The 135,926-nt window shown below is 37.0% G+C and overlaps 1 protein-coding gene across 1 annotated transcript; it reads right to left on the reverse strand.

Annotated features, from left to right (window-relative positions):
• Positions 1-10,088: 10,088 nt before the first annotated feature.
• Positions 10,089-90,763, reverse strand: C6 (complement C6). The gene is made up of 18 exons (XM_025387984.1): positions 90,546-90,763; positions 82,541-82,703; positions 81,007-81,163; positions 79,236-79,380; positions 75,156-75,297; positions 59,230-59,368; positions 54,506-54,706; positions 49,732-49,972; positions 40,053-40,175; positions 29,554-29,720; positions 28,003-28,228; positions 26,940-27,111; positions 26,532-26,643; positions 22,874-23,006; positions 21,713-21,901; positions 17,782-17,872; positions 17,058-17,299; positions 10,089-10,857 (listed from the first exon to the last, which is right to left on the reverse strand). The coding sequence occupies exons 2-18, from the start codon at positions 82,681-82,683 to the stop codon at positions 10,676-10,678; spliced, it is 2,805 nt and encodes a 934-aa protein (XP_025243769.1). The 5' UTR covers positions 82,684-82,703; positions 90,546-90,763; the 3' UTR covers positions 10,089-10,675.
• Positions 90,764-135,926: the final 45,163 nt, after the last annotated feature.

Genomic DNA, 135,926 nt, shown 5'->3' on the forward strand with positions numbered 1-135,926 from the left:
TGCGGGCTCTTTTTTGGTTCCATATGAACTTTAAAGCAGTTTTTTCCAATTCTGTGAAGAAACTCATTGGTAGCTTGATGGGGATGGCATTGAATCTATAAATAACCTTGGGCAGTATAATGGCATATTGATCACCTAAAGAAGACAGCCACTCCATAACAGAAAATTCAGCCTCATAGCTCTGCTGTTAACCTGTCTGCTCAGGCTCCCTACGACAGGCTTGTGACCAATTGTGCTGTGATTACCAGTGCTCAGTGTAGCATGATCAGCTGCTGTCAGCTCTCATGTGCAGCCAGGCAAAGAACACAAAACAATTCTTGTTCATAGTTTAATGAAACGCAGTTCTGAAGGGACTTTTTATTGTATTTATTTTTCCAATTTGCTCTCAACTAGGTTTTTGAATTTGCAAGATTATAAAACTGTCCACCTGATTACTTTTCTGAAGAGCCATCAACTCTACCCAGCTTCTTGGGTGCCTCTTGTCTTTTAAATAATTATACAAACAGGTGTTTTGGAGAGGAAACCATAGTTTTCTTACAGCTGAAAAGCCAACTTTCAGTTTGCAAAAGAGTACATGTTAAAATATGTCCTGTATTCCAGGTAAAATCATAATGCTGTTGTGATTCTTTTCCTTCATTTTGAAATGGAGAGGAACTCTATTTTACTTCTCAATATATCCTTCCCAGATGAATATTGATGTGTAGAAATGAAGTGATGTGGTCTGTACCATGTAGCTTAGCAGAAAACTAGATACTGCATTGGGTTGTTGGCAATGGTTTTACACAGGTATGACATCTCATTCATGTTACAGTGAAAAGCCCATGGGTTCTCTTTTTAAATTTATTTTAAAATAATGTTGGACCTACAGAAAAGTCTCAAGAATAATACAAATAACTCCATATATATTCACTCAGATTAATCAATTATTAACATTTTGCCAAATTTCTTCTCCTCCTCTTCCTCTTTCTCCTTCTTCTTCTCCTTCGTCCTTTTCTTCTTCTTCTTCCTCTTCTTCATCTTTTTTCTCTTTATTTCTTTTTCTTTCTTCTTCCTTCTTCTTTCTCTCTCTCTCTCTATAATATATATTACATATATATTACCTTACATGGCCAGAGTATTGGCTATGTATATATTTATATGTATAAAATTACATTATATATGTGTATTATACTATCTTCTCTGGGTCACTTGAGAGTGAAATGTGAACATTATATCTTTTTATTCTGATACACTTCAGTGTATATTTTCTACGAGTAGAGACATTCTCTTACATAACTATTTTGGTCATTTATTGCTGTACAATAAACTGATCCAAAGTTAATTGTGTGAAATAACAGTTGCTTTTTTTGCTTATGGAGTCCATGGATCAGGAATTTGGAGTGAAGACAGTTGAGATGGCTTGTCTCTGCTTCTTGCTGTCTTGAGCCTCAACTTGGAAGACTCAAACCTCAGAAGGTGTTTTAAACATATGGAATCTGGAAATATCTGAAGCCTTCTTCATTCACATGCCTGGTGTCTAGATTTGGATGTGTCAAAATCTGGGCTAAGCTATACCTCTTGCCAGAACCTCTACATGTGGCTTCTTCATGTGTCTTTTGTTGTCTCATGGTATGGTGACATCAAGGTCATTGAATTTCTATCATGGCAGTTCAAGGCACCAAGAGCAAGTGTTTCTGTAAATCAGGTGAAAGCTTCAAGGCCTTTTTTTTTTTGACAGCTTCAGAAGTGTCACTTCAAAAGTGTCACTTTTGCTGTACTCTATTAGTCAAAGCAGCAACAAGCCTGTCAAGATTCAAGGGGGAGGAGAATTACAAACCACATCTCAATGGGAAGAGTAATAATTCACAGCCATCTTTGTAACCACTGAAATCAACAGCATAATTATAAAATCAATTAATTTAACTTTCATACAATACAGTCAGCTCCCAAGTTCTTCAGTCAGGCTGCTCAGGTCTGAATTCTGTCTCTGCCTCTTATGAGATGTATGACATTTGGCAGGTAACTGTGGTTACCAAATCCTCAGGTTCTTCATCTCTAAATGAGGCCAATAACACCTACATCTCTTAGAGTTGCTGCAAGGGCTAAATAAAATAATTACATGATGAGTCTGACGTAAATAGTGGCTTAGTAAGCATTAGGTCTTCCTCCTCAGAGAAATAAACATGTTACTGAGTACACAAAAGACCTATAATTGATTACGGTTATTTGAGAAGCTTTAGAGGTGCCTGGCTTTCTGAGAAATAATGGAGAGATTCATTACAAAATTACAATGTTTTTTATTAAGTTCTATTTCTGAAGATTTTTTTGTTTTGTTTGTTGCTAGATAAGTATCTTCAACCAGCAGAGAGAATCCTTCAATTTTTTAAATACAAATTATAGTCATTTTAAGAGAAAAACTTATGCTATTCATCTATCAACATCATGAAAGTACAAACCTCAAAAACATGATTAACTTCTTTTAAAAATTCTTATTATTACCCCATTTATGTATTTACGTATTTATTTATTTATTTATATTTTTTATTTACATTGGTTTTGGAGGAACAGGTGGTTTTGGTTACATGAATAAGTTCTTTAGTGGTGATTTCTGAGATTTTGGTGCATCCATCACCTGATTAATATACACTGTACCCAATTTGTAGTCTTTTTACCGTCACCCCCCTCTCACACTTTCCCCCCGAGTCTCCAAAGTTCATTACATCAGTGTTATGCCTTTGTGTCTTAATAGCTTAGTTTCCACTTTTAAGTGAGAACATACAATGTTTGGTTTTCCATTCCTGAGTTACTTCACTTAGAATAATGGTCTCCAATTCCATCCAGGTTGCTGTGAATGCCATTATTTCATTTCTTTTTATGGCTGAGTAGTATTCTATTTTTTATGTGTGTGTGTATATATATATATGTATATGTGTGTGTGTGTATATATGTGTGTGTGTGTGTGTGTGTATATATATATATATATATGTATATGGGAAGGGAAATGGGACCACACTGACTGCCTTAAACCAATTGGAATTCACTTTTTGGGGCTGAGGTTGAGACTGGGACTAACATCTCCTGAAATATTGCCCACTGGGAGGACCTGAATGAGTGTTGGGAGAGATGGGGCAATAAATAGAACCTGCTACAACATATGAACTGGATTTTATGTTTTATTCAAGGATTAGAAATCGGAATAAAGAATCAATTTTTAAATATTGACATCATTTGTAAATGCCCAAAGTTCTTTATAATGTATTTTTGACAAGCAATTGGTTTGAAATATAATGAAGATGATTTTGGTAATCAAGAAATATGAAGCAGGTTCAACAACTTTGAAATGCTTTTAAAAATAATAAACATTTCCAAGATACTACAGAATTATTCAAATTATAAAATGTTTCTTAGGAAAGTGTTCACCATTTTTTTGCATTTATGTTTCTTTTTAGTCCTCACAAGTAAACTCTATATAGAAGGATTTATTTTTTCTTTGCAACTTTAAATTTTCCTATTCAATTTCTCTATAAAATAATGGATACAATTCAGAATGTATTTTAAAACTAAACATTATCATTTTCCTCTTCTAATTTTAATTTGTTTATGAATTTTTCCACCCAAGTATACTCATGATTATAGGCCATGTTCAAGGGAATGACAATTCTTACTTTTTAATTCAGTAATGCCTGGAGAAATGTGAAATTGTTCTGGAATGCAATTTGAGGAAGTGAAAGAGATCAGCTTTTAATGGCATCATGTCATTTGTTACATTATAGTTAATGTCAGACAGGTAGGCTAGGTAATGATATAACGAATAACCATCCAAAAATATCAGTGGCATAAAACAAGAAAGGTTTATTTTTTGCTCAAACCACATACCCACAGATATTCAATGGAGTATAATGGGCTCTGTTCCTATTAGTGACTCAGGAACTCAGGCTGATGAAGAAGTCACTATCTCAAATGCGCCACAGAGAAAGGGAAACTGGAGGAATCTTCAGGCCAGCAATTAAATACTTGACCAAGAAGTTCCACACGTATATCTGCTCACATTTCATCCATCTGTAAGAATTGCATAGCACTCCTACCACAAGAGCCAAGAAGTGTGATCCAACCTGATTCCTGGGAGATGGAGAGCCACAAATATTGGTGAGCAGTATTTTTGACTATTGCAGAGATGTACTAGTGTACATCACCATATTTCAACAGAAGGGTAGACATGGCCGAACAATTAGTTTTCAGTTGTGATAAACAAAATGAAAATTCTTCAGTTAGGGTATTTCTCTAGAAGCTGGCATTATTAGAAATAAAGTGCATGAAGGACAACAGCTTCTAGTCTCATGGCTTTGAACTGTGATGTCACTTTACCCTCATGTTAAGGGCCACATTTTAGTAAAATGGAGACTCTTCTAAATAGACAATGTCCTTCCCTGTGGGACAGGGAGAGGGTGACACTAAACAAGTAATCCTTGGACTATATTTCCAATTACTTCATCTAATTTTTTTCTCATTTTCTATTAATGAGTCTTCTGTCTACATTGCTTTGACATCATTGATTTTTATTTTTTTCCCCATTTTGTTTTCATTTGCAAAACATTTGTCCATGTCCATTTATCTGGCATACATGATGAATACTCTAAAAAGAACTCAAAACTTTTACTTCTGTTGTTGATACATGAGCACAGTGAACAAGCACATTTTCTCTGCTTCATTTGATATGGATTCTGAATATTCCAGCTCTTTCTCTCCCCTGAGCACTCCACCATGGGGTCCTTAATAAATCAGGTTTCAATAGCAAGATTGGCAGTAGAGGAAATACGTCATGTAATAGAAAATAAAGTGTGAACTGCAGCCACTAGTCTCCATTGTTGTTGTTAATAATAATAATAATAATAGTAACAATAAACAACACCCAACTAGTAAATGCACTTCTCATTCTAGGCTCTCTAGTGGTAATTGTGATATATACAGATATTTTTTATATATAATTTTTTTACTCCACTCAATCCTCAGAACAAACAGAGTGAGTTAGCTGGTGTTATCCCCATCTTTCGTGAGAGGAAATTGAGTCTTGGAAAGACTTGTCCAAATTTAAACAGCTACTAAGTGTCTCTAACTGCCATCAAACTTTGAAGATTTAGGCTTGATTTTATTAACTGTCTAGTTTTTAAAATTTATTCCTTTAAGACATTGTCTGTACCTACAATTATTTTAACAGTGACTCATTCCTTTCTACTTTATGTAATACTGTTTTAAGTATACCTTTATGATCTTTTCATCATACTCTAAGTGCCTCCAAAACCTCTGCATGATTATAGCCCTAACTCCTGGAACTTAGCAGGTAGTCAGTAAGTGTTTGTGAATGAATGAATGATGTATATGAGGTTCACAAGTTTCGCTGAAAGCTGCCACACCTCCCCATGTGGTCAAATTCAGACGAGGGAGATCTCTACCATATAAGCCATCAGTGTGTCCATACAAGCAGAATTAACTGTCTGCCCTTCTCACCTACGTAGAAGAGAACAAATTTTAAATGACTTTTCATACACAACTATAAAAAAAAATGCATGCCAATTGAAGAAAATCTTGAAATATAGAAGCTATATAAATAAAAGTCACTCTAAATTCCAACAGTAGATACTGTTTTTCCAATCATTGTTTTTAAAGCCATTTATATACACACACAATTTTCATAGCTGCAATCATGTATAGTTTTGTAGTCTGGTCTTTCACTTTTTATTATATCCCTTAAAATCATTTAAAAAAGATGTTTGTCAGTGACCTCATATTTTCCTTTATATTGAGGGGCCATAATTTATTATTGGACAGTTAGGGTCTGTCATTTTTTGCTATTATAAATAATGTTGTGATGAGCATCTTTCTATATAAATCTTTGTGAGCATGACTTTCAGTGTGCCATCTGTTCCTTGGAGTCCCTTGATTGGTGACACACACCTCTGTTAACTGATATTTGACACTTGGAACTGAAACCATGCAGCTAGAACTTGTCAAGAAGACAAATAGGGTAGCAGTGGCCTGTCTTATGTTCATAAAATGGACTGGATACAACTATAATTTTGCAGGCTATTTGTTTGGTTAGAAGCTCAATGCCTCATTGATTCCACATATGATGTCCAAAAGAATGAAGGTGACCTTGGAGAGAGCCAGCCATTTAGAATCCAATTAATTAAGCTTCGGAGTAGTTTTGTACCCAACACTGACCAGAAACATCATGATCTATCAGATTCTTGTTACTCAGAATTAGATTTTAGGAAGGAATGTGGTTCAGGGATAGCTTATAGGTGCTCTTTTGGAAATAACAGAGGAGCTCAATCTTTAAAACTATGAAATGTGGATTGTAGGAGTTGAAGGCTTTGGTAGAAAGAGAAAAAACAGTAACATATTCTAAAATTTAGTGGGCTTTATTGAAGACTGCTCAAAAGAGGAAACCTTTCAGTAAGCTTGATTGTCAGATAAACAGAGGACTGGAATTTTAAAATCATAATCTTATAATTATTTTTGTGTCTTCGCTTCCAGGACATCAGAAATATATAACACGTCTAGTCATAAAGTTCTTTAAGCTGGTGTCTCAGTTTGTTAGTATATTGCAGAACCATCAACAATTCAAATCCATATTTAAAAAAGAGCTGAATTGATTTCCAGTTACTTAAGCTACAAACATGAAGACTTAGTATTCATCTCTAATAGCCAAAGAGATAAAGCTTTTACCTTTGATCTGGAATTTATTTAATCTTCTAGGACAGAATTGGAGATTGGAGGGCCAAATTCCAGGTATTTAATATGTTTCAGTTTTGTTCTGTTTCATGTTAATAATTTTATCACTAGCTCTTAACACTTACTGTACTAAATTGCTATCTTAATATTAATATCAAAGTGTAAAAATTCAGCTGGTAAATGGTATGCAAATCAGCCTAATGCAAACTTTAATGGATTAGTGTACTCAAAAAATTCTTTGAAACAAAGGTAGCTGAAGTGGTAAAAGACCAACTAATCAAGAGCCTCACTACAGAATTTTCTGGGGTTTAAATACCCTCTAGAGGTTTCCATTGGTTACTTGGTGTATGCCCTATGGAAATAAAGAGGATGAAGTAAAGTTACAAAGTCATATACTCCATGTACACCCTAGGTAAAAGGAGAGGCTATTTCCTGTCATAGCTGAAGTGTTTCTATTTGATTTAGTTCTAGGAAGTCAGTGTAAATCATCAATCGGCCTTGTGTTCCTTACCTCCAGATCCTACTCTCCTGCCTCATTTAGTGTAGGCCTAGTTTAACAAGATTAGCATCCTTATAAGACAATGGAAATTCGGGCAGATATTGACAGAAGGAAGACAACAAAGATGGCCACGTGTTGATGAAGGCAGAAACTGCAGTGATGAATCCAAAAGCCAAGGAATGCCAAAAATTGCTGGCAAACACCAGAAGCTGGCAGAGGCAAGGAAGGATTATCGTCTACAGGTTTCAGAGGAACCATGCCTCTGCCAACATCTTCGTTTCAGATTTCTAGCCACCAGAATTGTGAGACAAAAAGTTTCTATTTGTATGACTTTGTTGTGGCAGCTCCAGCTTTGTATGACTTTGTTATGGCAGCTCCAGCTTTCACTAGCTTTCACTAGTCTGCCAAATTCCATTCTCCTTAGCTCTGGCACAGATCAGACAGATTTCTGGTCAGTTTCTATTTTTTGAAAGTTGCTCCAGTTTAAGTCTCCAATCTCATATCTGATTTTCATTTCATCTTCTTCCCTCCAGTGACAGAGCTGGCCTTTCCTCTTCTCTGTGCTCCACAGAAGCCACCAAGTTTTCATGATTTCCCTGTGCCATGGGATGCAGATGGAGAAAAGGGCTGTATCCATCTTCTCCCTAGTCAGGCTGCAACTATGAGAGAGGGGCAAGTTGCTAATCCTCAGAAACCTTGCCAGTAGCAGCTATAAGATTCCACAGCCTCCAACAAGCCAGGGCGGTACCATATATCCATATTGTAGGTAACCCCACTGTAACTGTCCAATGAGTTCATTTTGCCCAGTGCTCAGAGAGAGCTGATTTATCACGACAGGGGGATTGCAATAGAGAAGGAGCTTAATTCACACAGACCAGCTGAATGAAAGACTTGAGTTTTATTATTACTCACATCAGTCTCTCTAAAAATTCAAAGGCTAGGATTTTTTCAAGATAGTTTGGGAGAAAAGGGAGGAAGGCTAGGCAATGGGTACTTGTTGCTGATTGGTTGGGAGTGTAACTATAGGAATGTGGGAAATGGTCCCCTTATTCACTGAGTCACTTCTGGATGGGGCCACAGAAGCAGTTGGTGGATCCAGGTGGAGCCACTGGTCATCAGATGCAAAAAACCTGAAAAGACATCTAAAAAGGCCAATCTTAAGTTCTACAATAGTGATGTTACTTGCAGGAGTAATTTGGGGAAGTTGTACATCTTGTGCATCTGGAATAATGTGTGGGTAATCATGTATGTCTACACCCTAGTGGAATTCAGGTTCCTCTCATCCTCCTAGTGTGGTGGTCTCTCATTAGCTTTATAAAGGTGGTTGAGTTTTGGGGAGAGGCTATTACCATTTAAACTATAAATTAAATATCTCCCAAAGTTAGCTTGGCCCAAGCCCAGGAATGATTAAGAGTAGTTTGAAGGCTAAACGCAAGATGGGGGTTTGTTAAATCAGATCTCTCTCACAGACATAATGTTCTCACTGTTATAATTTTAGCAAAGGTGGTTTCATCACACCCTCGACCTAGTTGTCTTGGGGCTTTGGTTGCCTGGCTTCAGTGGACATTTTCAGCATTCTCCTCCTCCTCACCAAAGGGAGAGAATGGACTTAGGAGAAGAACAGGACACCCACTGTGAACTCCGCATTCCTGTGGCTGCAGATTCACATGACTCCCTTCGCTACTCATCTAGTCCCATTTTATAGCCTGGAAAGGTGTAGGGCTGGCATGAGAGCTGGGTTGAACAGAGCCAGTTCAATCCTGGGGAAAGTTTATTGATTTAATTGTTAGTGGCTCTCCTTAGGACGTGGGAGTATTTAATACCTCTTTGCTCTCAGCTGATGTCTCGCATGTGCTGAAGGCTTATGATGCTTACAGGAGTGGCCTGCACTCCTCAGAGTGAGAAGGGAGTGGGGTGGTATGACTGGTAAATAGTTGGGTTACTGACTCCTGCGAAAGGAAAAGGTCATGTTCAACCTCTGTTACACCAGGAAAATGATTTTTGTTTATAGGTGTTTTCATTCCCCATTCTTCTCCTTTAATATTATGATATATGTTAGATTTTTGCGGATATCCTATGATCAATGAGATGAAGGAGGAGCTGCATGTATAAGGTCTGGGGATGGGGTTGGCAGGTAGCTGTGGCTCACAGCCTCCTTCCAAGAGGTGAGGATCCCAATGAGTTTTGCTGGAAGGGAATCTGCTTTCACTCACCTCCCTGGAGATTGGCTATGGTTTTGAGATCAATTGCTTAATCAGAGTTAGCTGTGTGATGACTCCATCTCTAAATTCGGTATGCTCAAAATGTGGTGTCCTGATGATCATAAGCAGTACCACCTGGAATGCTGTTAGAAACACACATTCTCAGGTCCCACCCCAGAACTACTGAGTTAGAAACTGGGGTGGTTCCAGGCATCTATCTGAATACGCACACCCTCTAGGTGATTCTAATGCACTCTAATATTTGAGAACTGCTGCTCCAAAGATGCCTCTCTTCTCCAATTCAAATTGACACCCTAGCCACGCTAATAAACTGGTTTCTGCTTTGTATGGCCTAATGAAAAGATATGACTTACCTTAAATATTATTCCTTTAAAATTCTCTGACAATTTTCCATCCATCACACACTTCAGCCTAAAACTTTATGATGCACTTTAGGTGAGGCAAAGGGAATCTCTTTTCTACTTTCTGAGAGAATAGAACTCCAGAAGTTTATCCTTAACAACTTTATACAAGATAATTTCCACTGGAGTTCAAGCATCCTTACAGTGATGTTTATTGTTATGGAATATTTCCTTGCATAAGATGATAATTAAGGATGGGACTCACCCTTCCATGTTGTATTTTCTCCAAAACAATTATCACCATGAAACATGCCACATATTTCACCTGTTTATTTCATTTTTTGTGTGTCTACCCCTGAATGAATGTATGCTTCATGAAGGCAAAGGCTTTTGTCTGCTTTATTATCTGCCGAGTTCTCAGGACTTTGGTCAGTACTTGACATCCTGTATGTACACTCAGAAATTATTTGTTGAATGAAGACATGAAAGTTGGGCTTCAAGAATGTGTTTTAGAGGTTCTGGAGATTTCTGTTTATTAACTCATTGAAGAAAATTATGGGTTTTATTCTTATTTCTAATTGTGAGAATGCTTAATGTCACGGGCTACATAAGGGTCTCAGAAGTCACCTTATTTTTGTGCAATGTGAACAGGAGAATTTACCAGACTGCTGTAGAAGTTGGCACCTAGGGGTATGCTACAGGGCATCATGAGCTGGAACTGAGTAAGACATGCCCAAACAGGAGAGTCAGGGGAGAATAATGATCTCAAACTAACACAAAATAATTTTTGTCAGTAACTTTGAGCATGCCAGTCTGCTGTTTGTACAAGAATTCTTATTTGTAGGAGCTGGTTCTTCTGGATGGTAAATCTGTTAATTGTGCTGGGCCTAGCAGTAATTGTGCTAGGCCAAACACTTTCCAGGATGCAGTATTTCCACCTTCCTGTTTGCACATCTTATAGCTCCCACTTCACAGATGTTCAATGTTTTCTCACTTGTTGATGATCCCATCTTGACACAGTAGAGTTGGTTTCCACCCTTGAAGCACTGTGGGGGCAATAGGCAGACACATTTGGAAGTGGAGGCTGTAATGAGAGAGAGAGAGACAGTGTGACTCACCACAGTACATTAGGGTTTGGTTTCATTTAAATCATCCCCAGGGTGGCGAGCTCCTTGATGGTGTTAAATTAAGTTTGGTCCAAAGCTTTCTCTAATGAATGAGAAAGCCAAAAAATAAAAATTGAAAACAAAACAAAACAAAAACAACAAAACAACCCACCAAAGGAAATGACCCCAAAGACCCAACTGTGATTGAATAGAGAGATCTGTATATAAGAGACTAGACGGCACTAATAAGCCAATAAGCTTAAAGAGTTGGCCTATTTCGGGCAGTTCCCCCTGTCTCACTGTCCACATCCATTGAAGATTTGCGCTATCTCTGGCACCTCCCTCTCACTCACTGCCTACATTCAATCAGGCACTAGTCCTATCAATCCATTTCTCCAATGTCTTCAGCCTGTCCTTTTATTTTATTTTCATTTTTAATGTTGGCATTGCCTAAGTACCTTTATAATTATCATTTGTAGATCATGTACTGTGAAGCCACACAATATGCCAAGCATTTTATATGCTTAATTTTTTCGAACCCTTACAGCAAATGTATGAACTAGGCTATCATAATAATTCTACAGAAGAGGAAACTGAGCTCAAGGAATTTAAGCTCTTTGCCTATGGCCACACAATTTAGTAAATGGTAGAAGCAGGATTTAAATAATACATGACTCCCAGGCCTGAGCTTTTTAACATAACTCTGTATCACATTTGTTTCTTTCTTTCTAGAATATTATTGGGTTATACCTGGGTATCTGTATTTTTAATAGGCAGTTAAATTGGGTGATTCTCCTATGAGGCCTGCTTTTGGAATCACCAAAGCACTTCATAATTCATTTAAGTCTTATGTTCATGAAATAGGTTTAAAACAATCATTTAGGGATAAAGTTACCAAAGCTGAGTATATTAAATTAATTTTGAACAAAGGTTTATAGGCTTATATATTCTACATGTATGTTTTAGTCAAAGGTCAAGGTTCTCCACAGTTTGGCTTCAACTTCCATTTTCAACATTGTCTTTTTTACTTTCTGCATTTCAAGTAGATTAACTGTCTGTTTCCCCAACAGGATCCCAAAGGTATTCCAGTTTTTGTCCTTTCTCCCATGTCATCTGCCTCTTTTGCCAGACTGATGTGCTCTTTCCTACTTCTCCCCACATGTCTAGTTTCTACAAGTCTTGCCTCCTCAATGAAGCATTTCATAGCAACATAACCATATTCTGATCTTTTGATCTTTTCTTTTCTTTGTTTTGAGACAGAGTCTTACTCTGTCTCCCAGGCTGGGGTGCAATGGCACAATCAAGGCTCACTGCACCCTCGAACTCCTAGGCTCAAGAGATCCTCCCACCTTAGCCGCCCGAGTAGCTGGGACTACAGATGCACCCAACCATGCTCAGCTAATCTATTACTCTTTGTAGAGACAAAGTCTCATTATGTTCCCCAGGCTAGTCTCAAACTCCTGAGCTCAACTGATCCTCTTGCCTTGGTGTACCAAAGTACTGGGATTATAGGCATGGACCACAGTGTCTGACCAGATTTTCTCTTTTTTCTTTTTCTTAACACTTATTTTAGTTTCAGGGATACATGTGCTAAGTTTGTTATATAGGTAAATTGCATGCCATAAGGGTTTGGTGTACAGATTATTTCATCACCCAGAATAAGCATAGTGACTGATGGGTAGTTTTTAAATCCTCTCCCTCCTTCCACTATCTGCCCTCAAGTCGGCCCTGGTATCTGTTGTTTCTTTGTGTCCATATGTTCTCGTTGTTTAGGTCCTGCTTATAAGTAAGAACATGTGGTATTTGGTTTTCTGTTCTTGTATTAGTTTGCTTAGGATAATGGCTTCCAGCTCCACCCGTGTTGCTGCAAAGGACATGATCTCATTGTTTTTATGGTGGCATAGTATTCCATGATATATTTGTACCACATTTTCTTTATCCAGTTTACTGTTGATGGGTATTTAGGTTGAGTCTATGCCTTTGCTAATGTAAATGGTGCTACAGTACAATACATGTGTATGTGTCTCTATGATAGAATGATTTATATCCCTTTGGGTATATACCCAGTAATGGGATTGCTGGGTCAAATGGTAATTATGTTTTAAGTCCTTCAAGGAATTCTGTTTTAAGTTCTCTGAGGAATCGCCATACTGCTTTCCATGATGGTTGAGCTAAAGCATATCTTTTATTTGGCTAAATTTTAGTGGTGTAAACTTGTTAGTACCATATGTGACATTTTTGTGTACATTCTTAGTAGTTAGCTTTCATATGTCTTTTCCCCAAGACAATGAGAAGTGCTGTTTTGGAGAGCAGTGTGGCTCATCCGTCTGATCAGCTCTTAACAAGGCACTCAGTTCATTCTTCTGGATCAACTGATTTGAAATTCTGAATTGTGGGTGCAGGTATAAGTGTACAAAAAAGAAATTTACTTAATAGATCTGGAATAATTCATGTTGCCAAAATACCTGAGTCAGCGTGAGTATTAGCAATGAGGTCATGAATGAATAGCTTATTTTAGGCGACATCAATTCTTTCCCAGGTGTCTCAACTGGTGGGAAAAAATAGGGAAAGGAAGTAGGGAGATACTCATATACACCACATGCCTGGGCATCTTGCCCTTGGTAGGAAACATTTTGTGAAAAAGCATGCATTTCCTTACTATGCTCTCTGTCAACCAGCTAGAGAAGATACTTGTTCATTGTTGGAAAGAATGTTCCTGTCCACTGTTGGAAGGGACAGAGTTTGGTGAAAGATAGGGGACTGTTCCACCTCTGGTTAGGACATCCATTCCTTAGGTTTTTGGAAGGGCCATGGTCACTACTCTTTTAGTATGGATATAGCTTAAATGTTCTTTGCCTAATTATTTTCAGACTACCAGCACCAAAAGACCCCACCACCTCCACTAACTGATCCTTCAACACTCAGTTCTCACGCTTCTGTGCTTAAGAAACCCTTCCAGCCCAGAAGATATTTTTCTCTTAAAGCTCTTATCGCGTCCTGACTTGCACTAAAGTGATTCATGTAATTATTGTCTAACGTTACTCCTCCAAAAATTTGAGGGATAAAAAGGGTGCCTCATCTTAAAACCATCATCATGCCTTGAACAGTGACTTATACATTGGCTGCTAAATGGATGTTGACTGAATAAATTTCCCCTTCCTGTTGGTTGGTGGTTGATATTTCTGAAATTCAGATAATATACTTAATATCTATAAAATAGGCTTCTGGGGGATTTCATTCATGTTGCAACTTTTGAAAGGTGACCTTCATATTACTTTGAAGTTCCGTTTTAAAGTTTTTAAAATTTCATTTTAGATAGAGAAGGAAAAGAGTAGCTAAGAGCGCAATGTAATCAAGAACACAGTTTAATCAAAGTGACATGCAATTGAACTGAAAATTACTAATATTTCAACTTCCCATGAGTGGCCTGGGTATAAAGTACATTTTTAGCTTTCTCTGTCTTCATAAATGCTATCATTTGTATGTTGATAATTTTCTACAGTGCTAATCCAAACAGAACCCTCTGAGACATTTACTTTTGCTCACCAGTTAAAGAAAGCTTGCAGAGACCGATCATATCTATAGGGGAAAAAATGCTTTGAGTTTCCTGATTGTGTGCAGAACCAAAAAATGTTTTAAATTGCCTAAATAAATCTTCTATTAAGAAATGTTCATGTGTTAGTTTGACTACCCAAAGCATTCTGTTAATTTCAGTTTTTAGTACTTTTTTTTTTTTTTTTTAGCAAACTTAGACTCTTCAAGTATGTGATGATTTAGATATGTGTATAGCAAAGGGGTAATAGTAAAGACAAGTATTTTGATAAAATTGTCAACTGTTATTTTTCACTCAGGCAGATTTGAAAAAAATAATTTGTGTGAAGATAGCAAAAAAAAAAAAATTATTTCCAATAGAAGAGTTCTCTGAAGACTGCTTCTCTACAATGAATAAGGAAGAATGGAAGGTAACACTAAATATAGCCCCAAATGTCTGACCTATCTATTACAGTATAGTCAGGGATTAGTTCTTACCTGCCCTGCTGACCAAATTTTATTTTCTCTATGTATTTTTGACAATAATGTTCTTACACTACATTTCTGAGATAAAAAGTTTATATTTAAAATAAAAATGATATTGTATATACTTTCAGCTCTTTTCTATCACAAATTATTGTCTGCAAGAGATGTCAGTTGAGTAATGGTGTTGATCAAGCATCAAAAAAATGAATAGTAGAGTTTTTGTTTAAAAATTATTTCATAGTGATTAGAATTAATATCAGGCCCTGGTTTTCTGTATGTTATATGGAATTGCCTTGTTTAGTCATGGCATGAAGGTTGAAAACCCCAGATACTGGCTTCCTGAGTTGTCACCATTAGATGCCAGCTATGTCCACCCTCTGTCATGTTTCAATCCTGTGGCCTGTCAAGGGAACTGAAGCTTGATAATCAGCTTGAAGTGGATCAGGAAAGACATGGTTTTAAGTAATAAGACCTCTCCCCTTTCCAGGACTGAGCTGAAGAACACTGGGCCACAAAGTCAAAAAAGAGTCAAGGGGAACAATATAGTTTTTGTCTTTCTTTTTGCAAAAGTAAGGTGGTTTCAGCAAACATTCCTTTGCATACTTTATGCCCCAATTTAAGATAATTTTTTTTGGGAAAATGTTCCACAAAGGAAGTATCTCTAACTGCTTGGGTTCTGTTGTAATCTCCAATCCATCTTTTGAAAAAGATATAAAGCTTAGTTGGACTATTTCAGGGTCAAACTTCATCTTGGAGCAAATGTACTGCTGTGAAGTCCCTGCCTCGAAACAACTCACAAATGTAATGTCTATGGTCGTAAACTTAGGAAAAATGGAAATAGAATGCTACTCCTTAAGTATTAAATTGGCAGAGATACAAAGGAGTGATAACTCCAAGATTTGGTGAGAGTGTGGGAGAGCAGTCTTTATTATATGTTCTAGAGTGAAATATAATATGGCAAAAACATTTCTGGATAGGGAGCCAATATATTATATTTAACAATAATATTTACCTAGAAATATCCCTTCATAAGCTATATCTGAAGGACGTAATCTTGGATCACTGATTGATTTGTGATAGATTTAGGTATGATGGCACTATTTATGATAGCAAAATACAGGAGAAAATTTAAATGGCTAACCAGAGATTGGCTAAATAAATCATAGAATACCTATATAGACTTTTGCAGACATTGAGAATTATGTGGCCGAATAATATATGTTGATATGAAAACAGTTCCATGACACAGTAAGTGAAAAACAGCAATATATAGAATAACATGTAGAGTATGATCCCATTTTATATTTTAAAAATTTGTATTATATGCAGGGCCACTCCTGAGATGTTTGAGACCCAGGGACAAATTTTTTATGGGGTGCTTATCTATAAACAATTAGAGTCACCCCAAATTAGAGTGTTAGCATCATAATGGCTTTCTAATTTCAAGCAATCTTGAGCAAGAATGCCCTGCTGGCTAGCAGGAGCAATTTGTTCACCAAGCTGTTTTCTGAGAATGAGGGTATAGCTCTGGGCCAGAGATGACTCCACAGGCATGAGCCCCAGAGCTCTTTGGGGCATCTGGCTGACCCTATGCATGGTGGGGAGAAGAAGCAGTAGAGAGTTGGAAAGCATAACAGTGCTTGCGTTTGTGTGGGATGTTGTCTGGGCTCAGGGTGTCCTGCTTGAATAGTATTGTCAGCCTTGGCTTGACCCAGGCACTGAAAGAAGACTTAAAGAAATTTCAGGAAGATGCTTTGGCAATGCAAAATCCAGCCCTGCTTGGACAGCACTATTGGCCTCAGACAGTCCCAACACCAGAAGGAAACTTAGACAATTCTGGTGAAGGCCCTCCGAAGCTGGGACTGGGAGGGATGCTCGAAACATGAGATCAGGACAGGTGCTCTTCCCACTAGGGCCTAAGGGTGGTACTGATTACACATATGCATAGAGAAAAGATTGGCAAGATAAACACCCACATTACGACCGTAGTTATTTCTACTTGTAGGTGATTATAATTTTCCTTTCTGTTTAAATCATGATTTTTTTTACAATGAAAAGGAAATATTTTTGATTAAGGATAGGTTATTTTTAAGGAAGATGATGTACAAGCTGAGATGAAGGTTAAGTGAGAGCATTTAGTGTGGTCACCAGTGGAACTGACCTGTACATTTTTCCCAGTCGTAGCAGGTGTCATAGCCACAGGATTCTTTCTTTGTGCTGTTGGATGAAAGTCTTGCCCTTTCAAGACCCCATTCTAACTGGCGGCCATCTTGGCAGGAACCAATATGTAGAAAATGGAGTTGCTGATTATGTAAACATTTCTCAGCCAGAAACTGACAAGCAGGTGAAGTAAAGTAATCGTTGGAGTCTGTGTCAAACACACAGAGATCTTCTGAATAATGGCTGGCCAAGAGAAGAAAGCAAGCATTTCCATATGAAGATCGGAAAAAACAGGGGTACGTAGCCAATGTAGTGTGTTCACTCACCAACCAGTTTTCCTGTGCCTGTTTACCCCGCCCCACTCCAAGCCCTGGGCTTGAGTGAAAGGAAAAGGAAGGTGTTGATATAACTGAGTTTAAAGTTTTTACATGTGCAGAAGTTAAGTCTTTATAACCAAAATGAGACTGTTTTAATAAACAATCTCATAAAAACGAGATTGTTTAAATAAACAATCTCATTTTAAACAGGGAACTGGGCTGAGAGATAATTAAGAAACTTGCTACCCAATGGCGAAGGAGGAATTCAGCAGAGCACAGGAATATCAATTATGTGGAAATTTCATTTATTTCATGTCTGTGCTTCAAGAAGCTCAGCTCTTCCATCAAGTTTCTTACACTAGACTGGTTTTCCCAATTTCCAGACACAGTCTGTAGGGTATCTCTTACCTACAGTCTTCTTCTGGAGACATACAAATGCATTCAGATCCTGATTGTTTCTGTCCCAGCTGACAATGGCCTTTTAATTTTGTTAGACTATCTGAAACAAAAGAAAAAAGGAGAAAAGAACAGTGCACAGCATGGATTCTAAGTGATAAGCTTGAATTCAGAGAAGAGGCAGTGGTAAAGGATTCATATTTATCTCTTGGAGTTGGAACATTCATTTTGGCTTCTCTAAATACATTGTCATTAAATATTCCATCTGAAAGGTCCTTTCCAGTGCACATGAGGTGTCATTTTCCAACCTAAAATTGCTATTATGTTCAGATAACTAAAGAAAATGGAACTGTTGAAATTTTTGTTCATTTATTTTTCAAATATTTATTGCATATGCATGATATTCCCAACACTCTGTAAGGTTCTGGAGAGAGTAGATTGAGCATAAACTGACCCAGATCCTGGGCTCACCAAGCTAATAGTCTTGTGGGTGCAGACAGGCATTAATCAAATGAGCACACTAATATACATACAGAATTGTTGCCTTTCTTAGTGCTATTAAAGAGAAGCATATAATAAAAAAATTGATGTAGCTAGAAAGATTAGAAAAGGTAAAATGAAGAAAGAAAAGTGAGGCTGTTCAATGCAGAGGAAACATAAGGTATGGAAATGTTCAAATGGGAGGCAGCGGCCGGGCATGGTGGCTCACGCCTGTAATCCCAGCACTTTGGGAGGCCGAGGTGGGCAGATCACAAGGTCAGGAGTTAGGGTCCAGCCTGGTCAATATGGTGAAACCCCATTTGTACTAAAAATATGAAAATTAGTGGGGCGTGGTGGCATGCACCTGTAGTCCCAGCTACTCAGGAGGCTGAGGCAAAAGAATCACTTGAACTTGGGAGGCAGATGTTGCAGTGAGCCGAGATGGTGCCACTGCACCCCAGCCTGGGCAACAGAGTGAGACTCTGTCTCAAAAAAAAAAAAAAAAAAAGAAAAAGAAAAAGGGAGGCAGCTTGTGAGTTTCCTGGAACTGAAAGAATCCAGTGTGGTTGAAGTGCTGAAAAACAAGAGCATGGAACAAGATGTGGCCAGAGAGGTAGGTGTGTGGTAGGTTGTGTGGGGGGCTAATAGGGTCTTTGAAGGGTTTTTGTCTTCATTTTATAAATAGTAGACAGTCTCTGATGGGTTTTAAGCAGGGAGTGTTGTGACAAAATCAGTCCTGGATTTTGAAAAAAAGAAATTAATTCTGGCTTCTGTGCAGAGAATGGATTTGAAGAGGCATGGTGGTCAATAGGGCTCCAGGGAGCTAATCTATGAGGTTATTGTGGTAGTTCAGGTGAAAGAGGATGATAATTTGGACCAAGGTTCCAGAGGTAGAAATGGAGAAAAGTAGATAAACTTGAGACACAGCTAGCAGGTAAAATACGTGATATTATCTATTGTGGGTAAGTTATGAGAGCTGCCAATTATATGATTCTTAGGTTTCTGATTTGCATAAGAGAATATACATTGGTGCCTTATCTGAAATAGAAAATATTAGAAAATGCTTAGTTTTAGGAAGGAAGGGTGATGAATTAAGAGTTCCCCTCTGTAGATGTTGAATTCATGGTATCTTTAAGACATCCAAACAATGTAGATATGTAGGAATTTAGATATTCATGTCTAAATCTCAGTGGCGAAGTATGTGCTAAAGATTTAAATCTGTTATTAGTCTATGGGGGAATTACTGAAGCTATGCATGTGGGTGAGATTCTTCAGTAGGAGAGTACAGATCCAAAACTTGGGAAACAAACAGTGATTAATGTCCAAGCACTGGCAGGAGCCTGCTAAAAATAGAGGGCAACAGCCAGAAATTCAGAGCTAAACAAGAATATGAAGCCAAGGAAAGAACATACGTGCAGAAGGTCAACATTGCTGAAGGTTGCTGAGAGGTCAAAGAAGATAAGGAAAAAAAAAGTCCATTAGATTTAGCAATGTGGATGTGAATGGCTTGAAAGTCAGATTTTCTTACAAGAATCAACAGGGAAATGCAGCTCCTAAATGTAGGTATTAATCCCTGCATGACATTCTAGGCACTAGGACATTATGGTGGGGGAAAAAAAAAAAAGAAAGGAAGGATGGAAGAAAGGTGGAAGAGAGGAGAGGAGAGGAAAGGAGAGGAAAAAAGAAAGAGAATACAGATATTAATCAAATAATTATAATAATGGATTTATAATTAAGGGCTGAGACAAGTATTCTGAAGAAAGGGAACATGGTTTCAGGAGACCACGTATCATAAAGACTCCAACTGGGAAGGGTAAGGAAGGATTCGTAAGGACATTACGCTTGAACTAAGATGAGGAACTGAATAGCATGTCGGTGAGGGAGGGGGATGAAAATAGAGGGAGTGACACTGGGGGTGTATTTATGAGAGAGGGAACCTTGGTTTCTTTGCTCATGTTGAGGCCCACCTACAGAATCTGGACCTAGAGCCAAACTCCTGAGTCTATTGAATGAAACAAAATTTTTTGATCCGGATCTGACTATTTAGGCATCCCCAGAACCAAAAGGACGTCGTGAGCAAGTTAATCGTCAAGGCAGCACTGGAGGCTTAGCTCACTCTTCCTCCTCTTAGCTTATCAAGTAGAAGGCTTGATAAGGAAAGGTGGCTCATGTTAGAAGCAAAAATAAAGATATAAAAAATTCCTAGGTTTTCTTATTCACAGTTGTTTTCATTTCCTTCTATTACCCCCATGCTATCTGGTGAAACTTGGCCCAGAACTCTGGTGAACTTGGAGACCTATCCTTCCGGTAAGGCTTTAGCTACTATGGTTTACATTGTGGTGATATTGTTTACTTATGCCTCTTTGCCCTTTGTAATTCTACATTTAGGCCAGGGAGGAGCAGCAAGGTATACATTGTTTCCAAAAAGAATCAATCAGTTTTCAAGTGGCACAGAGCCTTGCTCTTTCCCTACAGGTTTGAAATTGTCAATGATCTTATGCAAGGAATCTGCTCTTCCAATCAGCCTCAGGTTGAAGCAGTGCTGGGACTCAGCTGCCCACACCTCCCAACACAGGAGCAACAATACTGCACAGTCTGTAGAGTGCTCAGGGCAAGAGGATCCTCTGAAGGGCTACTGGAGGAGTCCAGGTCTGGGAGGAAGGAAAAAGTAACTGTGTAGCATCTCACATTTTTATGAAGCAGAACTTTTTCACATTGAAAGAATTAATAATGTTTCCCTGCCTGAAAGTGTCTTTACCTCACAGTGTCGGTTTTATTTATGATTGTCTTTCTCTTTCTGTGACTCCCTGCATTGGTCTTTCTGTCAATATTATTGGAGAGAAAGTATATGAAATAGGCTATGTGTTTCCTTTATCTAGCAGTGGAACATTTCCTATTTCTCAGTTTGAATAATAATTTTAATGGAACATTTCCTATTTCTCCGTTTGGATTATAATTTTAATTTCTAATCTAAGGGGATGTGTATGCACATGCATGCATATGCTCTGATGAGGATACTGCCTACGGTGTCCAAAAGATCTTAACTTTCTGAAGTCTATGGCTTCCACGTACATTCATTCCACTGACATTTATGTTCCTTGTAATTTATTATTATGATCAGGAGTCTAGTGAAACCAAGACACAATACTTACACAAAATTAGTTCTCACTAATTTCCATGAGATCTTTTTAGTGATAATTTTATTTAAGGTTTTTCAAAAGGTTAACTTTCTCCCTTTATTTCACACATCATAAAAGCCCAGAAGAGAATAAAGGAGGCAGGATGGCAAAGAGCTTAGGGAATTAGCAGAGCCATTGCATAGTTGCTGTTTGACCCACACTGTCTAAACTTGTGTCTTATTTAGCCTCTCAGTGCTTAAGACATAGAATGGCTGTAGAGGCTATACTACCAATCTCAGGGTGCACCACCTTATCAGACCCCAGAACACTGAGCTGCTACGCACCTTTTTCACAGGTGAGTGAGTTTGAAATGGGTGGTGTCCAGGAATTCCCCTGGCATGTGTACCTCGATGGCCCAGCAACAACAAAGCCTTTGGGGCAAGTTAGCTCAATGGATTCACCAATTCTATACAATCTCTGAAATGGTGTAATTGTCAGAATTTCCTGCACAACTGGCTTGATGCACTCTGTCCCTGCAAGAGAGCAACATTTCATATGTGTTTAGTGGAGCAGAATAAACAACAAATGTAAGCAAATTTTATGCAACCAAAGAGGTGATTTTGATGAGATTTACTGCATTTGTTCAACTGTGGTGCCTCCTTTTGATCAGAAAACCTGGGGGATAAGAATCCCGGGCTTTCCCTCAGACCCTTCATTGAAAAATTCCCTTTAGTTTCATTATCTGAGGTTCCCTTGCTAAAGAACTGGCTCCAGACATATCCAACTTTTATGAAATCATTGGGCCCTTTTCCTTTCAAGAAACACTTTCTTTTCTCTTATCCCTAGTGGATTTCTCCAAATGCAAGTTACCACGCTGTGAGTGATGCAGAGTGATGGGCATTCTAATTGACATTGGTCTCAACCCTGCTTCATGGTGCCCCAAAATAAGTCTTTGGAGTCCCATTCAAGCCTTATTTGAATCTTGGTTTTTACTTTACTCTAGCACAGATATGTGCAGAGCCTAAAGCTTATTCACTCTTTCTCAGCAAAGAATGTGAACATGAGCCAAGGAGTAGTGTCTTGGTGAAAACTGTATCTTACACAAAATCGCGTCTTACACAAATTCCCATTTCTGATACATAAAGAGTGTAAATATCATCTTCTTGAGACTCAGCAATTTGCGTCAATTTGAACTTTGGGCAAGGCAGATATCTGTGGTTAGATACAACTTGCCGACTTCCCGGATTTCTTTCGAAGTGCATACTTCGCAGTCCTGTGTGTGTGACAGGAATATGTAGGAGCAGGAACACTGAAGTATGGAGATATCTGGAAATCCAGTTTTAGCAAATGAGCCCTCCTATTTATTTTCTGCTTCACAAACTCTTTCACCAGAGTTACTAAAAATCAGTAAAATGTATTGATCTAAGGATGTGATTTTACTGTTTTTATATTGGGCACATTCATTCTGTAAAGTTGTCAAGCAAAATTGTTTGCCCAGTTCTCACGTTGGCATTCCACATCCCCTTGTCTCCAGGTCCCGTCTGGTAAGCATCTGAAGTACTGGTATCCAACAGTTTCAAAGCCAGTAAGGCATGAAATTTCAACATCTTCTCCAACCGAGTATAGTTTCTTTTCATTCTTAATTAAAGCAGAAACCAGAAATTATTAATGCTACAAATAACACTCTCTAACTCTTTAGGCTCACACTGAGCCTTTCTATCCTTCACTTCTGGATCTACTCAGTCACCGAGTCCTCTCAATTTCTACTTCTGAAAACCTGTTAAAGTTCTCTCCTTCCCGTTGCCATCATTGTTTTTCTTCATGGTATTTATTATTTCTTACTAGGGCAACTTTTTAACTGGTCATTCTTCCAGTCTGTCTCCCTGAATTGATTAGGGTTTTGTTTGTTTGTTTTTTAACTTGAAAACTTGCTCCCCTGCCAAGAATGGTGGCTCATGACTATAATCCCAACACTTTGAGAGGCTGAGGCAGGTGGATCACTGGAGTCCAGGAGTTTGAGACCAGCTGGGGCAACATGGCAAAACCCTGTCTCCACAAAAATACAAAAAAAGTGGCCAGAAGTGGTGGCATGTGCCTGTGGTCCTAGCTACTTGGGAGGCTGAACTGGGAGGATTGCTTGAGCCCAGAAGGTTGAGGCTGTGGTGAGCCATGATTGTTCCACTGTACTTCAGCATGGGTGACACAGTGAAACCCTGTCTCAAAACCAAAACCAAAAAACAAACAAACAAAAATCCCCAAAACAAAACAAAACAAAAAAAAAGAAACTAAAAATCTTTATATATGGGATGTCCTTCTATTGCTAGAATAGAAAACCATATGCTCACTATGTAGTGACTATAAACTGAATAAATAATATATCTTACATATAAAGCAAACATAAGCAGTTGCTATTGTGACTGAGTGCAGATCATTTAAAATTGTTACTCAATTCCTAGTAACCCACTGGTCATTATATATTTTCCCAATTAATGGATTGTACAACTACTATCATGTTGCCGGGGGTGATGGGGGCGGGGGTAGTTCACTACAATTTTCAAGGTAAAGTGAGTCTTATACTTCTTAGATCAGAATATTTATTTTAACTTACTTTACCCCCCTCACCGCCTGCCATTTCCTCCCATAAAACCTATGCTCTAGCAAAGCAAAACCCTGCCATTTGAACATAAACTTCTTTTTCATGCCTCCATGTCTTCACGTGGCTGTTCCTTGTATCCTCGACACCTTCTCTCTTCCCCTCAAGACCCAGCTCAACTAGACCATCCTTTGCAAAAATCTTCGATTTCCCTGGTTTCATGAGGTACAACGTCCTTTCAGTTCTGAGAGAAACTCATGCAAGGCTCTATTTTTATAGTGTTTATCACGTTTATCAGCCCCAACCCTGACCCTTTAGTGTCAACTCCACAACCAGATCTCTGTCTCATAAATCTTTATACGGGCCTGAATTCTTTGCTGAAAGAATACAAAACGTTATCCTTCTTAAGGAGCTAGTAATGCAATACAATTTTCCTTTACTGAGAGGGGTAAGAGTACCAACAATTGACTAAGCAGTTGTTCTCTGATAATTGAAGCTGGGAACTTGAGGGCGGTGAAAACCTAATTGTCAGCTTATGTTTACTTGGTCATATGGTTAAACTTGTCTCCTAGAAGATTCTTAATTTTTTGGATACAAAACTACCATTCTACTGCTGGTTATTACTGATATGGCTTTGTTTCCAAGGGAAATGGACTAATGATTTGGATGTTTTATTCAAAGGCTGCAGTTTTTTCTTGCATTTCTTCTGAAATAAATTATTGCCTTAAACTTTTGTTTGTATTTCTTGTTTTTTTATGAATCTGTAACATATAAGTGTATGTTGCAATAATCAAAGTTAGGGAAGTACATTTGGTAGACTGACTAAACAAAAAACCTTGCCAAAAGTCCCTGTCACTTGCCTACAGAGGTTGGACTTGTCTGTTACTCATTAAATAAATATACTTGTGTGCAATAACATCATTGCTGTAGCTTGGAATTAGGCATATCTACCTCTATTTGAATCTATACAAGGGGCATTTTGCCACTAGAAATTCCAGAAGATGTTTATTAGGAAAAAATAAAATTTTATTACATTTGAGTAAAAACTATTGCCAGATAGAGACCAGGCCTTTAGTAAAGAGCAAAATAAAATAAGAAATGAATTTATCCATGAAAATGGGAATATATAATCTAACCTTATAAAATGAGTTAGAAGAATAATGCATCACTGTTGAAAGCCTTTGTGCGTTTTTAAAATGAGAATGTCAATAATTTTAATGGTCTTTGTATGCAACCGGAATAAATAGATTAAGTTATTTTCGTATCTGGATCTGCCAATATGTGATTTTAAGGATAATGTTCTAGGGCAGGGGCCAGCAAGCTTTTCCTATAAGTGGCCTGGATAGTCATATGTAGGCCATGTGGCGTCTGTTGAAATTACTCACCTCTGCCGTTATTGCATGAAAGTATCCATAGACGATATGTAAACATATGAATATGGCTGTGTTTCAATAAAAATGAAACTTTATTTTTTTAAGTGGCAGGTCAAATTTGGCCTTTGGGCCATAGACTGATGGCTCTTGTTCAAAAGAATTGGTTCCCAAAGTGTGGCTCCTAAACAATCAGCGTCTGTATTACCTAGGAATGTATTAGCTATGGACATTTCTGTGCCCTTCCCAAAACCTTCTGGATCAGAAACTCGAGGAGTGAGACCCAGTGATCTGTGTTTTAACAGGTCCTTTGGCGCATTGTTGAGTTTGAGAACCTTTTTTCTAGAGTAAAGACTGATTAAAATTACCTCCCTCTGAAATATTTCCTCCCCATAAACTTTAATGTATGGTCCTTATGCATGGGCAGAAAAATAAGTGAATATGGAAGATACATTAGCCCAGACTATACTCTGTGAATAAAACTATTTGCTGACCTTAGAGAATTGAGTGTTATTGATCTTTTATCATAAGTGTGATACAGTTGGGAAAAGATTGATGTAATGATATTACTAAGTTTAAGAAAGGTAAAATGAAATAGGGAGAATGCCTTCTGTGATCAATTTTAGATATCATGTATCACCCGAACAATTTATGTCTAAGGGCATAGATCTGTTTGACAAAAAGTATTCAGCTTTTAAAATAGTCATAGAAACATACTGTGACTTAGTAAAAAAAGTTGAAACTTAAAGGTATGTGAAAATGATTTTGACTGCGTAAGAACTCTACAGGTTTCTAACCTAATAAAACAATACAGAACAAACACCTCCTATGATTATAGCCAGTCTAGTGTGTTTCTCTAAACATTCCTTAGGTAAAGGTATCAGTTTGCTCAGACTCTGAAATAGCCAGATCTTACTTGCAAATTCTCACAAGTCATACAGTCTTATATTATATTGAAGTTCTATTATCTTTCCAAGAAACCCAAGCAATCTGCTATCCTTTAGTCTAACAACTGGCTATGAAGACATCTCTAGGAAATTCAAGATGGAAGAGTGGCAAAGTGTTTCTAAATATTATTTTGTACTTTTAAAGTCAACAGGAGATTATTCGAATAGGAAAACAGTAACTCTAATTAAAAGACAATCTATACTTTTGAAGTTTTTAAAACTATAAATCAAAAATGAGGGTTAGGATGCTGACCCGGATAAATCCATTTTCTGGAGGAACTGGCTGAGGACACCCAGAATCTGCTTCTATCTCAGGAAGATTGACCTCTTTCATTTCTTCATCATCATTGATACATGGTTGTCCACTAAAAGAGAAACATAAATATGCGTGTATATGTATGTATGTACACACATTTACATGTGTGTATATGCTTATGTGTATACATATGTACACATTACATACATATGTGTATTAAATAGAAAACATTACACACAGAAAAAGGCACAGCAGCAGACCCAATGGCTCATTAATATTCTGTGTTGGTATAGGTAAAGTTCTAATTATTTCTTTACTTAGCAGTAGACTAATAACCATTTGAACTCTCAATGTTATTGAGAGTTAGGGCAAAATGACCCATTCTTTTCCCTTACCCAGTCTTACTTGTTTTCCATGATTGAAAATGTGCAGTCTTCCTCTTGTCGCTTCTCCCCCTCACAGCGTTTCCCTCCTCTTTCGGGGGCAGGATTATTGCATTCTCGGGTTCTCGATCTCTTATAAGTAGCATCACAGGTACTCCAGGAAGACCAGCAACCCCAGTGTCCATCTACTGCATCTGGAACAAAGGAAGACTCACCCCCATGGATCATGGTGCAGCTGAATTTGGGTTTTGAAGCGAGGCCAACCTGGTTTCCTCGCTTTTTAGCTGAGTAACTTCCTTTGTGGAATATGATAGGGTTCTTCTGAGGATTAAAAGAAATTACTATGGAAGGGGCCTGATACATTGCCTGATTTCCTTTTAGACTTTGTTCCCATAAACTTAAATAAAATGTCAACAAATTGCAGCCATTATGAATTATTTTCAACTGTTAACAAACCTTTTTATTCTTTGCTTTGGAGACCTTTTAAAAATGTGCACTCATATATGTATAAACATGAACACCTTCTTAATAGGATGCATATTAAATTACATTTTTAAAGGTAGTAGAATACATTCTTACTCCCATGCCTTACCCTGTTTCTAAGGAGGATTTGAGGTAACTATGAACATTACTTAGTCCTGTATGAAAACTTTTGTTGTGGCTTAATTTATCTTTTATTACAAAGTCATCCTCCTTCTATATTACAATACATAAGAGGCTTATAAGATCAGTATCATATATTTTATTTAATGTTATGTTTGATTTTTTATGTTATGAGCATTGTGCATGTACTCTTGATATACAAATACTTATATAATATATTCATATTCCTTAGATAGATACTGGTGTTATCCTCATTTTATGGATGAACAGATTGAGGCATAGGAAAACTAGGTAACTTTCCCAAGGTCACATAGTTGGTAGGTTACACTTGAGATTCACACTTTTTGCAGGTTTATCTTCTCTCTGAGCCTGTACAAGGTGGAGGCTGCTGATAGAAGTTTTGTTTCTTTTTAATTGACCAATTTAGAATACTCTTTGGAAGGGAAAACGTATCTACCTCACAATAGATTCCTGATACTTACTGGATTTATAATCTGGAGATCGTCTCTCACAGTTCTCACCATAGGTGCCGCTCTGACACACACACAGACATTCAGTGCCGGAGAGGGTGGGTCGGCCATTATTAGGGCATGGAGCACACTGGCAAGGATCGAACTTGGCTGCATACTCTTGGAAAGCTTTCCTGAGATTGTTCCGTTTTGTCACTGCACAGGGGATGTTTCTTACCAAGTCCACGATGGGGGCAAGCTAGGAGCAAATGGGAGAGAGGAGGTCCAGTCACATCCACTTTGGTAATAGGTTGCCATTACTGCCCAGTTCTCATGAGATGAGAGGGAAAGCCTGAAAATTCTACACTTCAAAGGGATTATTGCAGAATATAGTATTGCCACCTGTTGAACCAGTAGGCAAAAGCTTTCTACCTGTGGACAGGTGTGATGTATATGGCACTTACCTGCAATTTTACTGTGAAGGAAGTCACATGGGAGGTGTTGCTTACTTGGTTGTATGTTATGTTATTTATTAAGTATTCTATGCATGCATCAAAGCACTGAGATAGGTGACCAAGAGTTTGGCAACTCTTTACTGCTCTGCTGAAACCTCATTAAATTTGATTTAAGCAACAAAAAATCTAGAGAGGATAAGAGAAGCTTTCCATGTTCTTTTTTTTTTTCCAGGGAGAGTTTTGGCTTTTGTTAGAGTTAGATGAGAAAATATGGAGTGGGAGAAAATGAAGAAATAAACTTCCCAGCAGGATGAATGGAAGAATTACAGTAACAAATAATGGGCTAATGATAAATCAGGGCTCATTTTATTAACATCGTAAAACCTCAAAGAAATGACCGTCTAGTGCAATATGACTTGCAAGTACCCGGAAGGGCAGCTGGGTCTCATTTTTCTCCCATAACTTGTAGAGTTCAATACATCTTCATGCTGCATGTAAATGATTCTATTTTCATAATGATTGAACTCTTTCATCTTCATTTAAACGAAATGAACATAATAGCTTCTTTGGAGGCCTTTTAAAAATGTGGAATGTTTGGGGGAAAACAAGTTCTAAATGGCATATGGCTGATACGTGGGTAAAGCATTCCATAAATAATAAATATCACCTTTTAATGCAATTACAACAAATACAAAACTGGTAAATTCAATCAATAGTAATAGAAACAGGAAGTAAAATGGATCTAAAATCTCATTTATCTCACGGAGCTACAAATGAAGACTTAGGAGTGTTCATCAAACAAGGAGTTGCAAGAAGAACGCAGAAACCAGATTTATTGTATACATGGAAAAATAAGTACTACTCAAGGCAAGTTTGAGCATTTTTATTCACTAAGTTCCATTTCCTGGTGTTTCATGCATGCTAGGAATTCTAAATACTGTACTGTTAACAGCAAAAGCAATAGACATGCAATTTAACATTTAAAAAAAGGTACGTTGTGCATGAATACTAAAGAAAGGCATTTCTTTTATTGTCTGAGCAGAAAATGGAAAATAAATTGTGTGATGTGCAATTTGGGCCGCTAGAGAACGACTTTAGATCTCTTACCTGGAATAATTTTTACTCTTACCTCAAAGTCAATCACAGCAGGATTTTCCTTCACTGATTCTAACCAGTCAGAAAATGTCTTCTCCTCCAGACCAGAGCTCCCTTTCTCCCATGCCAAAGCTGCTGCATATTCACTCCTTCCACCTCGAATCAGGGATATGGATTTCTCTGCTCCCTGCAAAAATGAACCTGCAAGGTGTTCCAATAAAAATGCCCATTTAATTTTAGTTAAAAAAAAAAAAAAACCAGCCTATTTGTACAGAAGGGAGAAGTAGATGGTACAGTATGTAGCTCCATTAAGTAAGCTAAGTGAAAAAGTAAAAGAACGCTCCTCCTTCCTATAGGGAGTTTAATAACAGAAATAATAATAACAGTACTAACAGCTACCACTTAGTAAGCATCTGGTAGATGCCAGGCACTTTACACACATCTTATATAATTCTCATGACAACCCTGAGAAGTAGTTATTATTATAAACATTGAAGTCAAAAGTAATTTGTCCTGGAACACATGTTACTAAGAGACAGGACTAGGATGCAATTACAGCCAGTCCTTGACTACTCTGCCCCTTACTCTTTAATGTCAACCCCCCTGCTACTGACTTACGTTACATATGTTTTGGGTGCCCAGAATAAAATAAGTCACATGACTTCTGATAGCCAATCAATTGACTGTCACGGTGAAACTTCCAATTACAGGAAAAAAATGATAGAATGATTTTATATTTAAAGACAGAGGTGAAAGCACAACTAACACAGAAAAAAAATTAACCATCAGTTTAAGAGTTGGCACAATGTTTCTTTAGACACAATGACATTTACTGTTAAAGTATATAGCACAACTCTTTTATACAAATTTCCATAACAATTTCCCCTAACCAAATGGTAACTTTAATTAACAGGGATAGAGACTGAGTAATAAGGAATTGCAGTAAGAAATACTAGCAAATAAAAAGAAGACTAGTGATATGAGTGATAGTTAGTGGCATTAATTTGGTGTCTATCAGTAAGAATTAGCTATGCCCCCACTATTCAGAAATTCTATAGTAAAATAGTCTAGAATGATTAGAAAATAATGAAATCGTCTTCCTATGAAGAAAGTAGTATGGCTGCTTTTAAAGTGAAGTGCATAACAAAACACAGGTATAAGGATTAACAAAACAAAGGTATACAATGAAAATTTTAGAGGTTTTCGTACTTATTTTTCATATAAAAGTCGAAGTGAAATTAGAGTTTGCCAATATATCATGTACAGACTAACAGTGGCTTTGTCATGTTATTTTGTATTTAGATTGATACCATGTATTTCATAAACGGATTGACACTGGTAATGGTTATCTGTGACGGCAATGGGATCCTGAAGAAAGAGTAAATCTGTTTACTGTTCCATTGGTTTACTCTTACAAGGGAACAAGTGCCTTAAAAAGATTCCAGAAGGAAAATGCAGATTGAAGATAATGCCAATAATGCAAACAAAAGAAAAAAAAGCTAGTAAAATACAGAATGAATATTTCTACTTACACAGTCTTCTCAGAAGCCGCATCATAAGATGAATACCAAAGCTGACCAAAAGCATGTCAAAAATTTCAAGAAACTTTTGTAATATATGGATTTATCAATGAACTTTTTAAATTTTTTCCTTCTTTTTTTTTTGAGACAAAGTCTTGCTCTATATCCCAGGCTGTAGTGCGGTGGAGCGATCTTAACTCACTGCAGGCTCCACCTCCTGGGTTTAAGTGATTCTCCTGCCTCAGTCTCCTGAGTAGTTGGGATTACAGGCACCCACAACCAGGCCTAGATAATTTTTGTATTTTTAGTAGAGACCATGTTGGCCAGGATGGTCTCGATCTCCTAACCTTGTGATTTGCCCACCTCAGCCTCCCAAATTGCTCAGATTATAGGCGTGACCCACTGCGCCTGGCCTGAACTTTGTTTTTAAGTGTGTGCAGCCACCTCTATGAGGAAGATAAAAATTCTGTTTGTTCCATATACGCTATTGAAAAAAAATTCCATTTTTTATATTTGCATATTTTAATGCACATTTTTGAATAATACATTTATACAATTCTTTAGTAAATATATACATATTAGTGATATATCTTCAAAAATTTTTAATGATCTAATTACAGACTTGAGAAGTTTGAAGTCCAATGATTTACTTGAACTAGTTTAGGGTTAGAAATAGGCAAATCTATGTTCTCGTGTGTGTTTTGCTCTTCAGTGTGTCTGTGTCTTTGACTTTAGGCAAATTGTCATCAGTAAATATTTGTTGAGAATCTTCTATATGTCAGGCCCAGATAAATATCAAATATCATGTTAAGAACTCAGACTCTCAGTGAGTATATGGAATAGGTATATAAATATATTAGCAAGACTATGGAGAAGTAAACAAGGATGGAAAAGAAGAAAGGAAGGAAGGTAGAAAGTGGCAGGGAGGGAGAGAAGGAGGGAAAATGGAAGAAAAGAAAGGAAATTAAAAAGACCAATAAAATAATTTTTGCTAAGTATTACTCAATGGTAAGAACAATGAATAATTAATGAGTTAGGAAAGTGAAATAATTCTGTCATCTTTGGCAATTAGGGAGGATGGCGCTCTGAAGGAAGACTGACGTGTTCCTGGAAGGAAAGCTGATTCCTATTAGGGAGATCATGGCCCTAATATTAGGGAGACAATGGCCTTCTAAGCCATGGGCACACCATGAGCAAGGACCTGGAGTCAGGGCAGATGTGCCTTGCTCTGGAGACAGCACATACAGTCATCAGTTTGAGTTGAAGTGGAAGGTCTGGGGACAGGGAAGAACAGCAGAACTGCGAGAATCTGGATGTAAAGTCAAGGAAATTAGACTTCATTCTTCAGGTTTAGAAACAATTACGTTTCCTAGAAGCAATGAAAGGTTTTGAAGTGGGGATTTAAAATGATTCAGGAATATCAGCAGTATTGTGTCATCTGGGTAGCAATGGGTAATTGAAAAGCCAGTTTGGAGCCTATTGCAACAGTCTTTAACTTTGCAATGTCCTCTTGTTCCTACAGTCTGAAAACTGGGGTCCATATTTGATATTTTCTCACTTAAATTCCTCTACATTAACTCAGTTTCCTAAGTAGCCCTGATTCCAGTCTAGTATTTTCTTATATTTTAAGTAAACTTTTATACTGACGTATAATATTGACATAGAAATGTAAACAAATCATTAAGCATACAGCTCAATTAATTCGTAAAAAGTGAGCACACCCATATAATCACTGCCCACGCCTAGAAATAGAACTCTAGCAACACCCAAAAGTCTCCTTCATGCTTTTACCCAGTCATTATTCCATCCCCAAATGCAAACTCCAATTTTGTTATTATTGCTATAGATTAGCTTTGCATATTTTTAACTTTATACGTAAGATTACAAAACATGTACACTTTTATGCCTGGTTTCTTTTGCTCAGTTTTATGTTTGTGACATTCATCTATCTTGTTTGCAGCAGTAGTGAATTCATATCGTAATTGGTTCATTTTACTCTTGATAGACATATGAGTTTTATCCAATAAATGAATAATGAGGCTTTTCTTATTTTTTGCTCCACGTTTGTGCATATTTTTGCTGGCACACACCTATTCGTAGAGTTTCTAAGTCATAAATATGTGTGTGTGCATTTATGTTTCACTTTAGTAGATATTGCCAAATAGTTTCCAAGATGATATTAACAATTTATACTCCTACCAGCAGTGTACGGCAGGTTGTAAAGTTCTACTGCCAATACTTGTTAATTTAAGTTTTTTCACCATTTCACGTATTTTATGGTTTTAATTTTATCTTTTTGATTCCCAGTTATCTTTATCATCTTTTCATGTTTATTGTTTTTTAAAATATGTTCTTTTGTTAAGTGCTTATTCAATATTTTTGCTTATTTTACAATTTCAACTACAATTTTCCTATATTATATGTCTTTACTACATGTCACTTGTGCAATCACAAAATAGTTATAGCAGACATGAATTGAATAGTTAGTATAGGCTACGCTTTGTCCTCATCCATTTATATGGACTGTTTATTTAATTCTCACAATAAGCATAAGTAAATACTATTGTTATTTTTAATGTACTTACAAGAAGAAAGATTAAACTCTTGATGTTGATTACATAGCCAATCAACAGTGGAGCCAACACTTGAATGTAATCTAGCCTGAAAATTTAGTTGATATGCAATGAACTTAATACATCATAGCAAAAAATAATTTCTATAAATAACATTTTACTTTCCTACTTAATAATTTTTACTGCTTTCCTACTGAATCAATCCAGTAAAGTGTTCTGCTCAACAGTAAGTCTCTCAATTTCTTGGTAAGGTATTTGAGGGAAAAACTGCACAGTATATCAGGTTCTTAAAAAATTACAATGTTCTTTATAATTTTAAAAGCTCTGAGAAATTCTCTTAAACACTGTTACACTCAAAGTTTTTCAATTTAAAGATGGAACTCCCTTTTCACATGCAGCACCTATTAACATTCTGTAGATCATATGTGGGATAGTGACAATATTTAATAGGATTAAGTCTAATTTTTTTAGCAAGGCATACAAGCCCTGTTTGATATGGACCAAACCTACTTTCTCAGCTTTATTTCACAAATTTATGCTCAAGCCAAATAGAAGTACTCATTTATTCACTTACACTTTCATTCTTTTCCTCTCTATGTCTCTGTTTCCTCATCTACAAAATGGTGGTAATAATTATACCAGTCTCATGGGGTTGTTGTGAGAATTAGAAGTTAACACACACAAACACTTAGGACAGTGCCTGGAGCATAGTAAGAGTTCAATAAATGTTAATTTTCCATTCATTTATTCTTTCAAGCATTCATGTGTTCATTGAGCACATCTATTAAACATTTATAATGTGCCAGACATGGTACGAAGTCTGGTACCATGGTACGAAGTCATGGTACGAGGACATAAAGACCACACCACTGTCCTGAATTTGCATACCATGGAGGAAATAGAAAGTAAACATAATACAGTGTGATGAGTGCTATGATGTTGTGAATGCAAGTTGCAGTGAGTACATATAGGAGGGCACCTAACCTTAATTATGAACAACAATAGAGATGGTAATCAGGTAAGGCTTCTTGGACTGTCTGCTAAAAATTACAATTTCAAGATTTTGTCACTTCAAACTAGCTATTACATCTTTAGCATATTAAACACTTAAGCAACGCAGAAAAACACAATAATTATTCCCCTTGTTGTTTAGTCTTAGTTTTATATAGTAAATGAATCTATTTCTCATTGGTTCATCTTTGCTCACTGTTTCTTTACTCCTGGGCTCTATATTTATCTATTGGATTAATGTTTTAATATTAATTTTTATGTGCTTTTATATTTTCTTTATTTCGATTATTTCTTTGATAATTGAAGCTGAATCATGGGTTTTCTACATGTACAGCCTCAGGCTGGAGAGAATCAAGAGAGAAAACGAGTAAAGTTTTGTCTTTTTAGATCTCAAGTACACTTTTATAAATCTAGCAAAAATCATAGATTTGAAGGCTAGGGATTTTAATGTTAAGGGCCAAGCTCTTGAGAGAGAAAAAGAATTCTTGAGATCTTAATGCTTGAACTAAAATATCAAGAGCCAAACATTTTAGGATCAGAATCATAGAATTTATAACATCAACCACAGAATGATAAAAAATGTATAAGATAGCCATTTTCCTTCTCAAAAGTAGAAAAGATTTTGAGCAGCTGGGAGAATGGGGGAATACTGGACATGTGGTAACTAAAATATAGACTTGGTGGATTCCTTTGTGCAGGCCTAAGATTCTACCATTTTGGAGAAAATCTTGGAAAGAATAGTTTGACAAGCAGAAGTTTGATAGAAGCTCATCACAGGCTCTTCAATAAGTTAACGGAAAATGTGTATTATGAAAAGAAAATGCATGGCTTTCAAATTTTTTGCACAAAAATAAACTCAATCTAACTTATTATAACATAGCTAAATAGGATCAAGTTTGAGGCACAAAGAGGGATAAGACATCAGTTTGAAAAGAGTCCCTATCAGAGCAACTTGAAATCTGCTAAAATAGAAGTAAGATCAAACATCGAATTTATGGTAAAACTTGGGTGGAAGAATGGTGAAATCACTGATGTCTTAGGAAAAGTTTATGTGGACAATACTTTAAGGCAATCAGCAGTTAACAGATTCATAACTCATTGTAGGAAGGGAAGAAATCATGTTGAAAACTCCTAGCAGTAGATCATCTACATGAATTTGTGAAGAAAAAATTTACCTTATTCCTGCCCTAATTGAAGAGGACTGATGATTAACAGTGGGAACAAGAGCCAACACTGTAGATATCTCAATTAGTTCAGTTTACACAATCATAACTGAAAAATCAAAGATGAGTAAACTTTCCACCCAATAGCTGCCAAAATCATTGTGTGCAGATCAGCTGCAGACAAAAACAGAGCTTTCAATAAAAATTTTAAACATATAGGATCAGATCCTGAAGCACTTTTTAAAAAGAAATGTACACAGGAGATGAAAAATGGATTTACTAGTATGGTCCTGAAGACAAAGCACAATCAAAGAAATGGCTACCAAGAGGTGGAAGTGGGCCAGCCAAAGCAAAAATGACCTAGTCAAGAGCAAAGGTCATGGAAATGGTTTTGTGGGATGCTCCAGGCATTTGCTTGTTGATTTCTGGAGAGTCAAAGAATAATATCATCTTCTTATGAGAGTGCTTTGAGACAGAAAAACTTTTAGCAGAAAAGTGCCCAGGAAAGCTTTACCAGAGACTCCTTCTCTACTGTGATGATGCTCCTACTCATTCCTCTAATCAAACAAGGGCAACTTTGTATGAGTTTAGATGAAAAATTATTAGATAGTCACCTTACAGTCTTTCTTTGACTCCTTCTGACTTCTTTTTGTTTTCTAATCTTAAAATATCTTTAAAATATCATTAAAGGGCACCCATTTTTTTCAGTTATTAATGTGAAGAAGATTGCATTTTTGCAATCTCCAGAAGTTAAATTCCTAGGACTTTCAGTTCTTTACAGATGGACTAGATGGCTGGCATCATCACTAACAAATGTGTCTTGAATTTGATGAAACTTATGTTGATAAATAAAGTTCATATTTTCTATTTTTATCTTTTACTTCCAGTTCCCTGTGAACTCTCAAACTTTTCAAAGTCCTCTCATGTACATTTAATCTTCTCAAGTAGTAGGATGGGAATGGCAAGTTTTGTAGAGAATCTTTTGTATCCAACATGGCATGCAAGCAAGTAGTTCCTTGGTAGTCTCAAGGCCCTCACATTTCACTGTGATGTGCAGAAAACAGGCAGGGGTTCCCTAAAGCCTGAAGAAGGTGAGGAAGTCTCAAGAAAGAGTGGTAGACAAAAAAGGGCCTGGCCTTTTGGTGAGGAAGATTTAAGGATATGAATCTAGTAACCGAAAGCTAAGGCAGGACCATCAACATTGGCAATAGGTGCCAGTGCGTGATTGTGAAAACCAGAGGAGGCAAATGACCTATCAGATGAGGCTAGCCAAGGCAAACAGAAACATGCTAACAAAGGTCTCATTCTTCCTGTGACTCTAGGATACTATCTGACCACCCTTCCCCAACACATATGCATATGCATGTGCATGCATACACACACACACGCGCACACACACACACACGCGAGCTCTTAAATTATCCCTGACAAGCAGCAAAGGAGAAGAGTAAGGGAATCCTGAGTTTGACTAAAAATTGAAAACTGAAACCCAGAATGACTGGGTTACATTACACTGGCAATTTTATACTTTTTATCACTTAAAAGAAATAGGAATTTGAGAGTATATTAGTTCATTGTTGCATTGCAATAAAGAACTACCTGAGTCTGGGTAATTTATAAAGAAAAGAGGTTTAATTGGGTCACCGTTTCACAGGTTGTACAGGAAGACTGGCAGGGGAGGCCTCAGGAAACTTGCAATCATGGCAGAAGGTGAAGAGGAAGGAGTCACGTCCTGCATGACTGGAGTAGTAGGAGGAGGGTGAAGGGGAAAGGGCTACATACTTTTAAACAACCAGATCTCATAAGAACTCACTGTCACGAGAACAGCAGGGAGGAAGTCTGCCCCAATGATCCAGTCACCTCCCACCAGAGACCTGCTCCAACATTGGGGATTACAATTCAAAATGAGATATGGGAGGGGATACAAATCCAAACCATATCATAAAGCTATGTTAAGTTCCATTAAAATATCCTAACTTTGAACATCTGAATTATTCAAATTGCTTTTTTATTCACCTCTTTGTTGCATGGATTTTATAGTTAAATAGTTTTTTCCAGTAGTACTTAATAATGTATTTCTAGAATTTGTCTTGAAGTTGCATATTTGAACAATAGTTCCAATATATATAATCAAGAAAAATTTCTTCCTTTATTTCAGAGACATGTTCTTATATAGCATTTTTTAAAAATACAGTTTTTCTATTTCATTTATTGGGATCTCTTTTTCATGGATACTAATTTTCACATATTAAATTACATTTGTCATTCCATTTCCATTACATTTTCTTTAATAATATCTAAATGTTTTTCTGTGTTGAGATTGCTTGATATCTTTCTTGTATGTGATTAATTTGATTAATTTTATTTTTAAAGAATTATATTTTGTCCTTGCATTGTGATAATTTATTTATAATTATAATGATTATATTTCTCAATGTTTGTTTTTGTACCTCAGTTTTGAAATCTGTTTTAATTAATTCTTGTATTTAATCTATCTATCTCTGAGTTCTTGATTTATTGAACTCATATTCTTATTAAATTATTCTACTACATGATAAACTTATACAGAATGTATATCTATATTTTGGTTAATATTACCAGATTATTTGTTTTGCATTCTATATACCTTTGTGCCCTCTTTTTCTTCTTTGCTATAATAGGAATGTGCAGTTGTCAAGCCAGTTCTTTTCATTTTGCTTATGCATAACACAGTCATGTATATGTAGACTATCTGTTCTGATACTGTATTTAAAATTATCTATTTATTATTACCGTAAATCTTATATTTTATTTGTTTCTTGTCTGTCTTCACCATGAGAAGGTAAGCTTCAAATTTGGGAATTTCTGTGATTCTGCTTCCCTTTATTCTAAGTAATCAAGCAAACTAAGGAAATAGAATTTTACAGAGAGGAAGGAGTTATTTATAATGGCAAGGCCTAGGAGAGAGCATGACCTGTTTAGGAGACTGCAGAAAGATTAGCTATGCAGAGAAGGACAGGAACTTATGCTTAAGGCCGTGTGGAACCTGACATGTTCCAAGTATGAAGATTTCATGAATAAGATTTTCCATAGAGAAGATTCCTCTCATAAAAATGTGTAGAATAGACTGGAATAAAGCAGACTACAAGCAGGGAGACCACTTAGGGTGCTTCTGAGATAATCCAAGTTGGAAATAATGAATTCATGGTGTGCCTTCCATGGAAGGTTTTATATCCATAGAAAAAAAAATATGAAGACAACTTGCAGAGACATTCAGAAGGTAGAATGAATTATGCATGGTTACTTATTAGATATAGAAAGAGGGTAGAATCAAAGACAATAGCCAGGTTTCTGGTTCAACTGACTTAGTTGATGGTGATACCATCATCAAGCTTGGGACTGCTGAAGAAGAGGAAAGGTGAAAGGAGCCAACCACTGCTGGTCACCCTGCAAGGCTCCTTATAAACATCATGTCACAACAGTCCTATTAGGCTGTAAAGTAAAGGCTATGCTATTAGATGTGAGTGAGAACCATCAGCAGCAGGGAGAGAATACATAAAGCATTGTTGCCTAGAGACTTTCCGGTAGAGATGTTTAGTGGACAGTAGGTGTCTGGAGTTCAGAAGGGATGTCTGGGTTGGGAATTGGGATAGAAGAATGAAAGCCGATTGGGGATTGGGATAGGGAGTGAAAGCAGTGGCTAAAATTGGGAAAGAGTAAGATCATTCTGCGAAACATAACTTGTATCTTCTTTTTCCAGTATTTTTTGCCTGGATTTTCTTTCTCACTCTTTCCATTTGCCAAAGTCTTCAGCCATTTTTAATGCATGGCCCCAGAATAATTCTCTTTACAAAATCTGATGTATTTCAATTCCAGGATTTTCTTCTGCTCATAGTCCTTTATAGCCTTTTAGAAACTATACCTCTCTTAAACCCTTGTCAATCTGTATTTTTAATGGATGTTTATATGTTTCTTTACTTTGTAAGTTCCTGGTTCACAGCCATATGCACTTCACAATGCCTAATATTGAGTTCTTCCCATGAGCAAAATCAATAAATTATTCATTAAACAACCTAAGTATGAGATAAAGAAAACCTTAACAATTTCCTTTCTTAAGGTAATGCTAATGGTATTTTATTTGTATCCCCTGTCCCAACACACAGGGTTCTGAGGCAGAGAAATTAAATAAGTGAAAAGCTAAAAATAGCACAGTGACATCCAATATGGTCTGTAAATGACAGCTAGGCTCAGGGCACACTGGATAAGCTGCTAAGAGAGTACTGTTACCTTCATGTTTCTCTGATAGCTTGTTGGTGGTGCACCTATGCTCCACTTTTGTTTTCTTAACAAATAAAACACGTTTCTTTGTTTCAATCCGGACACAGTGTTTGGTTTCTTCCTCGGTTAAACCTAGGAGATGAAGTACAAACAAAAACCACTGAGAGTGCACCATTGACAATTCAAAGAGGAACATGATGCTCTGGTCACTTCGGAGTTACAGATACTTTATATTAACCCCTTTCTTCCCCAATTCCCATAAACTTAAGTGGCAGCTCAAATTAGTTTTACCTACAGATTCAATCCTGCATGGGCAGAGAGATGGTCCTGAACTGAAGAATCCTGTGAGTGCCCAACATCTCCTCCTTCAACACTGACCCTCAGAAGCACATACGAGCCGTGTGGCCCTTCCCATGGGGACAGTGATGTCCTGTCCCTGTTGCCTGCCCCTTGTTGCCACTCATGGAGCTCTAAGCTTTCCCTTTCTATTGGCCACTGCACTGTGTAGCCCTGCAAATCAAGAGATTATGACATGCTCTGATCTGTTCTCTAAGACCTACTTTCTGGGCGACTGCTAATTTTGTGATACCTGAGTCCGCTTCAGTTGCTTCCCTATTTGTCACCTAAAATGCAAATCTTCTGGACCATGCTTCTTCCCTGAACACTCATTCTCATACCTCTCTGGGCTTTTTCTGCTTAATTAAGCTGCTCACTCAACCCCTACCTTAAAATCCTTTTTATTATAATCTCAGAAATTCTGACTTCCTGACCTATGAATTATTTTCAAACTCCTCCTTGGCTATTCTATCTCCCCATGTTAATTCAAGCCTGTATTTGATACTGTTTCCACTGTCATCTCCAGCAGAAGTTCAGAAGGCCATATTCTCACCCCATTCATGTCTGGGAGTTGGGAATGATATCTTCCTAGTTTCCCACTGCTGCTTTCATTGGATAACTCCCCATGGTCTTACAACCTGCAAAAACCTTGATGCCCTGAGGCTCAGGCCATCTGGTTTTAACACCTTTAGTCCTCATCATTCTCCTTTACCAAACTCTCTAGCATCACTTGTTGAAGATTTGGGCATCTGAAACACTCCCGCCGCCACAGTCCTGTGATCATTCTCAATGGCCTCAGAATCTGTGTGTTAGTGGAAGAGTGCAGGGAAACAGATCTACTATTTTTGTAGGCTGAGTTATACTGTCTCGGGTAATTGAGGGAAATCATTTTCTTTTTCTTAATAGCTTCCCAAGGCACCTGACTCACTGCTGGAAACATCAAAACTAAAATCCAGGTCTTTTGATGTTTAGTTAAAATTTGCCTTGCAAAATACAAGCACATGAGAGGTAGAGCTGTTAATATAAGCTCTTAAGGGCCTAAAAGCAAATACTAGTATTTGGGGTTACAGGTCATAATAGGCAGGGATGTGTGTTTTTAGAGCTTGAGGTTCTGATTACGTGTGATACTGAAATGGAAATCTGAAGGCATAGATTGCTGAGAAATGAGGCTGGGTAGATGTGAACTGGGTCTGTCTACCTCATTTTTTTGGAGACAGTTTGAAGATATGCATTGTTAGTTGGGAGTAAAAAATTCTTGGTTTGAAGTCCTCATATTTAGTTTGCATATTCAACTCTAACAAAAAGATAATTGTTTCAGTCTAGTTGAATAAATATAGTTCATTTTTCTTCTGGTAGGATTGTTTTTATAAGTGGGTTGTCAAATATTTAGGCCATACTTGGAATGTAATGCATTTATAGTGCATGACTCCTTAATCATTCATTAGGTTCCTATTATTTATAAGTAATAATTAAATTGTATGTGTCCAGTTAATTAACTATAACATAATGAATTAACTATAACATAATGAATTAACTATAAACTTAATTTCATTTTTGAGGGCTATAGATGAAAAATTGAAGATTTGAATGATGAATATTTTTTATGACATTGATCATGCAGTGATTAAAGTATCAGTGAATTTCTGTGCAACTCTTTTCTTCCCTGCAGTATGTCCACGTTTTTGCTGCCGGACCTCTATCTATATGAACTAACAAGCTACTTGATACTGCAGTACCTCGTATCTTAAACCTGAGTGTTCCTCTGCTGAGGGGTGCAGGAATGAGTATTTCAGTAATATCTTTAGCTACTCTGATGCCCAAAGACAAGATTGTTAGTTGAACATTTCATATTAATAATTAGTGTGGTGAATAATTTTTAACCTCCAATTCAGTGTAGAAGATGACTTCCCAACAGAAGGAGTTTAAAATTATCCTCTTGCATATTATGATATTTTTATTGTTTGATGTTTTCACTGTGTTTATGAAACTCTTTTCACCTTGCATACTGAAGCAATGTCAACTTTTATTCAAGGTTTTAACTTGACTATGGGACATTGAACAATAGAGAAATAAATCAATGCATGCAAATAAAAGGCAATTTATTTTTTTTTAATTTATTTATTATTATTATACTTTAAGTTGTAGGGTACATGTGCATAACGTGCAGGTTTGTTACATATGTATACTTGTGCCATGTTGGTCTGCTGCACCCATTAACTCGTCATTTACATCAGGTATAACTCCCAGTGCAATCCCTCCCCTCTCCCCCCTCCCCATGATAGGCCCCGGTGTGTGATGTTCCCCTTCCTGAGTCCAAGTGATCTCATTGTTCAGTTCCCACCTATGAGTGAGAACATGCGGTGTTTGGTTTTCTGTTCTTGTGATAGTTTGCTAAGAATGATGGTTTCCAGCTGCATCCATGTCCCTACAAAGGACACAAACTCATCCTTTTTTATGGCTGCATAGTATTCCATGGTGCATATGTGCCACATTTTCTTAATCCAATCTGTCACTGATGGACATTTGGGTTGATTCCAAGTCTTTGCTATTGTGAATAGTGCTGCAATAAACATATGTGTGCATGTGTCTTTATAGGAGCATGATTTATAATCCTTTGGGTATATACCCAGTAATGGGATGGCTGGGTCATATGGTACATCTAGTTCTAGATCCTTGAGGAATCACCATACTGTTTTCCACAATGGTTGAACTAGTTTACAATCCCACCAACAGTGTAAAAGTGTTCCTATTTCTCCACATCCTCTCCAGCACCTGTTGTTTCCTGACTTTTGAATGATCGCCATTCTAACTGGTGTGAGATGGTATCTCATTGTGGTTTTGATTTGCATTTCTCTGATGGCCAGTGATGATGAGCATTTTTTCATGTGCCTGTTGGCTGTATGAATGTCTTCTTTTGAGAAATGTCTGTTCATATCCTTTGCCCACTTTTTGATGGGGTTGTTTTTTTTTTTTCTTGTGAATTTGTTTGAGTTCTTTGTAGGTTCTGGATATTAGCCCTTTGTCGGATGAGTAGATTGCAAAAATTTTCTCCCATTCTGTAGGTTGCCTGTTCACTCTGATGGTAGTTTCTTTTGCTGTGCAGAAGCTCTTTAGTTTAATGAGATCCCATTTGTCAATGTTGGCTTTTGCTGCCATTGCTTTTGGTGTTTTAGACATGAAGTCTTTGCCCATGCCTATGTCCTGAATGGTACTACCTAGGTTTTCCTCTAAGATTTTTATGGTATTAGGTCTAGCATTTAAGTCTCTAATCCATCTTGAATTAATTTTCGTATAAGGAGTAAGGAAAGGATCCAGTTTCAGCTTTCTACTTATGGCTAGCCAATATTCCCAGCACCATTTATTAAATAGGGAATCCTTTCCCCATTTCTTGTTTCTCTCAGGTTTGTCAAAGATCAGATGGCTGTAGATGTGTGGTATTATTTCTGAGGACTCTGTTCTGTTCCATTGGTCTATATCTCTGTTTTGGTACCAGTACCATGCTGTTTTGGTTACTGTAGCCTTGTAGTATAGTTTGAAGTCAGGTAACGTGATGCCTCCAGCTTTGTTCTTTTGACTTAGGATTGTCTTGGAGATGTGGGCTCTTTTTTGGTTCCATATGAACTTTAAAGCAGTTTTTTCCAATTCTGTGAAGAAACTCATTGGTAGCTTGATGGGGATGGCATTGAATCTATAAATTACCTTGGGCAGTATGGCCATTTTCACGATATTGATTCTTCCTATCCATGAGCATGGTATGTTCTTCCATTTGTTTGTGTCCTCTTTTATTTCACTGAGCAGTGGTTTGTAGTTCTCCTTGAAGAGGTCCTTTACATCCCTTGTAAGTTGGATTCCTAGGTATTTTATTCTCTTTGAAGCAATTGTGAATGGAAGTTGATTCCTGATTTGGCTCTCTGTTTGTCTGTTACTGGTGTATAAGAATGCTTGTGATTTTTGCACATTAATTTTGTATCCTGAGACTTTGCTGAAGTTGCTTATCAGCTTAAGGAGATTTGGGGCTGAGACAATGGGGTTTTCTAAATATACAATCATGTCATCTGCAAACAGGGACAATTTGACTTCTTCTTTTCCTAACTGAATACCCTTTATTCCTTTCTCTTGCCTGATTGCTCTAGCCACAACTTCCAAAACTATATTGAATAAGAGTGGTGAGAGAGGGAATCCCTGTCTTGTGCCAGTTTTCAAAGGGAATGCTTCCAGTTTTGCCCATTCAGTATGATATTGGCTGTGGGTTTGTCATAAATAGCTATTATTTTGAGATATGTTCCATCAATACCAAATTTATTGAGAGTTTTTAACATGAAGGACTGTTGAATTTTGTCAAAGGCCTTTTCTGCATCTATTGAGATAATCATGTGGTTTTTGTCTTTGTTTATGTTTATATGCTGGATTACGTTTATTGATTTGCGTATGTTGAACCAGTGTTGCATCCCAGGGATGAAGCCCACTTGATCATGGTGGCTAAGCTTTTTGATGTGCTGCTGGATCCGGTTTGCCAGTATTTTATTGAGGATTTTTGCATCGATGTTCATCAGGGATATTGGTCTAAAATTCTCTTTTTTTGTTGTGTCTCTGCCAGGCTTTGGTATCAGGATGATGTTGGCCTCATAAAATGAGTTAGGGAGGATTCCCTCTTTTTCTATTGATTGGAATAGTTTCAGAAGGAATGGTACCAACTCCTCCTTGTACCTCTGGTAGAATTCAGCTGTGAATCCATCTGGTCCTGGACTTTTTTGGGTTGGTAGGCTATTAATTATTGCCTCAATTTCAGAGCCTGTTATTGGTCTATTCAGGGATTCAACTTCTTCCTGGTTTAGTCTTGGAAGAGTGTAAGTGTCCAGGAAATTATCCATTTCTTCTAGATTTTCTAGTTTATTTGCGTAGAGGTGTTTATAGTATTCTCTGATGGTAGTTTGTATTTCTGTGGGGTCGGTGGTGATATCCCCTTTATCATTTTTAATTGTGTCGATTTGATTCTTCTCTCTTTTCTTCTTTATTAGTCTTGCTAGTGGTCTGTCAATTTTGTTGATCTTTTCAAAAAACCAACTCCTGGATTCATTGATTTTTTGGAGGGTTTTTTGTGTCTCTATCTCCTTCAGTTCTGCTCAGATCTTAGTTATTTCTTGCCTTCTGCTAGCTTTTGAATGTGTTTGCTCTTGCTTCTCTAGTTTTTTTAACTGCGATGTTAGAGTGTCAATTTTAGATCTTTCCTGCTTTCTCTTGTGGGCACTTAGTGCTATAAATTTCCCTCTACACACTGCTTTAAATGTGTCCCAGAGATTCTGGTATGTTGTATCTTTGTTCTCATTGGTTTCAAAGAACATCTTTATTTCTGCCTTCATTTCGTTATGTACCCAGTAGTCATTCAGGAGCAGGTTATTCAGTTTCCATGTAGTTTTGCGGTTTTGATTGAGTTTCTTAGTCCTGAGTTCTAGTTTGATTGCACTGTGGTCTGAGAGACAGTTTGTTATCATTTCTGTTCTTGTACATTTGCTGAGGAGTGTTTTACTTCCAATTACGTGGTCAGTTTTGGAGTAAGTACGATGTGGTGCTGAGAAGAATGTATATTCTGTTGATTTGGGGTGGAGAGTTCTATAGATGTCTATTAGGTCTGCTTGCTGCAGAGATGAGTTCAATTCCTGGATATCCTTGTTAACTTTCTGTCTCGTTGATCTGTCTAATGTTGACAATGGAGTGTTGAAGTCTCCCATTATTATTGTATGGGAGTCTAAGTCTCTTTGTAAGTCTCTAAGGACTTGCTTTATGAATCTGGGTGCTCCTGTATTGGGTGCATATATATTTAGGATAGTTAGCTCTTCCTGTTGAATTGATCCCTTTACCATTCTGTAATGGCCTTCTTTGTCTCTTTTGATCTTTGATGGTTTAAAGTCTGTTTTATCAGAGACTAGTATTGCAATCTCTGCTTTTTTTTGTTCTTCATTTGCTTGGTAAATCTTCCTCCATCCCTTTATTTTGAGCCTGTGTATGTCTCTGCGTGTGAGATGGGTCTCCTGAATACAGCAGACTGATGGGTCTTGACTCTTTATCCAGTTTGCCAGTCTGTGTCTTTTAATTGGAGCATTTAGTCCATTTACATTTAAGGTTAAGATTGTTATGTGTGAACTCGATCCTGCCATTATGATATTAACTGGTTATTTTGCTCGTTAGTTGATGCAGTTTCTTCCTAGCCTCGATGGTCTTTACATTTTGGCATGTTTTTGCAATGGCTGGTACCGGTTGTTCCTTTCCATGTTGAGTGCTTCCTTCAGGGTCTCTTGTAAGGCAGGCCTAGTGGTGACAAAATCTCTAAGCATTTGCTTATCTGTAAAGGATTTTATTTCTCCTTCACTTATGAAACTTAGTTTGGCTGGATATGAAATTCTGGGTTTAAAATTCTTTTCTTTAAGAATGTTGAATATTGGCCCCCACTCTCTTCTGGCTTGGAGAGTTTCTGCCGAGAGATCTGCTGTGAGTCTGATGGGCTTCCCTTTGTGGGTAACCCGACCTTTCTCTCTGGCTGCCCTTAAGATTTTTTCCTTCATTTCAACTTTGGTGAATCTGGCAATTATGTGTCTTGGAGTTGCTCTTCTCGAGGAGTATCTTTGTGGCGTTCTCTGTATTTCCTGAATTTGAATGTTGGCCTGCCCTAGTAGGTTGGGGAAGTTCTCCTGGATGATATCCTGAAAAGTGTTTTCCAACTTGCTTCCATTTTCCCCCTCACTTTCAGGCACCCCAATCAGACGTAGATTTGGTCTTTTTACATAATCCCATACTTCTTGCAGGCTTTGTTCATTTCTTTTTCTTCTTTTTTTTTTTGGTGTCTCTTCTCGCTTCATTTCATTCATTTGATCCTCAATCGCTGATACTCTTTCTTCCAGTTGATCGAGTCGGTTACTGAAGCTTGTGCATGTGTCACGTATTTCTCGTGTCATGGTTTTCATCTCTTTCATTTCGTTTAGGACCTTCTCTGCATTAATTACTCTAGCCATCAATTCTTCCACTTTTTTTTCAAGATTTTTAGTTTCTTTGCGCTGGGTACGTAATTCCTCCTTTAGCTCTGAGAAATTTGATGGACTGAAGCCTTCTTCTCTCATCTCGTCAAAGTCATTCTCCGTCCAGCTTTGATCCGTTGCTGGCGATGAGCTGTGCTCCTTTGCCGGGGGAGATGCGCTCTTATTTTTTGAATTTCCAGCTTTTCTGCCCTGCTGTTTCCCCATCTTTGTGGTTTTATCTGCCTCTGGTCTTTGATGATGGTGATGTACTGATGGGGTTTTGGTGTAGGTGTCCTTCCTGTTTGATAGTTTTCCTTCTAACAGTCAGGACCCTCAGCTGTAGGTCTGTTGGAGATTGCTTGAGGTCCACTCCAGACCCTGTTTGCCTGGGTATCAGCAGCAGAGGCTCAGTTGAAAATGCAGAAATCACCGGTCTTCTGTGTCGCTCGCGCTGGGAGTTGGAGACTGGAGCTGTTCCTATTCGGCCATCTTGCTCCATCCCTCATAAAAGGCAATTTAATTTTGTTTTCTTTTCTTGAGGGAAAGAAAGTACTATGAAATATTCAAGTCATTTTTCAAAAATTAACAACAGGGGATATAATTCTTACTGAATAAAGCATAGAAAAAATTAAATCTATACTTTATTTTCATGTTATGATGAGGTAAAAGGAGAGAGAATAGGAGGAGAGAAAAGAGAAGAGGCCAGAATATTCATTGATCTAGAGAGTTGGGAAAGCCAGACAAGCACGTGAACTGGATAATTTCATTTTCTGGAGAAGTCGTTTCTGTCTGGGTGTGCTTCATTTTAACCACAATTAAAATTTTACAGATAAGTTATTACATATAAACTTATTGAACATGAGAATATCAAATACATCTTATTGAGAGCTTGTTTGGAGGTTCTAGCAGGGGAATGCAGCTACTAATATACCCTTGACGTAAGACCAGTCCTCCTCTATTGGGGATGGTCATCCTCTTTGACTGAGCATGCAGCTTTGGAGGGACACACATGAAGTGGTGAGGGAGGAAAGGGACACCCACCTAGCCAGCCAGATCAGCCAAATCAACCCTGGAGATCAATGAAGTGACAGATGTCACAGCCAGATCGTCCTCACATCCAGAATACATCTTACTGAATATATATACACATATATGTGTATATATGTGCATATATCGACATATATTCAATACATATACACAGTGTATGTGTGTGTATGTATGTATTGTGTGCTTGCATGTATATATGGATATGCATGGGTATTTATTTATTTTGAATTTCTTATCACATCCCAAACTCTTTTTCTTTCCTTCATTATATGTAACTGTCAATCTCTACCTCTACAGAGAAAGAGATGGAATGTGAGAAGGTTTCTGTAGGAAAGTATAACTCATCACTCTTCATTTTGGTTATGGGGCTTTAACTCTTTAAAGGATGAATAGTTGATTAAAGATTCACCCAGTTCTTAACTGACCTGAACTCTAAGCATTTAGGGGCTCTGCTCCGAATGCATGAGGATTATACTCATCAAGTGGGAAATTATTGTCTGGGCTATAGCAGAAGTGACCGGAATAATTTCATCTGAGGGTGAGACAAAACCAAGTCAAAGACCAGAGATTTCCCCTAACTACTCTTGCTCAGCACTGGAGTTGATACTATTTGCAGTAGCAGAAGACATCAAATTCATCATGCCAGAGTTGCTCCAGTGGAAAGGATAACTGAGAGGAAACATAAAGCATGCAGGCAGTATGGAAAGCCTACAATAACACAGATCTTTTGCATTTAGTTTCAAGTTTCATTGTCCGTAGGTGCTCATCTGGCCCACTCCAGCTTAGTTGTTTGTCAAGTTTCTAACTTTACTTTCATCATAGGTTTCATCTTGGCTTTTAGTTAAAACTATTATAAGAAAAAAATGCTATTTAATTTGTTATAAGGTATTGCTCTGTGAAATTATATCCTATAAAATGTTATTCATAAATTATCTTTTAGAATTTAGTGCCAGTACAAACTTTGTTTCCCTTGAGATACTGGCATGCATCTTCCTCTTTGGGTAACCACTACTGCGTCAGCTTATGATGTTCCCAGATGTTAGGAAATTTAGAGACAAATATGATGCCTAAAATCACAGTGGTTAAGCATACTTATTTTTCTTATATTTTGGTCTTAGCTTTCTATTTTTGTTTTATTTATTTGAATGCGTATGTTTTTTATCATTCATCATATTTTGAAAATAAAGCAGGATCTAAATAAAGTCAAAGCAGAATAATTAAAATGACAGAGTAAGAGAAAAATGTACTGCATGCTATCATACCAGTTAAAAAGAGTAAGGATTGAAGAAAGTTACCTGAGTTCTTTAGTTCCTCACTGCTAAACTGATAGAGGAGGTCATACACGCCCCCCAGGGAGCCAGAGGTGAAGTAATGAGTCCCAAAGTCATCGAATATTCGGCTGTACAAAGCAGAGTTGTATTCTAGAGGCAGATTGTTAAGTGCTTTCAAAAAGACATCAGAAAGGTACAGATCTTTAGCTTTCATTGTGAAGTTTAAGACTTTCATCACTTTATGGATCCTAATAAAACTAGAATCCTAAATGAAAGAAGGAAGTAAAAAGATGATTAAAGGTAATGAAAGTTTGAAGTACCAAGCATTTAAATGTCATTGATTTATCATTAGTTTCATTCCCACCATAGTATTACAATTCTCACTCTCTATTGCACGTTCTCACATACAAGATTATAAATTTCATTTTACTTTCCAATACCAATGTTCAATGGGCAAAACAGATAAGATTATCTCAATAAAGTAAACTGTGTAATGGGGGCACGTGTTCTCTAAGAAAGAAGAATTCAATGATCAAAAAAGTCATCTTTCCCTCCTAATTGCCAATTGTGGCTGCATTTCTACTGTGTTTTTATTTAGAATGCTTGCTAATGTGAATAATTGAAAAAGGATTGTGTGAATTTTGAACTGGAAGTTATGCAACTGAGATGGAGGTTATGCAAGTGAGATTCAAATTACAGCTTTGTCACTCTGGAAAAAATGTTTCGATTCTCTAGACTTCAGTTGTCAAATGATAAGATGAGGGCTTGCACCTGGTAACATTTCAAACCTCCTTTCAACTCCAAAATGCTGATTCTAAATTACTTAGGGGGTGAAATCAAGTAAAATTATTTCTATTCTCTCTCCTCCACCCATATGCAGAAATACATGAGATTTTTTTTTGTTTACAAACTTATTTATTTATAATTTCTTTTTGTGTCAGTTTAATTTAGAATTAGCTGGTGGATATTATGCTTAAAATCTCATTTCCTCAGATTATCTTTCCACATAGCCACTGAGGTTTATAAGTGTATTTATGTATATTGTTTTAAAAAATTTTATATACTTTATCTGATCTCTCAATTTTAACAAATTGCAGTAATAGCAACAGAGTAAGGGCCATATTTTAGCAAAATAACTGTATTATAATTGTTAATTATTAACCATATTCCTCTTTGCTATATGTATGGCACAAGATGACTGCTGACACAAGAGAAAAAAAATAATCACAAGGATGGAGAAAGAATCAGCATTAATCTCCCTTCTCTCTTTCCTTGTCCCTCTCCCTCTCTTCCTTCATTCTACCTTCTGGCCCTCTATACATTTATTGCCTAGCTATCTGAGATGCTGTAGATACAGAAGTAAAGAAGGCAGACAAAGTTCGTGCCTTTATGGAACTTATGTTTTAGTAAGTGCTCATTAATTCTATTTTTAAGTTTAATACTTGAATTTTGTCATAGAACCATAGTTTCAAAAGTTGGAGAGCCCTTGTGCTTTTAATAAGAAGCACACTCACTCCCTGAGTATCTGAAGTGCCTGTTCTGGAAGGTTCAGCATTTCCAGGTTGCCTTAAAGTCTCAGTCATGGAAAATACAAGTTAAACTTTGGTAACTCAGCTTAGCATAATCATTCCATGGTGTTCTACTTGCTGGTCCCTGATACCTGAAACTGGCTATTTTAGATTTTAAAAAAATACATTACTATAGGTTATTAAACCATATATAATCTATTTCAACAATGTGTGAGGTCTTACTTTATTTTAATAATACTGTTGTAGTTTCAGTTTTGTAAAGTATATCAGGAAAGTACTGAATCTTACTGAGTTAACTCGTATTTTGCTTGGAAACAGACTGTTTGCCCAACAAATGTCTAGTTTGATCTGTGATTGCCGAAAGAGCTAAAGCATCATGCTCTACTGAAAGGCTTGGATTGATTTTCAATTTTGTGGTATCTTGTTTTCTCTACTTGAAGACTAAGAGAGGCTGCAGTAGCATTTTTTTTCTTCCTTTTTTCTTTTCTTTCTTTCTTTCTTTTCTTTTTTTTTTTTTTTTTTTTTGTGAGATGGAGTCTAGCTCTGTCACCCAGGCTGGAGTGCAGTGGTGCCATCTTGGCTCATTGCAACCTCCGCCTCCCGGGTTCAAGCGATTCTCCTGCCTCAGCCTCCTGAGTAACTGGGACTACAGGCCCCTGCTACCACATCCGGCTAATTTTTGTATTTTTAGTAGATACAGGATTTCACCATGTTGGTCATGTTGGTCTTGAACTCCTGACCTCAGGTGATCTGCCTACCTCAGCTTCCCAACGTGCTGGGATTACAGGCGTGAGTCATCATGCCCAGCCTCATTTCCTGTTTAGACTGAAATTCCTTAATTCTGTTCAGACCTAATCAAAGATGACAGTAATGATGTTGGATTGAACTGTATGAGGCTAATAATTTTGCTGTCGCCCAGGCTGGAGTGCAGTGGCGCCATCTCGGCTCACTGCAACCTCCACCTCCCAGGTTCAAGTGATTCTCCTGTCTCAGTCTCCTTAGTAGCTGGGATTACAGGTGCACACTACCTCACCCAGCTAATTTTTTGTATTTTAGTAGAGACGGGGTTTCACCGTGTTGCCCAGGCTGGTCTTGAACTCCTGAGCTCAGGCAATCCACCCGCCTTGGCCTCCCAAAGTACTAGGATTACAGGCGCGAGCCACCACACCCGGTGAGGCTAACAATTTTGCAAATCAGAAATGGTTGAATAACAGTAGTTTAATATGTTCCAACCTGATAATGTGAATAGCTCTAATTTTTTTTGCTTTGAGATAGACTATTAGAGGATCAAACAATAGTTGTTTATCTACATATAAGGGTTTTACAAATGTTCTCTAGCATGTTTGAAATACATATAAATCACATACGTGAAGCAAGACATAGGACTATAACTATGTCTCATTCAAACATGTCTATCTCCCTTCATCTTTGACTATGTTTATAAGCAGTTATTTCTAATCCTGCATGCTATATTATGCTGAGCTAGGGAGCTAAAAAAAGGCCATATTCTCATGCCCAATTCCAGATATTCTGAAATCAGTAGATTAAGGGAAAGGCCTAGAGATGTGTATTTTTACTTACAAGAAATTCTGGTAATATCTTGTCTTACAAATATAATTTGTTAAGTTTGGAGGGCACTATAGGACCCATAGCCCATCCTAAACTAAATTTTATATATATAATTTATACATAAAATGAATCTATTTCATTGTCATTTTTACATGTCCATATCACCAGAACTGTGTTCCTTCCATAATTTGCTAAAATTATGAATAAATAAATAAATGAATAAAGAGTCGAATATCTTGAAGTGTAATGCAATGGATAAGAAAAGTAAACAAAAATAAGACAAATTGATTTCAGCTCCCAAGTGTGGCATTTATTTACTGTAAGATCACTGGAAGTCACTCAGTTTCTTAGACTTCAGTTAGTGCCTGCCTCATGGTAGGTATTTGATAAATGTTTATTGAATTAAAAATGCATATATGAACTTCAATTTATTCATCTGCAAAATGATGTTTAAATATCAACTCTGATAATCTCTTAAATTTTTTGAATATAAATGAAATACTTGGGAAAATTATCCATACAGTGCTGTTAGGTCTTATATTTATATAAGCGCATAAATGGTTGACTAAATAAAAGTAGAAGAGCAATATGATAAAGGTAGGAGCAACCATAATATGATTCCATGGTTCCATGATTCAGGGCTCATTCTCTTCATTCTTCTCTTGGGGAAGAGCAAATGCTACTTAGAGTGGTGGTTGTAGTAAGCAATAGACAGTATTTTAAAAGACCTTTGTAAATGTTTAAAAGTTTGCGATAGAAATCTGTCTCCTAAATCATTTAAGCACTGTGAGACATATCTAAGAGATTTAAAATGCAAGTAATAGGAGAAAATTAACAAGGGGAGTTGTATCTTTGTATATTAAAAGGGTTCCTTGAGTCCCTGGCAAGATTAACAGGCAAAGGCCAATACTTGGACATACCTTAAGTTCCAAGTGCAAAAAAATAATTGTAACTTTTTAAGCAAGGAAAAGAAAATGAAAAAATTTGCTCTGAATGTGATTTTTCTTATACAGCAATGGAAATTAGAAGACAGTTGAAAAACATCTACTATCAAGAGAAGAAGATTATGATACAGTCAGGATATTCTTTATATTTATTGCTCAGGGAAAAGGCAGGCAATGTTAGATACACAAAGATTTAGAAAATATACCTTGCATGTGTCCTATATGAGGAAAATACAGGAAAAAAAGGCAACTGAATGAGAATAGGGATTTCAAGAAAAGGATTATAAGAGGAAAAAAACAGAGATGGGTAAATGTGTGTGTTTACATAAATGTAACAAAATATACATTTTGTTATATTTTATATATGTATTTGTATATGTGTACAAATATATACATCTATACAAATATGTATATAGAATATAACAAAAATATAAAATACAGATTGTCATATTACATGAAAGGTCGAAGTTCTGTTATTTGGAGTTTATAAGAAGCACACCTACAACAGTATGAAAAAAAAGTTAAGATAAAAAACACAACAGTAGCAGTCAAATGCATGCAAAACGGAACCATTAATATACATAGTATTTCTTTAACTTTTGAAGTGAGATATAACCAAAAATGGGAAAATTACTTATATCTGTATTAGAAGTCACACTAGTACAATATGTAAACTCTCCTCTCCTTATTGTATGATTGCTAGAATTGGTGTTAAATTTCAAGAAAGAATAAAAGGTTAGAAACCATTTTTGATACCTTTTTGTGAGAGGCTTGAATGGCTTGTTTGAAGGCAGAATTCTGGTTGATATTTTCACTTCTCTTGGAGGAATAAAAAATTGGTACCCTGAAAGAGCTCCCCCCCTGACTTGAAAAGGAGCCTTGTTGATTTTCATTGTGTCCAAGAGAAGTTAAATCCTTGTAGAAATCTGTTTTCAAATCATCTTCTGCAGTTTCTACCTGGAGAAAAATCCATGTAAAATAAAAAGTAATTTAGGAAATACTGGAGCTACTTGTGGATATCTCATGAAATGATTTATTTATTTATGCACTCAGCCAATATTTATTGAGGACGCATTTTGCTAGAGAACAAAGAATAGTGTTAGTTCCTGCACTGAGGAGTTAATAGTTTAGTTAGAGAGAGGGATAATCACAAACACTTAATATGGTAAGTATTGTGTGGCCAATGGAATCCCATAGGAAATATAAGACCCTGAGAGGCAATATCAGGAAACCCTCCCTCAAGGAAATGCCACCTAAGCTGAGACTTAACAGGGTGATAAGCAGTGAGGGTTATTTTTATTATGCCTGTGATTTTGATGCAGTGTGCAATCTAACTAAGATACCTTTCAGTCCTGACAACTGGGCTTGTTCTTTATAACCAAGTCCCACCTTGTTTTATACTTATTCAAGAGGTGAGTCTGACTTTAGGATCACAGTTTCTGAGGTTGGGTTTCCATTGTCTGCTACCAAAGTCCCCAGTGATGCGCAACTCTTGATTGACCTTCGTGTTAGTCATAACGCTGTTTACAACTACTCTAGTCTCTTTCCGGGCACATAAAAAGCATGCATTTCCCTACTCTCTTTGGCCAATGAAATGTAAACATAAATGATATCTGTCACTTTAAGAGTTGATGGGCAATATGTCACATTCCCTTTTTTTTTTTTTTTTTGCAATTCATCATGGAAGGATGTGTCAAAGCAGAATCCCTTAAGTCCCTTGCTTTCTAAAGGACTATTATGAGTAGAAAGTACGGTATGAGTGAAACTGTTTTAAGACACTGACATCTTAGTATTGATATTGCAGTGTAACCTAACTTACCCTGATTGATAAAATGCTGGGTCTGGTGTCTGTATTCCCTCATCTATCCTGTAGTTTTTCTAAGGTCTTCTAACTCCCTGCCCAGTTGCCTTCTCTTCCCTTCATGAGCCTCTTTAATCTTTGTGTACCAGCGAGCCCGTTATTTCATCTATCTTCATAAGTTACAACACTTCAAAAGAAGGGAAGTGAGATGCCTGCTATTTCTCCTCCTCTATTGTTTTCAATAAGGTATAGCTTAGGTTTGCACAGCTGCCTGCTAAGGCATGCCTAAAGAATGAAGTTATACAGAGATCAGTTAAAAGAAAACCAATAGCTCGTGACCTTGATTCTAGTCATTCCCAAATTTTTGTTTGAAGAAATACCACTATGACCTTCTTCAGCCATATCACTATGACTTCAGCCATACCACTATGGCATAGAGTTAAAGATTAGCTCAGGTAGCTTCATAAGGTTGGACAAATCTTAGAGCTACATTGATAAGGAAATGAGTTTAATCTGCTGTAAAAGAATTTTCAGGCTGTATTTCCTCATGTAACTTGTTATCCAGGCTTGTGTTATCAAACTTTGTGGGTTAACCCATTGATCTGTTAGTAAATGTTTAACAGCTAGCTCTCTGGGAAGGGGAAGAAAGCCCTGATTTACTATAACATTTGCTTTTTCCATTGTGTATATATTCCTACCACGGCTGATTTCAAGCTACCTATGTGATGTCCTGAATTCATACTTGGGAAGAGATGCACAGTAGCAAATTACAAAGTATTTTCAAAATACAGATCCAATAGATGTAAATAACCTCTAGAGCATGGATAATGGTAAAATGTAGCAAAATAATTGAAAAGTGATCAGTTTTGAGTAATTATAATCTTTGTTTTTAATACGTTTACCTGTGAGATAATATATTTGATACTTAATAATGACTGTGTTTTGACCAACAAATATACGAAAAAATGCTTATCATCAATAATCATCAGAGAAATGCAAATCAAAGCCACAATGAGATACCATCTCACACCAGTCAGGATGACTAGTATTAAAAAGTCAAACAAACAACAGATGTTGGCCAGGCTGTGGAGAAAAGGAATGCTAATACACTGTTGGTGGGAATGTAAATTAGTTCAGCCACTGTGAAAAGCAGTTTGGATATTTCTCAAAGAACTTAAAACAGAACCACCGTTTGACCCAGCAATCTCATTCCTGGGTACATATCCAAAAGAAAACAAATTGTTCTACCAAAAAGTCACATGCACTTGCATGTTTATTACAGTACTATACGCAATAGCAAAGACATAGAATTAACCTAGGTGCCAATCAGCAGTGGATTGGATAAAGATAATGTGGCACATATGTGCCATGGAATACTAGCAGCCATAAAAAAGAACAAAATCATGTCCTTTGCAGCAACATGAATACAGCTGGAGACCATTATCCTAAGCAAATTAACACAGGAACAGAAAAACAAATACTACAGGTTTTCACTTATAAGTGAGAGCTAAACATCGGGTACTCATGGACATAAAGATGGCAACAACAGACACTGGGGTCTACTAGAAGGGGAAGGGAGGGAGAGGGGCAAGAGTTGAAAACCTGTTGGGTCCTCTGCTCAGTACCTGGGTAAAGGTATCATTTGTACCCCCAACCTCAGCATCACACAATAAACCCAGGTGACAAACTTGCACATGTATTCCCTGAATCTAAAATGAAAGTTGAAAAAGAAAAAAAAGTCTATGTTTCACAATTGGATTCCAAAATTCCTGAAAATTTAACAGTTGACTCGTGAACTCAAAGAGCTGACTCCAGCACATCCTTGTCTACCTTCATGGGGGGTACATTTTAACTGATAGTTTATGAAGGTGCTCAGACTTTTAACCTACTGCGAGGAGTTTTAATGTCTTTCTTGATATACTATAAATGTCTCATCTAACATAGGCCACCCTCGACTATAAGAGTCAGAAGCCAGGAGTTCTTATTTTTCTGTGCCATTTATTTGCTGTATAACTCTGAGAAAGTTGTTTAACTTCAATAAGCCTAAATTTTCTTTTTTTTTTTCTTTTTCTTTTTCTTTTTTTTTTTTTTGAGACAGAGTCTCATTCTTTCTCCCAGGCTGCAGTGCAGTGGCACAATCTCGGCTCACTGCAGCCTCCACCTTCCAGGTTCAAGCAATTCTCATGCCTCAGCCTCCTGAGTAGCTGGGACTACAGGTATGCACCACCACTCCCGGCTAAATTTTGTATTTTTAGTAGAGATGGGGTTTCACCATGTTGCCCAGAGTGGTCTTGAACTCCTGACTTCAAGTGATCCGCCCCACCTTGGCCTCCCAAAGTGCTGGGATTACAGGTGTGAGCCACCACACCTGGCCGAGCCTAAATTTTCTGTTAGTAATGTGGATGTAAACAATTTGCTACCTTTCTGGGGAGGTTGTTATGGGAATCAAATAAAGCAATATACAAAAGTACTTTGAAGACTCTGAAGTATCATATAAGTATGATAAGTATGAAGTGTTATCTAAGCCTCAATTTGCTCCAATCTCATATACTTCCTTTAATTTGTTACTTGTAAAACTACATGAAATAGATGCTTGCTGAAAATGTAGGCAATATGCTTGTGTGAAATGAGAGTATTTTGAAAGTAAACTTGTGGATTGGTTGTTTTGGAACTAGAAAGCAACTTCCATCAAAACAATATTACATATAAATGTTTAGGTTTTAGCTCTGTCTACAAAGCCTGTTCAATACAATACATCTCAAGAGCAGTATTATCAGTCTTCCCAGAGGTATTCAAATTTGACAGTTAGTTCCCAAAGACATTCCCCACCTATTAGTATATATTAGATGGTTTTAAATTGAGTGAATCGAATTGGAAAATGCCTGTATTTATATGTATATAAAGGTCTTTTTAAAGGAAGGATTAAATGACTTTTTGCTGAACTTATATTACCCATAAAGTGGTTCTCAGAAATAATTACAACTTTTGAAATTCTCTCTAGCTTGTCAAATTTCTATGCATGAATGTCACCATTAAAACTGTGTATTTTCTGTTCTTATCACAATTTAAAAGAAGCAGATTACTCACTTTAGTGCAACGAATATGGAGCACTTATGTGTAAAGTGTGGGTTAGATTCTGAGAGTAGGTAGTATGCTGCTCATTATAATTTACTAAAACAAACAAATAAACCAAACCAACTAATAAAATAGGAATAAAAGTAAGCAGAAGTGTCTCATTAGACTGACTCATCATGATTTTTCTTATGAGCCTGGCACTTTTTAAAAAAAGTCTATATTTTGTAGTTATCTAAGAGAACTAAGTAGGTTAGGAGAAAATCTGAAGAAATCAAACTGTTTATCTGTGTGGAGCTATTTTAGAGCTGAATATTCACTGGAGAAAGCATGGACTCGAAGCAGGAAAACCTGGCCTTGAATTTCAAATTCACTTCTTGCTAGCTATTTGACTTCTGGAAAATTAGTTACCTTAGATTTTTCATCTGTAAATTCATAACACTGGCCTCATTGGGTGTGCATGGATAAAATACAAACACATAACAGGTGATTAAAATTGTTCACTACCTTTTCATTCTGTCCCTTCATTCATCACTAATTTCGCATGAGAAATTTAGCTTGTAATCACTGACGGTGTTGAAGTTGCCACCATGCTAGACTGTCATACCTCAAAGCCAACATTTTCCAGATTGGCCGGAACACGGTATGGATTACTTGTCCTACTGCTTTTGACAGTTTTACATATTCCTCCAGTGAAAGAGTTATCAAGGACTTCTCCTCTGGGCTCTCCTGCCAGAAAATGAAACCTAGAAACAAAGTAATTTTCAGGAATTCAATAGATGTAGAGCAATCTTTAAAATTTATCTTAGTTACATGAAAGGAATTCCTCTTCTAAACATTTTTGACTGAAGACAAATGATTTGCAGGAACTCCACACACCCCCGCTTTTTTTTCCGTAGTCTGTGGTGAGGCACGCAAGGAAGCTGGAAATCCCAAGCTCAGCTTTTCTGGCTCTATTAGGTTCTCCTATTCAACTTACTTAATTGTTCTTGGCTTTCAACATACAATAACATCTCGATTTATACTTTTTTATGACTTACAATGCCAGCGCAAAGTTTGGAAGCAGATTATGAAATAAGTTATTATATAATAAATGCCATTCCGGGTCCACTTCTTTCTGAGTGGAATTCTAATAGAGAGCTCATAATAAACTAGTAACAGCAATATTTTAATGGAATTGTACTAATATTATAGTTTTACTAAAAACTGACTATAATATTTAAAATATTTTTTATTTAACAAATGCTTACCTACTATTTACTATAAGCCAAGCAATAGTAAGTGCTTTAAAGCATTAACTTAGTTAAGTGCTTTACTAAGTAAGTTATATTTACTATAACTATGTGATGTAGATATAATTATTATACCTGTTTTACAAATGAGGACATTGAGGCACATAGAGATTAATTAGCTTAGCATAAATCAAGTATTTAAGAGATTATTTTGTTATAGATTAAAAAAACTTCTCCAAGATGCTAAAACTTTTCCAAATTCTAAGGGATATGTATTCTGTGAAAAAAGTAGTTTTTTTGTCAAACAGTTTGGTAATGCTATATTACATAGATTATAAAAATTGTTCTGGGGGGCGGAGCAATATGGCCAAATAGAAACAGCTCCAGTCTCCAGCTCCCAGCGCGAGCGACACAGAAGACAGGTGATTTCTGCATTTTCAACTGAGGTACTGGGTTCATCTCACTAGGGAGTGCCACACAATCGGTGCTGGTCAGCTGCTGCAGCCCAACCACGGAGAGCTGAAGCAGGGTGAGGCACTGCCTCACCTGGGAAGCACAAGGGGGAAGGGAATCCCTTTTCCTAGCCAGGGGAACTGAGACACACAACACCTGGAAAATCGGGTAACTCTCACCCCAATACTGCACTTTACCAAGGGTCTTAGCAAATGGGCACACCAGGAGATTATATCCCACACCTGGCTGGGAGGGTCCCATGCCCACGGAGCCTCCCTCATTGCTAGCACAGCAGTCTGCGATCTAACAGCAAGGCAGCAGTGAGGCTGGGGGAGGGGCGCCCACCATTGCTGAGGCTTAAGTAGGTAAACAAAGCTGCTGGGAAGCTCGAACTGGGTGGAGCTCACAGCAGCTCAAGGAGGCCTGCCAGTCTCTGTAGACTCCACCTCTGGGGACAGGGCACAGCTAAACAACAACAACAACAACAACAACAACAAAAAGCAGCAGAAACCTCTGCGGATGCAAAGGACTCTGTCTGACAGCTTTGAAGAGAGCAGTGGATCTCCCAACACGGAGGTTGAGATCTGAGAAGGGACAGACTGCCTGCTCAAGTGGGTCCCTGACCCCTGAGTAGCCTAACTGGGAGACATCCCCCACTAGGGGCAGACCGACACCCCACACCTCACATGGTGGAGTACACCCCTGAGAGGAAGCTTCCAAAGCAAGAACAGACAGGTACACTCGCTGTTCAGCAATATTCTATCTTCTGCAGCCTCTGCTGCTGATACCCAGGCAAACAGGGTCTGGAGTGGAACTCAAGCAATCTGCAACACACCTACAGCTGAGGGTCCTGACTGTTAGAAGGAAAACTAACAAACAGGAAGGACACCCACACCAAAACCCTATCAGTACGTCACCCTCATCAAAGACCAGAGGCAGATAAAACCACAAAGATGAGGAAAAAGCAGGGCAGAAAAGCTGGAAATTCAAAAAATAAGAGAGCATCTCCCCCCTGCAAAGGAACGCAGCTCATCGCCAGCAACGGATCAAAGCTGGACGGAGAATGACTTTGACAAGATGAGAGATGAAGGCTCCAGTCCATCAAACTTCTCAGAGCTAAAGGAGGAATTACGTACCCAGCACAAAGAAACTAAAAATCTTGAAAAAAGAGTGGAAGAATTGATAACTACAATAATTAATGCAGAGAAGGCCATAAATGAACTGACAGAGATGAAAACCATGACAAGAGAAATACATGACAAATGCACAAGCTTCAGTAACCGACTCGATCAACTGGAAGAAAGAGTATCAGTGATTGAGGCTCAAATGAATGAAATGAAGCGAGAAGAGAAATCTAAAGGAAAAAGAAGAAAAAGAAATGAACAAAGCCTGCAAGAAGCATGGGATTATGTAAAAAGACCAAATCTACGTCTGATTGGGGTGCCTGAAAGTGAGGGGGAAAAGGGAACCAAGTTGGAAAACACTCTTCAGGATATCATCCAGGAGAATTTCCCCAACCTAGTAGGGCAGGCCAACATTCAAATCCAGGAAATACAGAGAACGCCACAAAGATACTCCTCGAGAAGAGCAACTCCAAGACACATAATTGCCAGATCCACCAAAGTTGAAATGAAGGAAAAAATCTTAAGGGCAGCCAGAAAGAAAGGTCGGGTTACCCACAAAGGGAAGCCCATCAGACTAACAGCAGATCTCTCGGCAGAAACTCCACAAGCCAGAAGAGAGTGGGAGCCAATATTCAACATTCTTAAAGAAAAGAATTTTAAACCCAGAGTTTCATATCCAGCCAAATTAAGTTTCATAAGTAAAAGAGAAATAAAATCCTTTACAGATAAGCAAATGCTTAGAGATTTTTGTCACCACCAGACCTGCCTTACAAGAGACCCTGAAGGAAGCACTAAACATGGAAAGGAACAACTGGCACCAGCCATTGCAAAAACATGCCAAAATGTAAAGACCATCGAGGCTAGGAAGAAACCGCATCAACTAACGAGCAAAATAACCAGTTAATATCATAATGGCAGGATCAAGTTCACACATAACAATATTAACCTTAAATGTAAATGGACTAAATGCTCCAATTAAAAGACACAGACTGGCAAACTGGATAAAGAGTCAAGACCTATCAGTCTGCTGTATTCAGGAGACCCATCTCACATGCAGAGACATACATAGGCTCAAAATAAAGGGATGGAGGAAGATCTACCAAGCAAATGGAGAACAAAAAAAAGCAGGGATTGCAATACTAGTCTCTGATAAAACAGACTTTAAACCATCAAAGATCAAAAGAGACAAAGAAGGCCATTACATAATGGTAAAGGGATCAATTCAACAGGAAGAGCTAACTATCCTAAATATATATGCACCCAATACAGGAGCACCCAGATTCATAAAGCAAGTCCTTAGAGACTTACAAAGAGACTTAGACTCCCATACAATAATAATGGGAGACTTCAATACCCCACTCTCAACATTAGACAGATCAACAAGACAGAAAGTTAACAAGGATATCCAGGAATTGAACTCATCTCTGCAGCAAGCAGACCTAATAGACATCTACAGAACTCTCCACCCCAAATCAACAGAATATACATTCTTCTCAGCACCACATCACACTTATTCCAAAATTGACCACATAGTTGGAAGTAAAGCACTCCTCAGCAAATGTACAAGAACAGAAATTATAACAAACTGTCTCTCAGACCACAGTGCAATCAAACTAGAACTCAGGACAAAGAAACTCAATCAAAACCGCAAAACTACATGGAAACTGAATAACCTGCTCCTGAATGACTACTGGGTACATAACGAAATGAAGGCAGAAATAAAGATGTTCTTTGAAACCAATGAGAACAAAGATACAACATACCAGAATCTCTGGGACACATTTAAAGCAGTGTGTAGAGGGAAATTTATAGCACTAAATGCCCACAAGAGAAAGCTGGAAAGATCTAAAATTGACACCCTAACATCACAATTAAAAGAACTAGCAAAGCAAGAGCAAACACATTCAAAAGCTAGCAGAAGGCAAGATATAACTAAGATCAGAGCAGAACTGAAGGAGATAGAGACACAAAAAGCCCTCCAAAAAATCAATGAATCCAGGAGCTGGTTTTTTGAAAAGATCGACAAAATTGATAGACCGCTAGCAAGACCAATAAAGAAGAAAAGGGAGAAGAATCAAATAGACCCAATAAAAAAGGATAAAGGGATATCACCACCGACCCCACAGAAATACAAACTACCATCAGAGAATAGTATAAATGCCTCTATGCAAATAAACTAGAAAATCTAGAAGAAATGGATAATTTTCTGGACACTTACACTCTCCCAAGACTAAACCAGGAAGAAGCTGAATCCCTGAATAGACCAATAGCAGGTTCTGAAATTGAGGCAATAATTAACAGCCTACCAACCAAAAAAAGTCCAGGACCAGATGGATTCACAGCCGAATTCTACCAGAAGTACAAGGAGGAGCTGGTACCATTCCTTCTGAAACTATTCCAATCAATAGAAAAAGAGGGAATCCTCCCTAACTCATTTTATGAGGCCAACATCATCCTGATACCAAAGCCTGGCAGAGACACAACAAAAAAAGAGAATTTTAGACCAATATCCCTGATGAACATCGATGCAAAAATCCTCAATAAAATACTGGCAAACCGAATCCAGCAACACATCAAAAAGCTTATCCACCATGATCAAGTGGGCTTCATCCCTGGGATGCAAGACTGGTTCAACATATGCAAATCATTAAACGTAATCCAGCATATAAACAGAACCAAAGACAAAAACCACGTGATTATCTCAATAGATGTAGAAAAGGTCTTTGACAATATTCAACAGCCCTTCAAGCTAAAAACGCTCAATAAATTCGGTATTGATGGAACGTATCTCAAAATAATAAGAGCTATTTATGACAAACCCACAGCCAATATCATACTGAATGGGCAAAAACTGGAAGCATTCCCTTTGAAGACTGGCAAAAGACAGGGATGCCCTCTCTCACCACTCTTATTCAATATAGTTTTGGAAGTTGTGGCTAGAGCAATCAGGCAAGAGAAAGGAATAAAGGGTATTCAGTTAGGAAAAGAAGAAGTCAAATTGTCCCTGTTTGCAGATGACATGATTGTGTATTTAGAAAATCCCATTATTTCAGCCCAAAATCTCCTTAAGCTGATAAGAAATTTCAGCAAAGTCTCAGGATACAATATTAATGTGCAAAAATCACAAACATTCTTATACATCAGTAACACACAAACAGAGAGCCAAATCATGAATGAACTTCCATTCACAATTGCTTCAAAGAGAATAAAATACCTAGGAATCCAACTGACAAGGGATGTAAAGGACCTCTTCAAGGAGAACTACAAACCACTGCTCAGTGAAATCAAAGAGGACACAAACAAATGGAAGAACATACCATGCTCATGGATAGGAAGAATCAATATCGTGAAAATGGCCATACTGCCCAAGGTAATTTATAGATTCAATGCCATCCCCATCAAGCTACCAATGAGTTTCTTCACAGAATTGGAAAAAACCGCTTTAAAGTTCATGTGGAACCAAAAAAGAGCCCGCATCTCCAAGACAATCCTAAGTCAAAAGAACAAAGCTGGAGGCATCACGCTACCTGACTTCCAACTATACTACAAGGCTACAGTAACCAAGACAGCATGATACTGGTACCAAAACAGAGATATAGACCAATGGAACAGAACAGAGCCCTCAGAAATAATACCACACATCTACAGCCATCTGATCTTTGATAAACCAGACAAAAATAAGAAATGGGGAAAGGATTCCCTATTTAATAAATGGTGCTGGGAAAATTGGCTAGCCATAAGTAGAAAGCTGAAACTGGATCCTTTCCTTACTCCTTATACAAAAATTAATTCAAGATGGATTAGAGACTTAAATGTTAGACCTAATATCATAAAAACCCTAGAAGAAAACCTAGGTAATACCATTCAGGACATAGGCATGGGCAAGGACTTCATGTCTAAAACACCAAAAGCAACGGCAGCAAAAGCCAAAATTGACAAATGGGATCTAATTAAACTAAAGAGCTTCTGCATAGCAAAAGAAACTACCATCAGAGTGAACAGGCAACCTACAGAATGGGAGAAAATTTTTGCAATCTACTCATCTGACAAAGGGCTAATATCCAGAACCTACAAAGAACTCAAACAAATTTACAAGAAAAAAACAAACAGACCCATCAAAAAGTGGGCAAAGGATGTGAACAGACATTTCACAAAAGAAGACATTTATACAGCCAACAGACACATGAAAAAATGCTCATGATTACTCGCCATCAGAGAAATGCAAATCAAAACCACAATGAGATAGCATCTCATACCAGTTAGAATGGCGATCATTAAAAAGTCAGGAAACAACAGGTGCTGGAGAGGATGTGGAGAAATAGGAATACTTTTACACTGTTGGTGGGATTATAAACTAGTTCAACCATTATGGAAAACAGTATGGGCATTCCTCAAGGATCTAGAACTAGAAGTACCATATGACCCAGCCATCCCATTACTGGGGATATACCCAAAGGATTATAAATCATGCTGCTATAAAGACACATGCACAGGTATGTTTATTGTGGCACTATTCACAATAGCAAAGATTTGGAATCAACCCAAATGTCCATCAGTGACAGACTGGATTAAGAAAATGTGGCACATATACACCATGGAATACTAGGCAGCCATAAAAAAGGATGAGTTTGTGTCCTTTGTAGGGACATGGATGCAACTGCAAACCATAATTCTCAGCAAACTATCGCAAGAACAGAAAACCAAACACCACATGCTCTCACTCATAGCTGGGAACTAAACAATGAGATCACTTGGACTCGGGAAGGGGAACATCACACACCGGGGCCTATCATGAGGAGGGGGGAGTGGAGAGGGATTGCATTGGGAGTTATACCTGATGTAAATGACGAGTTGATGGGTGCTGACGAGTTGATGGGTGCAGCACACCAACATGGCACATGTATACATATGCAACAAACCTGCATGTATGCACATGCACCCTAGAACTTAAAGTATAATAATAATAAAAAAAATTTTTTTCTACAGGTGATGTCACAGACTTAAAAATATAAATTTTCAATCTCCAAATACATTTGACCAAATAACCTTGTCTTTCATAGAACACATAGTATAGTTCTCCACAATATTACTGGAAAATTCCATGTAGCAGAAGGAATAGCACTAATGACCCTCCTTTCTCATGACCCTTCAGTACAACCATCCTTTCTGATAGTTGTGGGGGCTCAAGTGAACTCTAAACATCCTCAAGAGCATCATCTACCACTTACATGTCTGTTTCCCTTGTACTTCTATAGCGTTAACTCACAAGACAAAATGTACCTGAAAGGCACCACTTTTACCAGAAGCTGAAATTTTAAGTTTTGTAACTATCACAAAGATCCGAAAAAAAGACAAATAGACTCATCCATTTGTGAGGGAATCAAGAAGCAGTTCACTATGTGAGGCTTTTGTGATCTGCTATTAGACATTTGGATTTAAAGTAGAAAATTTGATCGATTACTCAGGTACTTCTAACCAATGGACACAACAGTTTATATCAAAGAGGAGCAAAGATAGTTTGAAAAGTTGTAAAGTGATGTTAAAATACTGAAAAGAAAGTAAGGCTAATAGAAATAGTTGTAAATTATCTACCAGTAAAATTGTGCTAATGTAAAAATACATAGACACACACACACACACACACACACACAGCTTTTAAGTTTCTGAAAAGGTTTCTTCATTTGAAAATTGAGCTAATTGCTTTTTTATAGTAGTTGTGGAAATTAATAGTGATTAGCACAGGCCTGGTCTGCCCTATGAGAGGAAATAACACATACTAACTCTCCCAATTTTTCCACCAGGGAAAGCATATTTTAATTTTATTAAAAGGTTGCATACTAAATTCAAAAGTAATTGCTTGCAGAAACAAAATCAACAAACAAAAATCAAATGTATTTCCATACAAATGGCAACGAACAATCCAAAAATAAAATTAAAGAAACAATTCCATTTCTAATAGCCTTTCAAAGAATAAAATCCTCAGGTATTTATTTAACAAAAGAAGTCTAAGACTCGTATACTGAAAAGTATAAACAATATTGAAAGATATTAAGTGAAATGTCAATGAATAGAAAGACATTCCATATTAATGGATTGGCAGAATTTGTATTGTTAAGATAGCAGTACTTCCCAAATTTATCTATAGATTCAAGACAATCATTATCAAACTCTCAGCTGCCTTTTTTTTTGTAAACATTCACAAGCCAATTCTAAAATTCAAAAGACCCAGAACAGCCAAGACAATCTTGAGAAAGAAGGACAAAGTTCAAGGAATTACCTTCCTGATACACAATTTAATTCAATATTAGGGTAATCAAGACAGTGTAGTAGTACTGGCGTGAGGATAGACAGACATATAGACCAATGGAACAGAATTGCATCTAGAAATAAACCCATACATTTATGGTCAATTGATTTTCAACAAGGGTGCCAAGACAGTTCAATGAGGGAAAATAGTCCTAAATAAATGATGCTGTAACGACCGAATAGTTATATTGCAAATGAATGAAATTGGGCCCCTTTCTCACATAATGCAAAAAAAAATTAATCAAAATAGATAATAGAACCTAAATTTAAGAGCTAAAACTATAGAACTTTTAGAAGACAATATAGGACTAAGTATCTGTGATCTCTGGTAAGGCAAAGCCTTCTTAGATATGACATTAAAAGCACATTCAATAAAAGAAGAAATAAATATGTTGAACTTCACCAGAACTAAAAACTTTAGCGCTTTAAAGGACACCAACAAAAAAATGAAAATACAACTCATATAATGGCAGAAAATATTTCCAAATCACATATCTAATGAGGAACTTACACCCAGAATATACAAAAAATGCTTGGAACTAAATAATAAAAAACAAATTGCTCAATTAAACAATGAGCAACTAATTTGAGTATCTAAATATGTATTTCTTTAAAAAATATGAAAATGACTAATAAGCATATGAAAAAACGCTTAATGTTATTACTCATTAGGAAATACAAATCAAAACTGCAATAAGATACCATTTCATAGCCATTAGAATAGCTTTAACCAAAAGATGAACAGAAATAGTTTTGATGAAGGTGTGGACAAGTTGATTTTCAATCATATGTAACTGGGGGAAATGAAAAATAGTGCAGCTATTTTGGAAAATAGTTGGGAGTTCTTAAAAATTATACATATAATTACCATAAGACCCTGCAATTCCATTCCTAAGTATATATGCGAGAGAATTGAAAATATATATCAACGCAAAAACTTGTGCATGAATGTTCAAAGCAGCGTTACTCGTACTAGTCAAAGTAGGATCAAACCAAATGTTCATTAGCTGATGAATGAATCAACACAATGTGACAGAGTGATACAATGGGTTGTTATTCTCTCATACAGTGGAATGAAGTATTAACATATGCTTTATATGGGTGATTTTTAAAATTATGTTTTTAAAAATTGTCACATAATTGTACATATTTATGGGGTATGTAGTGACGTTTAGATACATACAATGTATAGTAATAAAAGCAGGGTACTTAGCATATTCATCACCTCAAATATATAATTTGTTTGTGTTTGGAACATTCAAAATTCTCTCTTCTAGGTATTTGAAAATATGTACTAAATTATTAACTATAGTCACCCACAATGCTATAGAACACTAGAATTTATTCCTCTTATCTAGCTGTAATTTTGTAACCTGTAACCAACATCTTCCTATCCTCGCCTTGCCCTACTCTTTCCAGTCTCTTGCAACCCTTATTCTACTCTACTTCTATGAGATGAACTTTTTACGTTTCTACGTGTGAGTGAGAACATGTAGTATTTATGTTTTTGTTTCTGGCTTATTTCACTTAATATCTTCCAGGCTCATCCATGTTTCTCCAGCGACAAGGTTTCATTCTATTTTATGGTTGAATAGTATTCCATTTTGTATATGTACCATGTTTTCTTTATCCATTCATCTGTTGATGGACACTTAGACTGATTCCATATCTTGGTTACTGTGAACAGTGCTGCAAATAAACATGGAAGTGCAGATACCTGTTCAGTATACCGATTTCCTTTGCTCTGGATGTATGCCCAGTAGTGGGATTGCTGGATCATATGGCAGTGCTGTTTGTAGTTTTTTGAGGAATCTCCATACTGGTCTCCATAAGAGCTACATTAGTTTACATTCTCACCAACAGTGTATGAGTTTCCTTTTCTCCTCATCCTTTCCAGCATTTGTTATTTTTTGTCTTTTTGATACCAGTCATTTCAACTGTGGTGAAATGATATCTCATTGCAGTTTTGATTTTTATTTCCCTGATGATTAGTGATGTTGAACATTTTAAAATATATTTGTTGGACATTTTTATGTCTCCTTTTGGTAAATGTCTTATTAAGTTCACTGGTGAACTTAATCCATTAAATTGGATTATTTATTTTTGCCGTTGAGTTGAGTTCCTTATATATCCTGGATATTAACTCCTTGTCAGATGAATAGTTGGCAAATACTTTTTTCCACTCTGTATGTTGTCTTTTCACTCTGTTATTGTTTCCTCTGCTGTACAAAAAGCTTTTTAGTTTGATATAATCCCATTTGTCTATTTTTGCTTTGTTGCTTCTGCTTTTGAGGTCTTTTTCATAAAACATTTTCTCACATCAGCGTTCTAAGGGTTTTTCCCTTATATTTTTCTCTAACAGTTTAATAGCTCTGGAATTTTACATGTAAGTCTTTAATCTATTTGGAGTTGATTTTTGTATAGTGTGAGTGATGGGGGTCTAGTTTCATTCTTCTGCATATGGATATCTAGTTTTTCCAGCACCATTAATTAAGGAGACTCTTGTTTCCCCAGTGCATGGTCTTGCCACCTTTGTCAAAAATCAGTTGGTTGTAAATACATGGCTTTGTTTCTGGGTTCTGTATTCAATTCCATTGGTCTGTGTGTCTGTTTTTATGCCCGTAGTATGCTGCTTGGGTTACCATAGCTTTGTAACATGTAACACATGTAACAAGTATATTTTGAAAGGTGGTAGTGTGATCCCTTTGGCTTTTTTTTTTTTTTTAAAAAAAAAAACAGGGTCTCTGTGTGTTGCCCAGGCTGGAGTGGAGTGGCATGATCTCTGCTCACTGCAACCTCCACCTCCTGGGTTCAAGCGATTCTCTTGCCTCAGCCTCCCAAGTAGCTGGGACTACAGGTACCCACCACCATGCCTGACTAATTTTTGTATTTTTAGTAGAGATGGGGTTTCCCTATGTTGGCCAGACTGGTCTTGAACTCCTGAACTTGTGATCCACCCACCTCGGCCTCCCAAAGTGCTGGGATTACAGGCATGAGCCAACACTCCTGGCCTGTTCTTTTTGCTCAAGATTGCTTTGGCTATTAAGGGATTTTTTGTGGTTCCATATGAATTTCAGAGCTTTGTTTCTTTTCTGTAAAGCATGCCACTGGTGTTTTAATAGGGATTACCTTGAACTTGTAATTTTCCAAACTCATTCTTTGGACAGTTGAGTCACTTTAACATATTAATATTCCAGTCTATAAAAACAGGATGCCTTCCCATTTCTTTTGTGTCCTCTTCAAGTTCTTTCATCAGTGTTTTGCAGAGATCTCTCACCTCCTTGGTTAACTTTATTCCTAGATATTTTTTTTGTAGCTATTATAGATTGCTTTCTTGCTTTCTTTTCCCTCTAGCTCATGGTAATATATAGAAATGCTACAGATTTTTGTATATTGATTTTGTATCCTGCGAACTTTACTGAATTCATTTATCATTTCTAGGGTTTTTTCCTTTTTTGGTGGAATCTTTAGGATTCTCTCTATATAAGATGATGTCATCTACAAACAGGGACAATTTGACTTACTCCTTTCCAATTTGGATCTATTTGTTTCTTTTCCTTGCCTAATTGCTCCAGCTCAGACTTACAGGACTATGCTGAATAACAGTGGTAAGAGCAGGTATCCTTGTCTTATTCCAGTCCTTGGAGGAAAAGTTTCCAACTTTTCTCTATCCAGTATGATGCTAGCTGTGGGTTTGCCATATGTGGCCTTTATTGTGTTAAATTTCTTCTATTTCTAATTTTTGAGAGTTTTTATCATGAAAAGATGTTGAATTTTATCAAATACTTTTCCTGCAACTATTGAGGTGATCAGATGTTTTTTTCTCTCTGTTGATGTGATGACATTATTGATTTGAATATTTTGAACCATCCTTGCATCTCCGGATTAAATGCTACTTAATCATAGTGGATATCTGGGATGTACTATGGGGTTCTGTTTGCTACTATTTTATTGACGATTTTTGCATCAGGGATATTGACCTGTAGTAGATTTGTTGTTGTTGTTGCTGCATCTTTATCTGGTTTTGGCATCAGGGTTATACTAGTGTTGTAGAATGAGTTTGGAAAAGTTCCCTTTTGATTTTTGGGGATATCTTGATAATAATTGGTATTAGTTCTTACAAAATTTGGTAGAATTCAGCAGTGAAACCATCCAGTCCTGGGCTTTTTTTTTTGTTGGGAGAATTTTTATTATTGATTTAATCTCATTATTCACAACTGGTCTGTTTTCTATTTCTTCTTTATTCAATCTTAGTAAGTTTTTTTTTGTATCCAGGAATTTATCCATTTCTTTTAGATTTTCAAATTTGTTGGCATATTGCTGTTTATAATAGTCTTTAATGATCCTTTGTATTTCTGTAGTACCAATTGTGAGTATATGGATGAATCTTAAAAACATTATGCTAAGTGCAAAAAGGCAGACACAGGCTGCATTTTGTATAATCCCATTTTTATGAAATGTCTAGAATACACAAATCTACATGAACAGAAAGTGAATTAGTGGTTTCCTAGGGTTAGGAGTCAGGTAGAAGGGGGAAAGAAATGAAGCTTGATATCTAATATGTACAAACGTTTTATTTTGGGTATGTTGAAAACATTCTAAAGTTGTATCATGGTGATGGTTATACAAGTCTGTGAATATGCTAAAGATGATTGAATTAGATACTTTCAATGGGTGAATTGTATGGCATGCGAATTACATCTCAATAAGGCTGTTTTTTTTTAAATGAGTGAATTCTGTGGATTGTCTAAGATGCATATTATATTCAAATAGCTGAAAGCATAACAGTGAGGACTAAAAAACTATTGACCTTATGCTGCTTTACACTATGTACTTATGTTTGTACATAAGTGAAAAAGGGCGTGAGAAAAATGGCTTTCAGGTCACGAGGAATCTACGAAGGTGACCAGCTATTTGTGGAGAATCTGAAGATAGGATTTTATGGAGGTATTTCCAGCAGACCATGCCTGAGAAATCTTTTAGGAGCTAAGCAAGCTATGAATAAATTTTCCGTTATATTCTTTCCTTCCTCCTCTCAAGTTGTTGATATTGACTTAAAATAATTTAGTGTTTCACATACAGTGTTGTTTCTAAAGTGCTTTGATCTAAACTGATTTATGTGTCATACTTTGTAACTTTTTGAATATAACTAGAAATATATAAATCAAAAATATATATTTGTGTGTATGCATGAATTTTCACATATGTATGTGTGTGATCCCTACTCACAAGTCTCAGTATTTTGCCACATAGATGAATGTGTCCTTTCAACTGTATGTATATCAATGCATGCACTAAGCCTGAGTGAAAACAAATAGCGTGCTATTATTGCCTGATTCTTGCTTCATATTTAGGACCTAGTGACTGATGTTGGCAATGTAGAAATTTTTATATCTCTTGTTAAAATTTTTCATGGAGAAGTATCATTTAAAAAGAAGGACAGTCACTCAGGGAGCTACTTTTTTGTGGTTAGAAATATGTTGGGGAGCAGGATATAGAGGAGAGGCAGAGATTCTAAGGCCAGCAGATTAGAACAAGATTACAGGAAGCAATTCTCAAAACTCTCAGTCCCTGGGGAGGCAAGGAGAGGACTGGTTGTCCTGAGCCAGCAGGCTTTGCTCATTTCTGAGAATCACTGGGACAACAGCTCTGGTTGGCAGAGGGCCACATGGTCCTTCAGCCAAAGTACACATAGCATGTGGTCCTCCCCATCTGTAACTCTAGAGTTTAGATCAACTGAACAAAAGGGTGATTTTGTAATGTCACCCTTCATCAGTCAGAACATTAGAAGATGTGATTATCAGTGGGAGTTTTTGGCTGACGTTTTATTGTAGGCAAACCAAGAGAAGTAAACCATTTCTGCACATGGATAAGAACATGTTTTTGAAGCACTTTCATCGAAATCAGCACTAATTAGAAATTCTTAGAACAGAACCTCACATCAGTTTATAGTCATCCACCATATAGACGAGGAAACCGAGGCCCAGAGTTGTTAAATAACTCAGCTGTGGTGTAGTGACATAATGTAGAACTGGTTCTAGTTCTACATTAGAACCAGCTGAGTTATTTAGAACCCAGCTCCTCTTACTTTCAGACTAGTGGTTTTTCCATCTTACTGGTGTCCTTGGGTTTGGTTCAATATTTTCTGGGTTTTATTCTAAATCAAATGAGGTTGTATTTGCAATTGTGGCTGTTTGTCTTTGGTGCCTCGAGGTTTCATATTATGCAACTCTGGCAGCATTAAGTGAAGATTCTAATTTTTAAAAGTCCAGCATGAAGCAATAGAAATTGATAGCAAACTTCGGCCTTCTGGCCAAACATTTAAGAGGGGTTTCTTTATTATGTAAAGGGAAGAGGATAGATTATCTTTACTGATTTTTCTTATGCTTCAAATTTAGGCTCAGTTTTTCTGTTTTGATAGCCTTCTCTTATATTTCCTAACATCTTTCAAGACACTGGTTCAGTCTAATGAATTTGCAACCCCTTGTAAAACCCCCACTGTGTTCATAATTGGGCATTCCTGTAGTAGGAACAATAGGAGAAAGAGCTATGTGATCTCCTGAGGTTTCTTCCAAAATATCTCATTTGTAAGGTGGATGTAGTCCTGAGTCAGCATGAAATGGTGAGAAAAGCCTGGGTTTTGAAGTCTGGTTTTGAAACCTGGTTCCACCATTTGCTCGTTGGTAGACTTGGTCAGGTTATTTAAGCTTTTTGGGACTCATTTCTCAGTTTGTAAGCTGAGACTGGATAGTAATATAGGTCTGGCCTCTGCCATTGGGCTCTACTGACCTACCCACACATCACACAGCCTATGGGAGAGAATACCTAGCTATATTCACTTCACCTCCTACCCTCTTACGTTTTCACACCCTTGTTGCTTAGCCCTCTCTTTTTTCTATGTTTGCTTAACTTCTTTCCTTTTGGCTTTACCATTCATTATTGGACTCTGGGTTTGCTTCTCATGCTGGAAGACTGGTTTTGTTTCTCTAGTGTTTGGCTTTCAAGCCACCCATAGGCATACTTTTATCACACCTTCTTCCTACATTTGCTCCTGACATTTCTGAGTGGTTACTCACCCATTCAAGGCCTAGCTCTAGGACCCCACCCTGGTACCTTCTGGCTTGGGCTTTCTACTAGTCTGCTCTAATCCATTCCAAAGCTTTCCGAGAGATATATGAGAAATAAAACAAGCCATGTTTATGAAGGGCTCATAGCATTGCCTGGCACAAACTATATGTGAAAATGCTAACTTTTACTTCTCAGGAGTGAGGATCATGGCCTCTAAGTATCAGAGATAGGGCTGGTAGGAGTAGTAAGAAGTTAATGAGGAAGATGGACAATGATGTATCTTATTGCTCCTTCTGACTCATTGATTCTGATACCTGTTCTCCCCAAGATGATAAAAAGACATTACATACCCATTGCCCATCAACTGTACACTAGGGATGGGATTATACTTCCGTGCACATACTGCCTTTGTCCTCCCACAGTCCCTTTCATCTGAATTGTCTCCACAGTCATTTTCTCCATTGCATTCTAACTTTCTGGCAATGCAGCGGCCTAGTCAAGAAAAGCAAACATCATCATTGCAACAAATTATCATTTTAGAAAATATTTATTAATTTGAAACACAAATGCTTTAAGTTTCAAGGTGAAGTTGAAGGCAAGTCTTCACTATTTTTGATAGAGTTTTAGGAGCACATAAAAATGGAGTGATAAACTGATAAATTTCCACTTGTAAGATTAAAAGGGTTGCCACAGAATTATTTAGTTGCTATGGGCCAATTGTCTTTAAAAAGAGAAGTACACTTAGAATATCATTGCCATTACAGTGAGATGCTATAGAGATCATGTTCCATAGGAGAAAATTAACAGGAGGTTCAAAATTTTGTTTTGATCCAGGATGGGAGACTCAAGGTCATTGTTTTGATTTAAAAACCTGTAATTTTATAGACACACACACAGATGCACAGTCACGCACAATAACATGGTTGGATCTCTCAAATTTTATGTTGGGTGAAAAAAGCCAGACACGTGAGTCATGTCATGTGATTCCTTTATATAATGTCCACAAAGAAGGAGGGGGAACTAACTAGAAAGGAGAAGGAGGGAACTTTTTAGGCTTATGGGAATTTTCAATATCTTGATATAGAAATCTGTATTTTCTATATCTTGACATAGGGTTGTTTACATGATTGTATAATTTGTCAAAGCAAAATCGCATACTTAGAATCATATTTTACTATGTATAGTTAGTACAGATTTTATTAAATATATCTACTATGTATTCTACTATATATAATTACTATACATAATTGTTTTACTGCTTATAATTTGCTGTATCTATTTTTTGGACAAGTTAAGTGTCTAAATACTACAGTAGCAAGTTGAGTGAGCAAATTTAGAAAATGGTACAAATTCAATGTACCCAAATAATTACCTTCCGTTTTTGACTTACTGAATTTCATAAGGATTCTTGGAATTAGTGTATAACTATATATTACAGAAATTGAAATACTTATGTGCAATGACAGATATCTCCTCTCCTGCCTTTTACCTTCTTGCCTGTAGTCAATGATGTTGGCATCTGTACCCGTATGTACAGGTCCAACTGACAATGATTAAAGGTTTTACTTGAGATTATCTGGTGGATTATTTTAAGATGTGATTAGCATCTCACTACAATTGTGCATGACTATTTTGACTAAAATGCTCGGCAAAATTGGGCATTCTGTTGAATTAATTCTTTTTTAATTAATAGCGGGTTCCCAAGAAAGTACTTGGTTTCAACTTTTTTGGTTAGTAATCTTCACTTAGAAGGTAGAGTGTAATTAAAATAATTACATCTTCCATTTTGCATTATGTCAGGACTATTATTATAAAGAATTATAGCTACGAGAACCATAATCACACAGGACTGAAAATACAGATTGAATTGAATGTCTGTTCATCCCATGACTTAACCTGAAAGATGCTCTATTTTTAAACAGTGCATTTCTAGCTTTTTTTTGTTTTGTGTTGTTTTCAGAGCAGAAGAGAATGGGCATTTTAGGTTGAAATAGAGAGGCTATTTGTTAAAATACGAATCTATACATATTACATTTTTAAAAAAGTTTTGCAGCACACCAACATGGCACATGTATACATATGTAACAAACCTGCACGTTGTGCACATGTACCCTAGAACTTAAAGTATAATAATAATAAAAAAAGACAAAAAAAAAAGTTTTGAACCTAGCACTTAAAATTTAAGCAAAGGTTTATTTTTTATATGGTTACACTAAAATCACATTTTATTAGACAGAAAGAGGGATACACATGTATAATATAGTTCTCATTAGCTTAGTTTTGTGAGTAGAGTACCAGATTTGTGAGAATAAAGAAATTCTATTCATTTAGTACTTATAGTGATATCTTAGAGAGTCCATTAGCAAGGGCAGGGATGAAGGGAAGAGGATACCTCTTGAGTGATGTTTAGGAATAGGCCTGACATGTCATGGTTGAGAATGGTTTCAGGCCATAAAAACTCTATGGAATAGAAAGCATAAGGGGAGAGATATTGTAAGCCATAAATATATTCTATACCAAAGAAGGAATGAGAAATTAAAGGATAGTTTGAATATTGCAGGATTTGCAGAAGTCAGCATGCTTAGCCAGCACATGCATATATACATTTGTACTTGGAACCATGCAATCACTTAGAAATTGCACGTTTTTCCTATCCATTGGAAGCGATTTGTGTCACTGTAATACTGTATTATTTTTTAAAACCAGCTGCAAATTCTCTATGCTTTTATGCTTAAAATTAGGGCTCTGAAAGAAGAGTTGGTATATTGCATGGGAATTAACCTAAAGGGTAATTCTTAAAAATCCATGTATATATCAAAATAATCCATTTAGTCTTGGGGACTCTTGGGAGACTCTGAACATTAGTCATAATGGAGGAAAGGCAAGATGGTCAATCTTTTCAGGAGAGATAGTTCTTTGTTAATTGAGGGCCAAGTATCATCTTGAGTCAGAAAAACAATCATTCATAAACCTCTTATTCCCATTGACAGTGGCATTAGTAGACGCAAAAGCAAGAGGAGAGCAATATAGTATACCATCTTCAATGGAATATTTGACAACCAAAAGCCTATGGCATCACCCAGTCAGAATGTATGCCAACTATATCTGTGCCAGGGATTTACCAATCAGTTCCTGGATCATGAAAATATCTAGGGACTTTGGGCTCCGGAAAGCAGGGCATGGGTTACTCAGGGAGTACAGAGTAGCAGCTGCTTACCAATCATTACAGACATGTCTTCATAATACAGTTATTTGAAAATCAGTGGTTATGGACATAACTGTTGATGAACTGGTGATCAGCTGTGCTTACATTGCTAACCTTTCTAAAATTGTTCATTATAAATTGGTGACCCATTGATGCATCTCAAGGCTTCTCAAACTTTGAGAATTTTTGGCCTGAATGCAGCTCTTTTGTAATTTTTCATAGATTTATCATCTACTGAATAAAAGAGTCTTTTTTGCTTATATGTGGTAAAAACCATCTTTCAAGCTTCAAATAGTTATACTTCAGTTCTAGATCTTGATTTTGATACTCTGGATATAATGATCAGGTCTGTATTACCCTCAGCCATTGTCATCGAGATTTTGCTCTGATTTCCTCTGTTGTCAATTTGTGACATGACCTTATTTATATAAGCACAAAGTATATCTCCCCACCCAAATCTCACTCTCATATTCCAGGTTTGGGGTGGAGGTGGATAGAGGAAAACCCTGACCCCAGCATTCCTGTCTGACATTCAGAAAAAGCTGGCAAAGCTGAGGGCAGGAGGCAGGGAGTAAGAGGGAAAACATGGGTTCCAAGGTCTTGGGTCAATTTTCTATGGAATTGGAAATTTGCTATCTAGTTATAAATACTTCACTTTTCAGGATATCTCAGAGCACACAGAAATGATAGACATTTCATTCATCTGAAATTTAATTTTATTGTAACTTTAAGTTGACTGTTTAGATAGGAGGTCAATGAACTACGGCCTGTGGGCTAAAACTAACCTGAATTATGGCCACCTGCTTTTGTAAAGAAAATTTTATCGAAACACAGCCATGCTCATTTGTGTATGTGCTTTTGACTTACTCGTTTGGAATTAATTTTAGAGCCAGTCAAGAAAGTTTTATACATCATCTCTAGTCATCTTCCACCATGATATTTTAATATTCTTGTCACAATAAATTATATTAAAAATCTTTTAAAATACGTGATTTCTTTTAAAATTATCCTGATTATAGATTTGTGCATATCAGGTAAGTGGTCAGAAAAGCCATAATTTTACAGTGGAATATCTTGGGAATTGGCAGCGTAACACTCCATTACACTCTGCTTAAAATCTGGTGGGATTTCTCTGTGATGGATTCTACTGTTAGTCAATTGGAGTAACTTTGATTTAGTTAAGTTGTTTTTAGTGCGGACTGAACATTTCACAAAAATACATTACCACTGTCACAGCGAAATTTATTCTTGCAGTCAGCCTCTTCAATTTTGCAGAGCTTAGATGGAATGCATGGCTGAAAGACTACCAGAGGCTCAGTGCATGGCTGTCCCCCAAACTGACTGGGACGCAAGACACATCTAACTTTAGACTGAAAGGAAAGAAGAGAAAGATAAAACTCTGAGGCAGGGTCAAGGTCAAAATGTATCTAAGAAAACTGGGCTTCTCAGTCACAATAGTGATTTTTCTTATAGTAACCTTTCTTAAATTTTACTAATGATTTTTCAAATTCCATTATTATGCTCCCTTTGGGAAGTAACCACCTCTGTGGGCCTCTGTTTCCCAACCAGTAAAATGAGGAAGTGAGTCAAAAAGGTTTCTAAGGCTTCTTATAACTCTGAAACCATATGGGTTATACATTTTCAAAATAAAATGTATAAATGTTTGCTGAGAGTCTCTTGAGTACAGTAAATTCCTCTAGGCCATAACAGTAGCCTTTCCTAGATCTTAAAGATAATGTCAAGGGATAAATGTGAAATAATTTTGAGGTTCTTTTGCATGAGAAAGTCCCTGTGAAAGCCAATGCTAATGTAGTCTACACTTTAAAAAGATTTTAAATGGTAAGTAAAAAAATGGTGAGTCAAGGGAGAATAGAAATATGATAGGACTAAAAAGTACTGACTTTGAAGTCAGAAAAATTCAATTTATTAATTAATGGGTGTATTCTTGGGCAAATTGCTTAACCCCAAATGAGCAATAACTTTTTCATCTGTAAAATGGGTAGAGAAACCCAATATGATGTGAAGTTTGAATAAGATGACACATGAAAGGGAGCTAGAACAGTTCCCGTTAGAAAGTAGGTGTTCCACAGATGAGTTTCTTTTTCTTCCCTGCTATGTAAACGCTCAGCACAACCCTGACTGTGGTTCACATTGGCCAATGCCCTTACAGGAATGAGCGTGTGGTGGGTAAATATTCCAATCAGGAACAATAAACAAATTGAGGGACTGCTGTGAGGAGAGGGAATGTAGAGGAAGGGCAAGGAGTCAAGGTTTTGATTCATTTCCCTCATTTCTGTCTGGTTTAAAACCTTGGCCTGAAACCCAGTTTTTTTTGTTTTGTTTTGTTTTGTTTAGTACGAGTTGAGCATACCTAGTCTGAAAACCCAAAATCCAAAATGCTCCAAAATCTAAAAATTTTTGAGTGCCAACATGATGCCACAGTGGAGTACTGTATATGTAAATACTTATCATAAATTTGTTTCATGAACAAAATTATAAAAAATATTGTATAAAATTATCTTCAGGCTATATGTATAAGGTATATATGAAACATAAATGAATTTCATGTTTAGACTGTGTCCCATCCCCAAGCTACAACATTATGTATATGCAAATATTTCAGAATTCAAAAAACATCCAAAATCCAAAACACTTCTGATACTAACATTTCAGATAAAGATTACTCAATCTGTATACACTTTTGCTTTCAGAATTCTCAGAAGGCACAGGTAGTAGAATTCAGAACTGTGTAAGTACAATACCAATACTGGGAGCAAAATTTCCTTTTTGTGTTCATATGACAGTAAAATACATAAATAAATAAATCCCCTCTTCCCCCCACAAAAGTGTTAAATGGAATTTTCCCTCAATGGAAGCTGGGACAATTGATTTTCAGAAATTGAAGTAATTCAGCATTACTGTGCTGTTAAGTGTGTCAGGGAATCAGAGCCCTCTACTGTGACTTGTATTTCCTGGAAATGCCCATGATTGCCTACCTGTTTTTCAACACAAGGGTCACAGTCTGACCATGGTCCAAAATCTCCCAGGAGGCAGTTGATGGGGCAACTTTGCCAGTTACATTCTCTAGTCTCCTGCTTGCTGCAAATCTGTTCACAAAAGTTTTCCTGGTAGTACTTATCTACTACTATTTGTCTGTAACAGTGAAGAAAAAGTTGCTTAGAATGAGTGTATTCACCATACATCCTGCTCCATAATCAAAGTATCATTGAGCATTAACTACAATAAATAGAAAAGAAAGAAAATTTTCATGGAAAAATTAGGCAGGTTGGCATATATGCAGTTCTCATCACCTAATAGAACTCAGGACATACTTTGTGAGACTCAGTATAAAATGAAAATAGGAAACCTTTTGCTCAAAACTAAGAACTTCAGGGCAGCAATGGCAGATCATTAAGCCAAGCATGAAGCCCTTCTAAGTGTGGGGCCTGTGTGACTGCACATGTTACACTGTGAAGCCAGCCAGGCTGGAGCTCCTCGAATGGACTGGAAGGCAAGGAAAGATGAAAGGAGAGAAAGATCCTGCAAATTGCTTTGAGGAGGACAATACAGGGTGCTGTGGGGCTAAAGATTCAAAGAGAAATTGACGAGAGAAACATCCTGAATAATTCACATGAAATCTCCGGGTAACAGAGGGAAGGGAATTTGGAGGAAGTGACATGTGCAAAGATTTGAGGTAGAAGAGAGCATGTCCAGGTAGCTCTCCAGGGAGGAGCTTGTGTGACTGGCCAGGAATATTTGCTGTTCTTTGTAGGCAGCAGGGAGCTACTGAGGAATATTGTAACAAATCTGTTTTCACATATGTAGTAGATAGTTTATTGGGGAAGTCAATCGGTAATTTTAATGAGATTCACACTACATATGTAAACATAATTTTCTAAAATGAGGATCCTAAAAGATTCTGTAATGGTGAAAACACATTAAATGTATGCTTTTCTCTCCTAACATGTGAGTAACTCCATGGTACAGAAACATTTAACAGAGTTAAAGAAACTGTGGGGGATGAGAAGTCTGAATTGGTGAAAAGACTGAATTATTAAATGTTATCAAGAAAGAACAGTTTTGTTGCCATTTTGTATATGCCAACAATCAAGCTAATAGCTAGCAGTTCTGCTCAATTGAGGTCCTGTTAGATTTGATTTAATGAGTAGAAAATTCTCTATAATTAACTCACTAACTGTAGGCAAGCAGAGTTGTATGCTGATTGAAAAAAAGCTTGGGTAGTGATTCTAAGCAAGTTGAATAGTCAACTGAAAGTGCTGCATGAATTCTTAATTAAATTTCTTTGAAACCCTTCGTTTTTGTAGAGAGAACAAAAGTAGACTTCCTTTCAATCTCATAAGAGAAAAACTTCAAATTTCCTCCAAATTCGTAAGTTCTTACTTTGAGAGAGAGAGATATATATATATATGTTTTTTTCCCCCCATTGCTTAGTGTGGCACTTCTGATGTGGCTGACTTCATTCTCCAGTCCTTCCAGGGCACAAAGAAAAGCTACAAAGCTCACACCCACCTGTGTCTGCTCTGGGTTCCAGAATTGCAGGTTTTTGAGCAGCTGGACCACTGACTCCATGGGTAGTGATCACAGAAGCAGGCTTGGCCCTTGTTGATCAGAGCACTCAGCAGGATGAAGTACAAGATGGAGTGTCTGGCCATGCTTGGAGAGCCTCCAGGCCCTAAAATGAAAGAATATATACCACATATCAAATGCTTTTTTGAGGGTAAACCTTCACAAGTCATCCTGAGTCACAGATTCAAATGTGATTTTAGAAAATATATGCATTTTTCTGCCTTCCTTAAGGCAAGTCAACACTTACAAATTCACATGCTCATGAGTACAAATCCTATTTTTAAAGATTTTTAGTGTGGAGATTACCATAGGCACAACCTACAGTACTAGTAAGTTTCTTCAAACGGTTAGTGATAGGCTACAAGACAAAGTATGTAGCATGTATTTGTAATCCATTTCATTCCAAAAAGTATTTTAGACTTACACAATCTTATCCTTCTCAAAACACCTGCTCCTTTTGTGTGGGCAATAGCTTCAAGTACATTTCAGCTGTTCCTACTTTTCTGGGACTGGGAAAGAAGTTTGGATCATTCTTCTGGATGCTCTTTTTCATTTCCTGACATGCTGGAAACCTGCTAAAGAGAATGTTCACTGACTCCATATAGAGCCAGAGAAATAAGAGCTGGAAAGGGTCTTTGAAACCTCAAAGTCAAACTCCTTCATTTTATGGAGATAAAATGAGGCTCAAGGCAGTGCAATAGTGTTGAGGCTGCAGGTCAGGAGGAGCTCATGAACCCTGGTTCTTGAACGAGGTGTAGCCCTTCACTGAGTTTCTAACAATCCTAAGTACTGTGTTACTGGAGCATCAAGATGCCTGGACCTCCACCACTCAGACCACAAGAGGTTGAACAGAAAAATCTTTGACCAGTGGTTCCCATTTATGGTCTTGAAGATCCATGAGTTACTTGCAAAACCATACCCACTCCCCGTTATTTCCAGTTTGACCGTTATATCCCTAATGAAACATGCAACATGATTATATATGTATATGTCAATAATTCTGCTGTAATTAATAAAGTAGTAACTTTTACTTTAAAGAGTCAAATATCATTCACCTAATTTTTCTGTCTCAGTTTCACTATCTATAAAATAAGAGTAATACCTACCTCATAAAGCTTTTGTTAGGATTAAGTAAGAAGGTTCATGTAAAATGCTTAGAACAATTATTGGCATAGAATCATTACTCAATAAATACTAGCTTTTCAAATTAGTAATAACTTTAAGGATGTTACAGACTTAATAGTAGCTGTTGGTCACATATTTTTAATAGATATTTCCAAATTGCCCTGCTAAAATATGGCTCTCTCATGTCTCAGAGGATGAGTTTCTGATTATATTCGTGTGTGGTTAGTTTATGTTTCTTAGTTTTGATGAAAGGATATCTCAGTAAAAATAAATGGGGTTCATCATTTGATAAATCTTGGTTTAAGCCAAGAGCTTGAGATCAGATATAAAAATTATTTCTTCAGTATGTTCAGAAACTAAGGTATTTCTTGTTAATAAATCAGTAAGCTTTTTAAACTCTTCTACAAGCTCAAAGAAAAATGTCAGAATAAAAGCAAACAAATCCTTTGACATATGGCTGAATATGTCTTTCAATTTAAGATGGAATGAACACACATTTGAGTATTCATTGTGTGCTGCTAGGCATTGAATGAGACACAAAGAAATAGAAGCCTTTATCACTGTCTGGGAGGGTGGACAGAAATTGAAAATACTACCTATGCTTTTTACCCAAGCTTTTTACTCCAACTCATAGATATGCTGCTATAGCCCTAGACTATTTCAGTCATAAAAATGAGGGGCTTTTGGGCATTATTCAAGATGGCCGAATAGGAACAGCTCCAGTCTACAGCGCCCAGCATGAGTGACACAGAAGACAGGTAATTTTTGCATTTCCAACTGAGGTACCAGGTTCATCTTACTGAGGCTTGTCGGACAGTGGGTGAAGTCCACGGAGTGTGAGCCGAAGCAGGGCAGGGCATTGCCTCACCCGGGAAGTACAAGGGGTTGGGGAATTCCCTTTCCTAGCCAAGGGAAGCCGTGAGAGATGGTACCTGGAAAATTGGGACACTCCCACCCTAATACTGCACTTTTCCAATGGTCTTAGCTAATGGCACACCAGGAGATTATATCCCATGCCTGGCTCAGAGGATCCCACACCCATGGAGCCTTGCTCACTGCTAGCACAGCAGTCTGAGATCGAACTGCAAGGCAGCAGTGAGGCTGAAGGAGGAGTGTCCACCATTGCTGAAGCTTGAGTAGGAAAACAAAGTGTCTGGGAAGCTCAAACTGAGTGGAGCCCACCGCAGCTTAAGGAGGCCTGCCTGCCTCTGTAGACTCCACCTCTGGGAGCAGGGCTTAACTGAACAAAAAGCAGCAGAAACTTCTGCAGACTTAAACGTCCCTGTCTGACAGTTTTGAAGAGAGTAGTGGTTCTCCCAGCATGGAGTTTGAGATCTGAGAATGGACAGACTGCCTCCTCAATTGGGTCCCTGACCCCCGAGTAGCCTAACTGGGAGACACCACCTCCCAGTAGGGGCCAACGGACACCTCATACAGCCAGGTGCCCCTCTGAGATGAAGCTTCCAGAGGAACAATCAGGCAGCAACATTTGCTGTTCTGCAATATGTGCTGTTCTAAAGCCTCCACTGGTGATACCCAGGCAAACAGGGTCTGGAGTGGACATCCAGCAAACTCCAACAGACCTGCAGCTGAGGGTCCTAACTGTTAGGAGGAAAACTAACAAACAGAAAGGACACCTACACCAAAACCCCATCTGTACATCACCACCATCAACAACCAAAGGTAGGTAAAACCATGAAGATGGGGAGAAACCAGAGCAGAAAAGCTGAAAATTCTAAAAATCAGAGCACTTCTGCTCCTCCAAAGGAATGCAGCTCCTCACCATCAACAGAACAAAGCTGGATGGAGAATGACTTTGATGAGTTGAGAGACGAAGGCTTCAGATGATCGATAATAACAAACTTCTCTGAGCTAAAGGAGGATGTTCGAACACATCGCTAAAAACCTTGAAAAAAGATTAGACGAATGGCTAACTAGAATAAACAGTGTAGAGAAGACCTTAAATGACCTGATGGAGCTGAAAACCATGGCACGAGAACTACGTGATGCATGCACAAGCTTCAACAGCTGATTCGATCAAGTGGAAGAAAGGGTTTCAGTGATTGAAGATCAAATGAATGAAATGAAGCAAGAAGAGAAGTTTAGAGAAAAAAGAGTAAAAAGAAATGAACAAAGCCTACAAGAAATATGGGACTATGTGAAAAGACCAAATCTATGTCTTATTGGTGTACCTGAGGGAGAGTGGAACCAAGTTGGAAAACACTCTGCAGGATATTATCCAGGAGAACTTCCCCAACCTACCAAGGCAGGCCAACATTCAAATTCAGGAAATACAGAGAATGCCACAAAGATACTCCTCAAGAAGAGCAACTCCAAGACACATAATTGTCAAATTGACCAAAGTTGAAATGAAGGAAAAAATATTAAGGGCAGCCAGAGAGAAAGGTCAGGTTACTTACAAAAGGAAGCCCATCAGACTAACAGCGGATGTCTCAGCAGAAACTATACAAGCCAGAAGAGAGTAGGGGCCAATATTCAACATTCTTAAAGAAAAGAATTTTCAACCCAGAATTTCATATCCAGCCAAACTAAGCTTCATAAGTGAAGGAGAAATAAAATACTTCAGAGACAAGCAAATGCTGAGAGATTTTTGTCACCACCATGCCTGCCTTACAAGAGCTCCTGAAGGAAGCACTAAACATAGAAAGGAACAACCGGAATCAGCCACTGCAAAAACATGACAAATTGTAAAGACCATTGATGCTAGGAAGAAACTGCATCAACTAATGGGCAAAATAACCAGCTAACATCATAATGACAGGATCAAATTCACACATAATATTAACCTTAAATGTAAATGGGCTAAATGCTCCAATTAAAAGACACAGACTGGTAAATTGGATAGAGTCAAGACCCATCAGTTTGCTGTATTCAAGAGACCCATCTCACTTGCAGAGACGCACATAGGCTCAAAATAAAGGAAGGGAGGAAGATCTACCAAGCAAATGGAAAACAAAAAAGCAGGGGTTGCAATCCTAGTCTCTGATAAAACAGACTTTAAGCTAACAATTACACCAATAACAGACAAACAGAGAGCCAAATCATGAGTGAACTCCCATTGACAATTGCTTCAAAGAGAATAAAATACCTAGGAATCCAACTGACAAGGGATGTGAAGAACCTTTTCAAGGAGAACTACAAACCACTGTTCAATGAAATAAAAGAAGACAAAAACAAATCGAAGAATATGCCATGCTCATGGATAGGAAGAATCAATATTGTGAAAATGGCCATACTGCCCAAGGTGATTTATAGATTCAACGCCATCCCTATCAAGCTACCAATGACTTTCTTCACAGAATTGGAAAAAAAATACTTTAAAGTTCATATGCAACCAAAAAAGAGCCCATATTGCCAAGACAATCCTAAGCCAAAAGAACAAAGCTGGAGCCATCACACTACCTGACTTCAAACTATGCTACAAGGCTACAGCAACCAAAACAGCATGGTACTGGTACCAAAACAGAGATATAGACCAATGGAACAGAACAGAGCCCTCAGAAATAATATCACACATCTACAACCATCTTATCGTTGACAAACCTGACAAAAACAAGAAATGGGGAAAGGATTCCCCATTTAATAAATGGTGTTGGGAAAACTGGCTAGCCATATGTAGAAAGCTGAAACTGGATCCCTTCCTTACACCTATACAAAAATTAATTCAAGATGGATTAAAGACTTAAATGTTAGCCCTAAAACCATAAAACCCCTAGAAGAAAACCTAGGCAATACCATTCAGGCCATAGGCATGGGCAAGGACTTCATGACTTAAACACCAAAAGCAATGGCAACAAAAACCAAAATTGACAAATGGAATCTAATTAAACTAAAGAGCTTCTGAACAGCAATTGAAACTACCATCAGAGTGAACAGGCAACCTGCAGAATGGGAGAAAATTTTTACACTCTACCCAACTGACAAAGATTATCTAATATCTAGAATCTACAAAGAACTTAAACAAATTTACAAGAAAAAATCAAACAACTCCATCAAAAATTGGGCAAGCATCTGAACAGACACTTCTCAAAAGAAGACATTTATGCACCCAGCAGACACGTGAAAAAATGGTCATCATCACTGGCCATCAGAGAAACAAAAATCAAAACCACAATGAGATACCATCTCACACCAGTTAGAATGGCAATCATTAGAAAGTCAGGAAATAACAGGTGCTGAACAAGATGTGGAGAAATGGGAGCACTTTTACACTGTTGGTGGAACTGTAAACTAGTTCAACCATTGTGGAAAACAGTGTGGCGATTCCTCAAGGATCTAGAACTAGAAATAGCATTTGACCCAGTCATCCCGTAACTGGGTATATACCCAACGGATTATAAATCATGCTCCTATAATGACACATGCACACATATGTTTATTGCGGCACTATTCACAATAGCAAAGATGTGGTACCAATCCAAATGTCCGTCAATGATAGACTGGATTAAGAAAATGTGGCACACATACACCATGGAATACTATGCAGCCAAAAAAAGGGATAGAACTGGAAACCATTATTCTGAGCAAACTATCGCAAGGATAGAAAACCAAACACCACATGTTCTCACTCATAGGTGGGAACTGAACAATGAGAACACTTGGACACAGGGCGGGGAACATCACACACTGGGGCCTGTCGTGGGGTGGGGGGAAGGGGGAGGGATAGCATTAGGTGATATACCTAATGTAAATGACGAATTAATGGGTGAAGCCTACCAACAAGGTAAATGTATACATATGTAACAAACCTGCACATGTACCCTAGAACTTAAAGTATAATAAAAAAAAAATGAGGGGCTTTTTTTTCCCACTCCACTTGCAAGGTGATTCTAGTTCACCCGTAAGTAACTCGCATTTCCTGGTTTTCCACAGCAACACAGAATCACACGGTATTGGGACAAGAATAGCCAGATAGAATTTAGGTTTTGACCAGACATATGATGTGAGTCCCAAACATCCAACCTGAGTTCAAGATTGGGTGGTGTTTCACTGGCTTCAGGGCCCTTGGGAGCTGAGGCTCCCAAATAATGTGAAGCTTTCCTTTCAACCACTAGATAGACTAGAGAAACCACCTCCCTATACCCTTCACCCTTGCTCCCCACTGCCAAAATTGGAATCTTCTCATACAGGGATCTTTTCAGCAAGAAAAACTAAATAGATACTTTTTTGTCTAATTTTTTTTTCTTTTTAGATGTTGGATGAGACAGATATCTTCCAGAATATTTCTCTCAATTGTGGAGAAAACAAATTCTTAAAGCCTCTTGTGAAATTTTCATGTAAATAATTTGGAGAAGTTAAATTGCAAGAGATTATTAGTTCTCAGTTCTCAGCAGACACTATGTTTTAACTTCCAAAAGCTTGAAATGTATGGGTGAGTTTTATTCCAATTATCATCAAAAACTGCAAAAACAGAACCCTTATAAAATATTCTGATCTCTCTTTAAGCTGTAACTGTTTTGAGGCAATATGGAGCCTGATATAAGATGGAAACATTAAAACTTATTTGATGAGGTACTAATGAAAGAGCTAATTGGTAGCTTTTCTTTTTTAATATTCTATTGTTAGGAAGAAAAACTGTTTTATGTTAAAACAATTTTATTTTTATTTATTTATTTTTTTGAGACAGAGTTATGTTCTGTCACCCAGGCTGGAGCACAATGGCGTGATCTCAGCTCACTGCAACCTCAGCCTCCTGGGTTCAAGCAATTCTCTGACTCAGCCTCTCAAGTAGCTGGGATTACAGGCACCTGCCACCATGCCCAGCTATTTTTTGTATTTTTAGTGGACTTGGGGTTTCACCACTTTGGCCAGGCTGGTCTTGAACTCCTGACCTTGTGATCCACCTGCCTTAGCCTCCCAAAGTGGTGGGATTACAAGCCACCATGCCCAGCAACAATTTTTATTCAAATGAAAATAATTACTTCTCTGAACTTCTTTGTTATGATGACCTAGCATATCGTATCATATGGTTTCTTATTTATTAATTTCCACATCTCCAGGCATTTTGGAGGTATCTAAAATTACATGCAGGCATTTTACCCATTACTCTACAATTTTCATACAAACATAGAATAAAAGAATGCTCAGTGAATAGAGGAAGATAGGAAAAAGTCTTCCAATTCAGTGCCATGTAGAAGAGCAGAAATTCTGCAGTTTTCTCATAGTTGCCATACTCTCTTGAGTTTTCCAAAAATCAGTGATCCCATTGAACCATTGATGATAGCTTTATGAGCATTTAGAGAATTTCAATTAAAATGAAGCCCATCTTATTCTAACCTGTCACCTACTAATGTATTTCATTCACATGAACCATTTGTCTGCAAGGCAGTTCACCATATCTTACCCAACAGATTTCAGAGGATGCTCTAGTTTATCCCCAACTATAGATTCTTGCTTTACATCTCCATTTACACTTACTAAATTTCTTATTTCTTCTTCTTCTTCTTTTTTTTTCTTTTTTTGTGCATGCCCAGAGGCTCAAGAAAGGACATTTACTATAGCCAAGGTAAGCTGGGTAGTCCAGGCGCATGACTGACCTTAGCTAAAGAGTATGTTTGCTTTAATTTTAACTAATTTAACTCCTAGAGAAACTTGATCTCAAATGTCCTCTGGAATGACATTTGTTTAAAAAACGACCTCTGATTCTTTTCAGATTTAAGCAAAGTGATTATAAAAAAGAAAGACAAAGAAATGGTTATAGTCTGAGTTATGTATTTTTGTGAATGAAATGGTAATTTTGTTGGAAACATGATTAACAATTTTGAAATATTAAGATTGAAAATGAAATCATCATATTACTCACGTTTAAGGAGAGTTTGTGGTGTCCTCGGACCTAACCTGTAAATTATTTAGGAAAAAATAGATATGCACAATGAAGAGGGTATATATGTTAATCCAAACAAAGCTTCTTTTCTTACTGCTAGCTAACACAAGGTAATGCTGTCATATCCCAGAGGCCTAGCAACACCTAGAGTGTTGTCAAAATAAATGTTCTCTGGAACTTGAACTCTGCAAATGATTACACCAATCAGCAGTAACCCTGAAACCCTGGGTGTTGGATATTACACAGAGTCTTGAATTTTCAGTGAGTTTTCAAGTCAAGGGTTACTGTAGTAGCTATTGCTACTGCATAGAAATCTCTCAATTTTAAAGAATCCTTTAGATTAATTACTTAAAATTGCTGCCCCCCTTAGGAATGTATAGATTCTTAGTTTTTGATTATAGAATATTTATTGGTAACTATTTAAGAAATGTTATTTGTAGACAATGTGATTGTGTATGTAGAAAATTCAAAAGAATCTACAAACATTAGAATTAATAAATGAATTTGGTATGATTTATCTACACAAGTTTATTATAGGAAAAAGTGTTTCTATATGCCAGCAAAACCAAACAGAAAATTTAATTTGGAAAGAATTAAAATAGCAATGATCAAATGGGCTCTTTATATGTAATGATGATTATGCTTCTCTGAAATGGTTGCAATATAACTTGAGATTGACTAAAATGGATTTCATCCTAAGGTGAAGCAGAACAAAATAGTGCAATAGAAAAGAAAAAACTATAGAGAATGAGAATGTGGATACATATTCTGGTCTTGTTTCTGCACTGAGCAGCTATCTCATTGTTCAATTCCCACCTATGAGTGAGAAAATACAGTATTTGGTTTTCTTTTCTTGTGATAGTTTGCTGAGAATTATGATTTCCAGCTGCATCCATGTCCCTACAAAGGACATGAACTCATCTTTTTTTAATGGCTGCATAGTATTCCATGGTGTATATGTGCCACATTTTCTTAATCAGGTCTGTCACTGATGGGCATTTGGGTTGATTCCAAGTCTTTCCTATTGTGAATAGTGCCACAATAAACATACGTGTGCATGTATCTTTATGGGAGCATGACTTACAATCCTTTGGGTATATCCCCAGTAATGGGATGGCTGGGTCAATTGGTATTTCTAGTTCTAGATCTTTGAGGAATGACCACACTGTTTTCCACAGTGGTTGAACTAGTTTACAGTCCCACCAACAGTGTAAAAGTGTTCTTATTTCTCCACATCCTCTCCGGCACCTGTTGTTTCTTGATTTTTTAATGATTGCCATTCTAACTGGTATGAGATGGTATCTCATTGTGGTTTTGATTTGCATTTCTCTGATGGCCAGTGATGATGAGCATTTTTCATGTGTCTGTTGGCTGTATGAATGTCTTCTTTTGAGAAGTGTCTATTCGTATCCTTTGCCCACTTTTTTGATGGGGTCGTTTGTTTTTTCTTGTAAATTTGATTGAGTTCTTTATAGGTTCTGGATATTAGCCCTTTGTCAGATGAGTAGATTGCAAAAATTTTCTCCCATTCTGTAGGTTGCCTGTTCACTCTGATGGTAGTTTCTTTTGCTGTTCAGAAGCTCTTTAGTTTAATTAGATCCCATCTGTCAATTTTGGCTTTCCTTGCCATTGCTTTTGGTGTTTTAGACATGAACTCCTTGCCCATGCCTATGTCCTGAATGTTATTGCCTAAGTTTTCTTCTAGGGTTTTTATGGTTTTAGGTCTAACATTTAAGTTTCTAATCCATCTTGAATTAATTTTCGTATAAGGAGTAAGGAAAGGATCCAGTTTCAGCTTTCTACTTATGGCTAGCCAATTTTCCCAGCACCATTTATTAAATAGGGAATCCTTTCCCCATTTCTTGTTCTTGTCATGTTTGTCAAAGATCAGATGGCTGTAGATTTGTAGTATTATTTCTGAGGGCTCTGTTCTGTTCCATTTGTCTGTATCTCTGTTTTGGTACCAGTACCATGCTGTTTTGGTTACTGTAGCCTTGTAGCATAGTTTGAAGTCAGGTAGTGTGATGGCTCCAGCTTTGTTCTTTTGGCTTAGGATTGTCTTGGCAATGCGGGCTCTTTTTTGGTTCCATATGAGTTTTAAAGAAATTTTTTCCAATTCCATAAAGAAAGTCATTGGTAGCTTGATGGGGATGGCATTGAATCTATAAACTACCTTGGGCAGTATGGCCATTTTCACAATATTGATTCTTCCTATCCATGAGCATGGAATGTTCTTCCATTTGTTTTTGTCTTCTTTTATTTCACTGAGCAGTGGTTTGTAGTTCTCCTTGAAGAGGTCCTTTACATCCCTTGTCAGTTGGATTCCTAGGTATTTTATTCTCTTTGAAGCAATTGTGAATGGGAATTCATTCATGATTTGGCTCTCTGTTTGTGTGTTACCGGTGTATAAGAATGCTTGTGATTTTTGCATATTGATTTTGTATCCTGAGACTTTGCTAAAGTTGCTTATCAGCTTAAGGAGATTTTGGGCTGAGACAATGGGGTTTTGTAAATATACAATCATATCATCTGCAAACAGGGACAATATGATTTCTTTTCCTAACTGAATACCTTGATTACTTTTTCTTGCCTGATTGCCCTAGCCAGAACTTCCAACACTATGTTGAATAGGAGTGGTGAGAGAGGGAATCCCTGTCTTGTGCCAGTTTTCAAAGGGAATGCTTCCAGTTTTGCCCATTCAGTATGATATTGGCTGTGGGTTTGTCATAAATAGCTATTATTTTGAGATATGTTCCATCAATACCAAATTTATTGAGAGTTTTTAACATGAAGGACTGTTGAATTTTGTCAAAGGCCTTTTCTGCATCTATTGAGATAATCATGTGGTTTTTGTCTTTGTTTATGTTTATATGCTGGATTACGTTTATTGATTTGCGTATGTTGAACCAGTGTTGCATCCCAGGGATGAAGCCCACTTGATCATGGTGGCTAAGCTTTTTGATGTGCTGCTGGATCCGGTTTGCCAGTATTTTATTGAGGATTTTTGCATCGATGTTCATCAGGGATATTGGTCTAAAATTCTCTTTTTTGGTTGTATCTCTGTCAGTCTTTGGTATCAGGATGATGTTGGCCTCGTAAAATGAGTTAGGGAGGATTCTCTCGTTTTCTATTGATTGGAATAGTTTCAGAAGGAATGGTACCAACTCCTCCTTGTACCTCTGGTAGAATTCGGTTGTGAATCCTAGAAGAAATGGATAATTTCCTGGACTTTTTTTGGTTGGTAAGCTAGTAATTATTGCCTCAATTTCAGAGCCTGCTATTGGTCTATTCAGGGATTCAGCTTCTTCCTGGTTTAGTCTTGGGAGAGTGTAAGTGTCCAGGAAATTATCCATTTCTTCTAGGTTTTCTAGTTTATTTGCATAGAGGTGTTTATAGTATTCTCTGATGGTAGTTTGTATTTCTGTGGGGTCGGTGGTGATATTCCCTTTATCATTTTTTATTGCATCTCTTTCATTCTTCTCTCTTTTCTTCTTTATTAGTCTTGCTAGCAGTCTATCAATTTTGTTGATCTTTAAAAAAAAACCTGCTCCTGGATTCAGTGATTTTTTTGGAGGGTTTTGTGTGTCTCTATCTCCTTCAGTTCTGCTCTGATCTTAGTTATTTCTTGCCATCTGCTAGCTTTTGAATGTGTTTGCTCTTGCTTCTCTAGTTCTTTTAACTGTGATATTAGGGTGTCAAGTTTAGATCTTTCCTGCTTTCTCTTGTGGGCATTTAGTGCTATAAATTTCCCTCTACACACTGCTTTAAATATGTCCCAGAGATTCTGGTATGTTATATCTTTGTTCTCATTGGTTTCAAAGAACATCTTTATTTCTGCCTTCATTTCGTTATGTACCCAGTAGTCATTCAGGAGCAGGTTGTTCAGTTTCCATGTAGTTGAGTGGTTTTGACTGAGTTTCTTAGTCCTGAGTTCTAGTTTGATTGCACTGTTGTCTGAGAGACGGTGTGTTATAATTTCTGTTCTTGTACATTTGCTGAGGAGTGTGTTATAATTTCTGTTCTTGTACATTTACTTCCAACTATGTGGTCAATTTTGGAATCAGTGCGATGTGGTGCTGAGAAGAATGTATATTCTGTTGATTTGGGGTGGACTCTATTAGGTCCACTTGGTGCAGAGTTGAGTTCAATTCCTGGATATCCTTGTTAACTTTCTGTCTCATTGATCTGTCTCATGTTGACAGTGGGGTGTTGAAGTCTCCCATTATTATTGTATGGGAGTCTAAGTCTCTTTGTATGTCTCTAAGGACTTGCTTTATGAATCTGGGTGCTCCTGTATTGGGTGCATATATATTTAGGATAGTTAGCTCTTCTTGTGGAATTGATCCCTTTACCATTATGTAATGGCCTTCTTTGTTCTTTGGATCTTTGATGGTTTAAAGTCTGTTTTATCAGAGACTAGTATTGCAACCTCTGCTTTTCTTTGTTTTCCATTTGTTTGGTAGATCTTCCTCCATTCCTTTATTTTGAGCCTATGTATGTCTCTGCATGTGAGATGGGTCTCCTGAATACAGCAAACTGATGGGTGTTGGCTCTTTATCCAATTTACCAGTCTGCGTCTTTTAATTGGAGCATTTAGTCCATTTATATTTAAGGTTAATATTGTTATGTGTGAACTTGATCCTGTCATTTTGATATTGGCTGGTTATTTTGCTCGCTAGTTGATGCAGTTTCTTCCTAGCATCAATGGACTTTACATTTTGATATGTTTTTGCAATGGCTGGTACCTGTTGTTCCTTTCCATGTTTAGTGCTTCCTTCAGGAGCTCTTCTAGGGCATACCTGGTGGTGAGAAAATCTCTAAGCATTTGCTTGTCTGTAAAGGATTTTATTTCTCCTTCACTTATGAAACTTAGTTTGGCTGGATATGAAATTCTGGGTTGAAAATTCTTTTCTTTAAGAATGTTGAATATTGGCCCCCACTCTCTTCTGGCTTTGAGAGTTTCTGCCGAGAGATCTGCTGTTAGTCTGATGGGCTTCCCTTTGTGTGCAACCCGGCCTTTCTCTCTGGCTGCCCTTAACATTTTTTCCTTCATTTCAACTTTGGTGAGTCTGACAATTATGTGTCTTGGAGTTGCTCTTCTCGAGGAGTATCTTTGTGGCATTCTTTGTATTTCCTGAATTTGGATGTTGGTCTGCCTTACTTGGTTGGGGAAATTCTCCTGGATGATATCCTGCAGAGTGTTTTCCAATTTGGTTCCATTTTCCCCGTCACTTTCAGGCACACCAATCAGACACAGATTTGGTCTTTTCACATAATTCCATACTTCTTGGAGGTTTTGTTCATTTCTTTTTACTCTTTTTTTCTCCACACTTCTTGCTTCATTTCATTCACTTGATCTTTAGTCACTGATACTCTTTCTTCCAGTTGATCGAGTTGGTTACTGAAGCTTGTACATTTGTCATGTATTTCTTGTATTATCGTTTTCATCTCTATCAGTTCTTTTAAGGTCTTCTCTGCATTGATTATTCTAGTTATCCATTCATCCATTCTTTTTTCAAGGTTTTTAGTTTCTTTGTGCTGGTCACGTAGTTCCTCCTTTAGCTCTGAGAAGTTTGGTTTACTGAAGGCTTCTTCTCTTAACTCGTCAAAGTGATTCTCTGTCCATATTTGTTCCATTGCTGGTGATGAGCTGCCTTCCTTTAGAAGGGGAAATGAGCTCTGAGTTTTTGAATTTCCAGCTTTTCTGCACTGCTTTTTCCCCATCTTTGTGGTTTTATCTGCCTTTGGTCTTTGATGATGGTGATGTACTGATGGGGTTTTGGTGTGGATGTCCTTTCTGTTTGTTAGTTTTCCTTCTAACAGTCAGGACCCTCAGCTGTAGGTCTGTTGGAGTTTGCTTGAGGTCCACTCCAGACCCTGTTTGCCTGGGTATCAGCAGTGGAGGCTGCAGAAGATAGAATATTGCTGAACAGCGAGTGTTGCTGTCTGATTCTCACTCTGGACACTTCATCTCAGGGGTTTACCCCACCATGTGAGGTGTGAGGTGTCAGTCTGCACCTCATGGGTGATGTCTCCCAGTTAGGCTACTCAGGGGTCAGGGACCCACTTGAACAGTCAGTCTGTCCGTTCTCAGATCTCAACCTCTGTGCTAGGAGATCCACTGCTCTCTTCAAAGCTATCAGACAGGGGCATTTACCTCTGCTGAGGTTTCTGCTGCTTTTTGTTTCGCTATGCCCTGAACCCAGCAGAGGAGTCTACAGAAGCAGGCCAGCTTCCTTGAACTGCGATGGGCTCCACCCAATTCGAGCTTCCCGGTGGCTTTGTTTACCCACTTAAGCCTCAGCAATGGTGGGTGCCCCTCCCCAAGCCTCCCTGCCACCTTAGAGTTAGATCTCAGAGTGCTGTGCTAGCAATGAGGGAGGCTCCGTGGATGTGGGACCCTCCGGGCCAGGTGTGGGATATAATCTAGTGTTGCATTTGCTAAGACCCTTGGTAAAGCGCAGTGTTAGGATGGGAGTTACCCGATTTTCCAGGTATTGTCTGTCTCAGTTTCCCTTGGCTAGGAAAAGGGATTCCCTTCCCCCTTGCACTTCCCAGGTGAGGTGATGCCTCACCCTGCTTCAGCTCTTGCTGGTCGGGCTGCACCAGCTGACCAGCCCCGATTGTCTGGCACTCCCCAGTGAGACAAACCCAGTACCTCAGTTGAAAATGCAGAAATCACCCGTCTTCTGTGTCACTCACGCTGGGAGCTGAAAGCTGGAGCTGTTCCTATTCGGCCATCTTGGGCGCACCCTCATGAGTCCTTTTCTAGAGCAGGGATTGGTAAACTAGCCTACTGCCTGTTTTTGTAAATAACATTTTACAGGAATAAAGTCACATAATTGGCCATTGTTTATGGTTGCTTTTGCACTACAATGGTAGAGTTAAGTAGCTGGCAACAAGACTATCTATCCTAAAAAGCCTAAAATATTTACCGTCTGGCCCTTTATAGGAAAAGTTGCAACCCAGAGGCAGATATTGCTGGTCTGATACATACAACACAGTGTCCAGTGGCTTTGGGAAGTAGAAGTAGTCTACTTGGGACTGATGAGTAGGTGACTGTTTCAGAGCTAGGAATTGAATACTTGTGTGTGGTTGTGCTCAGGTCTGACTCTGCATGCAAAGAATATAGGCATTTTCTAAACAATATTTAGATGTGTGCTGCTGAAAAACAAAGTCTGCCATGAAGTTTACTGACTGAGTTGCTTCAGCAACTGCAGGCCTTCCTAAGTTCTGGCTGGTGACACGGAAGACCTTCTCACACAAAATCTCCTGTTTTCATAAGTTGCTATTGACTGACGAGTAGAAAGCATATAATTGTAAAAAAAACAGAAGGGTGCAGGAGAAAATGAGGGCCAGGACGTGGAGAGTTAAGATGGAGCAATTATCATTTTACCAGGAGGAGAATATGTATTCTGTTAGAAACCATTATTCCTCTTTTAACGATAATAGATTCATAGCCAAAAGGTATTTTCTGCCAAGAAAATAACCACAAATATAAAATAATGAACAATGGAAGCTGCTATCTGAAGGCTTTTTCACATGCTAAGTATTCACATGCCAACTTATCATTATAACAAAAGTACTATAATTTCTCATTAGAGCCAAAGCTAATGATCCCATCTATTTCAAAAACTCTTCAGAGTGTGCTTTGTCAGTCAATATGTGAGCAGACAAAGTGAAACAGCAAATCAAACTATTTCAGTTGGGGAATCATAGATCAAAACTCTCAAATATGGAGGAAATAGAAGGTATTTTCGACCTCAGGCTTCCATGCTCTTTATGTCTTCTCTTTCCTACTACAATTATTAGAAAGATAGTCCAAGTTGACTGCATTTAATGTTGTGCCATCTACTCCTCATTCACTTCACCCTGAAATCTTTGTGATAAATACCACCAGCCTACATGAACTATTCTCTCAATGACCACCATTAACCTCCTAATTGCCAAACTGAATGACCTCTTCTCAATCCACTATTGTCTTCCTGGACAAAATATAATACATGCATTTCTCTCAACACTTAAGCAATTTCTCTTATGCCTTCATCTATGATTCTCCTCCTACACCCATCTAGGATTTTATCCTCAGCCTCTTTTCTTTCATTTGAGATTTCATCTACTTCCATGGGTTTATTGATCACCTTTGTATTGATTGTTTCCTAGTCCACCTGTCTTAGTATTCTAATGTTCAGACAAGATAATAGAAACACCATATCACAGAGATCACATCCTCACTCCCTGACTCCTCCTATCCTTTTAGATGCTAAGATATGATGCAATTTTATCTTTTATTTAGCTTTTATCTTTGAAGTATCTCATCTATGCATTCCTCATCTTCCCACCTTGCCATCATGCCTATGGCTACAGCTCCACTTCCAGCCCTTATGATACCATACCTTGAAGATACCTCAGTGGCTTAGCTGGTCTCTGAGCTTTAGAACTCCTCCTGTAATTTCTTCTAATCTACTCTGTAAGGATATTCTAAAGTTCACCTCTCAGTGACACAACCCTATTCAAAATCTCAGTGTTATTCTTTTAAGGAAACCACCAAATTAGTTACAAAGTCCCAGTCCCTAATATTGGAAACCTTGAGCAATTTTACTCTCTGTTACCCTTTAGACTCATTTTCTGTCCTTCCTTTTGCACAATCTACCATCTAACCAAATTGGACAACTTGCTGATCCTCAGAATGGACTATGATTTCTCTTGTTATTGTATTTTCTCCCTTGAAAGTTTTTCTTCCCCAGTTCCAAATGTGGTGTATTGTGTACCTCTTCTTCAGAGGCCATTCCAAATGTATTCCTTCCTTAAATCTTTTCTGTATTTCACAACCATTTTCACACTTTAGATCAGATGCTACATGATTCCTCCACCCTTTAAACGTATGAACCTCTTTTTACCTTTCATACGGAACTCACTTTCTATTGCCGGATATCGTGATCATTGTGTGCTTTATTATTGCCCACTCTTGGTCCACTTAATAGATTCAAAGTTCCTTTATACTGAGACTGAATAATATTTATCTTTATATTTGATAAACATAAAAGTTAAATCAATGTTGATTGAATTGAGTTGTCTACACACGAGTTTATGAGAAAATTGCTGAATATGCCTCTACAAATGTGCCCTTGGCTAAATTCCACTATGTAGATTCTCATGGGTTTGGCAATGAGGTAGCAGTCTTTCATATAGCAAAATGCTCGAAGAATTGCTTTTATTTATGTGTTTGTTGAATTGTTGAACAATGCATAATGATGATATTAAATGGAATAAACTCTCTGGTGATTCTTTGGAATGGAAAGAAAATGAGCTACAATTTAGTCTCAAATCTAAAATTGGTCTAACATAGTAATAGAAATCTAGTTTGAGACAATGAAGCCAAACTTCTGCAAGTTTTGCCCCTTCTAGGATTATAGAGAAACTTAGATTGGATTCTAATTTAGACCTTTGTGGGAAAATGTAGAATAAAAAGGCCTATTGAGGTCAGACGAATTGTACCTAGACTCTTGGGTCAGCTTTCTACTTTGTTTCTTGTCCTCCAATTGTCCCAAACATCTGGAATACTGTGACTAAGCTATTTTTTTCTAAAGCACTACTATAATGAAAATCACAATCTAATATTTGGGTAGCATTTTATGGCTTGCAAAGCACTCTTCAAAGTGCCATAGGAGGAACACTATCTTGATTCATCCATTTCACTCAATTCACAAACATTTACTGATTATATACCAGTCATTATGCTGGGACTTAAGATTCAAAGATGAATACTTTTGGTTAGTTCTTTCAAGAACTTCACCTCATAGTAATAGTAGTTGGATAGAAAAGAAACAGAATGTTAAGAAGTACTAAAAGTTATAAGAAATTCATCTATTCACAGAAATTGTAACTTCCCTTGTTCATGCAGTCACTTATTCTCTTATCTTTTAATCATATTCACTGTAATTACCACTGTTGTCATTATGCAAAGGCTTTTATTCACGAATTTTGCAAAAATTTACTGCAAGGAACTATTCTAGGCACTTGAATAGTAAACAAGACAGAAAAAAAATCCTGCCTTTGTAAAATTTGCAATCTCCATAAAGAGAGGAGAGAAAAAACAAAATAAATAAATGAATTATATGGTTTTAAAGAAATGTTTCTTTAATATTTATTCAACTTTTGTGTCTTCTTAAAATGCAGATCATTCTTTCTGCCTCTTTTTTTCCTGGGTCTATGCTTTATTGAAGAAAATCTGTCCAGCCTGATCTCAGAAAATGTAATCCTGTAGGACCCACTGAGCTGGTTTCAGATCTCATGATCCTGCCCCTTGGACAAAGGTGATAGGCCAGGATTGGGTATGGGTCATTAGGATTGCATGTGCCAGGGCTGGGGAGTGGGACTTGGAGATATTAGTTAAATAGAATGTGAAGCTTGCTTAAGCCGCATGCAGGGAGAAGAAGAGAATGCCTGTCTGTAGAGAGAAAAAATAATGAAGTAAGGACTTGAAGAAATGTAAGTGTGAGAACATATGGCCCTGGAGAATGCAAATATTGTCCCTGTGAAGCTCAGCTGCACTTCCTTCCCTTGTCTTTCACAAGGTCCACCTTTTCCTTTTAGTAAACTATACTTTGAATACATTTTTGTTACTTGCAAGGAAGTTATCCTAACTAGCATGTCTTTTATGGTTTTCAAACAATTGCAAACAATTTCAGAAAAGATACTCCAACAATTTCACAAGCGGCACTGCTTAATGAGAATGGATGCTGTCCAGTTTATTCAAGCCACACGTGCTGGCTGATGTCAGCCCTGAGCTTGATGCACAATTATGTCACGCAATCTCCAGCAATTGTAGAAATTAATAAATTAATTTAATTAACCAGGATTCTTTACCTCCTTGGGTGATATAGAAAAAGGAAGCTGGAAATCATGCTTCCAAGTCTGGACATCTTATTTGAGATAGGGTCATCTAGATTTGTCTGTAGGATGGAAGTGGGGAGACTGAGAAAGAAAGGCCATTCTGTGGTCAGATAAAGTTGTTGAGAGAGCTTTGGGAGGGCTGTATTGAACCCCTTTGTTCTCTGGGATATAAGTAACTAGTACATGAGGCAATGCAAGCAATGAAGGGAAATGTGAAGTCCTTGAAATAACTCTGACAAAGTACTTTGAGGGAAAATTTTTATTCTGAGTTCTGAGGTTGTGGGAAACTACTGAAAAACTAATGATAGCAGTGATGTGATCCTCTGGGCAAAGAGCAATACCTAAAGCATGATGAAAAGAAGGAAGAAATAATTCCAGGTCAGAGGTTATTGAAATCTTAGCTAAGTTCATAGTAACAAGGCAAAGAAAGACATGCTGTGTTGTCATCTAAGCAACTCCAAGTTTTAACAACATCTAAGGGAGAAAAGCAGTGAGAGGTAGAAAGGCCACTCTTTGAGACATGAATCACACAAATAAATATCAATTTTTAAAAGTTCTTCCAGGAGAAAGATTGTCTCAGTCAAATGCTTGAATGCCTGACAATCCCATTAACATCATATGCTCTGGGTATTGAATCCTGCATGGGAAGACAGCAGTTTCCAATCATCTTTCTACATATTATTAGGAGTGTGGCCAAAGTAAAGAGGGAAGTGAAAGAATAGGAACAAATTGAAAAGTGTTTGAGGAGGTCATTTTTTAAAATAATCAAACTCTGATGAATAGTTGTATTTTTTATTAATGATGACAAGAAATAGTCTCACAGTAACAAAATGTCAACATCTACTGACCTGGGGTGGTGTGTAAAGCCAGGACAAACAGTTTGCTGATTTCTTGCCATGTGTTTCAAACACTTGCAAAAATGAGGCTGGCCATTTAGCTGTGTTTATTCGTTTTATGATAAAAAGCTACTTTTTCTTACCAATCTGTCAAAATTTGAACTTAAGAGAGCTGAAAATGAATCCAAACTATTTCCCAACCCACCTTCAAACCAGATGTGTTTTAAAAGTCTATTTTTAGGTTCAGTTAAAACCCTAATATAATTATGAATAAAACAAATATAATCCTTCCTCTCATAAGTGTACTTACGGTATATATATATATATATATATATATATATATTTTTTTTTTTTTTCTGAGACGGAGTCTTGCTCTGTCGCCCAGGCTGGGGTGCAGTGGCCGGATCTCAGCTCACTGCAAGCTCCGCCTCCCGGGTTTACGCCATTCTCCTGCCTCAGCCTCCCGAGTAGCTGGGACTACAGGCGCCCGCCACCTCGCCTGGCTAGTTTTTTGTATTTTTTAGTAGAGATGGGGTTTCACGGTGTTAGCCAGGATGGTCTCGATCTCCTGACCTCGTGATCCACCCGTCTCGGCCTCCCAAAGTGCTGGGATTACAGGCTTGAGCCACCGCGCCCGGCAGTACTTACGGTATATTAGGTAAAAACTGATATTATTAAATAAACACACAGAAAAAGTATATAATAACAAATTTGCTAAGTGCCATAACAATTATAGAGTACTATGAGAAAGTATATAGAATAGACCTGGAGGTCAGGAACGGATGGAGGGCAAACATCTAAGCTGAGACCTATTAGATAAAAAAGAGCTTAATAAGTAGAATGGAGGCCAATAGGTAAAGAGTAGAAATTAATGAATTATTTTCTTCAAGCCTAAAAGGACTTTGAGAGCTTCCCTGGACAGCCCTCATTTTTATGCAGGTAATGAATTATTTAAAAAGGAGACTCTAAGGCTCTGATTACTTAAACAATTAGTCAAATTAATGCAACAAATAAATGGTGGAAGAGAAATTTGAGGTCTTCTGCTCTCTGGTGGAAGCTGTTTTACCTTGTTCTTTATTATCTTCCCGTATTCCCTGGCTCCCTCAAACCATCCTGTTTTGCTTATTTTCCTTCAAAAGACTTACTAAGGTTTTGTGTGTAATCAGAAAGAAGGCCATTATATAAACTAGATTTATTTTTCATTTGTTTTTTTTTACTGCCCATCTTTTTTTATTATAACCATACGAGTGAGGGTGCAGTCATATCTCATTTTGGTTTTGATTTACATTTTTCTAGTGATTAATGATGTTGAGCATCTTTTCATGTGTCTGTTGCTCATTTATATATATTCTTTGGATTCCTAATTTTTTAAAAAGTGAGTTCAACTTTTATTTTAGATTCAGGGGGTACACATGAAGGTTTGTTATATGTGTATATTGTGTAATATCGAGGTTTTGGGTACAAATGATTTCATTATTCAGGTAGTGAGCATAATACCCAATAGGTAGTTTTCCAGCCCTTTCTCTACTCTTTCTTCCATGACTCAATAGTCCCCAATGTCTATTGTTCTCATCTTTATGTCCATGTGTGCCCAATGTATAAACAGATTTTTAAAAAAGAGCAAGTATCTAATATATGTTCTTGGCAGTTTAATTTTAATATTTTATTAAAATGTTATCTTTTAAAACTAATCTATTTATGTAGCTAAAAATAGAAACACAAGACTTAAAGCAGCAAACCAAAGCCACTGCTCCACCCTGTCCCAGCCCTGCAGTTTTCTTCCTAGTACACTTTCAAACTGAAGGTTTTTTTTGTTGTTGTTGTTGCTGTTGTTGGTTTTCATCTCCATATTTCATAGTACTTGCTACTATGTAGTTTCATTTATCCTGATCCCAGGCCTTTATGCTATAGTTTTCATGAAAACTCTACAATGCACTGTCATGATTTTTGCTTTAAGGTATACATTCTCAACAGGGATGATATTTCCCTCCAAAAGGATGAAAATTGGTTGTTCATGGGGTTCCTGAACTATTCTCAGCTGTTACAATGGTGTATGGCCTGTAAAGTTCAACCGTGTCTGACACAATCTCATTCTTTACAATTTAATTTCTCGTGTTTGGTTTTCATGGGCATCCCATGAGCAGCATTGACATTGAGTTCATGGAAGATACACAAAATGTATATAAGATCAGTGCTACAGGGAGTAGATAGCTTTCTTTCCTTAATAGATTGTAAGAAGTGGCCTATTCAAGTTTATTGGCTGCCATTGGCTACCTTATGGATGTTGTTTATGTTTGATCCTCATTGTTTTGATGTGTGACTAGGACTTTGAGAATTAAATAAGAATAGTGCTTTAATAGTTATTCAATAGTTATTTGGAATAATTATTCAATAGTTATTCAAAAGAGTTATTCAAGTATATAAAAGTTATTAAATCCATCATTATACAGGTGCTGAAAACAAAAAAAGTAACAATATATAAATGAATATCTGGCAGCTAGTTAAGTTAAAAGTTATTTTCTTATATTGAGCAGAAGTTAAAAGTTAAGGTCACTGGCCAGGCGCGGTGGCTCACGCCTGTAATCCCAGTACTTTGGGAGGCTGAGGCAGATGGATCACCTCAGGTCAGAAGTTCGAGACCAGTCTGACCAACATGGTGAAACCCCGTCTCTACTAAAAAATATAAAAATTACCTGGGCATGGTGGTGGGCACCTGTAGTCCCAGCTACTTGGGAGGCTGAGGCAGAAGAATTGATTAAACCCAGGAGGTGGAGGTTGCAGTGAGCTGAGATCACGCCATTGCACTACAGCCTGGGTGACAGAGTGAGACTCCATCTCACCAAAAAAAAAAAAAAAAAAAAAAAAAGTTAAATTCACTAAAAATAAACTTTAAGAAATTTAATTTTGTAATTATTTTACTTTTGCTGAAAATAAATAGTTTTGAAAACTATTACTGTGTATTTATATATGTTGCTAACTTGTATAATTATATAATTAAATATATTAAAATTTGCAATAATCATGCAGTTACAAAGTTGTTATATGCTAATAGTTTTTTAATTTTTTTTTTTTTTTCTGTTTGAGATGGAGTCTCACTCTGTCGCCCAGGCTGCAGTGCAGTGGCGTGATCTCGGCTCACTGCAAGCTCTGCTTCCTGGGTTCACGCCATTCTCCTGCCTCAGTCTCCTGAGTAACTGGGACTACAGGCACCCACCACCACGCCCGGCTAATTTTTTGTATTTTTAGTAGAGACGGGGTTTCAACAGGGTTTCGATCTCCTGACCTCATGATCTGCCCGCCTTGGCCTCCCAAAGTGCTGGGATTACAGGCGTAAGCCACCAGTCCCAGCCAGTTTTATAATTTTTTAAATATTACATTTAACTTGTAAATTTTAGTCATTCTGAAATTTGCATTAAACAAAAAACTAAGTTTTATATTTTTTATTTCGATGTATAAAGCACAGATATATCTATAACATATAAATAAGAGCACAATGTATCTTGGGTATAAAAATGTCAAGGAAGGAATGAATAATTACAGTGAAAAGTATCTAAAAGTTTTCTTGGGGGGAAATAATGGAAAAAAGTTTGAAGATTTAATTTAAACTATTGCATTACTTTAAAGAAATTAAAAGAAAAATATTTATTTTTATGAATCTCTGTATATTTACTATTTCTGATACCTTTTCGCATATAGCTTCCCCTGCTCTTATGAGTCAAGTAGTATTCTACTGCTTTCTGTTTTCCAAAATTTGTTAAAATATTATGTTTACTAGGATCTCCTCTATTCTCCTAGTCCTTCGGGTTTGTAGCACTTTATTTCTTTTCTCTTGTATTGAAAGAGTAATGAAATAAGTCCACATGGCTAATTGCTACTTTCAATAGAAATTCATGCAGTCTTTTAAATGGGAATAAATTTAATCTCTTAACTGTATTCATTTAACCAGAAACTTTCCCTATCCCCGCTCCCATTTTAAACTTTAATATGCTTAAATTCTCTGGAATTTCTATTGTAAATACAACCTTCCAATTTGTTTTGATCACAGATCTAAATAATGTAATTTATGTTATTGTGAGGGATAGATTTGTACTTAGCCTGGAGCTGAACTTACTTCAGGTACCACTGTAATAAACAAAAGCTTGGTTTCTATGGTTTCTCCTATAGCTGACATTTAGAGATTAACAGGTATTGTTACCACACTGGGCACTGGGGCAATATATGTCGGGGGAGGCAGGAAACAAAGAAAGCACCAGATAATTAGAGTTTTTTTTTTAAAAAAAAACTGTGATGATTTCATTATTCTACAAGGACTAGATGGTTGAATAAACCTATACTTGGATAAATATGCTTTTTCTGCTCTTCTCTCTGGAGTAATTTAAGAGAAAACCAAAGAGGAACAACAATTACACAATAGGCTGGGTGGGTGGGGAATCTCAGGTCCCAGGGTACCAAGCCAAACTCTCAATCTGGCTTGGACATGGTACCTTCCTAGCCCTACTCCACAGTAAAGGATAAATTGAAATACCTTTTCTTGACATCATGGAATATGCTTAATTGGCCTTTTGTCTGACTGTCTTGGCTTAATCTTTTCTAATTTGTTAAGTTGGAGGTGGATGAGAAGCAGTTTATTTTAATAAAAACCATTCCATTAGGCTTAGATGTATGAAAGACAACAAAAATACATGTCACTGAAGGAAATTCACAGTTTATTTATGCAACCTACTCTTAAACCAAGTATAGTCATCAAATTTAGAAAAGTTGGCAACATATACAGTACTTTTATTTAATATATGGTTTGTTTTGTTCATATTTCAACAACATTTCTTTATTTTCTTTTTCCAGTACAGGATCCAGCCCAAGATCACATTTCATTTAGTTATCATATCTCTTTATCTCTTTAACACAGAGAGTAGTGGCTAAATTTTCATTGTCATTCTAGACATTGTCAATTTTGAGCAATAAAAGCAAATTATGTTTAGAATATTCTTTACTTTGGGTTTGTCTGACAGTATCATATCCAGAAATAATATCAATAAATCTATTACAGTTAATTTTATTTAATTGACAAAATTATACATATTTGTCTATATTTACAGTGCACAACATGATGTTTTGATACATGCATACATTGTCCAATGGCTAAATCAAGCTAATTAACATATCTATTACCTCACATACTTATTTTGTTTTTTGTGGTGAGAACACTAAATGTGCTCTCAGTAGTTTTCAACTGTAGAGTACATTGTGACTAACTATAGTCTCCATGTTATACAGTAGCTCTCCTGAACTTATTCCTCCTGTCTAGCTGAAATTTTATGTCTCGTGAACAACATCTCCCCATTCCTATCACTTCTCTCCTGTGGCCCCTGCTAACCACCATTCTAATTGCTGCTTCTATGGGTTCTACTTTTTTAGATTCCCCACATACGTGAGATCACACCGTGTTTGTCTTTCTCTGCCTGTCTTATTTTATTTAGTGTAATGTCCTCCAGGTTCATTCATGTTGCCTCAAAAGATGGGATTTCCTCATGTTTTAAGGCTAAATCATATTCCTTTGTGTGTGTGTATATATATATATGTACACACACACACACACACACACATATATATATATGAAGGATTCTTTATCCATTCATCTGCCGATGGATACTTCGGTTGGTTCCATATCTTGGCTATTGTAAATAATGCCACAGTGAACATAGGAGTACAGATATCTCTTTGACATACTAATTTTATTTCCTTTGTATGTATACCCAATAATGCAAATGCTGGATCATATGGATTTCTCTTTTTAATTCTTTAAAGAATCTCCATACTGTTTTCTATAATGTCTATAGTAATTAATATTCCCACCAACAGTATGTAAGAGCTTTTTTCCTCCACATTCTCATCAAAACTTACCATCTTTTATCCTTTTGATAATAGTCAATTTAACAGGTGTGTGGTGATACATCATTATGATTTTAATTTGTATTTCCCCAATGATTAGTGATGTTGGGCAGTTTTTCAAATTCCTGTTGGTCATTTGTATGTCTTCTCTTGAGAAATGTGTGTTCAGATCTTTTGCCCATTTTTAAATTGTGTTTTTTTTCTAACTATTGGGTTGTTTGAGGTATTTTATACACTTTGCATATAAACTTTTCATCAGAGATATGGTTTGAAAATACTTTCTCCCATTCTGTAGGTTGTCTCTTCACTCTATTGATTGTTATCTTGACTGAGCAAGAGATTTATAGTTGGATGTAATCTCACTTACCTATCTTTGCTTTTGTTGCCTGTGCATTTGGGGTCATATCCAAAAAAATCATTGCCCAGACCAATGTCACGGAACTTACCCCTGATTTCTTCCAGTAGTTTTATAGTTTCAGAGTTTTCTCCCAATAGTTTCAAATCGTGTGTGTAAGTCTTTGATAACTTTTCAGTTGATTTTTGTATACTATGTGAGATAAGGGTCTACTTTATTTCTTTTCATGTAGATATCTATCTTTTCCAACACTTTATTTAAGAGACTGTCCTTTCCTCACTGTGTGATATTGGCATCTTTGTGAAAATCAATTGACCTCAAATGTATGGATTTATTTCTAGGTTCTCTATTTTGTCCCACTGGTCTGTGTATTTGTTTTTACACCTGTGCCTTTCTGTTTGAAATACTATTACTTTACAGTGTATTTTGAGGTCAGGTAGTGTGATGCCTCCAGCTTTGCTCTTTTAGCTAAAGATTACTTTGCTATTTGAGGTGTTTTTGGTTCCTTACAAATTTTAGGATTTTTTTTTTCTGTTTTCTGTGAAGAATGCCATTATGATTTTAGTACAGATAGCATTGAATCTGTAGATCGATTTTGGTAATATGGACATTTTAACAATATTAATTCTTCCAAATTATAACATGGGATATCTTTCCATTTACTTGTGTCTTCTTCAGTTTTTTTCAGCATTAATATATAGTTTTCGGTATATAGCTCTTTTACCTCCTTGGTTAACTTTATTCCTTTTTTTTTTTTGTGGTAGCTTTCGTAAATGGGATTATTTTCTTGATTTCTTTTTTGAATATTTGTCATTGGTGTATGGAAGTACTATGATATTTTAAATGTTGATTTCATATTCTTCCACTTTACCAAATTTGTTTATTAGTTCTAATAATATTTTAAGTGCAGCCTTTAGGGTTTTCTTTATATAAGATTGTATCATCAGCAAGCAGAGACAATTTACCTTCCTTTCCCATTCAGATGTCTTATTTCTTTCTCTTGATTAATCTCTCTGGCTAAGACTTCCAGTACTCGACTGAACAGAAGAAGAAAGTGGGCATTTTTGCTTTATTCCTAATTGTTGAGAAAAAGCTTTCAATCTTTCACTGCTGAGTATGATTTTAGCTGTGGGTTTGTCATATATGGCCTTTATTGTGTTGACGTACATTCTTTATACACCTAATTCATTGAAACTTTTTATCATGAAAAGATGTTAAATTTTGACAAATGTTTTTTCTGCATCTATTGAGATGATAATATGGTTTTTGTTTTTCCTTATGTTAAGGCACTGTATTGCATTTATTAACTTCCATGTGGTAAATCATCCTTGCATCCTGTGGATAACTTCCACTCGATCATGGTGAATGATTGTTTAAATATACTGTTGAATTCAGTTTACAGGTATTTTATGGAAGGCTTTTGCACCTACGTTCCATGGGAATATTGGCCTGTAGTTTTCTTCTTTTGTTGTGTCTTTGTCTGATTTTGCACTTAGGCTAATGCTTACACTGTAGAATGAGTCAGAGATAATTCCCAGCTACTCGGGAGGCTGAAGCAGAAGAATCACTTGAACCTGGGAGGTGGAGGTTGAAGTGAGCCAAGATTGTGCCACTGCACTCCAGCCTGGGAGACAGAGCGGGACTCCATCAAAAACAAAAACAAAAACAAAAACAAACAAACAAAAAAATCAACTCTTAATTTTATTGATCATGTTAATGTTTTTTTTCTGTTTTCTATTTCATATATTTCTCCTCTGATATTTGTTATTTTCTTTCTTCTGCTAAGTTTGGGCTTATTTTTTCTTTTTCTTGTTTCTTGAGGTGGAGTTTGTTTATGTGTGATCTTTCTTTTTTCTTTAATGTAGGTGTTTATCTCTATAAACTTCATTCAGAACATTTTTACTGCCTCATCCATAAGTTACAGTATGTTATGTTACCATTCTCATTGTGTCAATATGTTTTTAACTTTTCTTTTTGATTTCTTCTTTGACCTGTCAGTTGTTCAGAACTGTGTTTAATTTACACATATTTATAAATTTTCAAATTTTCCTCCTGTTACTGATTTCTAGTTTCATATTATTGTGATCAGAAAAGATGGTGCAATTTGATTTCAGTATTTTTTTAATGTGGTAAGACTTTTTTTTTGTGGTCTAACATGTGATCTATTCTCAATAACTTTCAGCGTGTGCTTTAGAAGAGTGTGTATTTTGTTGTTGTTGGATGGAATGTTTTGTATATGCCTTTTAGGTCCATTTAATCTGTAGTGTTATTCAAATCTTTGGCTTCCTTATTTATTTTCTATCTGGATAATGTGGTTATTGTTAACAGTGGGTATTAAAGTTCAATACTAATCATATTGCAGTTTATTCTTTCAGTTCTGTTAATATTTGCTTGATATATTTTGGTCCTCTGATGTTGTTTCCATATATATTTACTATTGTTGTATCTTTTTGATGGATTAACCAATTTATCAATAATAAATTCTATTTAGTGTCATCTAAGTATTGCCATTCCTGCTCTCTTTTGGTTACGATTTGCATGGAGTATCTTTTTCTATTCCTTCACTTTCAATCTATGTGTGTCTTTAAAGCTAAAGTGACTCTCTTGTAGACAGCATACAATTGGATGTTGTTTTCTTAAAATGTATTTATTGTTTATCCACTTAGCTGCTCTTTTAATTGAAGAATTGAATCCATTTATGTTTAAAGTAATTATTGAACGATACAGACTTGTTTCATTTTTAAAATTGCTTGATATTTTGTAGGTTTTGTTTTTATTCTTTCTTTTGCTGTCTTTGTGATATTTGTGATTGTTTTATGATGGTATGTTTCATTTCTTTTTCTCTTTAATGTACATACTATATGGCTTTGCTTTATGGTTACCATGAAGCTTACAGAACTCATCTTACAGTTAAAGTTGCAGATTCATCTTACAGTTAAAGTTACAGAATTCATCTTACAGTTAAACCAGTCCAGTTTTAACTGATAATGGTTTAATTTTGTTCACATACAAAAACTACACTTTTGCTTCCTCCATTATCTTGTGTAATCATAATATATGTAATATCTAAGCTAATATGCTATTAAAACCATCTAGTTTATTTTTAATTGGTTACATTTTTCATTTTTAAAAAATTCTTTTTAAAAATAAATTCTGGTCCTCTGGTAAAATTCTCCATTTTGACATTTTAAAAAAATGTACTAATTAGACTTATTTTAAAGTCAGTGGTGTGCCTATGATTCTGTTTCTAACATGTTATTCCCTTCTTGTTTGACATTTGGTTCTGTGTCCTGTCTTGCCTGGTGATTTTTTTTTAAATGGTAGACATTGTGCATGAAAAAATCATGTGTTCCTAATTAATAATTTTATTTAATATAAGAATTTCTTTAATACAGTTTTTTTTTTTCCTGGTAGTGACAGATAATATTGCTTTACTCAGTGATTGGGATAATTTGTGCTGAATTTTAGTGTCTGTGGGGATGACTATATCTGTTTTTTTCTGTCTTCTTGGGGTTTTACCTTTTAAGAATCTCAAAAGTTTGTTGTTCTTGTTAGGATTCCTAATTCATAGTTGTCTTTGTTGTATCCACAGAACTATGAGACTTTCAAAAATTCTTCTTAGCTTTTTTATATATTGCTTTCTGCTTTGTTTCTCCAACTCTTAAAGTGTTTCTTAACCCTTCAGGAATGAGGAAATATTTGAAGATAAAAGCGGAATCAAATACTGAGTTTACTTCTTTGTATGTTTCCCCCTCTCCCTATCCCTTGAGTTGTGGCTGTCTTAGTAGTCCTTACTCACTTCTGTTTCCCTACTACACTACTCTCAGATAGTGGAAAGCTCTGATCTGCTGCTCTGTGCTAAATCTTTTGGCCTACTTCAATTATCAGTTAGTAAATCCCTTAAAAGAAAAGTGGCAGAGATTTTGTCTTAACCACATGGATTTTTCTTTCTCAGGTTTCTTGATTAGTAAAGTATATTTTGCCTTGACTATTCTCTTTTCAATTTTAGCTTTTATGGTTGCTTTTGCTAGGAAGTTTGGTAGTACTAATAAGTATTCCGTCAGTCAGAATCAGAAGTCAAACAAGGTTGTTTCTTAAAAAGCAGCTATGCATTGTTTCTGATTAGTAAAGTTGTGTGTGTTTTCTTAGAAATTTGGAAACACAGAAAAGTTAAAAAAAAAAATTTAAAGTCATTCACGATCTTTTTTGCTTCATTATCCTCACTTGATTAATTCCTAATTATTTTTCTATTTTCAGTCTCGATTAACTTCCTCAGAGTCAAATCAACTCTCATATTAATTAGATGCTATTCACAGCACCTTTTTTTGTTCTTTCTTCTCATATTGTGTTGCCATGTTTCTTTTTGTGTTTATTTGATTTGCATTTATATCTCTCATTACATTATTAGTTTTACTGTGGCAAGGACCATGTCTACTCTTTCTGTAAACCCAGTATCTATTACAGCCTTAAACATAGCAGATATTTTATATTTATAGAATTTGCTGCACTACCATTATTTCTGCTTTGTATGCATATCTTTTCAACTAATATTCTATTATGTATATAATTTTCATGTATATTACTATATTTTCTATATTTAAAAATTAATTTGATAACATATTATAAACATTTATTCATATAAAGTTTTGTTTCTAATATCAGCTCAGTCATCAATTATTTGATCTTGGAAATTTTAATTAACATTTTTAGGAGTCAGTTTTCTTATCTGTAAAATGGGGAAATGATAACTGCTGTAACTACTCATTCTGATCTTTTTCAAAAGTGAATGAGACCACTGATCTTCATGGATCTTGTGGCATAAAAAATATTGGATATGAAATGGTTAAACAATAATGTCTTAAACTATTGTTACCATTGTTTCTTGATGGATAGTCTACAGAAAGTGTAAGTGGGGTATTTGATGTAAAATTCATGTTTACTTTAGAATTCTAAGGCATAATTCTTTTTCACTATAGATGGAGAAGCTCTTCACATATAGAATATTTACATGATGGCAAAAGGAAGACTGTCAGGAGCAATTGTGTAAGAAAACAAAATAAAGCTAAAACAAGATGCAACTATTCTCATTACAGCAAAGTAGGCAATAAGCTTTTTGTAGAGCACTTTGGAAGGAGGCAGACACATTTGTAGACATGTAATAAGCACTCAGTTGCTACAAGTAAGTGCATGAGCAAACAAATAGTTGCAGTTATTAATAAGAGCTGAGAATTAAAAAAGCTATCCTATCTTAGAAGATTTGAAAGAAGAACACTGAGACAATCAGCAAAATCCAGATGAGACCTGATCATTTGCTCTAGCCACGTTAAATTATTGGCAGGCTATATGAGAACTCCATCTGTCTCTATAGTTACAGTTTATTTATTTCTTTCATAAAATTTTTAATTATTTTCTTTTGATCATAATAAATATATGACAGCATTAATAGTACCAAATATTGCTTAAATGATTTCCACAAATATTTCTGTTTCCATAATAAATCTGTAATATTAAAATAAAAACCTTCAAATATTGCTATATATGATACCTAGATGGGTGAACTTTGCTTAACCATAGTCAAGGTTTTGGTAGCCAGAATTTATAAAACAAGTTATATAATATTACCTACAGAATCCTTTGCCACAGGGGATCATTCTTTCCAGGTGGATCTCACATTACTACTTTTGAAGGAGAAAAGTAGAAAACACTACGTAATTGCAGTGTATCAATATCAATAACTTCCAGGTGAAGTAAATTCGTTGTAACAATAATAGAAATTCCACTTTTCAATAATGTTCGGGGGAAAATCCTAGAATTTTCATGTGGGATACTTTGTTTTTCTACCTTTTTTTTTGCTTGGAAAATGTTGCATAACTTAGTGAATGGAAATCATTTTGTCAGATAATTTGGCAATAAACATATTTCCCACATGCTTGGTCTTGTAAATCCTATCTGGCAAAGTAGCCATTTAATCAACAGAGTAAGAAAATAGAAATTTAATCTAGAAAGCAATTGAACTAGCACTGAGTGTAGAAGCTGGACAAAAATGGAAATATCATTGCTCTGTAGTTTCTCCAATTTTATAAATGATTATTAACGAGTAATGAATCAATTTCCTAGTTCCTCTGTACAATTTGGGAAAACAGAAAAGCAGAAAATCCTCTGCCTTGAGACTACTGTACTATGGTGATTACAAGGGAACACAATTAGTGATGTTCACTAATAACTTGTTAAATCAAATCAGCTTTATAATCATGAAAAACTAAGAAAGTTATGAGGAGCCAATAATGCCAAGGTGAGAAAATATGAAGGCACATTTGTAAATGTGAATTATTCAGAACATGAGGTAGATAATTTATTGTTACTTATTCCTATAATAATTCCTTACTAATGAGACTTTATTAATTTGGAATTTGAGATGATTTGGAATCTTGGCTGAGATTTGTCCTTCTATTCACTGTGAAAATGAGATTTGGAAAGCAAGTTAGTAGCCAAACAATGAGGATAATATTTTTGAAAGTCCAAGTCCTACATTCTTATTCTTTGTTAATAAATAATAAATGGCATTATTGCCATTTTTTTTTAACCCAGAAGAAGAGGAGAATATGGGGCAAGTCTATTCACACCAGAAGCAGAAGTAATAAAACCCTTAGACCACTGGAGAAAAGAGGAAGAGAACAGACAAAGGGTTCAGGAAGTGAGGGACAAGAGGTGAGACATGGGCAGTGATGTGCTGACAAATGATTAACAATTGCAGCATTTGATAATTTTTATGGTGTAATGTCTCACATCATGAATAAAATTTCAAGTTACCAGTCTGATGTCATTGAATGTAGAATTAGAAAGATAAACTATACACAAATGACCTGAAGGGCATAAATATTAGTCAAAATTAGTAAAAATGTATTAAATTATTAGAATATGGTGAAATAAAGTTTTTATTACCTTTGTTTTTAATATAATTAATTTAAGTGTAGGTTCATATAATTTAATTTAAAAGAACTTATGTGTTTAACAGCAGGCTAACAACATTCCTAAAAATCTAAAAGTCAACTTCTTTGAACTTTTATTGATATACAATGTTTGTACATACCTATGGGGTAAATGTAACTTTTTTTTTACATGCATAGCATGTGTAATTATCAATTCAGGGTATTTTGAGTATTCATCATCTGGTGCATTTATGCTTTCTTTTCCTCTTTTTATTTTCTTGGAGACAGATTCTTGCTCTGTCACCCAGGCTGGGGTGCAAATGGCGTGATCTCGGCTCACTGCACTCCTGCCTCCCAAGTTGAAGCAATTCTTCTGCCTCAGCCTCCCCAAGAGCTGGGATTACAGGCCCGCACTACCATGCCCAGCTAATTTTTGCAGTTTTAGTAAACATGTGATTTTGCCATGTTGGCCAGCCTGGTCTCAAACTCCTGACCTCAGGTGATTCACCTGCCTCAGCCTCCTAAAATGCTGGGGTTACAGGCATGAGCCAACATGCCTGGCCGAGCATTTATCATTTCTATGTGTTGGGAACATTTCAAGTCATCTTCTCTAGCTATTCTGAAATACACAATACATTGTTGTTAACTATAGTCACCCTAATCCGCTATCAAACATTAGAACTTATTCTATCTAACTGTATATTTATACCCATTCTCCTCATCTCCCACCCCTCAAAACACCTCCACACCCTTCTGAGCCTCTATTAGCCATCATTATTTTATATCTCTCTGTAAGTTCAATTATTTTTAGCTCACACATATTAGCAAGTTTATTTTCTGTGTTTTGATAACAGCACATATCTTCCTTCCACTTCTGGGTGTTGGACTCCCTGAAGCACATCTTTCAGGTCTGGTTTAGTGATGATAAACGCCCTCAGTGTTTGCTTGTCTAGCAAAGGCTTTATTTCTCTTTCATTTATGAAAGGTAACTTTGCTGGATATAGTGTCCTTGTCTGGCAATTTTTCTTTCATCACTTTGTATATATCATCCTATTCTCTCCTGGCATGTAGGGTTTCTGTTGAGAAATCTGCTGTTAGTCTGCAGGATTCTCTTATATGTGACTAAACACTTTTCTCTTGATGTTTTTAGAATTCTTTTTTTTTTCTTTGACTTTTGACAGTTTGACAATAATGTGTCAGGGAGAATCTTTGAGTTTCCTGTATCTGGATTTCTAAATCTCTTGCTAGACTTGAGAAAATTTCTAGCTATTATTTTGTTAAATAAGTTTTCTAAGCCATGGATCTTCATTGGTCAGAGTGCATTGTTAGTGGAAGCTCTGGTGAGATTTTGCTGGGAACAGGGACACCTGTCCAGTCTTGTTGCCCCACAGGTGCTAGTGGTGGGCCAAGAGTGCCTGTTCTTGGACCCCTGAGCAGTGTACATAGCCACTAGTGTTAGCAGGTTTAGGCAGGCCAATTCTTGAGCCTCCAGGTGGCTTGCCTGGGTGCCAGTAGGAGCAGCTGTGGATCTAGCAGATGGGTGAGTCCTTGGGCCCCTGAGCAGCATGCATAGTGTGGGTCATGGCAGTAAGGTGGTGGGATAACTCTTGGACTTTCAGACAGTATTCCCTGGTATTAATGGTGGTTGTGATGGGCTGGGTGGGTCATTCCCCATTCCCCCAGGTGGCACATGTGGATGCTGATGTTGGTGGTGGCAGCAGGCTGGGCTGACCCATCTTCAGGCCCCTGGGAGGACTGCAAAGATACCAGCAGTGGTAGACAGGGTGAGGCGATCCTCAGGCTTTCAGACAGCACGCTTGAGTGCCAGCAGCAGATTTTCTGGGCTTGTGGTTAGGGCCCCTGGTGGTGCACAAATGGGCCTAGAGTGACCGATGGGGTGGAGTGATACCCTAGGTCCCTTAGTGGCATTCTTGCATCCTAGATGGGGAATACCAGGTGAGGTGGGCTTCTCTTTAGGTCCCCTCTCCGTAGAGTGCATAGGTGTAAGGTGTAGTGGGCACAGTAGGGTCTCTGTGTTGGGTCTCCAGATTGTGTGTTTGGATGACAGGCATTATTGGGCTGTTATTAGAGTCCCTGATGCTATGTGTGTGCACCTGGGGTAGCTTACAGGGCAGGACAACTCCCCAGGTCCCTGGGGAGTGTGCTCACGGGAGTGACGGTGGTGCCAGGCTGGGTGTGCCTGGTCTGAGGCCCCCAGTGGCACACACAGGTACAGGCTGTGGTGGGCAAAGTGGGGCAATTCTCAGGACCTGGTTGGCATGTCCCAGCAGCAGCAGCAGCAGCAGGCTATCCTCAGCATGTATGCAAGTGTGTGGCAACCTTGCTGCTGGAGGCGGGGTGGGGTTCTGCCCGTGGCAGCCAATCTAGGCAGGTGGCTCTCAGGCTCTGTGGAGCTCATGCTACAGCTCTCTGGCAGTGATAAAGCAATGGTAGTGGGTGGGAAGAGTCCAACAATAAAATTTTATGAGCTTATATAAGCTGGCTCTAGCACACCACTGAATCTTGGCTTCATTCTCTACCAGGGTTGAGCCCCTGGGAGATAGTAAACCATATCCAAATAAATTTGGAGGAATCAAAAAATATTGTACATTGAACTGTGATTCCCTGGACATAGACTGAAGAATTTACAGGTCTTGCAGAGAAACCATGAATTCAGAATGGCACCACAAGCAACATGGTTGCAGAGCAAGAAAGCAGCAATGTTGGCGGAAGTGAATGGATATAGGGTAATATTTCAAATTTCATAAAGCCTACATGTGGTTTCCACAAGGTCAATGTGCTAGTGGGGTGACAAAAAATTGTGAGAAAATTCATGTAACAGAAGAGACCTTAACTAGATGCTATGATGGGAAACATGGGTTTCAAAGTGGATGTTACTACATATAAAGCTTCAAAAGACTAGATAGCAAGACTGGTTCAAGATGGATATTGTTTGAGGATGCTTAGTACTTAGGTAGGACAGAACACTTACAATAGCTGCCAGCATAGTGTGAAATGACAGCCGGTGGACCAGTGTCCCCATCACACTTCTTCCATGAGTATTTGGATGAATCTTGAAAAGGAGAAGGTAAAATAAAAAAACCTATAGCAAGACAAAAATAGTCCCAGTAGGGAGTTTGAGTTCATTAAATAGTTACCTTGAATAATATTAATTGAAAAGTTTAAGACTTTTTTCCTCATTAATTGGGATAGGAGTAGGAAGGAAAGAAAAACTTGGAGAAAATAAGGTTACATTTTTTGGCGTATGATATGGTTTGGCTGTGTCCTCCCACCCAAAATCTCATCTTGAATTGTAATCACCACAATCCCCATGTGTCAAGGGTGGGACCAGGGGTAGAGGTAATTGCCTCATGGGGGTAGTTTCTCCCATCGTGTTCTCGTGATAGTGAATAGGTCTCAGGAGATCTGATCATTTATAAGCATCTGGCATTTTCCCTGCTTGTACTTACTCCATCCTGCAGCCCTGTGAAGAAGGTGCCTGCCTCTCCTTTGCCTTCTGCCATGATTGTAAGTTTCCTGAGGCCTCCCCAGCAATGTGGAACTGTGAGTCAATTAAACCTCTTTCCTTTATAAATTACCCAGTCTTGGGCAGTTCTTTATAGCAGTATGAAAATGGACTAAACAGGGTACATTTGAGTTCTAGCAAAAGTTACATTTTAGGGTACATCTGAGTTTCAATTTCTCTGTAGTTAGCACACACTTATAAGGATAATGTTTTCTTAATTAAGAAATTGTTTTCAAAAATCTTTATATAAATTATGTTTCATTTCAAAATAAATCTCTAGCCAAAATTTTTCTTTCAATTCTCTCATGTTTGCAACAACTTTAGAAATCCCACATTTTTGCTTTCCTGTCACCTCCAGAATGGTACGTCAACAGATGAATGGATTAAAATATATATATATATACACACACAGACACACACATATACTCAATGCAATACTATTGAGCCTTTAAAAAAGAAGGAAATTCTATCATTTACAACATAAATGGAACTGAAGAACATTATGCTAAATGAAATAAGCCAAGTACAGTAAAACAAATTCTGTGTGGTTTAACTTACACAAGGACTCTAAAACAATGGAACTCGTAGAAGCAGAGAGCAAAATGATGGTTGCAGAGGCTGGGGATGGGAGGAGGAATGGGAAGATAATGGATAAAGGATACAACATCTCAGATGGAAGACATTTTCTTTTCTTTTGAGTTCTATTGCGCAGCTTGGTGAATATAGTTAGCGTGAATATAGGATAGTTTACATTTCAAAATTGCAAAGAGATTAAGTTTCAAATGTTCTCATCACAAAGAAAGTTAAGTATTTGAGATGATGACATGTCAACTAGATTGATTAACTAGGTTGATTTAATTATTCCACATTGTATTCATAAATCATAACATCACTTTACCTCCACACATTTGTACCATTATAAATTATCAATTAAACATTTTTATTGTGTGATTTTTATGTTGACACTCATATCTTATGATTTGTGAGCACATTGTTTTCTCTTATTTTGTGACATTACAGGCATTGCAAATAACTGTTCCCTTAGTGATTCTTTATGTTAAAAAAATGTTATTCTAGGCCTTTTAAGCTTGTAGAGTGCTTCATAAAAATACATAAGGCTTTTTGAGCAGAATTTCTTGACTCCAGCTGCTTTACACATTGTTTTAAAGTTCTTTTTGATTTATAAAGTTTCTTTGGGAACAATGAAACTAGTTACTAAACTAGACATGACTATTATTACTTAGTATATCCTTCCTAGAGTGTGGATGTAGCAATAGCTGTAGGTGGTCCATCGTATCCCCTTAGCTCTCACTTCTACACACCACAGCCTACTTAATGAAATCTCTGCAACTCTCTGCCTGAGGGCTTTTTAATAGCCTTGGGGAAACTCTTAGCATATGTAAAAGACAACCCAGAAATAACAGAGAGTTAATGATGCTACAGTAGCACTCAACTTTGGACAGTTGGGGAGTTGGTAGAAAAATACTCCCACTTTCTCTTTCCTCAGTTGGAGTAACTTTGAGATGTGTTCTACATTGTCTTCTAAATGTGGAGTTAAGTCTCATTTGCCTACACTAAAAACCAAGGTCACAACACACAATATTGGCTTCATTTCTTTCCCAGTCTTATAACCTTCCATTCCATACCATTGCTTCTTGGATCACCATCCATGTAAACTACATTTATCTCTTTGACTCAGGACCTGCTTTTGAGAAAACATAATCTAATATTAAAAGGGGGTCACAACTATAGAGAAAGATACTTTTGAACTTCATGTACAAAAAATAAACAGTTTTATAATAAAGATGCAAAAGCAATGTTATAAATATGAATGTTCTAAACCAAATAACTTATTATAAGTTCTTCTCTTCTTTTTATTATATTTTCTTTCTTTCAAAATAATAATAATAGCAGCAAAAGCTAAAATTTTTATGGTGTTTAGTAAGTGCCAGGACATGCTCTAAATATTTTACACATAAAATTTTGTTAATTCTTACAACATCTTTGGTGTATCATAATGGTAGGCATACAGAGAAAAAGTGAGAAGTTGAATTTCATGTCCAGGATCATAACTCACAAATGGTAAAGCCTGGGTCTAACTCAAGCAGTGAGATTTCAAAGCCCATACTAATAAATACCATGCTATGTAGCTTCTATGCAACCTAATCTGTAACGATTACTTCAATAACTACCTGCACAGACCTGGCTCCCAAATTTATAATTCTAATCTATGCCTTGTCTATCACCTCCAGAACCGGAAAACCACCGTCCCCCTTGGAAATTGTTGTTAGATGTCTCCAGGGGGAGAGCACTTCAAAGCCAATGTATTAAAAGTCAAACACATTTTTTTTCCTTTAAATGTGATTCTCTTCTACATACTAAACTTTAGTTAATATCCCAAAATTCAATGAGTGAATGTAAAAAGGCTTCAGGATATCACTTTATCTTCTTAATTTTCTGAGAGTTTTAAATCATGGATGAGTTATGAATTAGCAATGAATTTTTCTAAATGCTTTCTCTGCATCTAATGATCTAATGAAATGATTGTATGGTTCTCATTTTTTCAGTTAAAATGGTGAATCATATTGATTGATTTTTTAATGTTAAACTAAGTTCATACTCCTAGGATTTATTGCACTTGGTCATGGTTTATTTTCCTTTTTGTGTTTTGCTGAATTCTATTTGTTAACATTTTTTATAATTATTTTTGTATCTATTTTCATTAGTGGTCTGTGATTTTCTTTTATTGCAGTATCTTTTCTCATGCTGGTATCACAGTAATGTTGATCACATAAAGTAAGTTGTGAAGTTTTGCCACCTTCCCTACTTTTCTGAAAGAGTTCATGTAACATTAGCAGTTTTCTCCCTTAAAAATTTAACAGCCATGCGTGGTGGTTCATGCCTGTAATCCCAGCACTTTGGGAGGCCGAGACAGGCAGATCACCTGAGGTCAGGAGTTTGAGACTAGCCTAACTAACATGATGAAACCCCATCTCTACGAAAATACAAAATTACCCAGACATGGTGGCAGATGCCTGTAATCTCAGCGACTCGGGAGGCTGAGGCAGGAGAATCACTGGAACTCGTGAGGCGGAGTTTGCAGTGAAGTGAGATAGCACCATTGCACTCCAGCCTGGGCAACAGGAGCGAAATTCCATCTCAAAAAGACAAAAAATATTTAATAAGATTCACTAGTAAAGCCATCTGGGCCTTGAGATTTTTTTTCCTGTGGGTGAGTTTTTAGTTAAGATTTCAATTTCTGTACCTTGATTTGCAAAGTGGCTTTCAAAAAAATCACAATCAGTTATCTAGTTCTATCAAATGTTTTTCCTTCATCAGTTGAGGTAATCATATTATTGTCTCTTTATTGTATTACTATAAGACATTACATTGATTGATTTTTTTAAATCTTGGAATTTAAAACTCGGAAACCTGGAATAAACTCAGGTTAGTTGTCATGTATTATCTTTTTAAACTACTGAAAATCCTTGTTTGGTGATATTTTGTTTAGGAGTTTTGATATTTATTCATGAGAGATGTTGGCCTATGATTTTCCTTTTCTTAAAGTAATGCCATTTTAGTTTGGATGTCACAATTATTTTGGCCTCCTAAAATCAGTAGGAAATTATCCCTCTGAAGAAGGTTTCCTTCCCTTTAGGAAGGCATTTAGAGTAGAGGTAGATCATCTTAATACCCTCGAAGGTAAAGATGAGTCAAATAATTAGTCTTTGACAAGGTTAAACTTGACTCCTATGATGTTTACCAGGGCCTCCTTTTCGGCAAGCCATGAACTCCAAATTTTAGTCCCAGTCTAAAACTCTGCTACTCTCTCAGGCTCTTGGTGCTACGTTTCTCTTGGATTCCATGCCTCTTGGCTTCTTTGCTGTTAGATCTCTCAGTTTCTAGTCCATTGCTTGTAAATCAACAGATGCCTCCAGGTTTAAAGCTAGGCCAAATGCTGGGCTCATTTCTGCACTTTGCTTCTCTCTAGGATCTTGGTCTTTCACATCCTCACTGATGCCTTTACACAGATGTTTTTGAAATTGCATCCAACTATTCTAATTATTCTTAGTAGGAGTGCTGATCTGATAAAAGTTTCTCTGCCATATGTGCAGGCAAAGAGTGTCCAAAGTCATCTTCAGGTGCAAAAAACATTAGTCATACCGCTTAAAGCAGTATTAGCTGCATCAGTGTGACAACTCAGTCATAGGTGACTCATTGGGCCAGGCTGCATCTAACTAAGAGTTTTTGAAAAAGCCTGGAGACACTGTGGAGCCCGTAAACCAGTCCTGAGCAGTCTAACTCTCGGCTGTTTCTTTGTGAGAAAAAGATATTCTTATGTGTTTATATTATTGTGGCTGGATGATTACTCCCAGCAGCTAAATGCAATTCCTATTTGATTCAAAAGAGGACAAGACACACAAACTTATTTGATGAGGACAAAAATGATGACTATATGTTTGAACTTGAAAAGGAAAATTTGGGATAAATAAGAGCAATACATCTTTACCTCTGGGAACTAATTCAATAAAAAAATTTACCTCTAGAAGTAACACAATAAATGTATATGGTTATGAAACTAGATTCAGAAAGAGTTAATTCCACGCAATAATGACAGATATCAGTTAAGTATTAATAATAAAAATTTTGGTTAGATATTATGCTCTGATCATTACTTAGATCAAATGTGAGAAAACCTGTCTTTCCATTTGTGCCTATATGCCATATAAAGTGTACTAGGCTGACTATGCACAGTATTAGGCCTAGATTATGCTATGTTTATGCTGATTCTACCTCTCTAAATAAGCTAATTCAAGGAAGTCCTAGCCAGAGCAATCAAAGGAAAAAATAAATAAATAAATAAATAAATAAATAAATAAATAAAAGGCATCCAAATAGGAAAAGAAGAAGTCAAACTATCTCTCCTCAGTGACAATATGATTCTATACCTAGAAAACCCTAACGACTCCTCCAAAAGTCTCCTGGAATGACGTCAGTAAAATTTTAGGGTACAAAACCAATGTACAAAAATAAATAAATTAGTATACATTAATAATGTTCAAGCTGATAACCAAATCAAGAATGCAATCTAATTTACAATAGCCACAAAAAAAGTAAAAATAAAATAAAATATTTAGAAATAGATCCAACTAATTTGGGTGGATCATGAGGTCAGGAGATCGACACTATCCTGGCTAACACAGTGAAACCCCGTCTCTGCTAAAAACACAAAAAATTAGCCAGGCATGGTGGCAGGCGCCTGTAGTCCCAGCTACTTGGAAGGCTGAGGCAGGAGAATGGCGTGAACCCAGGAGGTGGAGCTTGCAGTGAGCCGAGATCACCCACTGCACTCCAGCCTGAGCAACAGAGCGAGAATCTGTCCAAAAAAAAAAAAAAAAAAAAGAAAGAAAGAAAAGAAAAAGAAAAAAAGAAAAGAAATATATCTAACCAAGAAAGTTAAAGATCTCTACAAAGAAAACTTGTACAAGTGAAAACAAAATACTGCTGAAAGAAATCAAAGACACAAACAAATGGACAAATATTTTATCCTCATATGTTCAAACCAAAAAAGAGCCTGAATATGTAAAAAGAACAAAGCTGGAAGTATTATATTACCCAACTTCAGATTATTATGTAAACCTACAGTAACCAAAAAAACATGGCACTGGCACAAAAACAGACACATAGACCAATGGAACAGAACAGAGAATGGAGCTTGCATGCCTATAGCCATTTAATCTTCAACAATGTTGACAAAAATAAGCAATGAGGGAAGGACCCCTTATTCAATAAATGATGCTGAGATAGCTGGCTAGCATATGCAGAATAATGAAACTGGATGTGTATCTTTCACAATATACAAAAATTAACCCGTTAGATTAAAATTTTAAATGTAACAACTCAAACTATGAGAATCCTAGAAAAAAACCTAGGAAACACCATTCTGGACATGAGCCTTGGGAAAGAATTTATGATTAAGCCCCCAAAAGCAATTGCAACAGAAACAAAAATTGACAAGCTGACTTAATTAAACTAAAGAGCTCCTGCACAGCAAAAGAAACTATCAACAGAGTAACCAGATAATCTACAGAATGGGAGTAAATATTTGCAAACTATGCATCTGACAAAGGTGTAATACCCAGAATCCATTAGGAACTTAAACAATTGAAGGAACAAAGAACAAATAACCTCATTAAGAAATGGGCAAAAACATAAACAGACGCTTCTCAAAAGAAGACATGCAAGTGGTCAACAAACTTATGAAAAAATGTTTCACATCACTAATGATCAAATTCAAATCAAAACCACAGTGAGATACCATCTCATACCAGTCAAAATGGCTACTATTAAGAACTCAAAAACCAATAGATGCTGGAGAAGCTGTGTAGAAAATGGATGCTTATACACTACTGGTGGGAATGTAAGTAGTTCAGCCACAGTGGAAAGCAGTTTGGAGATTTCTCAAAGAACTCAAAACCGAACTACCATTTGACCCAGCAATCCCATTACTGGGTATATAGCCAAAGAAGATAAATCATTCCACTAAAAAGACACATGTACTCACATGCTCACATGTTTATTGCAGTGTTATTCACAATAGCAAACATATGGAATGAATCTAGGTGGTCATCAATGGTGGATTGGTATATATACACTGTGGAACACTATATAGCTATAAAAAAGAAAGAAATCATGTCCTTTTCAGTAACATAGATACAGCTAGAAGTCATTATTCTAAGAAGTTTAATGCAGAAATAGAAAACTAAATACTCATATTCTCACTTCTAAGTGGTAGCTAATCATTAAGTACTTACATAAAGATGGAAACAATAGACACTGAGGGACTACTAGAAGGGAGAGGGAGGTAGCAGGACAAGGGTTGAAAAACTAACTGTTGGTATCATGCTCAGTACTTGGGCGATGGGATCAATTGTACCCCTTAGCATCGCTCAATATACCCAGGTAAGAAAACTGCACATGCATTCCCTGAATCTGAAATACAAGTTGAAATTACTTTAAAAAAAAAAGTTAATTCAAGTTTTTAACAACATAACAATAATACTTGAGTATTTATTTTATTTTTTCCCAATAGTTAAAATAATAAAAATTCAAATGCTTGTAAACACTGAAAATGATAGTAGAACTATTATATTTGTATTTGCGCTTATAGATATCCAAATCCCTACTTCACTTTGATGTAGCAAATCAACTTTAATTTTAAAGCTCTAATTTTGAGAGCCACAGAGGAGACTTTCTTTCATCCACAATCTTTCTGCTACAACCTCCAGCAAAGCATTAGATAAATTAGTGTTAGGGATTAGCTAGATGTGTTTTGAATATTGGCTAAATTGTTTTCATAGCTCAATCTATCATACCTTTGGCTTTATTTGAGCTCTCCCTTGCTGATGAGCTGAAATTTTACATGTGGGTGCAAAGTGTATTTTATCTGAAAGCCAGGAGTCAGAACTGAATACAGCCATGGATATTGATTATTCCTCATTAACGTTGAGTTCTTAAAGCAAATAGGTTCATTTCAGATCTAATCCATGCTATGGATAGAACGACTAACTTACAGGAGTACTCATAAGAAAACTGACAAAAATGTGTTTCAAAGAGTCATGTTTAAAAAAAGCAAAAGAAAGAAGAAAAAAAACCATGGATGGACAGCTTTTAATAAATAATGTACTACTCTCTTAAATGGAGATAATGATATGCTCCAAATTCTTTAGGTGGGTTTAGATTTGGACTTTTTCAGCTGCATTCACAAAGTCAATTCTTTCTCACCTTGTGGTCAACAGCTTTTAACTAGGGACAATTTATCCATAGTTAATGGTATCAGGGGAATTTAATATGTGGCTCTGACTTTTCCAGCATCATGCCCTATTTAACAGACTAGACTATACTTTCCAGAATAGAAAATTCCACCTCCACTCTCACCCTAGGCTCGAGGAGAAACCAGAAGTTATGTTACCCAATAGTGGCACTAAACTCTGAGGGAATTTACATATGTCACATAACCTTGTGGGCCTCAGCTTTCCATCCTTTAAAGTTACCTCCGTGGATTGGATGATTTCTAAGGATGTTTTTTAGAGCTGTTGTCTATCTGTGGTTCTAGAATTAATAATTCCACTCCACAAATATCCTTTAAACACTTAATTTGTACCCAGTTATATTTTAGACCCTGAGATGAAAAAGTAAAAGTTATTGTCTCTATCTTCTCTGTCCCATTCATGTTGGGCCTAGTCAATGGAATGTGAACTGACCTGAAGTACATCCTATCTGAGCAGGATTTAAATGTCCTGGCAGAGTTTGATTTGGCTTCTTGCATTCCTGTTATCCACTACACACACTATACAAAGTGGCCCCAAGAGTCACTGGCCCTCTAGCTGGACCCCAGAATGAGATCACATAGAATATACCCAAGCCTGAGCCCAAATGACCCCAGGTGAGCCCAGGTAAGCCACAGCAAACCTTCAGACTTGTGAGCAAGGAACAAATATTTGCTGCTGTAAGCCACTGAGATTATGTAGTTGTTTCTTGCTACCTCAGAAGCTGACTAACATAATAGCTTATTTTAGTAGGAAAGAGATGTCATCTTCCCAGAAATAATTTTAGTGTAATGTGAAAAGATTCTATGTTTAAAGCCTTTCAATATCTTAATTTGGTATAAAGAAAATAATTTGACACATTATTTTATTTAATTGTCAATCATTTGATCAGGCTGTTTTCTCTACTTTATATCTGAAGACCTTGAGGCTCAGAGAGGATTTATTACTGGCCACAAATCAACCATCTTGAGTGGGGAGAACCATAATCAAATCTAGAACCTCTGAGTTTTGAATTGAAACTTTAGGTCCATCTTATATATTATTCTCCTGCCTCTGGCATAAGTATTTTAGTTATTATGTATTGAATCAGGTTTACATGCAAGTTCTTAAATAAATTGATGGTAGCTGATTCAGGCCAAAAGGAACTTATTTAAGAAAAGGATGAGTAGTCCAAATAAGCAACAGGCAGGCTGAAAAACCTGGATAGGGGCAGCCTGAAATTGCACCCCAAATCATCCCAGAACCATGCTTTTTTTTTTTTTTTTTTTCCTACCAAGTACCAGATGCAATAGGTTGGATCACTGGCACCACCGGCACTAGACATTGAATGCTATTGCTGTTATTAGTGTGGCAGGCATATTGTCCTTGAAAACTTGATCTTGTTGCCAATAACCCTGTAGTCATGACCAAAGACAATTCTTCTTGATATCCTCCTCTTTGTGTCCCTTGCCCTAGAAGAAAAGTTTGCAACAGCTGAATCTTAGGTCAGGGACCTAGGTGTTCACATTTTCAGCTTTATGCTTACACTAAGGAGTTTCTCCCAAGTTAAGAAAAGGGTTCTGATGCTAGAGAACTAAGCAATGACAAACACTAGGCAAATATAAAATACATTTTTGCAAATGCTCTTCTTGAAGCTGCAATGTAGGACAGACTAGGCTGTATGTGCCTTCCTTTCATTCTGGGACACTAGGCAGTTCAGGGATTTTACTGGGCTGGAGTCTCTGCATCAAGGCTGGGTAAATGGGAGAGGCAAATTTTATCTATGGTTAGAAACATGAAGCAAAAAGCAAGTAAAGTCTCTTTTAAGGGAAAAGATGAGCTTGGGAAATAAAGGGGCTGTAAATGCATGAAACTCAAGGAGAGAGACAAGAAGCTAAATCCATATCCTAAGTAAACCTTATGGCAAAAGATTTTACAGTGTGGCTGTCTTTTCTAGATTCCTGGGCCACATGTGTGTGCACAGATTTGTTAAGGTAATGTGCAAATTCAGATACCCAAGACCATTTAAAGGTGGTTTGCAAATATTCTGTGATTGACTTTCAGACTTGGCCCTATTTTAACTAAATAGACCTCCCTAAAGCATTGGAAAGCATGAGCATTGTGTATTCAAAGAAATATGTTAACTTCATTTGTCTCGTAGGGATTCCAGAAATAGGATGTAAGCCAAAAATTAAATTCTTAGCCTTCCACCAGTCTGCATGGATGGCCCCACCTTGGCCAAGATGATCTCAAAGAATAATTAATTCAGGCCATGCTGGGAGGGGAGGACAGATATGCCTATTATACCCCCTCCCTTTAGAGTTGAGGCATAACTGACCAGCACTAACATTAAAATAGAGACCATAAGACCTACAAGACAGACTCTTTGTAGCAGTAAGATACCCAACGCCAACCTGATTTTGATACAGCATCTTATGACAGTTAGCAGGTCCTGAAGAAAAGAAAAGTATTTTATCCCCAAATGTAGTTCTTTGATATATTTTGAAATGGCCCTGCAAAACCATCTCATTTGGGAGAATTTTACCTTCTGCAGAAAGTCTCCTTCCCTTTCCCAGTCTTTTCCTGATTCAGGGGAAGTTTAAGAGTTTGATACCTTTTAAGTTCTGATAAGAGACATTTACCATCTATTCTTTCTGAAGCTTGCTACCTGGAGGCTTCATCTACATAACAAGAACCTTGGCTTCCACAGCCCCCCTTATCTTAACTCTTTCAACTAATTGCCAATCAGAAAATCTTTGACTCCACCTTTGGCATGTGAGTGGGCTGAATCAATATGTATCTCACGTTTATTGATTTATGTCTTTGCCTGTAACTTTTGTCTCCCTAAAATGTATAAAACCAAGCTGTAACTCAACCACCTCAGGCACATGTTCTAAGAACTTCTTGAGGCTGTGTTCTAGGCCATGGTCAGTCATATTTGAGTCATATTTGGCTCAGAATAAACCTCTTCAAATATTTTTGAAGAGGGGAAGAAGGCATGGGCTTGAATTGAAATCTAATTATATGTAAAGAGTGACATGTAATTGTTTTAAGCATTTGATTATGAAGTCACTTGGTGTACTTTTCTTCATTTATGTTATGCATGGGGTTTTTCCTTTCTGGCTGGTAGGAATATAAACATCCCTAACCTTGTCTGAGCTCTGTGGTTTGCACCTGTAATCCAACCTCTTGGGTGGTTCTTTGCTGGGCCTCGGGTGGTTTCCTCACACCTGTGAGATGACTGATAGTCATCCGAAGGCTGGAGAAGGGCCGTCATCAAATTTTTATCTCATAAATCTCTCTCTGTGTAGCTCTCTCCTTTTTATTACCCTGCCCTGTGAACTCTAGTTGGCTGTATGTCCTTCAGTCCCAACTCTGTTTTCTTAACTCTGGGAGACTCCCAGGCTCCACTTGGGATTTTCCTCCTTTTCTTGAAGCCTAAAAACTTTTATCAAGACTGTAAACTAGGGCAATTGTAGGACCCACCTAATTTGTTTTCTCTCTCCCAGGAATCACTGCTCTACAGTGTGTAGGGTCCAATGGCTGAAAAACCATTGTTTTATTTAGCTTGTTTTTAGGTTATTTTGGCTTGTCCTTGTTACACCTTCTTGATCCAGAGTGAAATGTAATTGTACGGATAATTTGTGCTATTGTTTATATCAACATCAACAATAAAGTAAGTGTTTTTTAAAAATATGGTATTTTATTGTTATTTCTCCAAAGCTGTAATTAAATTGATAGTGCTTCCTAAAGGTGTTTTTGAGTTATAAAAAATACATTGAATGCAACAGTGAAAAAATATATTGATAATTATGCCCAAAAGGCAATGTGTAATTTAGGATTTTATAACATTCCAAGTTCTCAAAGTCTAGATCCCAATCTTAAAAGTTGCAAATATGGGCAAATTTCACACAGTTGGCCTTATGTATTAATAGTACATGTTTCTAGGAATGATTTATGTATAAAAGTAAGTCCCTGACTGCAATATACATAGGAAACCAGTATTACATAGAAAAGAAAAAACAGTTTTGGCTGGGCATGGTGGCTCACGCCTGTAATCCCAGCACTTTGGGAGGCCGAAGTGGGTGGATCACGAGGTCAGGAGATCCAGACCATCCTGGCTAACACAGTGAAATCCCATCTCTACTAAAAATACAAAAAATTAAATTAGCTGGTGTGGTGGTGGGCACCTGTAGTCCCAGCTACTTGGGAGGCTGAGGCATGAGAATGTTGTGAACCCTGGAGGTGGAGCTTGAAGTGAGCCGAGATCACGCCACTTCACTCCAGCCTGAGCAACAGAGCAAGACTCTGTCTCAACAAAGAAAGAAAAGAAAGAAAGAAAAGAAAGAAAGAAAGGAAGAAAGAAAGAAAGAAAGAAAGAAAGAAAGAAAGAAAGAAAGAAAGAAAGAAAGAAAGAAAGAAAGAAGGAAGGAAAGAAGGAAAGAAGGAAAGGAAGGAAAGGAAGGAAAGGAAGGAAAGGAAGGAAGGAAGGAAGGAAGGAAGGAAGAAAAAGAAAGAAAGAAAGAAAGGAAGGAAGGAAGGAAGAAAGAAAGAAAGAAAGAAAGAGAAAGAAAGAAGGAAAGGAAAGGAAGAAAGAAAGAAAGAAAGAAAGAAAGAAAGAAAAAAGAAAGAAAAGAAAAGAAAGAATAGTTTTATAATTTTTGTCTTCTCCTTAGCTAGTAAAATAGAGTTTCTACAGAAGTACCTACATCTATAGCCTCCATTTCTTAGGTTTAATTAAAATATTACTTATAGATTATATCACCAGCCTCATTATGTAGCTACCAAGTGGAGAGTGAAGAGAACCTTGATAACTCCGTTTGTAGAACCTTCACAATTATTCTAATTATTATCTGATCAGAGATTACCGCTGTGTATTTCAGCTCAATGTAAAGGTTAAGAAATTCCCTATAGCAAGGAAATCATAATACAGTGTTGGAATAGACTTTAATCAATTTGACAACATTTTTTCTTCATAATTTTTTAACTGAAGAACAGTTGCAATCCAGAAAGCAAGATTTACAGGAAGCACACAGTGACTAGTGCTGCAAGAGTTTATGTGACTTCGGCTACTGTGGATCTCAGTGAAAGCACTTTAGTCTCCTAGATAATTTTGCAAATGAGTAGGCAGGTGTAGAGGGATTGTGTCACTTTAAATTTTGCAAGAAATGGTGAAGACCCGGTGTATAATGCACAGGTGTTCATGTCCCATTCCTGGTCATCCACATCAACTTCCCAGAGAATAAATGCTTTGAGGGGCCAACTAGAAATTATCTTTAAAAAAGGGTAAGAGTCTTGGCCAGGCATGGTGGCTCATCCCTGCAATTCCAGCACTTTGAGAGGCTGAGGTGGGCAGATCACTTGAGGTCAGGAGTTCAAGACCAGCCTGACCAATGTCGTGAAACCCTGTCTCTATTAAAATACAAAAATTGGCCAGGCATGGTGGTGAGTGCCTGTAATCCCAGCTACTCGGGAGACTGAGGCATGAGAATTGCTTGAACCTGGGAGGCAGAGGCTGCAGTGAGCCGAGATTGTGCCACTGTACTCCAGCCTGGGAGACAGAGTGAGATTCCATTAAAAAAAAAAAAAGTGATAAGAGTCTCAACATGGTTCCACAGGATCCACTTTCATTCTTTCACATTCTTGGTAGAAGGGAAATCCGACTCTTTGGGCTGCAAGTAATGGGGACAAGGGCTTATTAGTAGGAAATGTATATAGCAGTACAAGTGTGTCTTCTGGAATCAATGGCAGTCATGAAGCCAAGCCTTGGGAAGGGACTCTAATCAGGAAATGGGAAACTGTGAAGCCTCAGCACATCTCCACTTCTCTCTGAGTACCATATGCATTCTTGTACCTGCCCTGATTAGCTTTTGCTGTATGCAGTCTATGAAGGGAAGACAATGTTTCACAACTGAATTTATGTGCTATGGGTCTGTCAAAAGTAAAAACAAATTGGCAGTTCCAATTCTTAATTCCCAGAGAAGGGAATTTGAGTGTTCAGCTTGGTCAGGAGTTGACCTGTGGTCCAATGAGGAAATTATATTACTGTAAAAAGCCTATCTTTATAGTTCAGCCTCTACAGAGGGAGTAGTTCCCAGGTAAGGCAAAATCATTGTGAAAAGATGTTTAAGCATCTGTGAGTGGATATGTGCTAATGGAAAGGAAGTAGGGGGTTACATTCCCAACTTTTAAGAAGTTTACTTTTTATTACTTAAAAAATAACAACAACAAAGAAAAAATCCACCAGGCATGGTCCTCACAAGCAAAAATTATATTGCTTTAATTTCTCTCATCATGAGGTTGCTGTGCAGTGAGAGCAAATGTCCTGTTAGATGTAATTTGGGGTTAAGAGTCTCAGATTCCACAGGCCTCAGGCTGGACTGCACCACCCAGACTGCTAAGCTTCCCTTAACGCCACCTTTTCATTCAGTTACTGAGATCAGAGGGCCCCACTGCTGAGGGAATTTTGTGCTTTGATGTCAACTAATCTTTGTATCACACAGGGGTTTCTTAATATTGGTTTTCAGTTCTCTGGTATAAAGTTTGCCTGGTTTTATGTTATGATATCCTGCCCCTAATGACCTCAATAATGTTACCAACTGCATCATATTCCAAACCAACCTTCTTTTTTATGGAACATCTGTACCTTATGAGCAGATTGAGTCTCTTATTAGAGAAGTTGAAGGCCAGTCAGCTCCTTGATAAAAGGGAACACATTTTATAAATGGGTAAAGGAACAATTGCCTCATGGTGCAATATTAGTGGGAAGTTCCCAAACCCACTTCCTATCCCCAAGTCCAATGGGGTGTTTTGTTTTCTGAATGAGGTAGGCTTTCTGCAATTTGGATGAGGCTTTTATCTTTGTTTACACTAAAAATGCCACAGAGAGTACTTCCAACTCTTGTTTATTTTTATTTATTTATTTATTTCTTATTTTTCAACTTTTATTTTAGGTTTAGGGACTACATGTTCAGGCTTGTTACATTGGCAATTTGCATTTCACTGGGGTTCGGTGTACAGATGATTTTGTCACCCAGATAGTAAGCATAGGTAGTTTTTTGACCTTTACACTCCTCCCACTCTCCTCGCTCAAGTAGGCTCTGGTGCCTATTGTTCCCATCTTTGTGTCCATGTGTAACCAATGTTTAGCTCCCACTTATAAATGAAAACATGCAGTATTTGGTTTTCTGTTCCTGCATTAATTCACTTAGGATAATGACCTCCAGCTGCATTCATGTTGCGGGCAAAGACATTATTTCATTTTTTTATGGCTACATAGCTTTCCATGGTGTATATATACCACATTTTCTTTATTCTGTTAATGAGCATCTAGATAGATTCCATGTATTGGTATTGTGAATAGTGCTGTGATGAACATATGAGTACATGTATCTTTCTGGTAGAATGATTTATATTTTTTTGGGTACACACCGAGCAGTAGGGCTGCTGGGTTGCATGGTTATTGCACGTGATGAATAAAGTGTTTGGGAGTAGACTTCAGGCTTCTTTAGGTTTAAGGAAGGGTTACCACTATGAAAATAGAAGCTATCAGAATGGAAAGCCACAAACAACTATATCACATCTACTCACCTACCTGCTTTATGTGGGCACATACTCTGCCCTCCCTGTTGTTAACAATCTATTCTCCCAGCTAAGGCTGACATATATACTACCTCTTAGTCCCCTCATGCTGAATTAGGAAGATTCCACCCGCATATTTCTCTTTTTATTTTTTTGGCTAGTTATCCAATTTTCTTGCTTTTCTGGATTGTCCCCATGTACATGCATGTATTTGATATGATTTACTTGAAAGAAGCTTAACAACCATCAGCACAAATTTTTTAAATCAAATTTAAAATTTCACACAGAAAAAATCTTTTTACATAATTAACTCATTTTTTTCTACCAAATCATAAAACTTTACTTTTTATGACTTTAAAACAGCAACAACAAAGAAAAATCCCACCCGGCATGGTCCTCACAAGCAAAAATTAAATTGCTTTAATTTCTCTCATTATTCTACAATAACGTAGTCTTGGTATTATCCAAACGTTGGTTTAAAATTCTTGTTAATGTATTATGAGGAAAGGTAAAACACACCTGAAAGTCATTGTTATTGCTTTGATCTACAGATCTAAAGATCCAAAGGTGACTTGTGAAGTCAAATTTTATAAACTTCTTTATTTTTTTTTTAATATTATACTTTAAGTTCTAGGGTACATGTGCATAACGTGCAGGTTTGTTATATATGTATACTTCTGACATGTTGGTGTGCTGCACCCATCAACTCGTCAGCACCCATCAACTCGTCATTTACATCAGGTATAACTCCCAATGCAATCCCTCCCCCCGCCCCCTCCCCTTGATAGGCCCCGGTGTGTGATGTTCCCCTTCCCAAGTCCAGGTGATCTCACTGTTCAGTTTCCACCTATAAGTGAGAACATGCGGTGTTTGGTTTTCTGTTCTTGTGATAGTTTGCTAAGAATGATGGTTTCCAGCTGCATCCATGTCCCTACAAAGGACGCAAACTCATCCTTTTTTATGGCTGCATAGTATTCCATGGTGTATATGTGCCACATTTTCTTAATCCAGTCTGTCACTGATGGACATTTGGGTTGATTCCAAGTCTTTGCTATTGTGAATAGTGCCACAATAAACATACCTGTGCATGTGTCTTTATAGCAGCATGATTTATCATCCTTTGGGTATATACCCAGTAATGGGATGGCTGGGTCATATGGTACATCTAGTTCTAGATCCTTGAGGAATCGCCATACTGTTTTTCATAATGGTTGAACTAGTTTACAATCCCACCAACAGTGTAAAAGTGTTCCTATTTCTCCACATCCTCTTCAGCACCTGTTGTTTCCTGACTTTTTAATGATTGCCATTCTAACTGGTGTGAGATGGTATCTCATTGTGGTTTTGATTTGCATTTCTCTGATGGCCAGCAATGATGAGCATTTTTTCATGTGTCTGTTGGCTGTATGAATGTCTTCTTTTGAGAAATGTCTGTTCATATCCTTTGCCCACTTTTTGATGGGGTTGTTTGTTTTTTTCTTGTAAATTTGTTTGAGTTCTTTGTAGGTTCTGGATATTAGCCCTTTGTCAGATGAGTAGA

Source organism: Theropithecus gelada, chromosome 6 (assembly GCF_003255815.1).
Source record: "Theropithecus gelada isolate Dixy chromosome 6, Tgel_1.0, whole genome shotgun sequence".
Lineage (NCBI taxonomy): Eukaryota > Metazoa > Chordata > Mammalia > Primates > Cercopithecidae > Theropithecus > Theropithecus gelada.

What these genes read in the sequence shown, in the direction of transcription:
- C6 (XM_025387984.1), bottom strand. Translation starts at nt 82,683, where the DNA reads ATGGCCAGACACTCCATCTTGTACTTCATCCTGCTGAGTGCTCTGATC. An exon ending in GCTATCAGAGAAACATGAAG is followed by an intron (nt 29,721 to 40,052) that starts GTAACAGTACTC and finishes AACACCTTGCAG; the next exon opens with GTTCATTTTTGCAGGGAGCA. An exon ending in CGACTGGGAAAAATGTACAG is followed by an intron (nt 10,858 to 17,057) that starts GTCAGTTCCACT and finishes CTCTCATTACAG; the next exon opens with CCTCCACTTCCAAATGTGTC.